This window comes from Leucopleurus acutus (genome assembly GCF_964270905.1).
Source record: "Leucopleurus acutus genome assembly, chromosome: 18".
In the NCBI taxonomy this organism is placed as follows: domain Eukaryota; kingdom Metazoa; phylum Chordata; class Mammalia; order Artiodactyla; family Delphinidae; genus Leucopleurus; species Leucopleurus acutus.
This window is the reverse complement of record NC_139160.1, coordinates 73,439,399-73,583,577: the sequence shown is the minus strand read 5'-3', so window position 1 is coordinate 73,583,577 and position 144,179 is coordinate 73,439,399. Positions and strand designations below refer to the sequence as shown.

At 43.2% G+C, this 144,179-nt stretch overlaps 2 protein-coding genes across 3 annotated transcripts; both read left to right on the top strand.

Moving 5' to 3' along the window:
* Positions 1–46,660: 46,660 nt before the first annotated feature.
* On the top strand, positions 46,661–72,710 carry ARGLU1 (arginine and glutamate rich 1). Of its 2 annotated transcripts, none has more exons than XR_014326922.1 (4): positions 46,661–47,235; positions 55,530–55,755; positions 57,548–58,114; positions 71,252–71,304. XR_014326922.1 is itself a non-coding variant. In XM_082859608.1 (4 exons), exons 1-4 carry the CDS (start codon positions 46,889–46,891, stop codon positions 71,414–71,416), a joined length of 822 nt encoding a protein of 273 aa, XP_082715734.1. In that variant the 5' UTR covers positions 46,661–46,888; the 3' UTR covers positions 71,417–72,710. The 2 variants fall into 2 exon arrangements, 1 of the variants encoding a protein (XP_082715734.1); XM_082859608.1 differs by having other exon boundaries at positions 58,031–58,114; positions 71,252–72,710.
* A 6,244-nt stretch (positions 72,711–78,954) lies between these two features.
* Positions 78,955–121,823, top strand: EFNB2 (ephrin B2; the record flags this gene model as incomplete). Its single annotated transcript, XM_082859202.1, has 5 exons — positions 78,955–79,658; positions 102,265–102,548; positions 118,771–118,863; positions 119,590–119,703; positions 121,435–121,823. Exons 1-5 carry the CDS (start codon positions 79,537–79,539, stop codon positions 121,821–121,823), a joined length of 1,002 nt encoding a protein of 333 aa, XP_082715328.1. The 5' UTR covers positions 78,955–79,536.
* Positions 121,824–144,179: the final 22,356 nt, after the last annotated feature.

Below are 144,179 nucleotides of genomic sequence, written 5' to 3'. Positions count from 1 at the left end.
GTCCTACAGGGGAAACAGGTGTGGGCTGTGATATCAGACTCGTTGTAAAACACGCATATTTTAGGTCCACTGTGGAACTGGTGCCAAGGAAGCCCTTCCTTCAGACTGGGGCACGTATGATGGGGAGGAGAGAAAACATGGGGGTGGAAAGCTTGGTGCCAAGAAAATGCAATAGCCCAGGGTGGAGAAGCAGAGTCACATGGTGTATCTGGGGAAAGGCAAGTAGCCCTAGGTGCTTGCATCATAAATAGAGGCATAAAATCAAAGATGGCATGACAAGGTGGTCTGGAGCCTAATTATGAAGACTTGACTACGACGCAAAGCAACATGATTTGACCCACTCCACAAATACCTTATCTGCGTGGGCGAGACCCCAGCATTCCCTCTTCCAGACGGCGAACCTGAGGGCCAAGCCACACAGCTGGAGCGGCAGGCGTGGCCCTCAAATCTAGGTCTCCCTTCTTCTCACAGGCTGGCCAGGCCTGGGGCCTTCTGTGTTGCTTACTCTCTGGGCCAGTCAACTCAACTTCACATTTGTCTGCTGTGGGGTGAATTGAGTCCCCCAAAAAGATATGCTGAGGTTCAAGCCCCCGTACCTGTGAATGTGACCTGATTCGGAAATAGGGTCTTTGCAGATATAATTCAGGTGGAAGTTAACATGAGGTCCTGCTGGCATAGGACAGGCTGTTAATCCAATATGACCGGTGTCCTTTTAAGAGGAGACACAGAGACCAACACAGAGGGGACAACGCCACGTGAGGAGAGGCACAGAGAGGGGGCCACGAGCGAGGACAGAGGCAGAGGTGGAGCGACGCAGCTGCCGGCTGAGGAACATCCGGGATGCTTCACCATCAGAAGCCCGGATGTGGCTCTGTGACACTCTGATTCCGACAGCTCACCTCCAGAACTGTGAGATGAGGCATTTCTGCTGTTTGAAGCCATCCCGTTTCTGGCAACAATCTGTTACGGCAGCCCTAGGAAATCAATACCACGTCCAGAGCAACTCTGGTGCAAACGTACAGCTCACTGAGTGTCTGGCTTAGTTCAAGGAGAGAATTTATAGAGAACCTGTAAGGATGGACAGGCTTCCCTACCTCCAGGTAATTCAAATCCGGAATCACCTCGCCTTGCAAAAGGGCCAGAGTTTAATGCTCACCCTTTCCCGGCTCCAGTGGCCGTGGACTGGCTTTGCTTCCCCAGCTGTTCCCATCCAGAGTGGGATAAATGTCAGTGAAGCACTCTCCAAAAGGGTAAAATTGGGCCAGTCCCAGGCTCATATAATTTGTAAGAGCATTTGAAACCAGACAGAGAAATGCTTGACTCAAACATCTGAAAAGAGACTAAAAAGTTCACCCTCCTCTGCCCCTCTCCCTCCTCCAGTGAAACAGAGAATCAGTGATTTCAACTGCCTGCTGTTTACACATAAACTTTATCCCAGAAACACATTTTGGAGTTAGTAAAGCTATGAAGATGCCAGGACAGAAATTTAGAAGGCAGAAAGTCAAAAAAAAAAAAAGAAAAAAGAAGAAGAAGGCTGACTTTCTAAAAAATACAGAAACCAAAAACAAATAACAAGGTTTGTTCTAGAATTCAAAACAGCTTGGGAGAAAGCGTCTTTGCCAACAGTGGAAAACTCAGTAAAGAGACGGAACAGAAGAAAACTCTAACCAGATGAAGAAAAGAAGGACAAATGGGAGAGAGGAAGCACACATGGATTAAGTATGTGCTACACCCAGCAACACAAGACGCTCCCAATTGGTCACTTATTTCACTCTCAGGAGATCAATATTATAGACTTCACTTTACAGGTGAGAAAACAGAGACAGAGTTGGACTTCTCCATCCCAGTCACAGAGCTAATGAATGGAAGAGGTGCATTTCAAACTCCTGACTGAAAATCTAGTGTTTTCGTTTGTTTTTTGTTCTTCATTTTTAGGGTTTTTTTTTTTTCCCCTCAGAATTACCCAGGCAAGGCAAGAAGAGTGGAATTTGGCATCCTGGTTGAAACACATCAGTACATGAGATGAAAACTCAGAGGAATTAAACTGAAGACTGTATACATTGGTTTTGTTTTTCTTGAATATGGATGATGAGAAATGAGAGCTTCCAGTAAAAAACAGAAAACTTAGTTGTGTTCAGATATCATTGTTCTAAGGCAAGCGCGCCTAAGCCAGGCAGTAACGCAAAAGGGGAAAATCTGCTGAGGAAAACAAGTTTCTTGCCTGCCTTTGAATCTTAAACTATTTGGCACAAACCTTGAGAATAGTTCAAAGATATTTCCTACCAGCTGTAAGTTAAATATTAGAAGTGAATGTCCTCATTGTGAATACAAACATAAAGGAAGAACATAAAACTGTCAGTTTCAAGGAAGATTGTATTTCTCGTGCAGCTGGTACCTTATGAAAGAAGCATGAACCCCGTCCTTTTCTTCGTTCTCATATGTGACCCTTGTGTCGGGGTGCCCATGGCTAAAGCAAGGTGATACTTTCTAGGTTTGAAACAGTTTGCCTAACTCAGAGCCTGGGGAGAGGGCAAGACATGAGCCGGCAGGTCATAAACACCGATATTTGAATCCTCATGCTGCCACTCTCTGGGGTAAGGTAGCCACAACCTCTTTTTCTAAGCACCCTCATCCACGAAATGAACATACTGTAGTGCTGCTATAAAGACTAAACTAGATACTTTGTGTAAAATACTTGCTGCCCTTGCTTGGATGGTGCCCTCCCAAAAAGCTACGTTCACTTCTGACCCCCAGAACCTGTGAGTGTGACCTTATTTGAAAAAGGGGTCTTTACCGATGTAATTAAGTTAGGAATCTTGAGATGAGATGACCCTGTTTTACCTGGGCAGGCCTTAAATCCGATGACAAGTGTCCACCTAGAGTCAGAAGATGAGAAGTCACGGATGCGGGGGAGAAGCCCAAGGGAAGACGGGGGCAGAGACGAGCGATGCAGCCAAGGAATGCCTGGGGACCACCAGAAGCTGGAGAAAGCAAGGCACGATGGTCCCCTGGAGCCTCCAGAGGGAATGCTGCCCTGCTGCCACCTTGATTTCAGACTTCTAGCCTCCAGAAGTAGGAGAGAATACATTTCTGTTATTTTAAGTCATCCAGTTTCTGTTAGTTTGTTAAGGCAGCCCTAGGAAACTAATACACCTGGAAACTTCTCAGGAAAATGTTTACTCTGTCCTCCCCTTCCTTCCCTTCCAGCTTGAGTGGGGCCCACCCGTGCAACTAGGACACAGTCCCCTAGTGGACAGCCTGCCATGCTCCCCACTTGCATGAGAGAGGAGAAATCAATAGCGCCCGTTGTACCGGGCCATCACCACAACGAGCAGAAGCCCCGTCATGCCTTCAGGAGTACTTCCCACCGTGATGCGTGGTCCTGTGGGGCGGGGGGCGGGGGGACGGAGTGTGCAGCCTGTGACACACACTGCAGACAACCCGTAGGAGAGAGTTCTGCCCGGCATCCAGCACTATCTACACACAGGCAACGCCTGCGTCAACCCTTTTTAATCTTCCTAAGAAGTTTACGAGGCACATCCAGCCCCATCTTACAGAGGAGAAAACTGAGGCCCAGAGAAGGTGAATAACTTGCTCACAGAGACAAAGCCAGTGAATGCCAAAGCTAGGCAGTTTGTGGCCAGCCATTCTGATTCTGGAATTCCTGCTTTTAACCACTATGTTCGTTTCCTGTGGCTGCCCTAACACACTGGGTGGCTTACGCAACAGAGATTTACTGTCTCACAGCTCTGGAGGCCAGAAGTCCGAAATGAAGATGTCAGCAGAGTCGGTCCCTTCCGAGGGCCATCTTTTCCCCATCTCTTCATGCTGTCTTCCTGCTGAGCATGTCTTTGGGTCCAGATTTCCCCTTTTAATAAGGACACCAGTCATCTTGGATTAGAGCCTGCTCTAATGACCTCACTCTACCCTGACTACCTCTGTAAATGTATAGGATCACACTCTGACGTATTAGGGGTTAAGATTTCAACATAGGAATTTTGGGAGAACATAACCCAGCGCATCACAGCCTTGACACCGTATTGGCTCTCATAACTGAAAAATGAATGAATGAGAAGGTGAACCGCCATCTTTCCTGGCAGAAGTCACCAGCTCCGAAGCACACCTCCCTGCTCATTCTGCGCTTACTGCACTGCAGTCCAAGCAGTTGCTAAACCAGCAGATGAGGCAAGAGCATTCGGTGGATGTGAGTACAGACCGTTGGAATCAAATCCTCCTGGCTCTGACATTTCTTTAGTGTGGGACTTTGGGGGAAGTTTTCAGTTTCTGAGTTGAGCCTCTGTTTCCTCTTCTGATGAGAAAAAAATATAGTCCCCACCTCATAGGGCAGCGAGAGGATGAAATAAGAGAGCCCAAGGAAAGCAGAGCGCCTGCGGGGCTCTGTGATGCTGGTCTTGTCCCTAGCCGCCACCACCTCCCGCTTTCTTCTGTAGTACACTCTGCTCGTGTCCTTTGCTGTCCTCTTCCCTGGGTGGGTCTTAGATCCTCACGGGATGAGGATGCCCAGCCTGGATTTCGCACAACATGTCTTCCTCATCCTTTTCCTCCCTTTTTACATCAGTGGGAATTAAGACTTTCCCAGGAACCGGTCTTGATGGATCAGAGTAATGGCAGGTCTGGGCATGAGCAGGGCTGAGCAAACAAAGGCCAGCTGTCAAATTACAGGGTCGAGAAAAGCTGAGAGAACTCAGACTTGACTCGAGCCAGTGTCTCTATCCAAAGGGACACAATTCAGCTGTCCTTTCTGGGCTCCTCATTTGATATTTACAAATCCTGTGAGATTCACAAACCAGATACTGTGATCTTCAGCTTAGAGAGAGTTTTACGTGACTCATCCAGGGCTGGTCCAAAGGCAGTGGCCAAAGTCAACAATAGGACGAATGCCACGGGAATGGGGAGACAGAGGGAAACACTCACCTTGGTTCAGTTGGTTTCACACACATTCACTGAGAATCAAGGAATCATTAGACCCAGTGCCAGAAAACAAAGGCCCGGAGTAGCAACAGAGGGGTGTCTCTCCCTGCTCCCAGGAAGAGGGAGCAGATGTGCGGGAATTTCGGGAGGGAAGTGAGCACAGGTTTCAGTGGGTGACCTGGAGTGGGAGTGACCAACCCAATCCAGGGGGTCAAGGGAAACTGCACGGAACCACTGGCAACGTGGTAGAAATGTGAGGAATGCAAGAATTTCCAAGCAGAAAGTGGACGAGGGAAATGGAGACAATAGTGTGGTCAGTCTTTGAAAAGAAAGGAAAGAGCCACAGACCCTGAAAAACCATTCGTTTCTGCTAACTGGGGAGCAAGGCGGTAGAACCCAAGCTGTCATGGGAGCGGGGGGCCAGACGACAGAGGTTGCCTGCCTATCGCCTGCCCCAAGTGAGTGTTATCTGGGGGTCACAGGAGCCAAAGGTGAGTGATGGGCAAGGAGGTCCTGGGAGGCCAAACAGGGGAAACCAGGAGAGGCTTCAACCACCTTGCATCGGACAGCGTTTCCTAGAAATGGGCAGAGCGCTCTAATTGGGAGCTCAAGGAAGGATCCTGCACTGGAGAGTAGCTTGGTTTTATAGCCATCTTAGTGACTCATTTCTGTAGCCTTTATTTCATCAGTCAGGCAATCAATTAGAAAATTTCGATCTGTGTTATTTGCTTTAGAATAATACGGTAGATTATCAATACCTCTTAGCATGTGTTTTAAACATCAACTATCCATAGTCCAGAAAAGTGCAAAATAAGTACTCTAAATTTTGCATTAATTTGCAAATCACCTTCTGAAAATATTATTTACCAATGATTTTGAAATACCTACAATGTGGTCTGTTTTACGCACGTGGGCTTTATCTTAGGGAATAATCTAGGTCATCTACTTTAAGCACCACAGTAGGAAATGTACAATTTGTATTTTATTGTTTTATTAATAAGTCTATTCTCCATAAATTGTTTTATTAGATCTTACAGTAAAGGCAAGTTGCGACAAGCATCATTTCTCACTGTTCTCTACCGACAACATTTTAAGTCTTATTTCTCTCTACTATGATTAAAAATATACAAATGATTTCATTTATTGAAAAACAACTAAACTATGAAATCTAAATAAGTAAAAAACTTTCAATTATTATCATGCTAAATTTGGCAAATATCAATCCCAATGTGACATCTATTACTCAGATTAATACGTTGTGTCTATTTCTGAAATTGTCTGTTGTATCAGATTATAATCGAGCAAATCTTTGAGAGAAAGGTTTGTGTGTGCTGTGTCTTCTCGATGAGAAAGGCCATTTCCCATGCTCCAGAGACTCCCTTTGGGATGTCTTAGCAACGCAGTTTTTGCCATCCCATGAAGGGCTCTGTTCAGATGACCCCAGAGGCGCCCCTTTCTCCTGGGTGGCCTGGTAGCGTGCGGCTCAGTGCTCCTCCAGGAAAGACTTCCCGGGTGGACTGTGGAGAGTGTGGACAGCAGCCTGGAGACCTGCAGGACCCACTGCTGCTTCGACTGTGGCCCCGCTCCTGCAGTAGCCCTCAGCCAGTGGGCAAGCCCCCCATAGGGATACCAAGCCCCACTAGTAAGAAATCTTTGCTCCAGGGTTCCATACGTGTTAATATGTTTTCACTTCTTTCTTACCACGAGTTTGTAAACTCCACGAAAACAGGAACCACACCAATTTTATTCACCCGTTTTCACAGCAGGAGCACAGCTCTGGGCACCTAGCGAGTGTTATGGACTGAATGTTTGTGTCCCTGCCAACACATAAAAATTCATATGTTGAAGCCCTAGCCCCCGCTCCTGCCACAATGTGGTAGTATTTGGAGGTGAGGCCATTGGGAGGTGATTAGGTTCTGATGAGATCATGAGGGTGGGGCCTCCACAGTGGGATTAGTGCCCTTATAAAGCCTTTCCCTGTCCCTCTCCCTTTCCGCGCGCTTGCACCAGGGAAAGGCCTTGTGGGACATAAAGAGGAAGAGGGATGGCACCAGAACCAAACCTTGTCTGCACTCTGATCTCGGACCTCCAGGCTCCAGGACTGTGAGAAATAAATTTTTGCTGTTTAAGCCGCCCTGTCTATGTCGTTCCAACAGCAGCCAGAGTGGACAGCTCTGCACTGGATCATCTGACGACTGTCACAGCTCCATTGTGGTCTGCAGCTCTTCCTGCCCCACCCTGTTTGCCCCCTCTTACGTAAGTAACAGAGCTCACTGCAGTGCAGAGGCCTGACTGTCCAACCCTGCACAAGTGGTGTCCCTCCCCCAATAAACCTAATGGCACTTCTCACACCATCCTTGAAAATATTTCAGCAGCTTTCGGTCAGGATGACGATCAAAGTCAAAGCACGGCGGGGTCTGGCATCCCTGCCCTCCAGCCTCACCCCTCTCACCCCGTTTCTGTCTCTCTGTGCTGCTGTATGCGCCACCCGGTGTTGGCACACGTGGCTCCTTCTCCTGCAGTCCTCTGCTTCTCGTCACTCCCTCTTCCTGCAGTTAAACTTTCACTCTCCCTTCAGAGCTCAGCTCAAATTATCCCCCCTCAAGAAAGCTCACCCTGACTTTGCTGATGAAGCAAATTCTCCTATTATTCATTCTCTTTTTTAAAAGTTTTTTTTTTAACCTGTGTTAACTACTTTTGTTTAACTTTTTATTTTCTTTTGGAATATACCTGATTAACAGTGTTGTGATAGTTTTAGGTGTATAGCACAGTGATTCAGTTATACATTTTCCCACTTAGGTAGGTTGTTACAGAATACTGAGCAGAGTTCCCTGTGCTGTACACTAGGTCCTTGTTGGTTATGCATCTTAAATATAGCAGGGTGTACGTGTCGATCCCAGATGCCCTAACCACCCCTTCCCCTACACCCCCAACCATAAGTTTGTTCTCTAAGTCTGTGAGTCTGTTTCTGCTTTGTATCATTTCTTTTTAGATTCCGCATATAAAGGAACCAGTATCTCTTCTTAGGAACACTCCAGTTGTTACTTTAATGTTCATCATTACAATCGGTTCCCTTAGCGTTTGTTTCTCCCACTAGGTTGTAAGCTCCCAGAGGGCCAAGGGCAGGGCTCCTTGGTCCTGCCGTTGCTGGTTTGCTCACCATGTCGTCTCCAGCATGAGGAGCGATAGCTGACCCTAATTAAATGCTCAAACAGCATTTGCTGAATAAGTGAACGAATAAAATTGTATAATAATCATGAAAAGGCTGAGGTTCCTCCATGCCAAGTTCCACGATTAAAAGATGAGAAAATGTTGTTTGGTTTCCTTTCCGTGCTTTTGCAAGTCTTTTTCCCAGTTTCTCTTCCTGGAATCAGTTAATAAAATGAACGAGTATGAGAGCTGAACTCTGAGATCCAGCCCTAAACAAAGTGCAGTATTTGTAAACATTTAACCCAGGACACCATCCCAAAGAGCCAAAGTTGGCGTGAATCGCAGCCATGTGGTATGGACCTGTGGGGAGCTTCTTTGTGGGTTTTAATTGAATTGGGAGTTGGCGGTCCCTCCCTACCACAAATAGAAATGTTTTTAAACCTCCAGAAAACTTCCACGTTTGAACCAACTCTCAACTTTCACCCCTTCCTACTGCCAAGTTCAGAAGCGAGAAAGTGCCTCATGCTTGACTCCCAAAACTCAATTCTGTCCTAAGCCGGGCTTTTCTATCCAGTATGGTGGCTACATAGGTCAGCCATTGACTTAAATTTCCCATACCCAGGTCAGCAGTATTGAACTCATAAATCCGCAAGGAAGTATTAGCAATTCAGAAAGAATGAACCATTTCAATAGGAACGCATTTCTTTCTTCAGCCTCAGTGAGGAATCAGAAATGCCTAACATCAGCAAGGCTAGTGAGGCCTATAAGCCCATAACCTGCACATCTTTTCAACAGATGAGGAGCATGTGATGTGAAGAAAAGGATGAAACTGTAAAGATCTTTATGGCTTCATGTCCCTAATAATAAGCTCCACGCAGGCAAGTATTTTCACCTGGGTTATCCATAGCCTAAAACAGTTCCTGGCACATAACTCAATAAATATTTCTGGAATGATGAATGAGTGAATGGGCAAATGAATCAAACACTTAGTAAGTTCCAGACATTTTTTCTAAGTACCTGACATGTAGCAACTCACTTCATCCCGACGACCACTTTATAAGGTGGCCACTATTGCTCTGTCCGTTTTCGGATGAAGAAACCAGAGAGAGAGGGGAAATACCTTGTGCAAGGCCATCAAGCTTGAAGGTCGCTTTAAAGGGTGGGCCTGGTCCCCGCTATGGCCAGACCACAAAGCCAATGCTCTCCCAGGCAATGGGCCCAATTCACACCATCAATGACACCCTATGGCTCCAAGTCTATGTTTCCACGCCATTCTGACACCCAGTTCCATACGTCTTCCCAGATTTCCAGGCGTGGAGAAGACTAGCCTGGCACATCCTACTACCACCCAGTGAAAGGAAAGGTTGTCTACTAATGTATTTTCTCTGCTGAGCTGAGTTACCCACCTGCGAAGAGTTCTATTTTGCAGAGCAGGTAGGGGCGACAGGTCCTCGAGGCTGAAGGAGGAGCAGCTGCCCTTGCTGAGGTCTGTTTTACATGTTTGTTGGCTTCACTAGGTCATGCCTGTGAAATGGGATCACGCTTCTTTTTAAGACCTGAGTAGTTATGGCAAAGCCCCGGGGCCTTCATCCTGATCTTGCATCCATGCCATTGTCTCCGCTCTTCGGGATAAAGCATCTCCCAAAGACAAATGCCCTGTGTTACCCCACTGCTTCTTGTAAAAGGACTTCTGCCCTCCTAATCTCCCCAGCACAGATGACAGCAATGGTGACCTTTAACAAGAACGTACAGAAGGTTCATGGTCAGCAGAGAGACGGAACCAAGTGTCACAGTCACTCCTGGAACTGGGCATTCAGACCTGCAGGCCCCACCGGACCTCAGCATTCCTGCCCAACCCGGGGTGCCCAGCTGAGGGCAGTCACTTCTACCTCCATCAGTGGAAACTTTGGTGGCTCCAAACCTCCGAGTCCCAGAGAGGTTTCACTCTCCCAGTCTCAGGCTCTCCTCAGTGAGAGCAGCCACAGCTATTTCCCCCATGGTGGACCCCGTGGCCCACCCGCTAGTGTCTAACTCAGAAGGCCTGTACCAAACAATGACAATAATTCACAGAGCAATACCCAAAGTCTGTCTGATTCAGTTTTAAATAACACCACGTGTGGGAACCCGCCAGCCCAATTCCAGAAACTGTGCTGAGCCCAGTTCCATGGTTTCCATGCCATACAAGGGGAGAAAACACCAGGCCTGCTGGTCTCTCACATCAGGGTCCAGTTTTCCAACGTACCACCTAAGCGCTTAGGGAAGAACTCTCTCTCTCTCTCTCTCTCTCTCTCACACACACACACACACACACACACACACACACACACACACACACAGACACACACACACACCCTCTAAGAACAAGCAAGGATTTTCAGATATAGAGCGCTTTAAATCATGGTTCAAGAGGGAGGAAGAACATTATATATGATTCTGCAACAACACAGTCTTGGTAAAGCCTACAACTGACATTACTGAGCAGAACAGTGATCCACCCACACAACACACCTGCCTTCACCTTGTGCCGGGCGCTCAGCGCTGTCCAGATATCACACCCCCTCCCCCTCCCAGCTCACTGGGCTCTCTGCTCTCTGACCTGTTTGGGGTACAGTGGCCTCTGAATTCCAGTTTGGCTTGGCCAGTGAGGAGTCCAGAGGGAGACTGGGAAGAACGTTAAGATTTTTATCCCTCCAGCCCCCTCCCCATGGGGTCCCCTGGAGCTGGCTGTATCCCTCCATCCTCCAAAGGCTATTCTCTCTTCATGATTCTCCCAGGTCCCCATAACTACCCCTCCCCTTGTCCCTCTGGGTCCAGGGGTGGTGACAGATCTGTTTCATCAGCACTCCCAAACAACCCACCCACACCTTTGTAAATGGTCCCTTTAGTCGACCCTTCCTGAATCACCCTAACTTGAGATGCCAGCCATCTCCTGGCAGGACCACTGACTGACACAAGGGCTTTCCCGGAATAGAGCTGTATGACTGAAAGAGCTGGACATATTCAGGCAAACGACGAGTCTTCTAGTAGTTTCTGAAACTACCAAATGCTTTAAGTTCCTGGAGGGTAGCATTCCTACACCCTATCCTTTCTCCCCTTCTATCTCCACCCAACACTCTCTTCCTTGTGCTATAGCTCGGCTTTTGTTCCCAAACACAAGAAAGAAAAGTGCCTGAAAGTGAACAAGTCTTGGCACCTATAGGCAAAATATATTATTATACTTGTTTTCCTATGAGCTGGAAAAGAAACAACATGAAAAGAAGAGGAATGTTATTATGAGCCGGACAACCTCCATCCTGGCCTTTCTAGGCTGATGTTTAGGACTTATTGCTTTAGAGTTTCTGTTTCATAGAGAACATTGGCTACAGGCGTATTTCTTTCCTTTCTAACCACTTTCTTTTTATATATTAGTAAACACTTACCCCTAGACCAAGGTTCTATTGCATTTTTAAATTTTAATATTTCTCAAGTGATTTGAAAATGTCCATTTAGAGCAATGTTAAAAGGGCCCATAGATATTATAATTATGGTACTCTTAACAAAGGAATGGTAATTGGCTGTCTTATGAAATACCCTTTTGGGATTAGGGAGCTACATGCTGTGTTGAGGAAATAGTCAAGAGAATCAGGAGTAAACAGTCAGATGGATGCAAAGCAGAAGTTTGGGACAGGGTTCGGGAAGGAGGTTCTAGGCTCTCTGTGGGTCTGGTGATCTGGAAGCAGACTTGGGCTCGGTGTCTGGGATAACTGTCCGCTCTGAATGAACGTGGTCTGCAAGTATACGTCTCCCCGTTTGTCTCTCGGTGGGAAGGGCAAGCTGGTGGTAGACACAGCGGGGAGGAGCCTTCTGCTTCCCTCTGGGGGTCTTCCGTTCTCCGGAGAAGGTTTATGCAGGTGAGTGTCCAGAGCGCCCAGGGCATTGATTTCCCACTGCCTGGAAACCATGTCTACCCTCCTGTTTTCTGTGCTGATTGACTGGGTTCAATCATCAGAATGGCCTCAGAAGTCACTAACATGATCTTTGCCTCCTTAGTTTTCAAGAGACTGATATCACCTCACTCAGTGATAGGGTCCCTCAAATCTCCCGGTTCTACTGGGCCCTGTATGGAGCGGAGGTGGCATCAAAGCCTTCACCACCACCACTGCCACTTTCCCTTCCCACTAAGTCAGAGGAGCAGGGTGGGAGGCAGCAAGGAGGAGATGGAAATACTAGGATGGCAGGATGAAAAGAGATCTGGAGTGTTCATCCCACTGGACGGACTTGGAGAAGGGCCCTGGTTCCTAGTAAGAGGACCTAAGTTCAAGTCTGGAATACTTAAATTCTCCAGACTGTCTCTCAGTAGGAAAGTAAGAGACACTGTTGACATCCCCGGGCTGATGTGAAGAGTAAAAGCAAGAGGAGGAATACGCAGTGGCTGGCACAAGGACCAACAGGTAAGGAACATGCTGCAATTTAATAGAATAATATTAGGGAGTGTGAATTTGAGTCTCACAATTCTTTCTTTTTCTTATTCCATGAAATGCCTATCATTTCCTCAACAGGAATTTTCTGGACGTTTGGTCTCTGAAGGAAAGGACTAGAATAGAGCACCCTCTGTGGACACCAATGCAGTTTCAGTGGCCAGTGATGTGGCTCCCAGGAAATGCTCCAGCTCTGCTCTCTGGCAACCGCCATGCATAAAAAAGGACGGAAATGCACCGGGCAAGACGAGAACGACTGGGAAGATGGAGAGGTCCCAAACCACAAAATATGAAAAACTGATGAAACATAGAGGCTAATTAGCCTGAAGAAAAGGAAACTCTAGAGGAGATTACTAGGCACCTTCGATAGTAATAATAATGATAATCCGTTACTGAGTCACCTCTGTATGTCTTATACACATTTCCTTGAATATTCACAACCGCCCTGTAAGTCAGGTTTTATAATCAGCGTTTCACGAAGAGGAGACCGAGGGTCAGAGAGAATAGGACCCTGTCTGCCCACAAATCCTTCTCACTCTACCCACTGCCTCCCTCTGAGAGCTGACTGCTGTCATAGAATGGAAAATAGGCCTGTTTCTTTTCAGGTCTGAGGCATATAACTAGGAACAATGGGTGGAAATTACAGGAAGGCAGATTTCAGTTCGATAGCAGGAAGAACTCTGTAACCCTGGGGTTGTTCACAGGAGGAAGGCGCTGCCTTTGGAGACTCAATTTCCCATCGCTGGAGAAATCTGAGCATTGTTTGGAAGGGGGTTTCTGGAGAGGAGAATGGAGTAGCAAAAGCACATCTACATTAGATGACTTTTAAGGATCCTTTCCACTCTCCAAAATGTGGTCAGCCCATGAAACAATCAATTCCCAAGATCAGAGGAGAGAGGGCATCTTTGCTTTCCCCGTCCTGTTCTCTCACAATGACTGAGCATTAGCTCTGATATTCCAGGGCTCTGGGGGAGAGCTCCCCCATGTCCGCCGCCTCCAGCTCATCCCATACACTGAAGTACCCTCGATTCATGAGATTTCAAGTCCTGAAACTGAGCCCACTATCTCAGCTCGTGTGTGATCTTAGCTGGGAGGTGTCCTGAGCCCTCAACACCAAGAGCAGTTACCACCTTCCAGGCTCTTTAATCCTTACAATCATGCATTCGGGCCAAGTAATTTAATATCTCACAAAACCTTAGCAAAATAAGATGAACTATAACATGTAATATAGAACAACTTTCTTGCACACAAAGCTTTCTAAAGAAGGCCAGCAAATGTGTTCTAGACATCTCACAAAGTTCACATTGTATTGTGAAACTCTTTTGCGGTACGTGGGCCTCTCACTGTTGTGGCCTCTCCCGTTGCGGAGCACAGGCTCCGGACGCGCAGGCTTAGCGGCCATGGCTCACAGGCCTAGCCGCTCCGCGGCATGTGGGATCTTCCCGGACCGGGGCACGAGCCCGCGTCCCCTGCATCGGCAGGCGGATTCTTAACCATTGCACCACCAGGGAAGCCCTGAAACTCTTTTTAATGAAGCTGTTATTATGCTACAAGAATGCAATAAAACATCTGAAACCTGAAATTTCCTATTTTTATCACCGCCTGTAAAATTTTCGAAAGGGCCAAAACGATTTGTTTCAAAATGTGTACAGAAATAATTGGATTGAGAGTTTTCATGCCAATTTTCCATTTGGAATGAAATCTAGAGACTGTTACTTCATAAACCACTGCAACTATGAGCACAAAATGAAAAGGGTAAAATATTATGGAACACACGTATAATCAAACATAACATATCCTGGAAGGATCCACTGATCTACCATCTCCCAGTGTGGGGTTCAGCACAGGGACCTCTTTTATATCACAAAGTGTTCACAAATAATTGGTTTTAATGGAATTCCCTAATTACTTCTGGAAAGAGAAATGCTATATACATGAACCTCTGTATGTGAACACATAATACTAAAATACTAAAGTGCTAATCCTACATTGGTTAATTTTTAACCACAATAGCATTCTGGATTGTTCAGAAGGATGATATACCAGCACCCTTAATTTTCTCTTTGCAACACAAATCCTATTCCCTTTTATAAAACTCTGGCAAAAATCTAATCCTTGGATGCCAAGCAAATACATTTTAGCGTACAAATTGAATATAAGAAGTTTATTTCAGATTGTGATTTGTTATAACAGTCCTGCCAAATGGCCAGAGATTAATCACGTGCCCAAACGTGTAAGTATTCAGGAAGATGTTACTTATCTCATGATTTCAGATTTAATTTTAATTTCAAACCTTTCTTAAAGCCATTCTTGAAGATCAGTCGCTTAGGAAACAGACAACCCCCCCCCTCAATTGCAAATCAAGTCTCTGGTTTTGGTGGGAGACCTTTCCAAAGCATTCATCTCTGTCAGTGTATCCAGTGCACTGTCTTTCATGAACCGCTTCCAGAATGAAGTAGAGCAATTCTGTTTACCATCTGGCTCTCTAAGCAGAAAAGTTTTTTTCTGTGTGAAAATATAAAACTGATCTGCCCCCTAGTCTAGACATATATCTTTCCCAGGGCATCATCCATCTTCTCATCCATTCCAAATGGATAGAATTTTAGATGGACAAGTAATCAGAGGTGAAAGGAAGAGAATCTTATTTCATGTGTTTACTTAAGTTGTTTTCAAAGAACATAGGAATTGGAATCACTTTTTTTTTTTTTTGCGGTACGTGGGCCTCTCACTGTCGTGGCCTCTCCTGCTGTGGAGCACAGGCTCCGGATGCGCAGACTCAGCGGCCATGGCTCACGGGCCCAGCTGCTCCGCGGCATGTGGGATCTTCCCGGACCGGGGCACGAACCCGTGTCCCCTGCATTGGCAGGCAGACTCTCTACCACTGTGCCACCAGGGAAGCCCTGGAATCACTTTTTTAAGAGCACCACCATCCCTGGGAACCGGCCCAATATTTATTTTTTACTATGTGACAATTGAGCACATTTCCAGAAATACAGTAGAAAACACTGCATAGCGGAGGCGTCAAGGGTCTTATTTAGCTGTTGCAGATGTCGGTGGTTAAAACTACCCAGCTTTCACTGGTTGATCTGGAATTAGATCTCCTTCCCTTGGTAACAGTTCTAACCACACAGGTTTATGCTAACATGCTAGATAAAATCGCAGTTGGAAAAAAAAAAGCGCCTACAACAAGAGTGAGTTTGATCTCTCTTTAATTGCTCTTTTAATTCAATGGATTGTCGGCATGTACAAAGTGAGTGTGAGTTTCAGTCGTGGACTGGGTTTTTTCCTCCATCTTTCTTTGGTCCCCCCAGAACAATAAATACACTGTGCAGTGACAAGCACAGTCAAGGTCACAGAGCATGAGTCTTCCAGCTCCTACTGCTGTGAAATTTTTAGATTGGTCATTTTAAACACTTAAACCACCAAGAAAAAGCTTTCTTAAAGAAATCTTGTCTTTGTTCTACAAATAGTAATTGATGAAATTGGTGTCCATTGGTGGGTAAAGAGTATTCTTATCTCTATCATGCAAACTCAAAAAAATTGAGGCCACCCAGATTCCACCTAACTCATCTGCTTAGAATCCTGAAGGATAAGGTAGAACTCTGTGTGCTAAATCAAGCTTCAGTGAAAGACTATCCTTTCAGGATTGACTGATAATCAATCAACGGGCCCTAAAAGGTCACGGTCAACCCACTGCGAGGATCTGATCGGCTCACGCTTCCGAAGCCCAGACGTGCGCTCCTCCAGCTGGAAGGGCAGCTCCAGAACGAGTGCTAAGGTGCCTGCCAGGCTGGAATCTGTCCCCCTGCTTACTCTAGGCAAGTCACTTAACCTCTCTGAGCCTCCGTTTATCTGTGCAGTGAATATTATAACAGTGCCTACCACGTAATGCTGTTGGGAGGATGTAGCGCGTTAACACTTAGGTAAATTAAAGAATAAACGTTCTTTCCTGAAAGACTTGGACTGCTGACATTTTGGAGAGAGAAATTTTCATAGAGACTCATGAAATAGAAACTTGTAAAAGTGGTGCCTGAGGACAGCTGAAGGGAAAGCCATGAGCTCCTATTCACCCCCTCTTTCCACCTCTTAAGAGGCTCCCCAGCCTGTCCCCACTTCTCATTCTGTTCTCTAGTTTCCCCGAGGCATGAACATAGACCCAGCTCCTTACAGGACCCTTTTCCCACCTCTTCCCAGTGGCTCAGGGTTAGGCTTTTAGAGACTTAACAATGGAAAGGAAAAAGAGCTGATAATTCATTGATTCTAATGACATCTGCCTATTGATATGAGCGTTTGACTTTAGCTCAAGGTAAGTGTATCATTTCAGACCTCGTGACACAAGGAAAAACTTTTAGCCACAGAAGGGTCTTCCTAGCCTTCTTCATACCATACGGCTCACCCCACTTCTTAAGACTGTCAGCCTCGGAAATACAGACATAACCCCAGTGTTAACAGTTCTCTTTCAGTAAACTACCTGATTGCCCTCAAAAGGGCAGTCAGTGTGATCAATATCAGTCTTACAGAACCAAGTTCATTCACATCGCAATTCAGATATAAACGTTCAGATACAAATGCTTTTATTTTTCATCACTTGTGTTGAAAAAACACCTAAGAGGCTCCACTGTATAAGTTACAAAGTCTGATTTATACAGCTGTAATTTTTCGTGTGTTGTTTTTGTGTGTGTAATCAAACAATAAAGAACAAATATCTCACGATTTCCGACGGGACTGTCTGTCTGGTTCAAATAAAAGTTGGACCTCCTCTGAGTGGTAAATGTTTGTCTTTCTCTCGTTTCAGTATCTTTTCAGTCTGCCTTGGAGCAGGGGCTGTTGTAACCAGGGCTCGGTTACAAGCACGGGTGATTTACCGTGCTTGCCGCTAGGGGGAGCCGAAGGGAAGACAGTGACCAGGTCTGCGAAGGAGGGAGGTGAGCCGCAGGTGATGGAAGCTGTGCCCAAGCCAAGGGGAGAAGGGGCGGCGCCAGGAGGGGCAGGAGCCCCGGCCGCACATCAGGGGCACTTAGGGAATCGGTAATCCGTGTCTTCGGGTTAATGATCAGGTGCTCCCATAAGTAAGAAAAGCAAGGTTGCCAGGGGCTTCCGTTTCTGAGCCGAGGGGGAAATCTCTCTTCCCACTTTCATCTGTGCTGACCAGCGAGGGCGCAGGGAAATGCGGTCACAGGCTCCTGGTAAGAACGGGGATTTTCGAGCAATCATCAGCCGCGACGTGGAACCCGCCGAGTACATGCTTGGTTTTGTTTTGGTGGTGTTTAGTGTTCCTCCTTAGCGCAGGTTCCTTCCATAGCCTCAGTGAGGTGGAATTGGGGACAGGGTGCCGGGCTGGGAGGGGACAAGTCTAAGTGTAGAGCTGCAAATCAGCCCCAGCAATGGGTTCAATAGGAACGAGACCTGCACCTGTGGCTTCAAACAAACGAACACAAAAATCTCTCCTCCCAAAGGTCATGTCCTAGTCAGCGTTTCCCCAAAATCACGGCAGAAGCTGCTGTTGAAAGGGATCGTTAACTGTCTGGGTTCAGTCAATGATATGAACAAACCCGCCGAGGCCAGCTGGGCTTTTGTCACTGTGGCTCACAAGGTACATTGTCCCAGCACAGGGGGTCCCAGGGGGATAAGGGAAGGCAGAGGAGACAGGGAAGGAGGAACCTAGGCAGCCGGCCGGGCCCTGCAGGAAAAGCCGACCCCAAACAACCAAGTCCAAGGGCAGGAAGACTGTCCTCCCCGCCACACACCCCTCAGTCGGCCCTCACGGCGGGGGGGTGGGGGGTGGGGGGTGGGGTGGGGGAGGGGGGGCAGAACTTGTCTCCACGGAGTCTTTTGTGCCAAATTAGAATCTGAATCGTACCCATAACACAATGGGAGACCTTTGCTAGCTACGCCACCATTCTATCACATTAGTCTAATTCTTGGCATTGCATTTACTACTATCTCACATTGACTTATTGGTTCGCTCATTCCTTTATTCATTTCTGTGCCGTAATTGCCTGTATCTCCCCACTGAAATGTAAGCTCCACGAGAGCAGAAACTTTATTTGCACCACTCAACCATGGCAGCCCCAGAATGTAATGTAGGCAGGACACTGCAAGTGTTCAGTAACTATTCCTGCATGAATCAAAATGTGTATTTGAGGAACTGTCCCCCAGCAGCAGTGTGGGTGATGGATGGTGATTTGGGGGATGGAAGGATGGAGCAAAATTGGAAACTGAGACAGGAAGCATGCATGTAACGTGCCCCATGTCCACTCCCAGGTGGGCTGAGACATCATGCTGGGAGGCGGAGCCTGGGTCCACAGCGTGCAGGGCAGGGAGGCACTTAAGGCCGAGTGGAGGCAGAATCAGGCAATGCAAAAAGTGGGCAGTCCAGAGGGGCCAGGTGCAAACAGAAGTATAAACCAGGGGGCAGGGAACCCTGGGGACCCAGGCACGGGGGCTAGCTAAAGCCAGGGTGCTAGATGTCATGCATCTCCCCTTCCCCCAAAGAAATGTAAGTCAAAGAAGAAAAAGCCTGAGTGGAGCCTGGGGAGAAGCAATGCTCAATAAGGGCTGGACGAGTCAAAAGGCGTTTAAAAGGGGACAGTGGTGGCTACAGCGGTGCTGGGTCCCCTGCATCGTCCCCCAGCTACTGGGAGTGTTGGTGGCTCTGGGCCCTCTACTGAGCCCCTCTCTGGGAATTGGCCCCAGTGAAGGGAGCCACCCTGCCCAGGTTCACGGCATCCAGTGACTGGTCCATGGAAGGAGATAGCGGCCTGGAGCTCCCTCGTGGTAGGCCAGTTCTAAAAGGCCGTCCCAGGGCTTCCCTGGTTGTGCAGTAGTTGAGAATCTGTCTGCTAATGCAGGGGACACGGGTTCGAGCCCTGGTCTGGGAGGATCCCACATGCCGTGGAGCAACTAGGCCTGTGAGCCACAACTACTGAGCCTGCGCATCTGGAGCCTGTGCTCCGCAACAAGAGAGGCCGTGATAGTGAGAGGCCCGCGCACCGCGATGAAGAGTGGCCTCCGCTTGCCACAAATAGAGAAAGCCCTCGCACAGAAACGAAGACGCAACACAGCCAAAATTAATTAATTCCATAAAGACAGGAACCCTATCTATGCACTGTTCACAGTGGTATCCTTGTTACCTAGAACTGTGCTAGGGATTATCTATGAATGAGTAAAAATGGAGCCAAATTAATTACAGTTTATATTATTACCATGCTTTCATTCCAACAAATAGGTCTTGTTTTGAATTCAAATAGTTAAATGAAAAAAAAAAGAAAAAAGAAAAGGCTGTCCCAGCTCAGGCTCCAGTGGGACCGCCGCCGGAGGCCCTGTTACAGCCTCAGCAACAGTTCAACTTCTGCTGCTCAGGGTTACTTCTGTTATTCCTCTCTAGGCAAAGACACCACGGTCACTCCTCAGGAAACTTGTTTCACACAAATCTTCATCTCCACATCTGCTTCCCAGAGAACCTAACCTCAGAGAGTTGGTGCCAGGAATAATCCAAGGAAATAAACTCTAAAACGGAATTGCAGCACTGGATCATCCACCTGCCGGCTGGAAACAAAGCCCCATCCCTGGAGGTGGGTGAGGCCCTGACAGTCCTCGGCCTGCTGGAGAAGCACCGCTGTTACAACCTTCACTGGTGATGTTGGTGATGAACTGGGAGACAGGTGTACATGAAACTGAACTGGCCATGACAATGGTGAAGCTGGGTAATGGGGATGAGGAGATGCATCTATGTATTCTCTATTTTGCATATATTTAAATTTTTTCCATAACAAAAAGTTAAAAAACAGAAAGGGAGTGGATATCAATGAATACTATTTAGGCAGCAAATATAGAAAACCAGGAAACCAACCTTTTCTGCTTCTCTCAGCAGCTCTGTCCGAGGCACTGGGGGTGCAGCGTTGAACAAAACAGGTGAAAATTCTTGCCCTTATGAAGATTCCATTCTAGTGGGGGAAACAGACAATAAACAAAATAATTGGTACTAGGAAACTGTTTTTGTGCACCTGTGTGTTGACCCTGCTTTCTCTTCCCTCCCCTAAGGGCACAGGTTGTAGCCTTGAAAACAACATAACTGGTTCAGAGATCAAAGCAGTGCAGTGAAAATATTCTATGAAAGTACGAGGATCACAGATTACACAAATAAGTTCCTCTCTGGCTATGCTGTTATGTACCCCTTAACCCCTAAAGTAGAAATACAGTTTCCTTCTCCTCAAATCTAGCAGTACTTACAGCCTGGAAAGAATCACCTGCAGGGAACCCAGTGCCAATGATGCATTCCACTGGGTTGATTTCTACTATAGCTCTACAAGATGCAAAGTGACTACAGCAGCTCCACACCCTACAACCTCTGCCATTCAAGTTGGCTGGAAAGACCACAGTCTCTTTCCCCAGATACTAAGCAAAAGCTCCATTCTGTGTCATCAGCTCTGACTGGGTCACGTACCCTAAACCAATGATTGGCATCTGATGAATAGAACGCACTGATTGACTTTAGCTGTCTTATGCTCCCTTCCCGAGCTGCGGGTGGAGCCTTGCTCTAGGACTAATCGCACTACGAATGGCAGGGTTTGTTTTGACAGTTGCGTTGACAGGACTTGATGATGAGTTTTAAAGAAATAATAGAGCAGTGATTTTTCAATGGGGGTGCCACCACTCAGAAGGGAGTTTTAAAAATTTGTGGGAGTATTTCTTATTGTCACAATTATTAAAGGGAACTACTGGCATTTACTAGGCAAGAGCCAGGGATGTTAGATATCCTGCCTTGCACAGGGTAGTTTGCAAAAATAAGATAGCTCTGAATCCTGCATAATTTCCACGTATCTCAACCAAAATTATGCCTGACTATATGCTCTACAGCAACATGGATTGCAAAGAGATTTGTTTTCTATAACACTATTGCCACCCTGATCCATATCACAACAAAGAAAATTATTTTGTCCCAACACTTACAAATAGCAAATAGCGCTGAGCTCACTTATAAGATTACCATACTTCCTCATTTTTTCACTTTAACAGTCTGAGTCTGTAACTTGTCTTGACATGTTATCAACTTTCCCAGTTCAGTTTAGGATATTTCCCTCATCCTCTTATTTTATACCCTTGTGAGAAAAAGACTACAGACTATGAAGCCCCTCCAAGGTTTTCCCCGCGGTCATCAGGGAAGAAGGAGCCTCATACAATCAAATAGGGAAGACAGGACATACTGATTCCCAGCAGAGAAGGAAAAAATGCAGCTATAGTCAAAGGTTGGCACATATTTAAGGGGAAAAAATTATTTCAAAGTATTGATAATGTGTATTTTTAAAAGATTTTAGCATTTGTCCAGGAAAACATTTAGGTTCTATAAACAAACCACTGTGCTTTTTCAGGGAAGTAAAACATCAAGGATCTCATTGTTCATTAAGTTTTTAAACTTAGAATATATGGTATGATGATCACTTGGCTATAAAAGGGATGATTTTTGTCAACATTGGAGTCTTTCTGGTTTTCCTAAAACTAGTTTGTAACCTAACATTGGTTTTAATCGGTGTGTCCCCTCACATCTCTGCTCTTTTCCACTCCTGAACTTTCCGTTCAGAACAACTTCTGATCTTACTTCTCTTAAATCCAAATGATTCCCTAGAAACAGATGCAAGCATCTGACCACTTCATCATGGAGTGTTAGTTTCTACTAATGAGTAACTCATTACCCTGAAATTTAGTGGCTTAGAACAACATTTATTATTTCACATTTCTCTGGGTCAGGAGTACAGGTACAGCTCAGCCAGTTCCTCTGGCTCAGGGTCTCTGATAAGGCTGCAGTCAAGATATCTACTGGGGCTGCAGCCTCATGTGGAGGCTCAACTGGGGATGGATCCACTTCTAAGCTCACTCATGTAGTTGTTGCAGGATTCAGTTCCATGCAGGCTTTTGGACTGAGGGCCTCAGGTCCTCACTGGCAATGGGCCAGAGGTTGTATACATAATTTGTTTCAACACGGTCCTCTCAATATGGCTGCTTGCTTCATTAGAATAAGCAAAAACCAGAGAGAGAGAGAGAGAGAGGATGAAAGTCAAAGTTTTTATAGTGCAATCTTGGAAGTAGCATCCCATCAGTTTGCTGTATTCCATTCATTAGAAGCAAGTCACTTGGTCCACCCCATGCTCAAGAGGAAGGGATGAAACAAAGGGATAATTTAACTGGAAGCCACTTAAGAAGCTACCTACCACACAGCCCAAGTATTTACATATAAAAATAAATGTCCCCATTATAATTGCATTCCTTTTATTTCTCTATTTTTTTATGGCTAACACATCTTATTAAGACTCTACTAGGTATAAGTTGTATTGTCAATGAATGCCCATTGTTGAAGGGAAAGAGAGGACTGCAAAATATTTGCTATAAAAAGGGGAGATGTCGAGTCTGCCAGAGTTGGGAAACACTATCCCAGATTATGTATAGTTCTAACAGGAATGAAGCATTAGGCAGGGAGAGATTGACAATGGAGCAGAGAGAGGGAGCAGAAACCCCTGAGAAGACAGACGAGATGGGAGTCAGAGCATGTTAAATGGGTTGGATTTTGATAAGTACAGAAAGATATGTGTCAAAGAAACTCAAGGAAATAGGATGATTACTTTCAAATATCTGAATGGGCAACCTGTGGAAGAGGAGTTAGATGTTTAATATTGCCCTAATCGGTAGAATTTAGACCAGTGAATGGGAATGAGAAGGCACAACAATACATGAATAGAAAAGAAGTGATGTTTGCCAATCAGAGCCATCCAGAGATCAACTAGGCTGCCAGAAAATGGCTTAACAAACCTTACTGCATGTTTGCATTGGATCCATGCCTATGCTGCCTCACCACATGATGGAAAGATTAGAACAGGAAGTGGCTGCAATAAATGTCCATTAAGATTTCTTCTAACCACAGGTTCTTGGACACTCTGAAGTGTCATTTGCTAAGAGACTGTTTTGTGAAGACATCTGTGCTAGGCCCTTTGTGCATTCTCAAGGAGCGTGTTGTTTAGAAGAAGAGAAGCTTCGTCTTTTTAGTTTATGTCCTGCTTCTATGGAAGCAGAAGTCAGCATCTACTCAACGTTCCAGATGTTAGAGGGCAGAGGATACTGACTAGAACAGCAACGATACGAGACAAATGGACTGAGTCCATCGGAGGCCTAAAGTAAGTGATTCTTTCATTCGAAGGTGTGTACTGAATACCTTCCATATGCCAGATCTGTGTTAATTTTTGGCCACTGTGCTAGAGGCTAGTTTCAATTTTCATAGCAAGCTATCCTCATCTGAGTGAAACTAGGTCAGGGAGACAGGAGGACCTAAGCAGAACCTCTTAATTAGCTCCGAAAATATCAGACACACGACAGACTGGCATCTTGGCAAAGGTTAATTATGACAGTAGGGAAAGTCTCCTATTTGACACAGATGTGACAGCTTTCCTTTGAACATCCAGTGATGAAGCATGCTGGGCTGCTAGGAGCTGAGCCTGAGAAAGGATATCTGTTCAAGAAGTTTATTTAGAGCGTAACCTTGGGAGAAGGGTTAGGGTTAGTACAGGAAGCAGGACACAGCAGGAGGAAAAGCTAAGCAAGAATGTCCCTCCGCTGCAGATGAGCCCACAAGGAGGCTTAGCGGGTGGAGACACACACAGTCTGTCCTACCTTGAGGCCATTAATGCCCCTGTGTTGCTAGGTCAGGGGCCACAGTCCATGTGGGTTTAGAAACAAGAATATCACCCATGACCTTAATCAAAGCAGGCTAGGTGGTGAGGTAGGAGCACAGACTTACTGAGTGTATTCAAGAAAGAGAACGGGAAGGGAGGAATTGCAGACAGTGGGGGTGGACAGCTCTTCCAAGAAGCACTACTGCAAATGGGAGCAGAGAAATGGAGTCGTAGCTGGACAGGTACACAGGGTCAAGGGGGTCTTTTTAATGGAAAAATTATGTCCTGTTCTATGCTGATAGGGATAGTCGAATAGAGTAGAACACATGAGGATGCCAAGAGAAAGGTGAGGTTGGAGGGAATCAAGGGAGGGGCAGCCAGAGCACAAGTGGAGGGTGTGGCCTTGGGGGTAATTCACCTCTGGGAACAGGGGAAAAGCTAGACCACAAGGGCATATATTCATATGAACAGGAGAGAAGGGATGGTGATGGGAGCCTCCGGAAGTTCTCTTCTGATTGCTTTTAGTTTTCCCTGAACTAGAAACCACAGTCGTGAAGGAAAGTGAGGAGGACAGAAAAGGTGTTGGAGGTTTGAGGAGAGAGGAGAAGGGGTGAGGCAGTCACCTGGAGAGTGAGAAAGTAAATAGGGTGAGGGAATTCACGGTTACTAAGTAACTTTACTAATTCAAGTCGTTTTTAGTCAATGACTTGAGATTCCCTAGGTGTACAGTCTGAAATCACGACTTATTGTATTCTTTCCATAACACAGTATGTCCTTTATGTCTGTTCGTCCTTGTTGTACTCGCCAGAACTTCCAAAACACAAAGTTCTCTTGGTTTTCATCTCCTAAGTGTCTCTCATTCTCCTCCCTTGTCTTCAACTCGACAACCGCCACCTTAGGACAAGCTGACATGTCTCGCCTGGACACTACAGTAGCCTCTTAATTTACTCCTGACCTCTTCTCTGGCCCTCATTCAATGCATTCTCTGTCCCAAAGGCTGAGTGAGTTTTCCAGCACACAAATCTGACCCTGTCACCATCGCTGTCTCCCCACAATGGTTCCCACTGCTTTTTAGCTGAAGACCCTGAACCAGCTTCTCCTTCTCATGTCCCCAGCTTCATCCCACTCCTCTCCTCTCACTCTGCGAGCTTCAGCCACACCAGCCTTCTCTCGGCTTTCCTCAAGCAACCCCACGCCCTTCCTTCTGAAATACTCTTGCACCTTCCCAACTTTGCTCAGTTAATGTCGATGCATCTTTCATTTCTTGTAAAACAGGAACGGGAAGTAAAGAGAAATGGGAAGGACACTGAGAAGATTAATATATGATGCATTAGAGTTTTATAAGTAATCGAGAGAGCAAGAGTGAAGAACAAGCAATGTTTGGAGATGGGTTAACTGAGAACTTTCCACAAAGACATCAGTGCATATGTTCCAGGATGCAGTAAATACCAACCATGGTAAAAAAAAAAAAAAAGAAATCCAGACCTGGTCACACTACAGAAAAACTGAAGAACACCAATGACCAAAAGAAAAACAGATTTCAAAAGAGGGAGAAAAACCAGACAAAGACAGATCACCCTTAATGGAGTGGCAATTAAACTTGTAGGTGATTTCTCAACAGCAACAATGGAGACCAGAAGACAAAAGAATGATACTGTCAAATAAGAACCATCAACCTAAAATCGCAATCCAGTGAAACTATCTTTTAAGAACAGGGGCAAAGTAAAAGCATTTTCAAAGACTGAGAATTTGCCACTGGCAGTCCCTCACGACAGGAAAGCCTAAAGGCAAAAGAAAGTGATTCAGATGAAACATCTGAGATAAAGAAGAAATGAAGAGCAAAGTGGTAATAAATAAGTGAATAGGAAAACTGGCAAAGTAAAACAACACTAGTAGTGATGACAGATATTTGGAAAAAGAGGTTAGAGAATGAATCTTCTAAGTCCTTATATTTTGCAGGTGTAGGATAAAGTTATTGATTAATTTTAGACTTTGACAATTTAAGCATGTAATTGACAATTTAAGCATTTAATTGGACTTCTAAAATTTCAATCTTTGTATTTTAACTGGAGCATTTGTCTCATTTGCATTTGAGTAATAAATTAAAGCTTAGGACTTCCCTGGTGGTGCAGTGGTTAAGAATCCGCCTGCCAATGCAGGGGACATGAGTTCGAGCCCTGGTCTGGGAAGATCCCACAGGCCGCGGAGCAACTAAGCCCATGCGCCACAACTACTGAGCCTGCATTCTAGAGCCCGCGAGCCACAACTACTGAGCCCATGTGCTGCAGCTACTGAAGCCTGTGCGCTCTAGGGCCCCGTGCTGAAACTACTGAGCCTGCACACCTAGAGCCCGTGCTCCACAAGAGAAGCCACCTCAATGAGAAGCCCTCGCACTGCAATGAAGAGTAGCCCCCGCTCGTCGCAACTAGAGAAAGCCCGCACGCAGCAACGAAGACCCAACGCAGCCAAAAATAAATAAATTAATTAAAGCTTAGCTGTGAAATGCAAAATTTTGAAACATTAAGGGAAATATGGAAGATGTTTATGACCTCGAGGTAAGCAAAGATTTTTTTAAAACAGGTAACAAAGACCTATCATAAAAGACATGATTGGTAAATTTGGTTATATTTGGGGCTTCCCTGGTGGCGCAGTGGTTGAGAGTCCGCCTGCCGATGCAGGGGACACGGGTTCGTGCCCCGGTCCGGGAAGATCCCACATGCCGCGGAGCGGCTGGGCCCGTGAGCCATGGCCGCTGAGCCTGCGCGTCCGGAGCCTGTGCTCCGCAACGGGAGAGGCCGCAACAGTGAGGGGCCCACGTACCGCAAAAAAAAAAAAAAAAAAAAAACTGGAAAAAAAAAAATTTGGTTATATTAAAATTAAGGACATTTGTGCATCAACAGATGCCACAAGGAAGGTAGAAATACAAGACATAAAGTGGCTGAAGTTATTTACAACACATATAATACCATCAGCACCATAGGATATAAAGAAAAAACTCCCATTACTCAATAAGAAAAGACAAACAAAAAGATGTAAACAGGAATTTTACCAAAGAGTAAAGTCAAATGGTCAATAAACATTTTAAAAGGTGATTAACCTTATTAGCAATATGGTAAATGCAAATTACGACCACAGTGAACCAGCATTTCATATTCAACAGCTGGAAAAATTAAGAAGTCTGATAATGCTAAGATTGTGAAGGGTATGACCACTGTCCTGTGGGGTAGGTAAGGGAATGTGGCTTAGAAACATCACACAGGGGACTGCTGAGGTGCTAGACACAGATTTCTAAATATATCTTATATTTATATAGATAAAATATATAGATATACATATAAACAAACATTTGTTTTACATACTCTTGAATGCATGATATATTTCACAATATAGCTCACATTTTAAGAAGTGAAAAGTAGATACAAACTATCAATACTATATATAAAATAGATAAACAACAAGGTCCTATTGTATAGCACAGGGTACTATATTCAATATCTTATAATAACTTATAAAGAAAAAATATGAAAAAGAATATATATGTGTAACTGAATCACTTTGCTGTACACCAGAAACTAACACAACATTGTAAATCAACCATACTTCAATTAAAAAAAAAGTTTTAAAAGTGAAAAGTAAATAGCAACTGAGAAAGGTACAGCAATACATGTGGACAACATATTTGTTTCAAAAAGTTTTGCTAAGAAACCACAGAGAAATCGCGTTGCAGCTAGAAGAGCATGACAGGTCCATAAACAGTCCTTTTAAAGATGGGCAACAAAATAGCTAGTTTGAGTGCCTGTGGGAATGAGCCAGTAACACAGGAGAAACAGACGATGCAAAGCAGAGAGACAAAGTAACTGCAGAAATAAAAGCCTGGAACAGGCAGGAGTGGGTAGATGGTGCAGATCGTAAAGGAAAGAGCTTGCCTTTGAAAAACAGCAGCTGTGTCTCCCTCTTGTAACAGGATGCAGGGACAGATAGGCGTGTAGCTTTAGTGAAGGAAAGATGAGGGATTTCCCATCCATCCCGTAGCTTGGAAGTCAAGGTTGGAGGCTAAGAGAGAGGGAAGCAAAGAGGAGGGGGTGTAAGAATTTCAAGAAGAGCTGAAAAGTAGGAAACATTTTGGAGAATGTAGCAGAACCATGAGGGAGTGTTGAGGGCTCAAGCTGTGGGCTTGTGGTCATGAATTTTCATGGAAACCCTTCCACGTGATATGTAATTTTCCCAGGTAACTTGGAGAGTTGGGTCCATGGGTTAACCAGGGTTGAGGGTGGCTGTAATCAGAGTCAGAAGTTTGTCATAAATTACAATAGAGGCAAAAGGATAAGAGAATCGAGCATGTTAGCAAGGGAAGAAGGAACTGAAAATGGAGTGATATGGGCGTGGGAAGGTCAAAGAAGTGGAGTTCTCATGTGGTACGAAAATTGTTGAAGATGCCAGAGCAAGTGAGCTTGAAGAAGGTGAGGTGGTACATATGACGACTTAATGAATGAACCCATTGCAAACTGTCCTCTAGCTTGTAAGTTGCTAGAGGGGGTTGGTGAAGAGGCCCCACGGTCACCCCATGAGAGAGCATCCTTAGGGATTATGTGCTAAACGGCCTCTGGGAGGCCAGAGACTCATCAGGAGAACTGCCAGGTGGGCTAAGTCAAAGGTGGGCCTCAGAGCTGCAGACGGACGGACAGGGGAGGTGGCTAGAGCTCTGAGGAGCAGAGAGAGTCAAACAGTAGATGCAGAGTCCTGCTGAGGTTCACGCAGTAATGATGCCCGGGACGGGACGGAAACAGGAGGTGGAGCCAAAGGGGCAGGAGCTGAGCACACAAAGAACGAAGCAGATGCTCGGAAGGAAGGAGGGAATGCGGTAGGAGTCTGACATCTTGCATGAAAGGTGTTGGATGCCTCTTACTGCAAGTGTCAGCCTAGGTGCAAGGCACAAGGTCAGCGTGAGCACTCATCCCCTCAAAGCAACTTCTACTGGAATCTCAAGACACTGAGAACTGCTCTGGAAAAGTAAGGTTTGGAAAAGGTAAATAGTAGCTCACCTAAAGTGGAAAAGGGGCATCGGTTCAGACGTGGGCAGAGGGGAGGATTCGCACGAGGGGCTTTGTGAAGGTCAGGGAGCATCTATGGCAAAAAAGAAAATAAGTCCTGATTTTTCTTCTTACTTTTCAGATTCAAAAAGAGCGAAAGAAGTTAATATTTATGATTTAGTTAAGTTGTAAAGCAATGAGCGTTTTTGTGTGTGTGTGTTTTTGCCACTGAAATCGATCTACATCAGTTAAAATTAATGGAGTAAGTCAAACAAGAAGCCAAAGGAAGTGTCATTTATACTCTGGGGCTCACTACTGAGCCTTGTTTACTCCTGATGCTTGAGATCTGAAGGTTTTCGCAGGCTCAGTGACTCCCTGCCTTATCATCTTCTGCTCTCACTGTTCGTCTCCCCAGCCCTGTGTGCCCCCTCCAGTCCACAGCTCCCCTGGGTGGTCTCCTCCAAAGCTATGATCTTTGCTAACACCTGCCTCTTCACGATTCTTACGTCCTAACTCCAGCCCCAAACTCACCCCTGAGTCCCAACCTCCTGTGTATTAAACTATCCACTGAAAATCTCCATTCATGTGTCCACCAAGCATCTCAGACTCACTCTGGCCCAAAGGAGGACCTTCACTTCCAACATCTCCCAAAGACTGCTCATGCATTTTTCTATCATTGTTCCTCGAGATCCCAACCCCCAGAGCCCAGCTCCCCAAACCCCTGAAGGCTTTTCCCCGCTCAACATCCTGTCATTCATCAAGGCTCAAGAATTTCTCTTACTTAACAGCTGATATTAATTTATTGAACATTAAAAAGTATTCACCCTCACTACTAATCAAAAATGCAAATCAATGGAGAAAGAAAAACAGACCACATTCTCATCACCCAGTTTGAAAACATGAAAAAGACAGTCTCTGACGTGGTTAACAGGCAGTGAAATGAACGCTTTCAAGTGCCACTGATGGGAAGGCAAACCCCTCACAGGGCCACCTGGCAAGTGCAGCACACATCTTTTAAAACACACACCTTCACTCAGTCACTTCACTTCTTGAAATCTACACCAAGGAAAGAAACTGGTGGAAAAATGTAAGTATTTAACTACAATTAGCTTTACTACATTTTTGAAACAGTAAAAACTTATAAATAGCATAAATGCCTAAACAGCCTAAATGAGGGATTTGTTAAATAAACTGTGGTACATGTGTGATTTCTTCACAGCCGTTAAGAATAACTATATAGGTGTGCATTTTTTTTTTTTTTTTTTTTTTTTGCGGTACTCGGGCCTCTCACTGTTGTGGCCCCTCCCGTTGCGGAGCACAGGCTCTGGATGCGCAGGCCCAGCGGCCATGGCTCACGGGCCCAGCTGCCCCGCGGCATGTGGGATCTTCCCAGACCGGTGCACGAACCCGTGTCCCCTGCATCAGCAGGCGGACTCTCAACCACTGCGCCACCAGGGAAGCCAGGTGTGCATTTTATTGACACAAATGATACCCACATATATTTTAGACATGAAGAAAGGTTGCAAAATAATATATAGTTTCCATCTTGGTTTAAAAATATATTAATGTATATATCTAAACAGAAAAAGATACTCTAGGGGGCTTTCCTGGTGGCGCAGTGGTTGGGAGTCCGCCTGCCGATGCAGGGGACGCAGGTTCGTGCCCCGGTCCGGGAAGATCCCACATGCCACGGAGCGGCTGGGCCCGTGAGCCGTGGCCACTGAGGCTGCGCGTCCGGAGCCTGTGCTCCGCAACGGGAGAGGCCACAACAGTGAGAGGCCCGAGTACCGCAAAAAAAAAAAAGATACTCTAGGTACTGTGTGCAGCTCTTATGTAAATTATTTCAAAATAAAACTGCTAAAGAAGAAAAATCTGATCTGTTGACGACTTCTCTGCTAAAAAAGCATATGAACTCCCCAAAGTTAAATCTTATTATCATCACATAAATATGTAAACTATGAGACCATAAAAGGACGAATGTAAAACTGTAATACCTATGATTCTGGGGTCAGCACCTGCCTCCTAAAAAAGAGGTAACTGCCTCCAACCCTTTTCTATAACCAAGTTGTTGTAATGTCAGGTAAAATAAATATGGCTCACCTACTTATGCAGAAATAAGTAAAATAAAACAAAAGTTAAGAAGTAGAACACAGGGCTTCCCTGGTGGCACAGTGGTTAAGAATCCGCCTGCCAATGCAAGGGACACGTGTTCGATCCCTGGTCGGGGAAGATCCCACGTGCCGCGGAGCAACTAAGCCCATGTGCCACAACTATTGAGCCTGCGCTCTAGAGCCCGCGAGCCACAACTACCAAGCCTGCGCTCTAGAGCCCATGCTCCACAAGAGAAGCCACTGCAATGAAAAGCCCGCATCCTGCAACCAAGACCCAACGTAGCCAAAAATAAATTAAAAAATAAAATTGATTCTTTAAAAAAAAAAGAAGTAGGACACAAGTTCAAGTTGGACAGAATCTAAACAACAATCTGAGGCAACATATGCTAACTGCCAGAGCAGTACAGGCAAAAGGTGCAGAAGACAAGGATGGACATGGTCAAGGAGGATGTCATGGGAAGGGCAGGCTTGAGTCTGACTTAAGTGACAGGAAGAAAGAATGAAAAACATATTTCAATCAAGATACATATTAAGAAACTGAAATCGTGGATACGATTTCATTTAGGAAAAACTAGAAGACTGATTAAAATGAAAAGAATGACCCTGTGAAAGAGCTGAGAGATAAGGGGGGCAGGGTTTAGAGGCCATACACGTGCACAACACACATATAATATACACAATACACTCACACACACACCCCACACACACTCATACAACATACACATTCACACGCACAACATACATAATACACTCACTACTCACACATACACCCCATACACACTCACATACAACATACACCATATACACAACACACAATACAAACACACCACACCACAAATATACACAAACACACTACAGCATACAAAACACACCACACACACACAATACACACACACAACACACATAAAATACACCCAACATACCTCACATGCAGAAAACAGGAGTAAACACCTAATTCCTTGATCCAAAAAAGTTGTATTACAGAGAAAATTACATTTGGTGTAATGCAACTTATTCATATTTCTGTCTTAACAAAATCTGTCTCCGCCTTTCATGTTTCGCCCTCCCACCCCTCCACCCCACTGGCTTTGCCTCCTGCAAACATCTGGGCGCCAGTCTCCTGGGGGCAGATGTGACTATTCTTTATCAGACATTTTCCACCCAGGCTGTCCCCTGTCTGCCACCACACTTGGCACTTCCATTGGTTTACTTCTTGATACCCCCTTCTCGACTCGTTTAGAAAGATTCCAGATTCTGTCCCTCTCCAAACACAGCTAGTGGCTTCCACATTCCAACCTGTAATAGGGCTCTGAATTCCCCACTCATCTGACATTGTCTCTTCTGTTATTTGTGTGTGTGTGTTTATTGCTTATACCTTTGTATTAAGATGATTTTTCTATCATTCTGTTGGGGTTTGGAAAGGGTATGGAGATTGTTAATCACATGTGTTCATTCTGTGTTTAAAGGAAAGTCCCTATAATAAGTTCTAATTGTGGAAGTGAGAAAGGGGTCTGGCTAATAGTAATGATAAAAACTTATTCAGAGAATAAGTTTTTACCTTCAGAGACCAACCAAGGAACCCCACGTTTAAAAAATAAAATGATCTCAGACTCTTGGCGGTGGGAGTGCCCAGCATTATATACAGCCTGTTTAGGCAAAAATAATAATGACTTTCCCCACATATATAAATTGACTCTAAGCATGCATGACTTTGCATTTCAATCCTGTCACTACTGGGTGGAAGCAACTTTTTCTTTTTTTCTTTTTTTTTGCGGTACGCGGGCCTCTCACTGTTGTGGCCTCTCCCGTTGCGGAGCACAGGCTCACTGGGCCATAGCTCACGGGCCCAGCCGCTCCGCGGCATGTGGGATCTTCCCAGACCGGGGCACGAACCCATGTGCCCTGCATTGGCAGGCTGACTCTCAACCACTGCGCCACCAGGGAAGCCCCGGAAGCAACTTTTATGAAACAAACTTAAGCAATGGAAAGAAAACTCAGTTATTTAAAAATGAGCTGGAGTCCATATTCATTCAAACAAATAAGAGAATCATAGACTTAAATTTCTGGATGGCCTTAGGTTTTCCTCGACCTTCAGACGTCATGCAGGTGAACCTCTAAAGCAGTGTTTCCTGCCACGCGCCAGGCTTTCAAAGGCCCCTGATGCTGCCATTTTTATTCGGACCCTTCCTGCCTTTCTCCCTGACCCCATCCCGCAGCCTTCACTCCCTCTGCAAACACACATCCCATTCAGCAATACCAGAAAGAAGGTGCTGATGAGCCAATGGCATTGCTTTTAGTTGTTTTAGTGGTGATCGGAGGTGTAAAGGCTGTTAAAACAAGGCAGGATTAGTATGAGAAGGGGTCTTGCAGAGAGTTTCCAGGGGGCTGGACAAAAAAAAAAAACACTTTAATTTTTTTTGGAAAAGATGATGAACTTGAAGAAGGACTCTGGGATCCTCCAACTCTAGCCCCAGAATGGAACTCCCTAAGTAGAATGGCTTCTGAAGCCAGGCGCCTTGTCCTTCTTGTCATTGCTTTGTCTACAGGATCTAGTGCAGTGCAGGCACATACATTTTTGTTGGGTAAATAAATAGAATTATTAAAGGAAAATGGCTCAATAACAATCCTGTACATGTACTCTGGAATATTATGCAGCATTTAAAAAAAATGTTAAATCTCTATATACTGAAAAACAAAAACTCTAAGACATATGGTTGAGTCATTTAAAAAAGTAAACAAAATAATGTATTTGATAAGTATAGGAAAAAATCTAGAGGTATATGCAATAAATATTACAGATGTTATCTCTGGGAAAGAGAATACTAAGGGAGACTGTTTTATCCATATTATTTGAATATCTTCAACAAGAGCATATTTATGTATTACTTGCATAGATAAAAAATAAAGCAAATGTACCAATTAACCAACTGATACGTTTTCTGAATTTTTATTCATTCATTTTTTATGTCTTGGGCACTTGTGGTAAATTTTCATATTTTTGTTTATCTTTTAAATGTCCTGTTTACATTTCACTTTTTTAATTTAAAAACTGTAAATTACTGCTTAGTAATTCCTATTTTTCCTATTGATAATACAATTTTTTATTGTAACAACAAGTTTATTTTTTAAGTTATGATCTCACATAATAAACATGTAAACAAACACACACTTATTAACAATTAACAAAAATTAAGCCATACTACTTTTCAACTGGCATATTTTTTTACTATACATTAGATATTTCCATATGACTATTACACAACTACATCAGTATTCAGTGATTTCATTCTATTCCTTTGTATGGATATATATCATAATCTTATAACCTCCTTCTTTTTGGATGTTTATGCTATATTCCAATTTTTTTACTATTATAAACAACAATTCCAAGAAGTATAAAGTTGAGTTTGATTGGTTTGCATTTGTAATAAAGCTTTAGTAGTGCCAGTTACTATCCAGAAAGGTTGCACTATTTTAACCTTGTAGTGTGCAGGAATTCATTTCTCCCTACCAATACAAAAATTGACTTTAGTGTTTAAAAAAATCTTCATTATATGATAAGAGGAAAAATAGAATCATATTGTTTAAATGTACAAGTCTTTAATTATTAGTGAAAATGTTAATATTTGTCTTTAATTCTTTAGTGATGTATCTGTTCATGCCCTTTGTCTTTGCTTACTGGGATATTCACTTTTCTTATTGACTTATAAGCTCTCTTTATATATTAAGGCTATTTGGTCTTTACAACATGTGTTGAAATCTTTTTTACCAGGTCATTTAATTTTAAATATTGTTTCTAAAACTTTTTATCATGACCCTTTAAGTTCTTACTTAGTAAAATTTAGTAATATTTTCTCTTACCACTGAGCCTGCACGTCTGGAGCCTGTGCTCCGCAACAAGAGAGGCCACGATAGTGAGAGGCCCGCGCACCGCGATGAAGAGTGGCCCCCGCTTGCCACAACTAGAGAAAGCCCTCGCACAGAAATGAAGACCTAACACAGCAAAAATAAATAAATATCCTTCTTTAACAAAAAAAAAAAAGGAGCCCCAAATGTAGTAAGGAAATAAACTTGTGAAAGTTTGGGGGTAGAGAAACAGCAAGTGCAAACACCCCGGGGCAGGAACAGATTTACTGTTTGCGGGGGAAGAGCAAAAAGGCCAAAGCAGCTGGACCAAAATAAACGAGCGTAAGTTCAGAGATTTAGACGGGGCTCTTTGCAGGCCATGGATGAAGATTCTTTACTTAGGGAGTGTGGTCTGATTTACATCACTTAAATGAGCACCTTTGTAGCTGTGTGGAAAACTGACTAAGTCAGCCTGTGACAGGACTAGGAGTCCAGGTAAGAAGCACCTGGAGCCACATCCAAGAGAGACTAGGGTGGGAGGTACCAAGACAGCAAGAAGGGATCAGATTCAAGCTATGACACTAAGTTAGAGCTGGACGTAAGGGTGATTTGCTGGACGTAAGGGAAAGGAAGGAATTTGGGGATGGCCCGAACAACTGAGATGGGAAAAACTGGAGGTGCAGAAATTTCCATAAGGAACATCAAGTGTTTTATTTTGAACATGTTCAGGTTCAAATTCTTATGACCTATCCAAGTGGTGATATTAAGTGGGTGGCTGGATATACAAGTCTGGACCTCAGGGGGAAAGTTCAGGCTGGAAATACAAGTTTGGGAGAGTCACTGGTATCCAGGCGGTGTGCAGGGCCTGCAGATCTCCTGGGGAGACAGCGTGAAGGCAGATAATCAGAGAGCCCAGGGGAAGAGAAGGAGAATGCAGAGGAATGACCAGTGAGGGAGGAGAGCACGTGGTGCCCTGAGATGGAGCCAGGACAGGGTTTTAAGAAGGATGGCGGGATCTGCTCCCTCAGGCTGCTGAGGGGTGACCAAGGTCAAGACTGCAAATGGACGGCTGCGTTGGGTGAGCTCAAGGTCATAGGCAACACAGACAAGAGCTGCTGCAGTGGAGGAGTACAGCTCCTAGCTGAAGAGAGTTCGGGGCAAAAAGAATAAGGGCGAAGTGCAGAAACAGAAATAGATGTTTGGAGGCTGGTTGGAGAAGTGTGTACAATCAGGGACTCACATTTTTTTTAATGGAAGCTAATTCAGCATGTTTTGCACACTGATGAAGTAACCCAGGAGAAAGAAAAAATTAACCATGAAGGTGAGGGGGATAAAGGCAGGAACAAGAGAAAATAGAATCCAGACCCAGTTTGGGGGTCGAACTTTGTTTGGGCCAAGGATGGTTCTTCCATTTGTCTGTCTCACTAACCTTGGCCTAAACCCACTTAATTCTAGAAATCTATGGAGCATTTTAATGTCTGATAAAGCAAGGGACCTCTTGCTAACAGTTTTTATCCTTATTTTTAAAATTTATCATGGGCTTCCCTGGTGGCGCAGTGGTTGAGAGTCCACCTGCCGATGCAGGGGACATGGGTTCGTGTCCCGGTCCGGGAGGATCCCACACGCCGTGGAGCGGCTGGGCCCATGAGCCATGGCCGCTGATCCTGCGCATCCGGAGCCTGTGCTCCGCAACGGATGAGGCCACAACCGTGAGAGGCCCGTGTACCGCAAAAAAAAAAAAAAAAAAAAAAATTTATCATGAGTAGTTGAGCACATATGTATTTCCAGCTGACCTAAGTTTTTCACATCAAGTTGTTTTCATTTGAAGTGATAATACTTTTTATATGGTTCGAAATTCAAAAGTTACAAAAGGCATACAATGAAAAAAATCTTCCTTTTACTAGTATTTCCCAAACAGGCATTTCCCCCACCTGAAGGCCAGTAATGTCACCATTTCCTGGAAATTCTATCTGAGAATATTTTATGCACAAACACATTTATAGTTCTTTCTTTCCCCCTTTTTATACGATTAGTGACACAGCTCTGTTTTTTTTTTCACTTACAATATATCAGAGATTATTTGATATCTCTAAGTAACTAAGAAATATTCTCATTCTTAAAAAAAAAAAAAGAAATCTAATAAGGAAAAAGCCTCTATGAAGAAAGACACCACAAGAGAAACACAAGGACGCAAGTTAGAAATAGCAAGATGAGACAAAAATAAAAGAAAAAATCAGATAAAGAAAATGAATTGGAAGGCAAACAAGGGATAAGAGATACTGTTGAAACATAGTGAGGGAAGTAGAAGACGGAAATGAGAAAAAACGAACAATGGAAATTAAAACTTTAAAAGGATTAGAGGGAGGACAAAAGCTACCAGAGACTGCAAAGGCAAACAAGGTATGCATGGTTAAAATCTCCCACGTACAATGACAATAATAATATTATTAGCAATGGGATAGAACATATATTTAAATACATAATTAAAAGCAAACTTTCCTGACATAAAAGAAGACATGATTCTAAGTGAGAAAAGCACACACTATGTCTGAGAAACTGATCAGTATCATCAATGCAGATGCATATTCTAGTAAGGTTATCGGAACTTAAAGAAAGACTCCTTTGGGCAGGTAGGCAAAAAGATCAGCCTGGCTTCTGATTCCCTCCCAGCAACAGTCAACCCCAGAAGACAATGGAGCAATAACTCTAAGGTTAGAAACAAAGCAACAACCCCATGACCTAAGGATTTTATATCCAACCAAACTGTCCGTTAAACACAGAGGTGACAGAGGGTTTTGAAGTTGCACAAACTCAGGGGCCACAACTCCTGAGAGACGCTCTTGAGGAAGTCCCAGGGGGTGAACTTCAGTCAAGCAAAACCACCACAGAAGGACTAAAGGTGCCGTGGTGACGAATGGGAAGGAGAAGAGCGTAAAGGCCACCTACGCTGAGGATACAGAGATGACACAAGTAACAAATGGGGGCAGTGGGAGAAAATGGCAGATAGGGTCCATCTGCCCATTGTCATAGTGAGAGGATGTGATTTAAAGTTGACACATCAAGTACGGGAAGTGTGAGCAGATTACCCTGCACAAATAAAAATACCGGGCTGGGGAGGTACAAACTATTGGGTATAAGATTGGCTCAAGGATGTATTGTGCAACACGGGGAATATAACCAATAGTAATGACTGTAAATGGAAAGTAACCTTTAAAAATTGTGTAAAAATTTTTAAAAATGTAAATACTGAGAAATATATTATTACTGATTAAAATCAGGTTATAGAAGAAAAAGAGGTCAGGGGAAGGATCTAACACCATCATTGCCATCTAAAAAAGTAAAGAGTAAAAGTAAGTGTAATATTATATTTATAAAAGTAGCCAATAAAACAAGAATATGTACATTAAATATAAAGACTCTATACAAAAAGCAAAGAAAACAGATCGTGTAAGTGAAAGATTTTTAAAAATATTCTAAAAGTGGAAATCCAGCATAAAGTAATGTGACAGATAAACATCAGCTGTAAAATTCAAACTAGAACCTCTAACACTTCAATTGGTACAATTACAGGAAGAACTGTAAGACCACAGCTCTGCAAAGGAGCTGGGGACCCACCTAGTACAGCCCTTCATCCTGCAGTTGAGGAAAGTGAGGACTAAAGAGATGCAACATCTTACTCAAAATCAAACAGAAACTCAAGAGTCTCTTACACCTAGAATGCAGCACCATTTTCGTTACCTGTTCTCAGAAACATTTGTTCATAAAGGATATTGTGATGATTTTTAAACCCGCCTGCACATTCTGTGAACCCTCAGGAAGTGGTGGGGTCTGTCTCCTCCCCTAAAATGTGGGCCAACCTTAGTGACTCACTGGTAACTAATAGAATGTAGCAGAAGTTCGTCACACAGCTTCTGGAGGCACATGAGAAAAGGCTGGGTAGTTTCTGTCTCACTTGTTTTCTTGCGTAACTCACATTTGGAGCACTGAGCTGCCCCGAGGCCACCATGTTGCGAGGAAGCCCAGGCCATGTGTAGATGATACAGCCGAGGTTCCAGACAATGGTCCCCTGGCCATTGAGTCATAGTTCCCCTTCTGCTTTCTGCCACTGAGTCTTCCTAGCTGCTTCCAGACACCGTGGAGCAGAGACAAGCCATTCCCACTGTACAGTGCCTGAATTCCTGACCCACAGAATCTCTGCACATAACAAAACGGTTGTTTTATGCCACTAAATTTTAGGGTGGTCTGTTACAGCAGCATGAAAATGAACACTATTTTTTCCCTACTACTAAGGACTTTTAAAAGGGGAGCCAAGAGGAAGGCCAACTAAAGCCAAAAGACCATACTTGATTTGAGAAAAGAAACAAAACTTGTTTCTGAATTTTAACTTTCTGCAACACAGTTTTTTTTTTTAAGGAACCAATATAAGGCAATACCAAGAGGTTTTTCATTTTTAAATGTCATGAGATTTTTCAGATGATAAACACTTGCTTAGCAGTACAGCTCTGAAGCAAATATCTAGGCAATTAATCACATGTATACAGGATTTTTTTTTCCTGTGGAGAAATTTTTTGTTGTTGAAAAATAGAGGTTTATTTTAAAACTATTTGAAAACAAAAGCAAACCAGAGGCTTCTCTGCTGTAAAGTACAATATGGCTGATTTACTTTCATAATGTAAACATTATTATTTTTTTCTAATTTTCTTAAGCCAAGTAAACAAAGGGTGTTGAGAGCTTGTGTTGGTATCAAGTGTGTGCCTGATGACAAGCCAGCCTGGCAGTTAGACACATTCAGACCTGGAAAACCAAAGTGTTGTATTAAGTGCTTCTATTAGTTTCCTATGGCTGCTGTAAACAAATTACCTCAAAATTGGAGGCTTGAAACAACAAAATTGTTTTGTTTCAGTTTTGGAGGTTAGAAGTCCTAAGTCAAGGGGTTAGCATAGCCACATCCTCTCTGAAGCCTCTAGGGAGAATCCTTCCCTGCCTTTGAGACAGGCTGGGACTTGGGACCTGGCACCCTTTGCTGCAATGCTTGCACCTGGACAAACGTGGCCTGGAGCTACAAAATACAAAGAAACTATAAGGGCCTAAAAATAACTGTGTGCATGCACAGTTGGGGCAAATTCTGCACAAAGAGACCAAAAAGCCCAACTGCCACTTCTGAAGAGCCCAGAGCAAAAGCAGGGAAGGGGGTCGGGAACAAAAGCAGGGTACTGCGCATGCCCCCTGCACACACCACCACTGACGGGGTGGGCAAATCACCTAAGCCACCCCTCCCGCCTGACCCCTGTACGCACCCTACCCTCAGCCCATGTAAGGAATCAGCTAATAGGGGAGCAAGGCTGCAAGGGAATCGGTTACTTATTCTCTCCCCCTCCTACGCAGCAGGGGGCCCAGCAAAGCCTTGCCTGAGTGTATTGTCTGGCCTCTGATCAATTTCCATTGATTAAGGAGGCCAAGAACCCTGATGGGTAACACCATTTCCAGCTTCCAGGGGTGGCTACCAACCCTTGGGGTGCCTCGGCTTGTGGCTGCATCTCTGCCTCAGTCTTCACAAGGCCTTGTCCTCTCTGTGTCTGTCACCCTCCTCTTCTTATAAGGACACCCGTCATACTGAATTTAGGGCCCCTACTCCAGTTTCATCCCATCTTAACCAGATTATATCTGTAAAGACCCTCTTTCCAAATAAGGTCACACTCACCGGTACAGGGGTCAGGGTTAGGACTTGAATATATGTTTTGGGGGGACACAGTTCAACTAAAAACAGTGTCCAAAACAGCGATCTAAATAAAGGGCTGTGATTGTGGGTAAGACGGGATACTTAACTGCAGGGATCCCTTTACCACTTTGTTTGAAGCCAAGAACCTGGATTTAAATACTGACTAGCTGTGAAGCTGTGCAAAAGCCCTTTCACCTCTCCAGTCTCAGAACACTTACCCGTGAGCGGGGATTAACTGAGGCAAGTGTGGTCATAGACCAGCGACCTGGGCATCACCCTGTGAGAAATGCTGACACTCAGGCCCGACCCTGGACCAACTGAGCCATAATTTGCATTCAAGTTGGAGCTCGAGCTGCTTCTGAGGCACATTAAAGCTTGAGGAGCACTGAGCACAGTCCCTGGGGCATGATAATTTGCCAATAAATGCTAATCCCCCCGCCCGGCTCATAAACCCCACGAAGGCACTTAAATAAAAGAGCTGAGTTTACATTTAACTTAATAACTGTGGACTAAAATGAAAGAAGGGAGGAGTGTAGGCCGTTCTCAAAATCTCTCATTCAGAAAAACTTGGCTAACTAGCAACAGGCTGTTAGTGAAACACTTAACTTTTGGGACTCTTTGGAATATATCAACTTTTTTTTTAATTTAAGGAAAGATTGTTCACACTACATGGGGAAAAGAAATCCAGAGATGGGACACAGCTCACCCACAGTTTTTAAGGTTGTGTTATCTGAAATGGGCGAATTCACGGGTTACTGGTGTGTAATTCTTATGGAAATGAAAACAATTATTTAAGTGTAAAAACATAACAAAAAGCTTGGAAGTCATGCCTCCATCTCTCAGAAGGAGAAAAGAGCTGCACAAACTGAAAGTCAATGACTTTTCTTAGCTCCATGAGAGAACTGAGGTCCCAGGATAAACCACCACCCTGAAAACTGGAGAGACAGGTGAGAACAGAGAACACAGGACCACACGGCGGAAGCCTCTGCACCCAGAAGCAGGTAGGGACACACCCATGGTACCTGCAGCAAGGTGCTGGCGGAAGCTGACGTTGGGCTAACAGTCTAAGCAAGGACCCCCATGTTTTCATGCAGTTTACCTCTGGCACTCCCACCAGGTTCTCATGGTGAAGATGGGAGAAAAAGCCCCTTGCTTGGCTGGGGTGAAGGGAGTAGCCGTTTCGAAATACGTCATAACAAATGCCAACCAACCCAGCAAGACGAAAGACCTCAGTAAATGAGAAACAAATCCTGACTTAGGAAGGGGGGGTTTTGTTCAAAGGGATGATTGCAAGGGGGAGAGGGAGAGGGGGGAGAGGGGGTGATGGAAACCATAAGATCTGCAAGCATCTCCAGACTTAGGCAAAAAGGGAGTTTCTTTTATAAAAGGAGTAAACAAGGCTAGAAGGACCCAGGTGTGGGGGGAGTTGGGGGAAAGGGGAACATGATCGGATAGGAGATCAGAAGATGTTCCACTCAGAGGCCAGCCTGTTCTCAGCAGGGGCTGTCTGTGGGCTCAGGCAGAGGATGGGCAAAGTTCAGGCCCCTGGGGCAGGATGGACGTTTAACCAAAGTTTGACTAACACACATTTTGTTCCCATTGATCAGTGGGGACATAATAGTTCAGCTCATTTCAGAGGTAAAGAATGGGAATTTAGAGGGACTGTGTCTGGCCTTTTCATAAGTAATCAAGGGGCTCCTGTAAGTCTCGCCTAGTCATACGGGGCTGGGGCGGGGATGGGGAACGATGAGTCTTTTCTCTGAACACAAAGTGTGGGAGATCTCTTAACCTTCACTGTTTTCCAGGAGCATAGAGTTCGGGTAACAGTCAGCACTGTCAACAGTAAGGGCTTCCAGGACAATCTAAGACTCTTCACTTAGGGACTTCCCTGTTGGTCCAGTGGTTAAGACTGCGCCTTCTAATGCAAGGGGCGCAGGTTCGATATCTGGTTGGGGAGCTAAGATCCCACATGCCTTGCAGTCAAAACACCAAAACAGAAAATAGAAGCAATATTGTAACAAATTCAATAGAGACTTTAAAAATGGTCCATGTCAAAAAAAAAAAAAAAAGAGAAGAAAAAATAAGACTCTTCACTTATTTCTCCTTTGACTCTTCCTTTCTTTACTTTGATTTGAGCTTCTGACCCTTACCCTTGTCCTTCTCTCTGAAGAACTTTTAAATATTTCTTGCAAGGCAGGTCTACTGGTGACAAATTTTCTCAGTTTTTCTTTATCTGAGGAAGTCTGTATTTCTCCTTTACTTTCAAAGGATAATTGTGCTGGGTACAAAATTCTAGGTCAGTGTATTTTTTTCTTTCAGAACTCTGAACATTTCACCCCACTGTCTTCTACCTTGCATAGCTTCTAGTGAGAAGTCTGATGTGATGCTGACCTTTGTTTCTCCACCGGTAAGTTCAGGCAGTGTGCAATGCCGAGACTTTTATAATTATAAAGTGGAGAAGTGAAGTGTGTGTGTCCCTCATTGTTTCAGTGCATCCTCAGAAATAATCCCCAGTAATTTGAGTGGCTTTGATGCACTTTTTTTTCCAGGTTTTTTTCCCCCCGGGGGCAGCAAAAATATATGGCTTGAGTGGGATAAATGCCATCCTCCTTTAAAAGTTCCGTAATTATCTTAAAACCAACCCCAACATACATACAATCTAAATAAAACAGATTACTTGCTTTGTGAGCAACTTCAGACTAAATTCCCCAGCTTACTCCTTCAATTCTAGACCCCTCTATGTAATATGTAGCTATTGTTCAGAGATAAATATAAACACACAAATATGCTTTTAGAAACAAAAACGAGATTGCAACCCGCACACTCTTCTACAACTTTCTTTTCTCACGTAATGGCCATAATTATACTAAGGGCATATTTGCGAATCAGTCCATATAGATCCGTATTGTGCTACATTTGTGGATGCATCACAAACTTTTTGTTCTTTAACATTTAGATTGTTTTCAATTGCCTGCCATCCAAACAATACACAATGAATATTCTTGTACACTGTTATATCACATAGATTGTGCTGTTACATCCGTGGGACAAATTCTGGGAAGTAAGATTGCTGGGTCATGGGATACAAAAGTTAAAATGCGGGTAGACATGGCCAAATTACACTCTAAAAAGGTTGTAATAAACTATTACTGACAGTATATACGGGTGTTTGTCTTAACTCCTCTCCCCTTCATCTTAACACTTTATTAGTAATTGTTTAAATAATTGTCAGTCTTACAAGAAAACACACACACACTTGTTATTAAATTTAAATTTGCATTTCTCAAGTAATTAGAGAGATTTAGATTCTTTTACCAGTGTTTTTTTTTGGATCAGTTGTATTTGTTCTGTATATTGCTTGTTTATATCCTTTGCTTATTTTTCTATTGAGTTGTCTTTCTCTTACTGATTATTAGAAACTCTTTCTATACTAGAGATATTAATGCCCTGCTTGCTAAATATTGCAAACATTTTCTCCCAAAGTTTTGTCTTTTATTTACGTACACATATATATTAACCTATTCATTTACACCACTGTTTCTCAAACTGTCGTTGATGGAGTGCCTGTAAGATAATCATGTGGGGTGCTCACTAAAAATGGAGATTCTGGGGCCCAAGCACTCTATGAGAATCTCTTGGAAAAGGACACAGGATTTTGTATTTAAAACAAATATCTAGATGGTAGAACTATTGTTTCATAGTCACTTATTTTTATGACTTAGATAATTATTAAATACATGACATTTTATGTTTTTGCATATATTTAGTCTTCAATCCATCTTAATTTGCTTCCTGTTGTGATGCAAAAATCTAAATTAACTGTATTTTTTAATGTCTTTAATTATGCCAGCATTTATTAATAAACCATTCTTTTCCCACTAAATTAAAGCATCACCCTTATATTAGATTGTAGACTTTCTCACATTTCCATACTTTGAAAAAGACACATCCCTTTATTCTTTATGTAAAATATTATGTATTTATAATAGAGAATTCGTGACACGCAGAATAATAAGAAATTTTAAAAATCCAGCTGTAGTAGATTGAATAGTATCTCTCCAAAATTCATGTCTACCTGCACATGTAACATTTGGAAATTGGGTCTTTGCAGATGTAATTAAGATGAGATCATACAGGATTAGGGTGGGTCCTAATTAAAGAATTAGTATCTATACAAGAAGAGGACAGATGGACAGTGAATGCCACGTGAAGACAGAGGCTGAGACTGGAAGCCACAGAACATCAAGGAAAGCCAAGGCAACCACCAGAAGGTACGACAGGGGCATGGAACAGATCCTCCCTCAAAGCCTCCAAAAGAACCAACCTTGTCGCATCTTGATTTTGGACTGCTGGACCCCAGAGCTGCAAGTGAATAAGTTTCTGTTGTTTTATGCCATCAGTTTGTGGTGCTCTAGGAAAACAATATACCAACTAATCAGAAACAACTAGCTTTAACATTAGATGGTCCTCATTACAGATGTTGTGTACGTATGTATATGTACATGTGTACATGTAATAGATTGACAGAAATACTTCCAGTATAATGAGGTAATTCTGTACATTCTGCATTATTAAACATTATTTTACTTGAATTTATCTGAAGAAAAAGAATAGATTTGTCCTATTAGTCCAGTGATGGTTTTTCCTATTTCTGTGCTAATATCTTGGTGTTTAATTTTTTATAGGACAAACGCTTATCACTCTTCTTTTTCAAGGTCTTTTTTTTTTTTTTTGGCCTCACCGCACAGCTTGTGGGATCTTAGTTCCCCGATCAGGGATCAAACCCAGGGCCCTGGGCAGTGAAAGCGTGGAGTCCTAACCACTGGACCGCCAAGGAGTTCCCTTCAAGGTTTTCTTCATCATTTACAACCATGTGATCTTCCCTTCAAAATTTAAAATTAGTCAGTTCTAACTTATCCTCAAGAGAATCTGTAATTCTGATGGGAATTGTGCTAATTTGGCTTGGGAAGAATTGGCATATTTTTGGTACCGATTTCTCATCCACAGATATGGCAGGTTTTTCTTTTTTTCTGGTCTTGTTTCCGCCTTTCAGCAAAGGGCATGGGATTTCATCATCAGGATCTTGTAACTCGTTAAACTCTATTCCCAACTATTTTATAGTTTTTGACGCTGTTGCAGATAAAACATTTTTATTTTTAATAGGTTATTGCTTTTTCAAAAGGAAAATTGCTAGTTTTTCCTCTGCTTCAGACTCTCTTGAGTTTTAAGCCTTTTACTGAACTCAGATTTAAAACGGAGGCATGAGTTTTCGCACTTGGCCGCTGAAGCCCTACATAAGCACTGGCTTCCATGTATCTCAGTCCCCTTTGTACCCTGTGAGCTTCACAACCACGTCATAAAGCGTGGTGTCTGGTGTCTCCACTGCGCAAATGAGGGAGCTCAGCTCAGAGAGGCAAGTGATCTGCCCAGGGTCTCTCTCACACCATTTTGGCCTACCTGACAAAACCAGTTCCTAGGATACAATGCAGTCAGGAAGTTGGTACCGAGGCACGATTTCATTCGCACCAAAACGGGAAAGTTCCATGCTTACGGTGTCAGCATCTTACCAGAAAGCAAAACTGCTCTGGTGAGGAGGCGAAGGACTCCCGCGCCCGCGCGGCAAGCCGGCTTGAGGCTGGCGGAAAAAGCCGAGCGCGTTCGGAAGCGCTCGCCACGCCTTCCGCAGGGAGCGTCAGGGGGCGGGGCTCGCGTGACGGCGCGTTGCGCGCGGGGCCTTGTGGGAGGGGCGGCCGGTGCAGCCGCGGCTGCCATCTTAGCAATTCCTGGCGTTGCGGCCTTGTCGTTGGCGGCGGCCTTCGTGGCGGCCGTCGGCCTCAGGGGGAGGCAGAAAGTCAGCTCGCTGATAGCTCTCCTTCCCCCAGCCTCGACAAGATTGCCAGCCCGCTTCCGGAAGCGGAGGCGAGGACAGCCGGGCACGTGCGGGGCCCGAAGCCAGCGGTTAGTCCCAGCGTCGCCCGGAAGGATGGGCCGGTCTCGGAGCCGGAGCTCGTCCCGCTCCAAACACACCAAGAGCAGCAAACACAACAAGAAGCGGAGCCGGTCCCGGTCGCGGTCTCGGGACAAGGAGCGCGTGCGAAAGCGCTCCAAGTCCCGGGAAAGTAAACGGAACCGGCGGCGGGAGTCGCGGTCCCGCTCGCGCTCCACCAACACGGCCGTGTCCCGGCGCGAGCGGGACCGGGAGCGCGCCTCGTCCCCGCCCGATCGCATCGACATCTTCGGGCGCACGGTGAGCAAGCGCAGCAGCCTGGACGAGAAGCAGAAGCGAGAGGAGGAGGAGAAGAAAGCAGAGTTCGAGCGGCAACGAAAAATGTGAGTGCCCGCGGGGGGAGGGGCCGGGAGCCGGGGAGGCGGCGGGTGCGGGGTGGCGGGGAGGGGGAGCTGATTGGCCCTGGGGCGAGTGAAGGAGGTTAGCGGGGTCGCAGGGACCGGCCCCAGCGGCTGCAACCCTGGCCTATGGAAAGCCTGGGGCAGGACAGACCCACGAGTTGGCTGGGAAGGGCAGTAGTGGAGATGGAGCTGGAAGGGCTTGGAGCAGGGCAAGCATTTTGGCGCGAGAGGAGGAGGAGCGTCCCGGAAGTAGAGGGTGGAGTTCCGTGTGGGGTTGGAGCAGGCTGGCCCCGGAAAGTGGACGGAGGACGTTGGGGGCCCCTGCAGAAGAGCGTTCTTGCCTTGCACCCTAAACGCGGGACAGGGATTCTCGGAGGTGAACCGCTTCAGGTGGTTGAAACGTACACGCACCCAATATAAGTCCTTATACTTTAGTGTACTCCTGCTGGTAGAGACGTCGCGGTCGCTTTTCCTGTCTTGGGCCTGCTCTTTTTGTTTTCTGAGGTGTAAAAACAGAATGCGCGCAGCTTAGGTGTGCAGTGAGGTAAATGAATCTTGACGCTTGAGTTCACCTGTGTAACCAATCGAAGCCTGCTCCGTCTTTTCACTCTTTACTAGTTATGGGCTGTAGGTCTCCGTAGCACACTTCGGTGCAAGACTGTAACTCGTTTCCCTTTTTGGTGTATACGTGCTGTTCAGAAGATAGAATATTCGCTTTTACTTTTGCATTGATCATATGCAGAAGAGTCACCTCTCAAGTACCTTTTGGTCTCAGAGTAGGTGCAAATGATTCCAAACGAATGAAATTTTGGTTTTAAAGTGTAGAGTTGTGTTTTGGTTCAAGACCCTGGTACTCTGATGCGCTGGGTATTCTTTCCCAAAGCCACGTTGAAAGGTAGAGAGATTTGCTAACTCTCCCTGTTTAACCAGCCATCTTCCTCAGTTCTTCAGTGCATGTTTAGAAAGTGCCCATAAGGCAGGAGAGTTACTGAATATAGAATTTTCCTGAGACAGATTTATGAGTGCTGAACCGTGTAGGCGTTTTCAGTCTCTGCAGTGTAGTTTGTGTTATGTTCCAGCAAAACTTGTTTCTGAAAGGAAATCATTAAGAGGTAGGGGACTGGAAAACTAACTGTTATTACTGGAGGAAGCAGTACCTGGAGATCTCTTTCACTGCGTTTCTTTAAAACATGCACAACGCTTGCATTTTTCCTTTATTTAGAACTATCGGTGGGAAGTATGAACACCGAGTACGAATAATTGTGTCACAAGAAACCGTGATTATACAGAATCCCGTTTTTTTGGTCTGGAACAAGATCCTTAACTGTGAAGATGTAGCTCTCAAATAACTGTCAACAGATGAACATTTAAAAAAATTAGCTAAGATAATTCTGAGATAGTATTTCCATGTGAAAACAAAGGATACCTCCGAAGAGTAATGATTTGCCATTCATTAGAGAGCCGAAACTTACGGGGAAGAGTGAAAGGAAACTTGGTATCCAAGGAATAGATAGAAGCATTTAGCAAGCTACACACGAATAGCAGAGAAGAAATCCAGGGATGAAATGAGAAAATAGAGCAGTTACATTGTCCCAAGTTGATAGAGGAAGCACATGGCCGTTAGCATTTATGAAGGGAGGAGGGGGCAGAGCTAGCAGCCACCTGTTCACTGAATCCCTGCGTGTCGTGCAGTAGGCACTACTTAGTACGCTCTAATGCCTAATAATACAGAGGAGACGATTGAAAGATCTAGGTTTTGCAGTCATGGGAATGGGCAGAAGTAGTTGTTTATTTACAAATCCTGTTGTTTAGTTCATTCACCTGATACTTATGGAGCATCTTAATAAGTGCCAGACACTATGCTAGGAGCTGTTACTCTGAAGATGATTGACCCCTCCAAGGTCTCCATCTAGCTTGAAGACAGGTAGGTAGATAATAATACAGTGTGGTAAATTCAGTGATAGTGATGTGACTGTAAAAAGGAAGCATCCTGGATGGGTAAACACCTTAGTGCTCCTCCGGAGTGAGTGGCAGGTAAAAATAGGATTCTGTCAGGCTAAGCATAGGAGGATACTTGTGGACCAAGGGAGGGAGCCCCCTCCACCCCTGCCAGAATAAAGGGAGGGGTGCAGTATGGTCTTAGGTGGAGTAAAGAGGTGAATATTGACTGGCACATGCATTTCTGTAAGTATTCAAGTCATGGAGTGGCTGGAGAGGTAGATAGAGGCAGGGAATCATGGGAAGGGTCTTGCCATATTAAGGAGCTTGGATTTCATCATAGAAACCAGAAGGGTTTTAAGCAGGCAAATGGCGTGGGATTGTAGGTTTGGTTTTCAATGGAGCATGTACTGCTGTGTAGGATAGAAAGTTACAGTAAGTCCACATAGGAGTAGTGAGGGAGCAGTTGTTGGAATGGAAGAGAGGGGCAGATTTAAGAAGCATTTAGGGCAAACAAAATTGGATGTGAAACATAGGGGAAATAAAGCATTGTTTTGGCTCTCATGTTTATATTGTGGCTATTGCATCTCAGCCACCAAATGTTTAAGTGACTGCTGTGGGTCAAACACTAGTTAAAATGTCAGAAACTTGCACTTGGCACTTCCAATGTAGGCACTCGGTTTTGGACATAGTGAGTTCATCCAAGGTTGACACGGGAGACTGAAGCCTGGGGGAAACCTTGAGAGTAGATAGAATGGCCCAGGCAGAGAGTGGAGGGAGAAGAGCAGTTGATTCATGGGACTGAAAAAACCTTAGGGAATGTCTGGATGTACAGTTGGACAAAGGGAGACAAGTGTGTGGTGTAGTAGACAGCAGAGAACGTAACAGAAGAACACGCACTGTCAAGTGTACCTTCTAGAGGTCCAGTGTGAGATGGAGAGAGACAGCAAAATTAAAATCTCTTGGGCTTAACCGATTAGAAAGTCTCCTTAAGGTTGGAAAGGATTAGAAAGTCTCCTTAAGGTTGGAAACCAGATTGCCGTTTACAATTCTGAGGCCTTGAATAAACTACCTGCCTGTGAGCTTGATTTCTTATCTGTAAAATGGAGATACCTGTCTCGCTTATTGTGAAGATTAAAAGTACTTAGGTGATGGGCTTCCCTGGTGGCGCAGTGGTTGAGAGTCCGCCTGCCGATGCAGGGGACGCGGGTTTGTGCCCCGGTCCGGGAGGATCCCACATGCCGCGGAGCGGCTGGGCCCGTGAGCCACGGCCGCTGAGCCTGCGTGTCCGGAGCCTGTGCTCCGCAGCGGGAGAGGCCACAGCAGTGAGAGGCCCGTGTACCGCAAAAAAAAAAAAAAAAAAAAAAAAAAAAAAAAAGTACTTAGGTGATACTTGGCATGTATGTAATGAGACTCAGTAAATAATGTTATTTAATGTAATTTTTTTACACGTAGGCAGATTGAACCTGGTGATTTTAAGAAGTGATCTTACAAGTTACGATCTTGATGCAGTAAAAGGCAGACCTTAAAATTAAAAAAAATTTTTTTCCTCACTGTTGAAAAGTTCATTCCTGTGGTTGAAAATTCAGTTCAAAAGATTTCCTTCTCCTTATGTCCCAGTCATTCAGTGTTGCTCTCTCTTTCCTCCTCTGCACCCTTATCATTTTTCCTATGTATTATTTTGAGACGCTTTATGCCTGTTGTGATAACTGTTGGAAAAAATGAGTGGCTGAAAATGACTTGCAGCAGATCAGGATAATATTAATGGCATAGTAACTTACTGTAGCCTGTGATATCTAGGTTCGCATATACTTGATGTTCAATTGCATGGCATATCGAGAGCCTCCTAAATCCGAGTGTCTAAAGTGAACTGGGATCTATATGAGTGATTCTTAGAAGAATGCTCATTGTGAGAGCAAATTCGTTATATTGGAACTACGTACCTCAGGGAGGTTAGGGCTTTGAGACAAAACATTAGGGCATAAGATCAAGCTGATGTTGGTAAGAATTTTATCAATTTTTTAGGTAATTATTTTGGTAGCTAAATTTTTGTGCATACCTTTGCCTTTAATGTTTGTCGTGGAGAAACAGTGCAGGGTAGTAGCATGCTTAAGATCGTTATCTTTGGAGTTGCCTAGGTTGAGGGTCACCTCTCAGTCACCTGTTTAGCCTCAGGAGCCATCAGAGATGCACATTATGCCGTGGAGTATAAAGCTTTTGGCAGTGTAGTTAGTTGGTGTCTATTCAGTACTGAGTAAATACTGTTTGCTAATATTATGAAGCAGTTCCTAGAAGGACACTACTAGGGTTGAGTTTGTACATTTTAAAGACTTAAAAATAATATTAACCAATGCTCTGTACAAAGTCACACTCGCATTTAACGATGGGCCCTTGCTGTTTGTTTTAATAGTTGCCATTTTAAAGTTGATCGTGATTAGTGTTATGAGAGCATGGAGAAAATGAGGACCTACTCTTATCTATTGAAAAACTTCAAGGTTTTCATTCAACCCTTTCATCAGCTTCAGATTGTTTGTTTGGTTGCGTTGGGTCTTCGCTGCTGCACGTGGGCTTTCTCTAGTTGCGACGAGCAGGGGCCACTCTTCCTTGTGGCACGCAGGCTTCTCATTGCAGTGGACTCTCCCGTTGCGGAGCACGGGCTCCAGGCATGCGGGCTTCAGTAGTTGTGGCACGTGGGCTCAGTAGTTGTGGCGCACAGGCTGAGTTGCTCCGCGGCATGTGAGATCTTCCCGGAACAGGGCTCAAACCCATGTTCCCTGCATTGGCAGGCGGACTCCCAACCACTGCACCATCAGAGAAGCCCTCACAGATTCTTAGCAAGGGGATGGATTCAGCAGAGGAGCCTGAGGAAAAGATGAGAGAGAGAAAAGAATATCAAGAGAGTGACAACTCCTATGGCAACAGTTTTAAGGAATGGCTAGGCAGTCATTTTAGGTGAAGGATCTTTCCTAAGATACTAATGGCAAAAATGGGTTGTTGGGTTTTTTTTCTTTTCTGAGAAAGTTTCAGGGCTTCTTAGGAAAGTTAGCCCAGTTGCTGCCTTATCACTGATTATGATAATAAGTTTGTCATCAATAAGAATGAACTTTTTAAAATTTTAAGAGCCACCTATCCCTCCCACCCTCCTTCGGCTAACTGGTAGAGGAAGGCTATGTTGTACTAAGTTTCATTCAATTCTATACCTTATATGTTTGTGCTTTTGTGGGAAAAGACAAGACAAATGAAGAAAAACACAGGAATACAGAGATTGCTGAGACATGCGGAGAATTTTTACTTATCATGTATGTTAATACTTATATTTAGCTGTAGAACAGAGTCGCAGAAGTATAGGCTCTATTAGTAGGTAGTAGTGGGGTTCAGGTTTCTAGCACAGCATCTAGTGCATAGTAGGTTGTTCAATACAGACTTGTCGTATCTCTCAAGTGCTTAATTCTCTTGTTCGTGTGCCCTTGGTTTTCTGGATCCAAGTGTGTGGGGGGAAGGGGATTAAAGCAATATCCGGCTCTTAACTTTTTCAGCACTGGATCCAAAAATTGATTTAAATTTTTTTCTGAGTGCTGAAGTAGCAATTTTAACCTTACTGAAAATAACAGCGACAGCAAAAATTATATCCTTGATCATGCTTGTAGGGGAACAGCTCTGCTCTGGTGCCCTGACCTTGCCTGTCTCCTTGTGTAGGGCGCAGCAGCAAGGCTTAATTACAGTCCTGGGGGTGTGCCGTGGTGCCTTCAGGAACAAAGGGGGATGAGCAGCCTTGTAAGAAACTCCACTAGGCCATTTCTCATCCTCTGGGTTTCAGTTGAGCTTGGGAGTTTCCGCTTGCCCTCCCCTTTAGGCTGGAAAACTGCTGAGCTGTACTTAGAACGGACTCCTTAGCAGCAGCCACCTGTTGCCTACATTGCTTGTCACCCTGTACGGCCTGTCACCTGGCCTCTCTGGTTTGGTGTCCATCAGTGGGAGCAGAGACACAGGGAGCTGACAGCATGCTGATCTGGCTCCTGCTGTAAGTAAGGAACTGGATTGGTTTGAGCTCTTTTCTCCTTGCTGACCAGATCTGTGGAGGTGTGGTCCCACTGGCCATTGTGCCATATTGCTGTCCTCTAGGGACTGTTTGCCTGACAGAAACCCTGAGCATGTGTCAGGTCTCTTCCACCTTTACCAAATTCCTGAGTTAATTAGGCAGCTTTTCTACTGATAAACAAACCCAAAGCCTTATCCAATTCTTTTCCCTCATCTTTTACTTTGTGTGGAAAGTTTTAACTGGAACTTGGTTTACAGTGTTCTGCTTTAAGAGTTGTACCATTTTTGAAATTTTAAAATGAGGTTTCTTTGTAGACGTCGCTACATTTACTAATTTTATAAGAACCAACTAACAGAAGAAAGCGTGGGGCGGGGTGTGTACGCTTCTGAAACTTCGTGTCATGAAAGCTTTCCAATTCAGCAAAATAGGGTATTAATCCTCATACAGCTGTCATCCAGGTTCAGCAGTTGTTAGCTTGCTTGTTTCATTTCATATTTCTGTCTTTCTCTTTGGATGAAGTAGAGAAACAATATTTTTATGTTTGGAATGTAGTTTAATTTCCATTGAAATAGCTGCCTGATGGCTTTTAGGTATTCCTGGCCATTCTAGCGTTGGGGTGGATATCTCTTCTCTTTTACTAAGCTGCTATAGCTAAAGGCTTATTGAAACTACCCTAATACTATATTTCATTCAAAGTTAAAAAAGGAAAAGGAGTATAGATAGAGAGTACATGTTAGGCTTTTGTGGGGGGGGGTTTCCCCCAGTGAAAATCACCAATAATTTAGTGTTGGGGAGGAGATATTTAAGAAACAAGAATGGTTATTGCAGATATCTAGAACCTAACAGAAATTATGACTTCTCAAGTAGTTGCTATCTCCCTGACAGAAGTATGTAGGGATTATAAATGCAGAAACAGATATGAATCAGAATATTAGATACATTGGTGTCAGTATGATAACACTGTGAATAAATAACAGGAGTTGAGAATGAAAGCACTTCAGTGGGAATTGAATCACCCCCCAAAGTAGAGTTGGGTTGAAGTGGATTGGGTATTTAAAGGTCACTTAGAAACTATAAAGCCTTTACTAAACAGATAAATTGAATGACTCATACATATGTATGAGTCATCAAAAGATGGAAGGGTTACAGATTTTGTTTAATTTTGTGGATTGTGAGAAATATGCAGCATTAATAGATTGACCTCTTAGGATTTAGGTATACTTTCAGAGTCTCTGCATTCATTCCAGCACAAATTATTGTCTCAAGTAATGCCGTTCAAGAGAAGTACAGTGTGAGCCACATTAAAAAGGAACTAGTGAAATTAATTTTAATATATTCCCAGTCTGTCTCAAAATACTGTCATTTTAACATGTAATCAAATAAAAATACATGAGATCTTATATATCTTTTCTTCTTACTAATCTTCAATTCAAACCAGACACATCTGGCTAGTGGCTGTCATATTGGAGATCATTGGTATAAAATGTGCAAGGTTTCCACCATAGTGCCATGATAAATGTCAATATCTTCAGCACAGAATTTCATTTTGAGTGAATAAGTTCATTTATAATACCTAAATGGGGTTAAAATAATTAAACGATATCATGCTTCATTGAACTTTTTAGAAGTGATACTAATATATTTCATCCACTTTCCCATATCTAGAAGAGCTTTGAATTGAAAGTCAGTTAACAAAAGAAAAGGTGCAGTAAAGGGCAAAAGTTTAGAACCTGAATAAGTTTGCCTGTATTTTTGCTAAAAACCACGGTATGTTGCTTCAGCAGTCTGAATCTCTTTGAGTCTGTCTTTATTCTGATCTGGCTTGGGGTGGGGGAGGGGAGAATGAATTTAGCTGGTCTGAACTGCTTGCTACATAATAGTTTCTCCTGACTTGTCTGTAGCTCAACCCTTAGACTGAATGGATTGACAGAGGAGCAAATCATATATTTAATAGCTTGTCTTTTCCTTATGAAGCTGGTAACGAAAGTAGATTTCCTGTTTCACATTCACTCTACAGTTCCTAAAACTACTGCATTAATAAGCTGTTTGTGTATACTAGTCTTTTTGTATTTACTTTAGAAAGTGACCAAAAAAACCATGATTTTATATTTACTTGAATTTCTGTATCACTTAATCTTTTGGTATCTATCATTTCCTTGAATGTTACATGAAAATGAGTTGTAAAATCTTAGAAATATGTAAGCAGACTCAGTGTTTTACAGACTCACAACTAGTTCTATTTCAGTTCTTAGGTTTATTTCTTACATTATCTAAGTCCTTTCCCCACTTTGTTTGCTAGTCGGCAGCAGGAAATAGAAGAAAAACTCATCGAGGAAGAAACGGCACGAAGAGTGGAAGAATTGGTGGCAAAAAGGGTGGAGGAAGAATTGGAGAAACGGAAGGACGAGATTGAGCGAGAAGTGCTCCGAAGGGTCGAGGAGGCCAAGCGCATCATGGAAAAGCAGTTGCTCGAAGAACTCGAGCGACAGAGACAAGCTGAGCTTGCAGCGCAAAAAGCCAGAGAGGTAACGCTCGGTCGTTTGGAAAGTAGAGACAGTCCATGGCAAAACTTTCAGTGTCGGGTGTGCCTCCTGCGCAGTTCAGAAAGAGATGGAATGCAGACCAATTCCTTTCTCATCTAAACTTAACATTGCTGCGAAAGTTAATTTTTTAGCCTATTCACATGTGCTGACTGATATTTAAAAGCTATTTTCATAAAACTATCCAAGGATACTTTTTGATTTAATGGAGCTGGCTTACATATTTGAGAAGTGTTTGAAACTTTTGCCATGGCTGCAGGACTTACATTCTTTTTTTGGGAGGGTGGGGGGAGACAGGGAGTGGTAAAGGGAAAAGGATAAAAATCCACCTGTGGTTACGTGTTCTTCTTTTCTGTTTATCTCTCTTATTGCCTAGACTGTGAGAGGCTTTTTGCCTTCAGTCAGATTAAAAAGAGCAGGGCCTAACATTGAGTGATAGCACCTGCTTTTGATAAGTAGGTTTTCTTGCTCTTCTTTTTTTCCTTCTTTTATCCCTCACCCCCTACCCCAAATCCTGCCTCAACACAACGGACTAATTCTAGCATTCTGATCATAAGGCCCTCCATTTTCCTAATGTGTTTCAAAGATCTTTTTAGGAAAAAATGTCCAGATTATTCGTCCACTTTTTTAGTATCTACTAACAACTCCTTTTTTTCTCTAGAGAGTTATGAAGGAACAGGTTGTCCTTGTCTGGAGTCAAGCTAAACACATGATTTGTTTTATCAGCAGCTGGAGCAGAAGTTGAAAATGTCTTTCTGTGAGACAGTAATTTGCTACTGAAGCTTTATGGCTTATTTGCACTGATTACTCCAGGATCCTAAAACTTGTTGAAAGTCACTGGAACGCTCAAGGCAAATTACCTTACAGCACTGAGTGTCCCTCAACATAGTTTGCATAGTGACTGTGAATTCCATTGGTGTGTGCCATAGGAAATCCCGTGGTTATATTTTCTTGAACTTCAATGTTTGACTCAAAATATGTGACTCATTGTCATTTTTAATCTTGGCATTATTGTGGACAAGTTGACATCTTATTAAATCTCTTGTTTCCCAGTAAGCTTAGTTTTTCAAATGCATTTTCCCTTGTGCTGTCTAGATATACATGTCTATATTTGGTGGATATCCCAAACTCTGTGCCATGAAATTTTTGTTAGTGCCTTTAATAATGAAGATACTTTTGGAGTAATGGTGCTGTCTTGTAGCGAGTTATTAATCATAGGAAGATTTTTTTCTCTTCATTTGCTTTTTGTTTCATATTAACAATTTTTTTTTTACACGGACACAACCCTCTGACAGTCTTTCCAAATATTAAAATCATTTGAATATGTATGCTGTGATCTCAACACTGCCCAAACCATCAAGCAATCTTCATATAGCTTGCATTATAAAATCTCATGAAGTTCTCCAAGAAAAAATAAATTACAGAATTTTATTTCCTGACCATGCACCCCCTGGATTCCTGAATTTCAGTTCAGATTGTAGATGACAAGATAAGCTGCCTTTAGAAATTGTCAACATCTGAATGTTAAGTCCATTCTCCCCATGGAAGAAGCCCTTAGTTCCATGAAGTATGGATTACCATTTGTATTTTTCACTAACAGTAAATGTATTTTTCTTATTAATTGTTTGCCTTAGGAATGATGAATTACATTTTTTGTTCCTTCTTACCATAAACATCTGCATTCCTCAGCTCAGCCTTCCTTGTATGTTGTTTCTTTATAAATGGTTGAGCTGCTGATGCAGGTATTGCCAAGCTAACAGTACAAATCATTTTAAAGAGGAAGCTGGCGCGTATGGCAGCCGAGGAGCACACTCTGCAGGACACTGGACAAGACAGTAAATATTCAACTTTTAATGCTGATTAAAGGAGTATAGGTAAAGAATACGTAGGTATACATAATTGGTGAGACAAATATTCACTTTATTTATATTTTATATATTATTTTTTTAATTTGGTAAATACTATCCAGTTTTGTAGTTGTCCTTGTTGATTTGTGTGATATTAAAGTATTAGTAATAATTGCCAGGAAACTGTCATTAGGGAGGGTTTAGTTGGTTGCTGTTTGGACTGGGAGGGATGATTTAAATTTAGTACTAGAAACAAATTTTAGTGGCTGCACAGTTTATCATTTGTCAGACAGAAGGTAGCTATAAAGCTACCCTGTTTAGTCAGATCGAAATAATTCAGAGGAAGATTAGTGAATATTTTATCAATAAAAAAAATTTATTTTTCTAACATCTTAACATGTCCTCCCCTTTAGGAGGAAGAACGTGCAAAACGTGAGGAGCTAGAGCGAATACTAGAAGAGAATAACCGAAAAATTGCAGAAGCACAAGCCAAACTGGTATGTATGAAGCATTCATGAAAAACATTTTAGAGTTCTCGGGACTATTTTAAGGGATTTGAGGGAACAGTAGGAATAGTTGAGTAGATTTTAGCTACTGTCTTCTAGAGGAATCTGTTTGGGGCAAGCCAGAGATTCTGATTAATCTGGAGAAAGTTCCAAAATTCACAGTGGTTTAAAACAGCTTTCCTAGGGGAAATTGTACTGTCCCCATCCCTAATTTCTTCTGTACCTAAAAAGACAAAAACAAAAACTTAAGGTTAAGTTCTTAATTAAGTCTACTAATACGCAGCGTTTCACTTGGCATTAGTTGCTTTGTTACCAATTACTAGACAGAATAAGTAGAGAGTATATATTTGATACTAAGTGTACCAGATTAATAAATTTTTTTCATATTTCATGTTTATAATCTAACAAGGAATACAGAGACTTAAAGAATTACAATATGAGATACAGGTGTAAAAGGAGATACAATTTTTACATTTAATAAAGAAGTCAGTATAAGAATATTGAAGTAAATTTTTTAAATAGAAAAATGAATACATATCACTTCTATTTTTCTTTCCCATTCTGTATTTTAGTACTTCTATTTGTTTGTTTGTAGCATATGCTAACATTTAAAATAGAATTTAAAAATAGGTACAATTTTTGGTGTAGCAGGGTTTTCCCAATTAAGAGTATGAATATATTTTGAAGCATTCTCAGTATGATGTAAAAGAAAGCTAGAATTAAAGGACTATGGATATAAATAAATCAAAAAATGAAGAAGGATAGTCAGACATTATAAGGGAAAATTTTCTTTTCCTTATGAAGATGGCATATAGGAATTCTACTTCAAAGTAAGAATATAAATCAGAGATAGAGGGAAATTTACTTAGAATGAATGAGGATTAGTGGTATTTACTGCCCAGGAATGAAGACATGACCCTAGAGGGACTCTTGGTTTTAGACAAGTTTTGTCTAGTTAGAAATGTGTTGAGAATAATGCAGCCATAGGAAGACATTTGCTGCTAAGTCATACTCTTGACTGGGGGAGGAAGGCAAGATGGAAGCTCCAGTTAAGCGATTCAGAAAAAACAAATTCTGTGACTGTGTTTATAAAGGCACAGAAAAAGATCTGGGAGGATCTAAGTAATTAACAGTGAATCCCACTGGGGGGTTGGTGAAGGAGGACTGTAAATAATTGTTTTATAGTGAATAAGAATGTGAAAGTTAAAACCACCAGCAGTTGGTTCTAGAGTATGATCTTTTAAAAGATAATCTGCCCCAGATAAGAGCCAAACTAGAAATACCCTAAACAACTTACTGAACATGACACAAGGGATTCTTAATATCACTGTCCTGGTTACTGTGAAAGCCACAAGGAAAGGGGAAGACCTACTTGTGCTTTACCAATGAAAAGACCTTAAAATCTGCTTAGGTGGAAGAAGCACCATGAATATGAGGTGGGTGAGAAGTCATAATAAGATGTATCAATACATTGCTGATTAATACATATGTGATAACGCTTTTTTCTTTTAGTGATTCCACATAAGGAGAAAATCTCAGTGCAAGTGCGAGAGAAAGTAAGAGGGGAAGTGTGCATCTTAATTTTAGTTTTGAAGGTTGAGCTTTGAAAGGTAGATATAGTCTTGTTTGTAAGGCCATGGGTATTTGCAGGAGAGATGAACAGTATAGTTGGTGCTAGAAACATTGAAGCAAAATTACCCAGTACGTGGGATAGAATTCCTCTTAGAACGTGGTGTAAGAGACTGTATAGGGAGTTCAGTTTGCAGATGTCCTGAAAGGCCAGATTGTGACTTCTAGAGCAAAGGTTCTAAGCTTGGTATACCCTGCCAAGGTCTTGATCCCTTCTGACCCTGGGGTAGCTGTCTGAGTGCCTGGGGACAGCTTGGCCTCCTTACGTTCCTCTAATAGCCTTCTTTGTTTACCCAAATGAACCATAAAAATAGGAGATTAGCAAAGCATATTCTAAAGCAGTGCTTTTCAAGTGGTGGTAAAGTTGCCCAGGTTTTGTTTTTGTCTTTTAATCCCAGTTTGTCTCAGACCTCTACTTTTGGAAAATACAGTTAAGATGAATTATTAGAAAAATGAGGTCAAATTGCTATAGAAGTTTCTAAAATGCTTATTCTTGGCTTCTGCATATCTTATTGTGGGTCAGTTACAGTTTGCACTGTCGTTGGTCCATGGGCCATCCTTAGAGTAGCACTGCTCTAGAACCCTTGAGTTTGACTTCGTATTATTAGACTGCAGTGACGCTGCTCTGACTGCATGTTATCAATAAAACTTCAGTGAAAGGGTATCTTAGGGAAGAAGCAGCTTGAATTTGAGGAAAATTGGTAAAAATCTGGACATAACTAATTTGCTTCTTGTTTTCAGTAATGTTGGAAGCATAAAAAATTATTGTTCCTGTTGGAGAGAATTAATTTTTATTTGGTTCTGTTGGTGGCCATGTCCTTGCAGGGAAAGTAGAGTACCCTTTGTGTAGGAAGAGACAAGAAAATGTTACTGTATAAACATGCAAGGCACACTATTGCAGTTTCTCTCATTTTTATCGTCCTTTCCCTTTCCTCTCAATTTCGAGCACAGTTCTTTAATCTTTATACACGTTTCTTAGTATTTACACTAGGAAATACTACATAGAATGTATTGAAAGTCTTGTTAAAATAATAGACATGAATAAAAAGCAATTTGGAGATAAAAGTAGTCAGGATGTTAAGTTCTCTTAAAGGCATTAGTGTATTAATTGTGGAGACAAGGACAACTCCAAGAAAAGTCAGCTAATGATATGGAACTATTTGGTACGTGGTATGAGTTACATGAGGTAACTGACATAATTGCCCTGGGAACCTTCCTGGAAGAGATACCACTGCTCTGGACCTTGATGGACAGTTAGAAATTGAATTTAGGGTGAGGACAAGAGGGTGAGGAAATGAAGTAGGGCAAAGACCTTTAGGGAAGTACAATTAGAAAAAAAGCAAGAATGTGTGGGATCTCTTGGGATAAGCAGTAGTAGTTGTAGTAAACCCACTTTATGTGTAGTCAGAAGTTCAGGTTTTGAAAGCAGATTAGACAGGTTGGAAAAGAGTGTACCCTGGGGGAGATTTCTTGTCTATAACCATGAAAGAATAACACAGTGATCTCTTGTAAATCAATAAAGGAGACCAACTTCCTGAAAGGGGGGGGGGACTACTTCGAGAGGTAAAAGAGGTAACTTCACACGAGTAAAATGAAAAGTAGCTGTAGTAAATTCCTGAAAATAAATCCCAGCCTTAATGGGAAAACAAAGAAATGCCCCCTCTCTTTTCCTTTTTCTCTAATACTATATACCAAATTTGAAAAGACTTTTTTTTCCCCGTTAGTAGCAAGTGTTGGCAAGAATATGGTATAAAGAGACCCTTTATATAGTGCACTATTCTGGGAGTTTAAATGGATGTGACCATTTTAGAAAATAACAATAAATCAGTATATACCAGGAACCTTAAATTTTAATTCTGCGCCTAAGAACTTACCTAATGGAAACTGAATCCAGTACAAATCAATTCACACACAAAAATGTTTTCCCCTTATTTGAATAGTGAAAATTGCCCAGGTTTTTAGATAAATTATAACACATACATACAGGGGATTTTTCTGTAGTCAAAAAGCATCTGATAATACAGGGGAAGTATGATTTTCCTAATTTGAAATGTATATTTGTACATTTAATAGAAAAATATGCCAAAGTACTGAGAATAGTTATCTCTAATTGGTAAGCCTATAAGTAATTTTATACTTTTCTCCAGTTTCTACTTTTTTTTTTTTTTACAAGTAATGTGTATCACCATTATGATCAGGTAAGAATAACTAGTAAAGAAAGTAAATTTAAGCCACACTTAGACTAAGTTTTAAGTAAGCCCTTGTGACAAAACTTCAAAGATTGCTCCCAGTAATGTCTGTAGTAAGGAACCAGATTAGCTAAGCCATACGGACTCTCATATATGATACATGTTAAGTGGTCTAGACCAAGAGTAGTTTTTGCTCATTTTAGTTCCAAGTTGTTTATCAAGATACTTGATTTTATCTGTCCATAAAGAGGCAAGAAAATATTGACGAACATACGTATTTGATTTATAAAATCAAACAAAAACTAATCCAAAAGTGGATTAGCTTGACTTGGCTTTTTGGCAGATTGGTTCCTAGTTCTTGGGTTAGTATTGGCATTGCACAGCTATCATCAAACATTTGAAAGGCTGTTGTTAGTACGATGGAGAATTTTTAAGTTTCTTTAAAATGTTAAAAGTAGTACTTAAAATTTTTCAAAGTCCTCTTCTTCACACAGTTTTTAGTGATGCGTCTGGGATAAGCCCAGATACTATTCTGAAATGTGTATGAATCTTATTTATTCAGAACAGGAAACAGACTAAGTGAAGGTGGTAGGTGTTGCCATGGAATGAAATGTTCTAGGAGGTTATGTCAGTAGGAGAAACGACCCCTCAAACTGTGTCCTGAAATTCTGGGTCTATAGTATATTTCCTCTCTTTAACATTGAAATAATTGTCCTCTTTTCCCTTGCCAGTTAGGGAGATTTAGCGTGCTCGTTGTGCTGTTTAACACGTGGTATCTCACCAGCTTGAGAGATGAAAAGATAGTACCATGTTTACAAGCTGACTATATATGAAATGTATTCCACATACTTAAGTTTCAAGTAAACCAGATCTCACTTTGCAATTAAGAGATAGCTCTGAAAAGAGTTCTTAGGGAGATGTAAGAAAGAATTTTTTAATGTTCGTGTAGTAGACAGAAAAATGTCTCCTGCCCCCCAAAAAAGATATGCATGTTCTAATCCCTAGAACCTGCGAGTGTTACCTTATATGACAGTTAAAAGAGTCTACACAGATGTGAATAAGTTAAGGATCTTGAGGTGGGGAGTTTATCCTGGATTATTACTGTGCCCTAAATGCCTTTACATATATCCTTATAAGAGGGAGATGGAAGGAGATTCTACCACAAAACACAGACAGGAGAAGCCAAAGACAGAACAGAGAGAGATTTGAAGATACTGGCCTTGAAGACTGTAGTGATGTGGTCAGAAGGCAAGGAATCCTCTTAGCAGCCACCAGGAATTGGAAGAAGCAAGGAACAGACTTCCTTTAGATCCTTGAGAGGGAGCACACCCTGCTGACACCTTGATTTGGGCCCAGTAATCCTGATGTCGGACTTCCGGCTCTCAGACTAATCATGTGCTGTTTTGAGCCTACCTAGTTTGTGATAACTTGTTACCTAAAAATGTGCAGGTGTTTTTGGTATTGGACAGTGGGTAGAGGCTGGAAGAATTTTGAGGTACATGATAGAAAATGCCTAGACTGTTAGTAGGAATATGGGCTTTAAGTGCACTTCTGGGGACTTCTCTGGTGGTCCAGTGGTTAAGAATCCGCCTTGCAATGCAGGGGACGCGTGTTTGATCCCTGGTCGGGTAACTAACTAAGATCCACATGTCGCAGGGCAGCTAAGCCCACTCGCAGCAACTAGAGAGCCTGCGTGCCGCAACTACAGAGCCCTTGCAGTCTGGAGCCCATGCGCCACAACTAGAGAGGAGCCCGGGTGCTGCTACTAAGACCCAACACAGCCAAAAATAAAGAAAGAAATCCCTTTTTTAAAAAGGCACTTCTGGTTAGGGTTAGAAAGAAAATGAAAGCATGTTATGCAAACTGGAGGGAAGGAATTCCTTGTTATATAGTGGAAGAAAACCCAACTGAACTGTGACCTACAGTTGTGTGAAAGGGAGAACTTATCTAAGCGATGAAGCTCATGTACAGCTGAAGATATTTCTAAGTAAAGTGCAGTCTGGTTTCTTCTGAATATTTATGTAAAATGCAAGAGGAGAGTAATTGAGGAAAGAATCAAGAAGTAAAATAAATGAGAACTTGATGTTTGGGGAAATATTTAGCCTATTTAGATTGCAAAAGATGCTAAAATTAGATTCACTATTAGAAAAACTTGTTCTGGAAAGAAGGCTAAGGGTATGATTGGACATCCTTTTGCTAATGCTGAAGAGTTTATGCCTGTGACTCATAGGTTACCTCAGCCATTTTAGCAAAAGCCAGGATTAGATGAGATTATCCAGAAAAGACCTGTGGAAGAGCCTGTTGTCTAGTGGCCTGATATACATGGGAGACTTACAGTGTTTTCGAGATGTTATATCAGCAGAAACACTGCCAACATGGACTGAAAGGGAGAGAAGACCTAATGATGAAAGGCTTTCAGACTTCACTAACATAGGAAAAGGTGATATGAAGTCAGAACAGAGATATGAAGGTACTGGCCGAAGGAATGTGGCCCTGGAATATCAGCACCTTGATTTTGTTGCAGTGATACTGATTTTGGACTTCTTGCCTTCAGAATAAACTTCTGCTGTTTTAAGCTATCCAGTTTGTGGTAATTTGTTACAGTGGCTACAGGAAACTAACATAGTTGGAAAGAGAATGGGGCATTTATGCTAGAGTGAGTGTATTATGTAAGTTGAAACAGCACAGTACTTAGGATGGCTCATAATGGCATATTTATACATTTTAAGAGATAGGAAAATATGATATGCCATCAAATGTAAATGTCAATTAAATATTTTAATTTGAAAGAGTGGGCAAATTAGGTAAGGATTTTAAATCACTGAGAGGCTTGTTCCCAGTTGATAAGGCAGAAGGTTGATTTAATGATGTTCATGTATTCTTGGCAACGATTTTTTAAAAACTTTCTGGACATTAATGTATTGCCGTCGTGTGGGGTGGTGTGAAGGATGGAGACTAGAAACGAGAAAGCCACTGAGGTCAGTGAAAAAGATGGGCACTTGATCAGGTGGGAGTAGAAACAGTAACGAGAATAGTTGAACTTGGTGAGTGATAAGGGTGTACAGAGGGAGGGAGAAGAGGAAGAAGGAAGGAAAGTAAAAGTCTATTGTGGGAACCAGGGAAGACCTGATGTAATCGTGCTAAGAGCCAAGGATCACCAGGCATTGAAGGAGAGCTTTCACAAAAAGGAATGAATACTGAATAAGACAAACAAAAGAACTGAGTAAAAGAACGGAGAATTTAGGCTACAGAATATTAAAAGAACCACATCTAGAAGAGTGCAGTTTTTTTGTTATGTTTATAGACATGAATGGTAAAATCCTGAAGGTATCAGATTTCTCTTTTGGCAGTAACACAGAGCACTCTCTCCAGAGGTCTGGAAGGCAGTGAGTTTTGTACCCAATGTTTCTTTTCAAACCAAGCTCAACTATCAGTCAGTTCCTTCTTGAAGCAATTATTTGTACTTTAAGTAAAAGGGGGCTAGAAGGAGTGTGGTGGTATGATTTCTCTTTAGATGAGTAGCTAATGATATCCCGTAATGATAGTTAGTGTATATCCTAAGGAGGTAACTCTCAGAATAACTAAATTGCCATGGCCCCTGGAGGAAAAGAGGGAATTGCTTTTTTCAGTCCTTCTTTGTTATTTTCTTTTTTAAACCTTGTACATGAATAACATCATAATAGTTTGCTAAGGGTCAAAACTAATCACATTAAATTTCTTTTTATAATTTTTTTTTACTCATTGTTTATCTAAAAGGGGACATACATTATAGTTTTTATGGAGGGGAGGGTGCATTAAAGAAACAAAATTGCAGAATGGCAGAGTGAAACAGGAGGTATGTTTTGGGAGGTTAAAATGCAGAAATTCACATTTCCCAGTAGGGGCATGATTCCTAATTGTAAGATTTTTTTAGTTCTTCCCATCATCCCAGTAATCACTCCTGATAAATATTTCTATCTTTAGATTTTTGCAGTAGGACCTCTAGGTAAAGTGGGAGGGGAAGACAAAAGATACTGGGAAGGGGGTTAAGTAGACCCTTCTACTATAATGGTATGTTTTGCTCTTGTGTATTTCATCTCAGCAGTCATTCTTTTTGCATGGGGTGCAGGGTTGAAAGGCTTTTTGAGACCAAACAGGGTCCTGGGTGTAGTGGCTGGGAAGGACTGCCCCACTGTAATGGCTCTAGTATGGTGGGTGTGTTACCTTTCTCTTTGGCCTCCCTGATGTCCACCACGTTAGTCTTGTAGGAGAATTTAGTGTTGTTCACCTGTATCAATACGAATGTGCATACCCTCCCCCCACTTGGAAGAATGTTTTCTTTTGCATACATTTGAAGCGAGGGGAGAGGAACAGTGTATATGTGCCAGCAGATGGGACCATCAGGAACAAAGCAGCCTTTCAGTCAGTTAACTGCAGAGGGAGGTGGGAGGCAAGGCTTTAGAAGAATACCTAGCAAGTAAGGTGTAGAGTCATATCACACTTACAGATGGATAGGCAGTTTTTCATCACTTGAAAGCCACTGTATTAAAATGAGAGACAGGTTTGGTTTTTCTCAACTAGCCTGTTTTTTTTTTTCTTTTTTTTTGCGGTACGCGGGCCTCTCACTGCTGCGGCCCCTCCTGCCGCAGAGCACAGGCTCAGCGGCCACAGCTCACGGGCCCAGCCGCTCTGCGGCACGCGGGATCCTCCCGGACCAGGGCACGAACCCGCGTCCCCTGCATGGCAGGCGGACTCCCAACCACTGCGCCACCAGGGAAGCCCATAGCCTGCTTTTTTTTAATATATAAAATTTACTTTTATTGTCAAGATTTATCAGTTTATCAAGACATTCATTAACTTCCAGTTGAAAAAGTTTTGTAACTTTCAGTTCAACATAGTTTTCTTATTTTATTTTTTATTTATTTATTTATTTTTGGCTGCATTGGGTCTTTGTTGCTGCGCGTGGGCTTTCTCTAGTTGCGGCGAGCGGGGGCTACTCTTTGTTGCGGTCCATGGGCTTCTCATTGCTGTGGCTTCTCTTGTTGCGGAGCACGGGCCCTAGGCGTGCGGGCTTCGGTAGTTGTGGCGCACGGGCTTAGTTGCTCCGCGGCATGTAGGATCTTCCCGGACCAGGGCTCAAACCCATGTCCCCTTCATTGGCAGGTGGATTCTTAACCATTGCACCACCATGGAAGCCCCAGTTTTCTTACTTTAGAGCTAAAATAATTGTTTTCCTTCTCTGGTCACTGTACTCAGGCCCTCAAATATTTTTTGTTTGGTTTAAAAGATAATTTCCAGCATTTTAAAGTATTGCACTTTACAGTGTGTTCTCTCATAATTATCTTATTTCATCTCATAATTACCCTGTCATAATTTCATGGTTATTGTCATTGCTGTTAGAGCCATTCTTTATATATATAGTAAGGGTCAAAAAAATAAGATTTTCCCAGGATTATTGAAGTACTGAAACTTAAAGACCAACTATGCATGTCATAAAATTCTTCTTTGTTTTACAAAAACGTTATGAATGTTAGTTTTACAAATAGGGAGTCCTCCCCTGATGTATTAGAATTGTTGAAAACTTATTACAGGCCACATTTTAGGATACATGTTTTTTTTACATAAAGTAAATACACTTGTATCTGTATCATTCTTTTTATTTGAAAATGTCTTTTTGTTATTTCTGCAGTTTTATTGAGATATAATTGACATAACAGCACTGTATAGCATAAAGATTTAACATATGATTACCATGATAAGTTTAGTGAAAATCCATCATCTTTTTTTTTTTTCTTTGCCAAGGTGTAATTGAATATGCTTAGTTTAAAGCTGTAATAGAACAAAATACAAATATTTATACATAAAGACGGGAAGGACCTGCTTGGTTTCATTTTTTAAAACCATTCCATTGTCAGGTACTTGTAATAGGCATTATGTGCTTAAGCACTGGGGATAACACTGTTAGCTATCACTCCTGGTTAATTACAGCTCTCCCTCTGTACACACACACACACACACACACACACACACACACACACACGCTTTTGTCTCCTGTATTTGTAGACTTCAATGAAACTGAACCTTTTCTTTCTCTTCACTCAAATCTAAAGATAATTTCAGTGCAGTAGAAATAGTATTTTCTGTCTGTGAAGGAAGTTACTTTTTAAATCTTGTTTAATTTTTTGATTAGGTAATATGATCACATGATTCAAGATTTAACAGCCACACAGTATTTTTTAAAATATATTTTCCATAATATATTTAATAGTCCATATTGATGAATATTGGGGTTTTTCCAGTCTTTTACAAACCACGTTGCAATAAACTTGTTCAATTTTGCATGTATGCAAGTATGTTTATAGTATAAAATCTAGAAAATTAAATTGCTGGATATAAAAGTACTGCGAAATGTAGTTTGGGGTGGATAGTGCCAAAGTAGTTTTCATAAATTTCTCAAATGGGTTGAAGTTGTGATGTTCAAACCGGTTAGTCCCCAAGCTTCTTTCTAATCTGCTTTCCTAGGGGCTGAGTTAGAACCTTACGGAAAAGCGAGTCTGTGGTGTTTATCCTGGAAAGAGTTTCCAAAGCACAAGCGTGCCCCCTAAGAGTCTTTATTAAGTCTTGATTCAGTTGCATGTGCCATGCTCTGACCCCAATGTGGGATGATTTATTAAAACTGGATGAATTTGCATATGAATTTACTAATGGTGATCAGAAGCAGATGATTATTTCTCTTGTAGTTATCATTGAAAGTCTAAACAAGAGAATGGTGATTTGCAATGGACTTTGACACACAGGTAGGATTGTCGTAGGAAAGAATGGCATGAGCTGAGCTGGTGGAGGGCAGATAGAAAGGATATGGAAAGTCACAAATAGTATGCTAATCTAGGAAGTTAGGCCATGTCTGTGCACAGTGGAAATCATTGGAAGTCTGAGGGCAGGAGAGCACAGTGCTCAGGAAAGGTGAAGCCAGCAGCATTGTGTAGGGTGGATTGAGGGGCAGAGACTGGAAACAAGACCATTTTAGGTCTGCGAGAGATCTGGGGCCCTGAACTGGCACGGTGGCAGAGGGAAGGGACAGAGCTCTAGGGGAGAGACTATAAAGGAAGAGAGGGATATAAGGGGGGAATTGACAAACCTGAGGGCTGTTTGGTTATGTCGAGGGAAGAGGGAGGAGGGGAAGGAAATAAGCCATACTAGATGCGTGGCAGGAGGGAGGCCAGAAAGGGCTGGTTCATTTTAGGGTTAGGCTTGAAGAATTTAAATCTTGAACATGTGGAGTTTTGAAGGTATTGAAGAAGTTTCCCAGTTGGATGTTCCTCAGCCAGCTGGAAATGTAGCTTAGGAGAAAGGTATGGGAGAGGTACTTCAGCTCTCTGTTGGGTTTCCACCTTATGAGAATATAAAGATACAGAAGTTTGTGAAAATCCACTTGCCCATCTTGCCTGCCCACCTAATTCCCACTCCTTCAGTTTTGGGTCTTCCTCACCTCTGACCGTACTTGGTAACAGTGGATTTGGCCCACTGTCTTCCACCTTTTAGGGTCATGATCCTTCCCCTTACTTGCTCCCCACCCCACCGGCCTCCATCTTAAAGTAAAACAAACCTCTTTCTGGTGTGACTTATGTATTTAAAAGTTGGTTTGTTTTTTTTTAACCTACAAGATAAAATTTAAACGTTTTATTAAGTTGAATACTAGAACTTGTTACCTTTTCCATCTTCTGCCATAAAGCCTATAATTCAGTCACACTGACTTCTAGTATTCCTGAAAAGAAAAACCTATCCATGGAGGACCTTAGCCTTTTGAACCTTAGTGTTTCATTTATGGGAGGAGAGAAAATTTTTAAAAGACAAGTTCAAGTGAACAGAAGAATGAGTAAAGGGAAAGGCCACTAAACTTATTGTTAGTTTTTGACCATCTAAAAAACAATTTCAGTAGAATAATGGAGATGTAAGCAGTGAATTTTTAAAATTTGACTTTGAATGGAAATAAGGCATTCGAAGGATGCAGTGTATATTTTAAGATCAGGGTCAGATGGGGGGGAAAAAGGACAACTCAGTGATGATAGCTGAGATTTAAAAGTCAAGAGTTAGAGCAGGTTTCCTAAACCTTGGCACTGTTCATCTTTGGAGTTAGATAATTCTTTGTTGTTGGGGAGGGGGGCTGTCCTGTGCCTTGTAGGATGTCTGGTGGCCTGTTCTCTGCCCACTGGGTGCAAGGAGGGCCACCCACACACACGGCACACACACGCCACACGCCACACCACACACATGAGACACACGCCACACATGCGCACATGCCACACACACGAGACACACGACACACACATGCACACACGACACACTACATGCACTCACACACGACACACATGCACACACGGCACACACATCGACACACGACACGAGACACGTGGCACACATAACGCACGCACACGACACACACATGACACACAGCATGTGTGTGCACACGGCACACATGCATGCACACACACACACACACATTGTGACAACCAACCACACACTTCCTAATGTCCCCTGGGAGAGGAATAAAACTACAGCTGGTTGAGAATTACAGGAGTGGACATGAAATCTTTGGGGAGAGGGAGCAACTTGACGGAGCTCGTGAGAATGACCTGATTTTCTTGGTGCAGAGGGGAGTCTTCTGTAGAGAGCACAGGAAGGAAGTCGGTTGCTTGAGACTGAAGGAGTTGTGAAGGAGTCAGAGGCATTGCAGGAATTTGATTGATATCTATTTGAAATTAGATGGCGTTTTATAGTTAGCCAGGTCAAAAGGTCTCATTTTTCTCTCCAGAAAAAAACTTACTATTTCATGGTTGTATATTGACAATATAATGTAGTTCTGTTGGGGATTTTTGTCTATAATTTTTGTATGCCTTTCTAATTATAAATTTAGTTATAGTAATTGGTAATAACATACTCTGAAAAATTCATGCCTTGATTCGTATTTGACAGTTTGTTAATCTGGTGCATCGAGGGTGTAGATAAAATAAAAATAGGTAATAGGACAAAAATGTATACTGATCTCGACATGATTTGTAGAAACTTCTTTTCATTTTCAAAATGTTCAAGTGCTTTCCTACAATTTGTTCATATATTTTTCATTAAAAAAAAATCAGAAAATGTTGGAATAATTAATAAGGAGTTCTTTTCTGATTCCTAGGTATGTTTTCCTGATACTTTCTATGCGATCTTAGGCAAGATTTTTTAAACATACACTTTTGTGTGCCCCTGTTGATGAATTTGTCACCCAATTTCTGGAATATTACTAATAGAAGACATGAAATTCTAGTTTTTTACTTTTACCTTTCAGGCTGAAGAACAGTTGAGAATTGTTGAAGAACAAAGAAAGATTCATGAGGAAAGGATGAAACTAGAACAAGAGCGACAGCGTCAACAAAAAGAAGAACAAAAAATTATCCTGGGCAAGGGGAAGTCCAGGCCAAAACTGTCCTTCTCATTAAAAACCCAGGATTAAATTGCAAACTCTGAACTTTTTACAAAGAAAAATGGAAAAACTTTGTATGGTAGCTTCATGTTGAAGTGGTTTTTTTTTTGTTTGTTTTGTTTTTTTTTAATTTGGAAAATCTGGAAAGTTAGCTTGTTCTAATAGGGGCTATGCTCTGCAATTCCTTTTTTTCCCCTCCACTCCTTTAATGTCCATTAAGTCAAATCCTTATCAGATCATTGTTATCTTCCACAAAGCGATATTTTTTCACCTGTTGGATTCTGTATTAGTGATCTGAAGAAGAGCAGATCACTTTGTAAACTATGGATGGTCTGATAAGGTTTTTACGGACCCACTGACTTCACCGTTATACTCTGTTTACTACATCATAATGCTGGTTTTGCTGACTTTTTGTTTTTTTATATATTTATAAAAAAAGAAAAAGTTGGTAATTGCATCGGAAGCGCCCAGGGTGTTGCCGGACCTTTGTGGTATATTGTTAACCAGTGTCCTCGTGGTACTGTTACTCTTGATGTTCCTGACACAGGTAAGGATACAGTTGGTCAGCTCTGATACAACATATACATACAGTTCAGTATTGTCTCTGTTCAACTTGTTTTTATTTCATTGATGAAATCAAACCAGCATTCCCCATTGTGTAAATAAATGATTTTGCTGAATAAAGTAAAGTCTTAAATTCATATGTTGAAGCAATTTTTTTTAAAGTTCTGTTAAGTCTTAAAAGAGGGTGGTTTACTTTTTGATGGTCAACAATCTAGAAATCCTAGGACTATGCTGTATATTTTTCACTTTTAACATAGGATTTATATGTACATTATACTTGAGAATTAGTATTTAATGGCTATTTTACAGATACCTAATTTATGCTGATACAACAAATTATGACAACAGTATTACCGTTAAGAAAGACTAAGCACCCAGAAAAAGATTTAAATTCTCAATCCTGTGCCTCTATTTTAGGATATAAGTATTATTACCACAAATTATACTTAATAACCAGAAGAATGATTCTAAAAAGTTATACTGTTTTAGATTATTTTCAAAGTGGGCCATCAGAAAGAACTTAGCTTTGTACTTTTATAGAAGGCTTAGGTAGTCAAATCATCTTCAGTGTAGGGTACCTGCACGTTTTTTGGGGGGACAAACACATTTAAACTTACAAGCTTTTGTTTTGTTTTTGCATGTTATATCTTATGGATGACTTTGCTACACTAAAATCTGCCTCATTTATCTTTACATATGTTTAAGTGAACTGGTATTAAAACATTTATTCAAGAAAAGGATATGGATATAAAAATGCTACCTGAGATGCATAGATATGTCATCAAAGTAGAGAAACTTTCCAGTATTTTTGAGACAGTTTTGATCAGTCTTTTAAACGTGAAAACATAACTTCATGAGATGACTAAATGGTAGATTATTTTGTTTGTGCATGCTAAGAAAAATGCTGTTGCTTTAGTTTGAGCTCTTCCATAAGTCTCATTGTGGTAAGGAACAATAAAATAAGTTTACATATCTTTAAAGATAGGATTTTAAATAGGCATGAACTCGTGAGAACTGACTTTTAGTAAACATGATACCTATTACTCGAAAACATTCACTTTATTTACCTGAAGAATTTAGGTTAGCTTTAATTATTTCATGATTCTTACACTTTTTTTTTTTAATGTAACCTTTTTTTTTTGGTGCCAGATCCATTGTACCTAAGTTGTATATGCAAGTTTTTGGAAATGTTCATTTAAAAGTTGTTTTGGTATACAAGTGTTCTAAACATTGTATCTGAGAGTAGCCTGGACTTAAAAATATTAGAAATCAGCTTATGCCTGCCTTTTCGTTTTTAAAAAATTTCTTCCTGCCACATATAGTGTGAAATCACAGTAAGTTGCTTAGTAACGTGCTGCAGTATCTGCTTGCTGTTGGAGGCTCACATCAGATAATGGAACTGTTCCTGTGTCAGGCTGCAGGAAAGAGGATGTCATTGTTAATAAAACGCACCCAATCCTTTCTGTGCTACAGCAATGTGTAGTAATTTGTTTTCTTCATTTGTTTCCACTGGTTTTGTAAAAAGTTCAAATTCTTTCCCAAACTATTAGCAGTTCAGATGTTCCCTAATTTATTAAGTATGCCTTTATTCACAATTTGTTTTTTAAAGTTGCTCTTAATGCATTATAGAATTAACTAATAACTGTTTATTTTTATTACAGTATTTAATATATGTAGTTATTGCCATTTATATTGTGGAGTTTGCAGAATTAAATCAATTGTATAAACTAAACCTTTAAATTAGCTATGTGTGAGGACTCTTTAATGCTTGCAAAGAGGGGAAGGGGTTTGTAGTTAAAGGTTTACTGCTCCAGTTTCTCTTACGAAGATGTAGCAAATTAGGCTGTCTGTGTCCTCAGTTAATTTCTGAGTTAGTTGTGCTAGTAACATATGTTCATAGCTTTTCTGTATGGCCACCAGTACTTCAAGAATTTCCCCCCAAAATAACAATAGTTTACAAAAAAAAAAATTGCAAAAGAAAGTTTGTACTTTTTAATTTTCTGAGGTAAAATAAGTACAGAATCCTGGCCAATTGAACTCTGTATGCTGTTTCTAATGCCTCATTTTATATTCGGGTCTTTCTTAACTAAAATTTCTCCAAAGCTGTTAATAAAACCAGAGCTTCTGTTACCATTTGTCCCAATTTTCTGCTCCTTTACCCCAGAACCATCCATCTGCTTTGTATTGGCCATAAGAAATTCTGAAAACAGTATATCTTAATTTTTGAGACTTGCCAGTCCATCCAGGAGTCTTATAAACAAATACCAGAGTGTTATTAATTAGCAGAAGGACCACCGAAGGTAAAAAATCTAGAACGGGTGTTGAAGCCCAAGCAGGAGGCCCCATTCTTTCATTTGTTGAATTGCCAGTTTTGATTCTTCACCATCACCTTTGTTATTTGTAATGTTTCTTGTTTACTCTTATGTTTTGAGGGTGGGTTTGGTTTTTTTTTAACGTTCTGTTGTCCATAGGGAGTTGCCAGTGGTGCGGTAATTTGCTAATAACACTGCACTGTATGTTTTGTAGCAGATTTGCCATAGTTGGTTTTTAGATGATTAGATGGCATTGTCTGATCTATTATATATGGTGTATCTATAATTACTAGAGTAACTGACTTGCAGCTAGGAAGCAATGGAAGGGGGATACAGAGGGCCCAATAGAAATTAAAGTTGGTGTCTGTATGATTGAAATGCATTTTAAAAGAAGATTGTTCCTTACTTGAGCCGCCAGTGGTTGACCAGAGGATGTTGGAACAGTCTTGTTTTTTATACATATTTGTTTATATTTCCACGTCTAAAGCCAGTAGGTTTCAGAGTAAAAGAGTAAAATCATCGTTCAGTAGTTTTACTGTCACTCAGGCAAAGGTGTGTGTGTGTTCAGTAGTGTCAGTATCTTCTAAGATTAATACAACTGCTGATCACTAAACCTGGTTTATTAGGGTTCGAATAAAATGGGCTTTTTGTTCTTTGTATACATTTGCATGATGATTGTTGCCTTCCTCATTTTCCAGGCTTTCACCATCGATTAAATTTATGACAACATGAATTAACAAAGGAATATATAATTGCAATTGGCTCTGTTGAATAGCTTATTGTAAGGTGGGATAAAGGAGCAAAAATGGTTTGATGGACCCATAATAGGAGATGGGTTGTCTCCTTGTGACTGCTGTCAGTAATACCCCTTATATGCTGAGAGCAGAATTTAACTTTATTATAACATACAGTATGTGTATATCATATCAGTCCGCAAAGTGGGAGTCACAGAAATGCTAAAGTTAATGAGTGATAAAAGTGCACAGCTAGCTGTTTTGTTACCTGCCTGTTTATCTCCACCGAACTACCTAGGCGAATTTGGAATGGTGACTAGAAATAGCTGGCCCTCTCAACTTGTTGGATTACATATAAGGAAATGAGGTCTTGAGCCAGGTACCCTACCTAGTTGGAGCCAAACCTGTATTCTTTCCACATAGGCTGCTTTTGCATTAATAACGTTATAAAAGCAATGATAATTTGAGCTAGAGATTTAAATTACTGTAGTGGAAAATAATGGTTATTTTGATTCCATAAAGAATAGGTATGGTCTGTAAGGTATGAGTTAAGAAACTTCCCAAAGGGAAAAATGATTCTTTTGACCAAGAGCCCCATGTAATGACTAATACTTTTCCTACCAAACTAATAAGTAGATACTAACATGCTACAATGTGTAATAGGAATTTTAGAAGCAGATAGATGGACAGAAACGTATGGCGAAGTTGATCTAAAGAGTTTTACTCTTGTTTTGAAAGGTCTTCCCGTGGAATAAACCAAGCAAAGTGTCATTTGTGGGAGAGTTCTAAAAATTTCAGTGACTTGTATGAGGTAAACTGCATGCAGTTTAGTAGAGTCTTCCAGCTGTGTAGAAAGTTCATGGCTTGGACAAGTTTTAATCAACATACATAAAGCAGAATAATCTTTCTGTAACGTTACATTTAGATAAGGCTTTTGTTCTTTGTTTTTATAGGAGTTAAAGATGTCTTTCGAAGTACGTCTTAGAATCAGTGGATTACTGTACAAGGAATATGTAAGAAACAACTATAAGTTCTAAAGACCAAAGCTTGCGTATGGATTCAAAAGGGGCAGAAACCTGACTAGTAAGGCACACTTACTTGGGCAAAATTCATTGCCCTCTTATTTTTAATTTTTTTTTTTTTTTCTTTTTTTTAGCGGTACACGGGCCTCTCACTGTTGTGGCCTCTCCTGTTGCAGAGCACAGGCTCCGGACGCGCAGGCTCAGCGGCCATGGCTCATAGGCCCAGCTGCTCCGCGGCATGTGGGATCTTCCCAGACCGGGGCACGAACCCATGTCCCCTGCATCGGCAGGCGGACTCTCAACCACTGCACCACCAGGGAAGCCCTGCCCTCTTATTTTTAAAACTGGAACTATCCAACTTTTATATTTGCCACTTCATTCTACATTTATTCAAATTTATATCCATCAACATTTATACTTGGCTATGTCTTTGAAATCCCCCCAATTTTTATTAATTAGGCTTTTAGAAATTTCTTCCTTAACTCTGGAAACAGTTGAAGTAACTTTCTTTGCTGAAATAAAATCTCATTTTTTGATGTCGGGTTAAATATGTGATGGTAGAATTACAGATTTGCAAAAATAACCACGTTTCTCCAACAATTGTAAAACAAAAGTCCAAATACAAAGAGGTATTCAACTGATGAGACAGGATTTAAAGTTTCAATGTCTTGTACACGCTGATGTTGCTGATTTTTTTTCCTCGCATGATATATGTACAATAGATACAAGTGGCTTGAGGTGATGCTTTTAATTACTGAAATTACTCTAAAGAGCAGTGGAGTTGCTACTGCTGATACTTTGCACATAGTTTCTACAGCTAATTATATTTACTGAAAGTAAGTTAATACATATTCACACACTTAAGTTATACAATAGGAATCTTTGTGTAGGGATTTATTTTTTGGTCAAATACACACTTTGTTTTAAAAAAAAGGAAGCAGTTTAAACATGTACATTTACATTTTTCCCAAGGTAAAGGGCTTTGGATTTGACAGTATCAGATTTACTAAAAATGGGAGCCAGGGTTATTTTCAGACAATGCAAATTTCCTTTATTTCCTCTAGTTTACTTGGCGAGAGAGCATGTAGGTGCTAAGAGTTCACAACTTAAATTTCACAATATAGGTTTGCTAAATGTGAAACAGTTACTGAGATACACTCAGTTTTAGTTCTTTTAAAAGAGTATATTAAACTAGATTTATATTAAATTTCAAATGAATCCCTTAAATGTTGTAAGCTTATTAGAAAACGACTCTTTTGCCTTTGTGAAATAATACCGCCTGCTCCTTCCTGGTTTTTCAGTCCTCTGGGAATCTGACGATGACTTCGAATCGGTTTACTGTCTTTGAGCCTTTAAAGAAAAATGTTTCTTCAAAGTGGAGGCTTTCATTTAAAACTAGAAACTGCAGAAAATAAAGTTGTTTTCTTCGTTCACATACTTGGAATAATATGAATGTATTCGGTGCCTCGCGTGCCTCAGTGTTTTCGGTCTTAACAAACTAGTCTTCACAAGTATGTAACACTCCCAGTTAAAATGTACATTAACGTTTAATGTTCAAAAAACGAATACTTAACTCACCCATAAAGCCCTACAAAAGTTATTACAAAGAAGAGTGAAAAGAAAACATAAGTATCTAAACGAGATGTTTTTACCATATATATTTTCTCTTTTAAATTTAAATTCGTGGATAATTTGCCTTAAAAACAAAAAGAATTTGTAGGAATACTGGCCGGTTCTTTGCTTTTAAAACATTAAGGATGAGAATTGTTACATTTGTACTGTGCCTGATTTGTGCCGAGCTCTCCCTGCTGTTGCTCAGGTCATTTCTGCCGACCCTCCTTCGGACCCTCTACGCGGTTAGCTGCGCGGGGTCTGGGTCCGGGTGGCCCGAAGAGTCGTGCTCTCGTCGGCAGAGCGCGCAGGCCGGCCGCTAGTGGGCGCTGTGGGTCCGCGGAAGCGGCGGCGCGGTGGCGCTCGTCCCAGAGGCTCTTAGGCAGGCGCTTCGCCGGGAATCCAATGGAAGAATTCCTGCCGCCTCCCTGTTTCGGCGCTATTCGTCACGGTCACCCCTAAATTCCCGGTCACTCTGGGGAGGTATGAGCGCGGCCCGGAGGCTAATTAAGGAGAAGATCCCGCGGCGGGCGCGGGTGTGCCGCCGCGCACTCGGGGAAGAGGTGCTGCCTTCGCGGGAAGCGAGGTGCGGAGGGAGCGGGGCCCGGGCGGCCGCGCCCCGGGAGTCGGCTGCCTCGCCGGCGCCGCGTCCCCGGGAGTCGTTTTGCGTCTCCCGGCCCCACTGACTTAGCTCGGGCCCCAGCCGACGTTCGGTACCGAAACCAGGTGTGAAACACGTCACTGAGAGGCCTGGTGGGCGCGGCGAAGGGCTGCGCAAGCGGGGTGTGAGCCAGTCTACGCAGAGGGCGCTCTGCAGTGAAGGAGGGAGACCCACGGGAAGCCCACTGCCTTCCGCTCCGCAGGGAAAGTTTCGCCCTCGACGTTGTACCTCTGCTGAAGTTTGGACACTTGCCGGGCAATGAGAGCGCGTGCTGGGCGCGGGGGCAGGTGCCCCGGGCTGTCCCGCTCCCCACTCGCCCGCCCCTACCGTCTCGGGGGGCGCCGGGTGCACGCGCAGGCCCGTCTCCTTCGCGGGCTCCCCCGCGCGCCGCTCGCGCCGCCGCCCGGGACAGGGGGCGGGGCTCACCTGTCAGCCCGCGCCCCGCCTCGCGGCGCCCAATGTCGGGCGGGGGCTGCTGACGGACCGGCCGGCCGCCCAACCGGCTAGCGGCTGCCGAGCGGCGGGCCAATGGGCTGCGCGGTGTGGGGCGGGGCCCCGCGTTTATAGTGCTCTGACAGCGCGCTGGCCGAGCTGACTCTCCTCGGCGGGGACGGCGGCGCCGGCTGAGGCGAGGAGACGCGCGCGGAGCTGGTCCCGGCGCCCTCCCCGCACACAAAGGCCCGCGCGCATCCGGCGCCCGCGGCGAGCACCGAGCCCCTCCTGCCTGCTCCGCGGGCTGGGAGCCGCGAGGACTGTGGAGGCTCCTGTGCGCCCGGAGACGCCCCTCGCCGCACGCGCACCGCGCTCCGCGCTCCGGGACATGGAACCGCGCCGAAGCGGCGCCCGCGCGCTCGGGCCGCTGCCCGCCCCCCTGGATCTATAGTGCGAGGCGGCCCGCCGCCTCCGCCGAGCCGTCTCTTGGCCTTTGTGTCCCGGCCGAGCGCCCTCCCTGACGCCCCGCGCCCGGCACCCTGGAGCGGCACGGGAGCCGGCTGTCCGAGCTGCGTCCGGCGCGGCGACCCGGAGCCCCGAGCCCGCCGCGCCGCCGCGCCCCTCGCGTGCGCTCCCGCCCCGCGCTCTGAGGGCCCCGAGGGGAGCGCCACCGGCCTCGGCGCCCGCTGGAGCTGCTCGGCGCGCCCCGGAACTGCCTGCAGTCTCTCCCTTGTCTGCCCAGAGGATTGGGGCTCCCGGCCCGCACCTTGTCCCTCCGACGCCAGGAGTGCGCGGAGCTGGGAGCGGCTTGGCCATGGCCGTGAGGAGGGACTCCGTGTGGAAGTACTGCTGGGGAGTTTTGATGGTTTTATGCAGAACTGCGATTTCCAGATCGATAGTTTTAGAGCCCATCTATTGGAATTCCTCGAACTCCAAGTAAGTCGCGTCCACGACCCCCCTCGATCGCCGCCCCGAGGTCCGCCGCGTCGCGCTGTCCCGGCGGGAGGAAGGGTCGGGCTGCGGAGCCTCGGAGCCTGTTTCTGGACCCTCGATTCCTCGCGCCCCCGGGTCCCCCACCACATTTTACTTCGTGGAGACTCCGCTCGGCCTTCCAGCCGGAGCGCCGGCCCTAAGGGGCGCTCTCCTCGTCCTCCTTCCCCCTGGGAGCTCCCCGGCGCTAAAAAAAAAAAGGCCCTGTTGACTCGGGTGTCGCGCCCGGGAAGGTGTCCGATGGCGAGGCCTGACCCTCACTTCCTCCAGAGGACGGGAAGCCGGGCCACCAACAGGCTGAGCGGCACGCAGGGGCTGGCGGGCTCCGGAGAGGCAGGGATGCTGCGCTCCTGAGGAGCGGCGGAGCGCGGGCCGGGGGCAGTGAAGCGCACCGCGGAGAAGGGAGCCTGTGCTCCCTGGCACGCCCGGAGCTCGCGCGCCTGGGCGCCGCGCCGCCTGCCCGGGGGGTGCGCGGGGAGCTCGCCTGCTCGGGACAACTCGGGCAGCGGGCCCTTTTCTCCTCGCCCGGGAGACGGGCCTTAGGCTGCTCCCGGGGAACCCTCTGCACGTCGGCCTCTCCCTTTGCTTCTGAACCGATGGCCCCGAATTCTGTGGTCCCGACAGCTAACTTGATTTTTTTAGGGACGCTGTCTGCAAAAGCTTAATTAAGGCCCTGCCCAGTCGACGCAGCTCCTGAAGCCTTCGCGCTTGGGGAGCCTGGGCGGGAATGGGATCCTTGGATCCGACTTGCTTTTATCAAACAGTGCAGCCGGGAGAAAGCCAGGCCTTGCGGAGGTTTTCAGTCCGAGCAACCAGAGTACATTTAGAATTTAGAAGAGGCGATCCATCCATAAATATATATGGCCGTGACTCGTAGTCGTCTGTGCGTTCAGGGTTGCATATTACCTCATTCTGGGGATACATTTCGAATCCTAGCCAAAAATATTTTACAGAATCATGGAATTTTAACCTTGGGAAGCTTGGGGAAAGTATGAAGACACTGGCTGTTCATACTTTGTCAGAAGCAAAGTCAATGACCTATTTGAAGTTGAGTAAATCGGCCATGGATTTAGAAATAAAGGGATGGGGGATCGATTTAAAGATCACATCGTAATTAAATAATTACATCCACTCTTAAGAGTGGTCAGTTTCAGATTCACCAACATGTTAACCAAGAATTCCCTATTAAAGGGCGAAAGACGTCACCGCTGTAAATGGGATGAAACAGAGATTCTTGCAGGATGCTGGTTGGCGCTTCCCAACACTGCTCCTGTGTAGAAGTTACTTAATGCAGCCTCCTTCCCTGGAGCCTGATCTTGGATGGACTTCTTTTTTTTCCCTGGGTGTAAGATCATCGTAATTGCTGAGAAAGCCGCGGCAGTGACGGCTCTCGTCCACCACCGCAGCGTGAGGCGACGGGTGGTGCGGGAAAGCGCGGGGCTGGGACCTGCGGCCCGGGAGCCGGGCCGGGAGCCGGAGGAGCCGCCGGCTTCGCTTTCTGCCTCCAGGGGTCACTCTTTCCTGCGCGATGCTCGCCGCGCCGGCCGCGCCTCTGCACCCCAGGCCTCCTGCTCTGCCCCGCTTGGCGCTTTCGCTCGCCGGCCGTCTTCGGGAGCCGGTTTTTGGTTTGGCGTTTCCCTCCCCGCCCCCCAACAGGATTTAATTTTTACATTTCTATCTTGTTTAAAGAAATTCCCATTAATCCCTTCAGCGTTCGGCTCAGTAGACGTTATCTGGTTTGTAGGATCACAAATACCTACTTGGGGGAAAAAAAAAAAGGTAGAGCAGTCATTATTTCAGCCTAAGGTTTCGACACGAATGTCTTCTTTCCCTCGTGCGCTGGGGGAAGGGAGTGACTTATATTTCCTCACTGATATTTACTCACTAGCCTTCTGTGAGGGTCGGGCTGTTTTTCTGAGCTGTGGCCACTGATTTAGACCGTCCTGGAGGCCTGCTTTTGGAGAAGCCTCCCTCCCCGTACAGACGATGTTGCTGTTGGCGTGATTGCTCCTTGCCCTCAAGAGTAGAATTTCTTTTAAAATTCGCACGTAATGGCTGGCCTAGAGGAAGGGATCATTTGTCCCCTGGAAAAGGTCTGCTTAACAAAGTTGTGCAGCTGAATGCTAGCTTGAAATATCAGAAAGATTTCTTCCTGGATGAATGATATGAAAGAGCCTTTTCTAAGTTTGAGAATGAATTTAAAAAACCCAGAAAAACCCGGTGCCCAGGAGTTGCCTATTTGTTGGGGAAGTCTCATGTTTATTTCCAGGGAAAAGTTTCCGTCAGTAAATGGGATGTGGCAGGAAGGTAATCAAAGGCATTGAAGTTGCACATCAGCTCCTCGGGACTGTGGAACAATTCATTTGTAATGAAGCAGCCATCAGTAATTAGATTTGTTTCATTCCGAGGTCAGCTTTTTTAGCAGGTGGTGGACAGAGGGAGCGTGCAGCAGCTGTTTGGATACAGGGTCCAGAAAATCCTTTGTAAATTCACCGTCTCCATAACTACTTTAATCACACTGTCTGCCTCTCCCACCCCCGAGAGTTTTTGCAGTAGTGGGAAGAAGTTCCAAATACTGAAACGGTAATCACTGCACCCATAGGTTCTGGAAGAGTTGTGTCAGTTGTAGCCATTCAGGTTGTGTAGTTTGTTGGGTTTTTTCTGTTTTTTGGTTCTTTTTTTTTTAACTCTGGAGAGAAAAGCAAAGCCTGGCTTAGCATTTCAGTAGAACAATTTTTTTCCAGCACGATGTTTTTGCCAAAGTAAAATGGTTGGCTCTTAAAAAAATATTGGTATGGTATTCTAGAGTGAGTTACACTGACTTTGTTGAAAATTTCAGCAGAGCATTCATTTCTTACGTCTAGGGGTGCGATTCCCTAGGCACCATATACTAGTTAACCAAGCGTTTTGCTTTTCCCAGGTCATTTTCCCCTACATAATGGTGAATTCCTGATATTGATTGCCTTGATACAAAAGAATGGCTGGATAATATCCAGATAACCTATAATACATGGGCTCCACCACAGTCAGGCTCTGAATAAATACGGATCTGTCAGAGATTGATAAAATAAACTACAATGGATAGTGCTGTTTAAACAGTCCATTCAGTACCATATATAAGCCAGCCTGCCTTCCATTGTGTCTGAAATTCTTATTTTTGTAGGTAAACAAATGCACATTCAGCACGGATTGAATAGCTCCTTGAACTGTGCTCCCCAGTTTGCGTTTGGGTTAATCTTGTCGGTTTTAATATAGAGAGGAAAAAAAGCCCAAAGCACCAAGGGGTGGAATTGTTAGTGCTTTCACATCTACATTCCTCACATTTTGTCAGGATGATAAACTGTAGGCAATGGACTGTCGCTGTTCCACGGGACGACTGAGAAGGGAGAGCACAAAGACGGGGCTGCCGCGAGGTCGCACAACATGTTTGGGAGCCGTCTTTTCAGATGAGGACAGAATTTATTTGGGAATCGTGTGTCCAGGGACTGTACTTTGTAACCTCAGCAATTACAGCTTCGAGCCTCAGAAACGGGAGCTGGAGGTTAAGATGATTCTGTTAAGCACTTGCTTCTAAATCTTTCACAAAGCGCAGCTCTTGACACTTGTCCCAGGATGCAAAGAAATGCAAATGACTCCAGCATTCCGAAGTGTCCCTGACTCCCAGGCTGAAGCAGGGAGACAGGTAAATTAGCTATCAAGCCCCAGACCAGCTGAGAACTGCCGATGGGCATGGTTTCTCCATACAGAGTCAGCTGGAGAGTAAATGGTATGTTTAGAATAATTATCGGTAAACCCTCTTATCTGGAAATTTACAGAGAGGAATCCTCTGGTCGGTGGGTCAGCGTGATAATTACCCGCAGAGGGGCATCGCTACCTGGCCTTGCACTGAAATGCTTCAGGTAGCGCCGGGGAGGTTGAGGGTGACACCCACCATCTGGCAACGGTTCCCAGCGAGGTCACCTAATGGGAAATGATTTGAGATCCCAGCATGACTGCAGTGACGCGTCACAGGAATAGGAGTGGCGGGGGAAGGAAATACAGACTGGAGACCCTCTTCAGAAAAGAAAAAAAAAAATCTAAGAAGGACATTACTTGAGCATTTCATGAAAACTTTATTCTTAAATTCTCCCACTGCAAATTAGACAAAAAGAAGGAGGGCTCTTGTAAGGAAAATAATCATTGAAATGATACTCGGCCCACCCAATCTCCGCCTTCGCTGGCTGCTGACCTAAAGAGCCTGTTTTTCAGGTCATTTATCATATATCTACATAGATTTGCTTATGAGCTCGCCCTTTGTGTGGTGGAGTAGAGCCTTAAACAGGAGTGTTCGACTGTTTAAAATATTTTGGTTAAAATATGCAGAACCCATAGAACTAGAAGCTTCTAGTCGGGAATTAGTTCTTTCAGGGAAGAGCTGCCCCCCATCCCAGTTTTTATTTATTTATTTATTTTTTATTTTTTTTGTGGGGGGGGAGGAATTAGAATGAGGCTGGGAGAAGGGTAGAAGAAAAGCAAAGAGGGAAGGGTAGGGTATGGGACAGGGTTCCGAACAGCTTGGAAAAACTCCTGTGGCTTCATTGTCTCTCTAAAGCCAAAGAACACAAAGACATAAGCAATTCAGCCCTTCTCCCATGATGGAAAATGTAAACCGTGGACATGGCTCTCCTGTTTGACTTGTTTAACTCTCATTTTAAATTCAGTACTATACGAGCCGTGTGAACTCTGAAGATTTCTTTAGTAATCCATTTTGTAGTTCCGAATCAAAAACAAAGTGAAAGGGTCTGACACAATTTGCTTTTATTTTTAGGCAAATCAACCCTGGTCATAGTTAATAAGGGGATTACAACCCAGACTGGGTCTTTACAGATGTAATGTAAATCAAGGGCAGAGTATAAAGAAACTGATCCCTTTTGATTGAAGTATGGTAAAAAGGCATAGAGAAACTAGCAGCGGTAATCTGATTGTATGGCAATAAAACCACCATTTTCTGTCTTTCAGATAAAAATAATGTGGTAAATCCATGCAGTTCATAAGATGTAAAGGCAGATAAAGGGTGAAGCCATGGCAACATATAGATTAGCTGGATGTCGGCAATGACATGTCTCTGAAAAGGGTGTAGAAAGGAAGGCCCTTGCTCCAGGCTGTTGGCTATTATGTGTGAGCCACACAGACTTGGAAACTCGGATTAGAAAGTATGAAAGCCCCACTTGTGGCCTGGGATGGTTGAAGCCGGGAAGAAAAGATGCTCAGTTCTTGCTCATTGGTGGCGGATAATATGGCAAAGGTAGATTCCATTGACTGCCTTTTCCAGAGATTGAGATTGGGGGCTGATTAAAAACTTCAGATCACTGCAGTTAGTTCAGGCCTGCAAGGTTTTCCTTTTTAGCTCCTGGCCTAACAGTGGCGGCCGTTCTGTAGGATTAGCTGCAGTTGGCGGTGCTCGCCTTCATCTCTTTAGGCTCCAGGCAGGGACCTGCTGGGAAGGAACAGAGCCCAGAGGGGCTAGGTAGGCCCAGAGGGATCCGAAAAGAAAACACAGACCTTTTGATTTCAGCCATCTTTCAGCCCCGGAGAAGCCGTGGTAAACATTATACATTGTCCCCCTCCCTCTTCCAGAGAGCTCTCCTCTGAGTTTTGTCTCTCCCACCGTGGAAAAAAACATATAATAAAACAAATAACAGGGGGAATTGAGTTTTCATTCAAATTGGTAGTAATCCAGTATGCCCAAACCAACGGGCCCAATGGAGATGGTGTTTCACTCCTGTGAGTTGAGCTGAATGGGACAGGCCCCCTTCGTGTAAACGATAGGATTATAAAAGTGTGAGTGTTGCCAGCTTGAAAGTTAAAAACAGCAGAAGCTCACCAGGCTGTTGAATCTTATTGCCCCCTGTCCTGAACAACCTTGTAAATAAGCTGGGCTTTTGTTTTGGCCATCCACACTTTCCATTTTAGTCGTTACCCAAAATCAGCCATTGAAGCTGTGATTGGGGGGCAGAGTGGCATCGCAGTTGCGTCAAGCCGGAAAGGAGATTTGTGCTTCATTGCCCCCTATTTGGGGCCTTAGAAAAGTCCCAGCATTTCTTTAGGAAAGTCTGAACTCTTAAGACGCTGACAATACTGAAAGCTTACAAACAGCCCAAGTGTCTGTCTTGCTGGCGTGGATGGAGGGGATTCAGGGCTGGTCTCTGAACATGGGAACTTTCTAGAGGAACACGTTCTATGTCTGAAGATCTTCACTATATCCTAAATGTTCTATTTCAGACCCATTTCGTGGATTTTGTTGCTAATTCTCAGAGAGCTGACTCAACTGTTTGGAGCTATGGATTTATTGCATTTGTTGCCTATCTTTCTGGTCATCACTGTGTCGCTTTCACCATTTAAAAACATTTAAAACATTGCACAGAGACCTGCCCTACCCAGTGCCAGCTACTTTACCTTCCTTTCTAATTTAATTCAGAAAACATATCAAAAGATCCAGTGCATTTGTCCAGATTCATCAAAGAGAACGGACACTCCCTAATTTACAAGCTGGTCACATCCCAGCACCTTGCATTCTACATCTGACAATGATTGCTAATGGTCCATTCAGCCAAAGTATTTGCTTGTTAGCAGGGAACAGAGCATGATAAATGTCCAGCAAGCCTGCGGCCTCCTTCCGCCTTTCAGATGCAGACTGGTGCATATTTATGGTAGGCAAAGGACAAAAGGAGGGGCTGAATTGCCCTGGCCTCCAGCTTTCTATGAGGAACAGGGTTAAAATGATTAAAGAAATGATATAGGAAAGTCCTGCCACTTGTTTACAAACCAGCGTCCAACACGTAGCTTTGCGTTCTACCTGCAAGAGCCTATTGCAGGAGCTTTAGGGATAAGGATGGTTGGATCCGGCGACCCAGTGAAAAGAGTAGGTGATAAATTATGAAATGTTTTCCATGCACACTGAATGCCAGGTGCACCAATTTCTGTGGCTCCTGCAGAGAATCAGCAGAGGCTCTTTATTTCCCTTTTGATGTATAGATATCAAATATGTAATTCTAGTCCAAAGCATTTTGTGGCTTTGGACACAGACATGCTGTTTTCAAATGAAAAACCATAGTAGGAGACTGCTCCATTGAAGGGAAACAAGTTGTTTCTGCTCTTAGTAATCCTCCAAACAAAATATGAAGAAAAAATTGGCAGTAGTGAAGTGTTAATAGTTTGCTGTTTCCATTCTCGAGAGCATGGGTAGGTAAACGTTCTAACTACTCAGTGGTGGGCAAGCATTCAGAAGGCTACGCATGAACTGTGCTTTGAAAACTTCATTTTCTTCATGTTTTCTATATGAAACTCTTAAACAATCCAGTTCATTTTCTCAATTCACGTTTGGTTGCCTCCAGTTTTAATTACAGTCCTTGGATCCTTCTACCAGTACTTGCTGGTTAACCCTCTCTTGCCTCTGAGGTGTTACTCTGTGCTTTTCACATGCTGATGACTCCCGTATCCCGCCAGAGTAGTGATGAGTGCTACCCACATATCCCTGTGCACATCAGAAGCTCTGACCTGCGGAGCCAGTGTCTGAAATGCCACCTTCCAGCCTCTCTGCAGCCTCTCGTGTTCCAGCTGAGGAACCCGAGGTCCAGCGTGACGCCACCACCTGCTGAAATGCTTCTGAACTCGGTCCTTGCTTTTTCCGCCTGTTAAGGTGGCTCACTGTGGTCTGAAACGTTTGTCCTGAATGAGAACTGTCTGATGAGTGAGTGGGGCTGAGCAGGTTACGTTCAAGTCCCGCTCAGAATGCATCTACCTGCAGAAGAAGTTAGAAAATGCCAGTTTTCACTTAGCTTACCAGAACTATACTTGGGGTACATTTTAGATAAAAACAGACTCTCCTAAGCCCTGCATCCCCCTTCGTCTATGGGAAAATGGATCTTCATGAGAATGGACTGTCCTTAAAGTTCACGATTTCCCTGAAATGGCTGCTCTCTCTTTATGGTGTAGATCAAACATAACTTCTTTAAATCTTTTCTCTGTAATCCCACAGCACTTTAGTTAAATACCGAGGGCACTGAAGGAACATAGTACATGGCGCTGTCATGATTCATATGCAAGTCTTAATCCCCTTCGCCACCCTGCCTATCCCTAAGAGGCAGGCACCAGAATGCTTTCATGTCATCAGTCTCTGCCGGCGAGCACTGACATCCAGTGAGTATTTAGTCGGAAGAGCAGACACAGCCCAGATGTCTGTTTCTGGCCGCTCCCATTAACAAATCACCTGCTACTGGAGATCTACCTCCAGCCCCGCGGCTCTAGAACTTTCGGGCATCAGAATCACTTGTTAAAACAGGCTTGCCGCCCGCCCCCAGAGATCCAGATTCCTGAGGTCTGGGTGGGACTTGAAATTCACATTTCTAACAGGCTCTCAGCTGATGCTGCTCTGAGACCACACCTTGAGAACTGTTGCCCTGGATGGAATTCGTTGGGGTAGTAACAACTTTTTTTGGGTAACAGCTCAAGATTAGATGATCATCCTCTTAAAGGCTGTTGTGGATCCCTGAAGAAATCCGTGGCCCTTGCCTCCCTACTCTCGGCCTCCGTTCTTGCTTGGTTGATTGTTGACGGTAGATAATTCGTTGATTTGTTGGACAAGCATTTATGAACTGTGAGGTCTGTTACACGAAGCTCTGAGAATACAGTGAAGAGCAGTCTCTACCCTCAAGAGACTTCAATCCTAAGGGAGTAGGGGGACTCCCTGGTGCAAGAAACACGTTCTGTGCCGTGGTGCATGGCAAGTGTGGCCGTGAGAACAGAGGAAGGAAGGGGATGGAGTTCCTCCCGGGGGAGGGGAAACTGAGGCAGGAGAGACAGCGGTCCAGGGAGAGCTCCGAAACAAAAACCACAGTAAGCAAGTCAAAGAAACTCATTTCAGGTAAGAGAGGCGAGTATCTACACTGTACTTCTGTAATCTACATTATTTCCTACGTCTGAGCAGAGCTCAAAGACAGATTCCCACAAATGAACAAATAGACCCTGTGGGAGAGCTACCCCAGCGATTTCAGCCGCCTTATCCTCATGAGAATTAGCAGTACCTTTTGGTTTTCAGAAGGCCTGTGCTGATAATGGGAAAGGTCAGGCAGTTCAGTTGAGCAAAGCGAGCCGGGCCAGTGCTATTTTAGTTTAGTGAAGAGGACTGCCGTGGAATCTGGCTGTATGAGTCTACTCCCAGGTTTGTCATTTTTTTAGCTGTGTAACTTTGGGAGCAGAATCCTCCGTGTCTCTCACTTGTCCCGTCTCTAAAATGGGGACAGTAATCTAACAGGACTGAAGAAAAGCAATAAAACTGTGGTCAGGATTTAAAGACCTTAGCTCTGGACTTAGCACAACGAACCAATAAACGTCAACTCTTGCTGTTGAAAGTTAATTGAGCATCTACTGTGTGCCTGTCTCTGGCTCAGTTTGCCTTCTACATACAAATGCAGAATAAGTAAAATGCTAGTAAAGATTATGCCATGGCGCCTGCACCTTTTCAAGCCCCTGATGTTATATGGTACCTTGCTTAGCTGCCAGACTTCCACTCATCCTTGCAGGCCTCTCTGCTGCAAGAGGCACCTTTTTATTTCCCTTCAGCTGCCAAGTTAGATGCTCTCTCCTCTGCTTCCTACCCTGACGCTTTGTTGTAACGTTTGTAACCCTGAATTCATTCAGCTTCTCCACCGTGGATGGGGGAGGGCCTGGGCTGAATCCCCTTTATGTGCAGGGTACAGTAAGGGATTGGGTTGTTCAATGAATACACAAAGGCAACCCATAGGCATGAGCAGTGTAGCCTTTTTGCATTAATGTTACATGCTGTTTCTTATTAAGAAACCTCCTCACCCGGTGGACACAGTTTGTTTCATTTAACAATGGTGGTATAGAGCATGTACTAGGGACCAGTGGCTGTTCCAGCTGCTCCACAAATACTGACTCATTAAACCTTCATAATAACCATCTGAGGGAGATACTTTCATGATCCCCAATGGGGAAACCAAGGCAGAGACTGGTTCATTATCTTGCCCAAAGTCATATAACTAATAAGTGGGTACCATCTGTATTTGAACCTGAGTATGCTGTTTCCGGGATCTTTCCTCGTAATTCTCCAGTTCTCTTTCTTAGGCTGTTGCATAGAGTGATTAGAAATCACATAATTAAATGAAGCATGTGTTTGCTCAAAGCAGTCCATATGAGGTGGATTAAAAGAAGGTTTTGCGTATAATTCTTCCCTTGTCCACCTTGATTTATAATCTTTCCTATTATGGGCATGCGATTCTAAATGGATCCTTTGAATCTTTGATAACGAGGTTCTACCCGGTGGAAACTAGATAGTTATGAAAGTCTATCATATTAATGCATTTATGGCATGCTATTCCTTTGACTCTTAACGTTTTCCTTTATAAAATGGAAACATCCGATTGTTTCTTTGCTGGGAGAAGACAAGGTCAGGTTTCAGAGGAGCGTTCCATGAGGTTCGATGCCACGCGTGTGTCAAGCTAAGGAGATAGCATGATATCTTTTTTAGAGTCCAGTCACAATTAAATGCCATTTTATTTTGGATTTGGGGATCTGTGCCAGCTTCCAGCTTGTCAGAGCTGAGAAGACTCAAATCAAGTCCAGGCCTATTTCTACAGCAAACTGGGCTTCTGGCTCCCTGCCTGTGGATTCACTCAGTGTAGCCCATCTGGCTTTTGATGTTCTGCGAGTTCGGAGCAGCTTGTTTCGGGAAGCAGGGCCAGAGGATCGGTGGGCCTGGGGTGCTCTTGATTCCTGAGCAGCCTGTGGTTGCATCTCCCCAGGGCTTAGGGTCTGCTTGCCTGCAGCCCTCAGGGGTCTCACACCACCAGGTCCTCCTTCCTTTCAGAGCTCAGGGCCTCGGGCGTCCTCTCACCTCTTCATGGTCCAGTTCCCGTCCCTGAGTTCAGTAGCAGCCTGAATAACTCAGGGTGTTTAACGTTGTGTTTGTTTTTTGGTCAAGCTCATTCCAGGCTGCTTGTGGCGACTAAGCAGGAAATGTATTGTCCCCAAAGTTACAGTGGTGCACCATTCACATCCCGCCCCCCCCCCCCCCCCCCCCCCGGCCCCGGTATGCGGGCCTCTCACTGTTGTGGCCTCTCCCGCTGCGGAGCACAGGCTCCGGACGCGCAGGCCCAGCGGCCATGGCTCACGGACCCAGCAGCTCCGCGGCATGTGGGATCTTCCCGGACCGGGGCACGAACCCGTGTCTCCTGCATCGGCAGGTGGACTCTCACCCACTGCGCCACCAGGGAAGACCCCATTCACAATTTTTTTTTTTCTGCTTTATGCAGTTTGGGGACGATCTGTGTAGGAGTCAGTCTCCCAGTCCGGGGTTTCCTCCTCTTTGACGTTCACAGCGCAGACCTGACTTGAGAGGCCCAGGGGAACGGCTGCTGTCACCCGCCCACAGCAGACCCGTCCCTGACCCTCTCTGGAGCCATGAAGAAGGAAGTGTCCAGGAGGCGGCCGTGTAGGTCGCTGTGAAGGGCTAGTGCACAGCCGTATAAATTGTGTTGGTAGATTATGCTTGCCTGGCAAGGGGGATCTCTGCTTATACCAAGAGAGAACTAGAGTCTTGTCTCTTTTTTAAACCTTACTTATGAACGTGCTCCTTCTATGATTACACAAACACCCGTTCCCGGGCGTGTGGGACTCCCGGGGTCCAGTGGGGAACACGACAGGCTCAGTCCTGGGGTCACACTCCAGCCTGGAGAGCGAGCATCACATCCCCTTGGTGTGTACTTTCTTTCAGGGCTGTTTTCCCCACCAAAAGGAGAGGTGTCATTCACCCATAAAACATGGGTGAATGGTCCCTCTAAATAGGCAAGATTCTTTGAAGTTAAGAGGAAAAAAAAAATGTTGATGGAAATGAAAGGGATGAGCAGGGTTGATGGAAAAGATGCTCCTGAGCGCTCGATTGTAATACCACGCTAAGATCTGAAGTCCATCCCTTCAGGTTCTTAAAGCGCCAGTCCGCTTCTTTCTGTATGATGTCCACGTGCTTTGCTTCCCTGCAGCGCTCCCACTCAGGTAGATAAGCACAGGGATGTCCACACTTAGGTCTAAAAGAGCAGGGAACCAGCTCTTTCTATAGGAAAGCCAGTTTTCTTTCTGGGGCCTCACCTATGAATAATGAGAGTTCCAGCTTCCTTTGTAGACTCTTGCTAAGAGCATGGTTTGGAAGAAGACAGCACAGGTGCAAACAAATTACACTTGAGAAAGAAGCTTGCACCGTCTCTTGCCTCCGAGGGTTATGAAATCCCCGTTTGGATGATGGGGGTGCGTGGTCAGGCCAGCATGACAAAGGTTGGCCTCCGGGATTCACTCTCCAGCCGCTTTCCCACTGCATATCTCGGCATCCCAGACCTCCTTTTCCAGCACGGCCCCCCCGCCCCACCGCCGACTTTTGCCTCAGCTAGCTACGACATTCATGGCATGATTTTTTTTTTTTTTTTTGCAAAGTTTTGAGGGAGGAGATGTTTGGATCACTTTCATAAATAAAGACCTTGATTTTTTTTGGTTTTTTTTTTGTTTTGAGTTAGGCGCTTGATTTTTGTTTTTAATTCCATGCCAGAGATTAACTAGTCTCTGTGAACCTGGGAAAAGAAAACCATGATCTCTGCCCATCACATGCTTAAAGTCTGACTTAGAATGAAGATATCTATTCCAGCGTCAGCTCGTTACAGGCAATCCTTCTGTGAATTGGAGGGTTTTGTTACAGTGGAAATTATGGTACGGATAAAAAATTAAATACATACTTGTGTTATTTTTCTGAACGAAAATTTAAACGGTGAGCATCTTATTTATCTTTGAGCATTGGAAAATGAAATTTACTTTAGCCCCCAGCGTTTTGAGCATTATATCGCAAATAACAAACAAGATTAACATCACAAGGAGTCAGCTTCCATTCCATTGTGCAGCGTCCTAGGCTGTGAAATTTGATATTATTTTGACTTGTATGGTAATTGTAGAATGACAGAGGGAAATGGATTAAGTTGAAATAGAAGGATACAGCACAGCGCACACAGACTGCCCAGTGCAGGTGGAGGTCATTGGGCCAAGAGTGGGGCCCCTGAGCACTGTCCCTGAAGATCAGAATTTTATAAATAAAACTTTGCTTCATTCTGCACTTTATGGTTCTTTCAAGTGTCTACATAGACAAAGAGGCCACCTCCCCGGGAAGAGTTGCAAAACCGGCTCAGGGACCTAGAGGCTCACCACACCTGTGAATTTCAGTGCTTCTCATCTTTCCTTGCCTTGAAAAGATGCTGCTTGTCCTTGGTGTGAAGTCTGAAATGCACCCTGCCCCCCACTCTCAGCTCTCAGATTTGGAACCCGGTAATGGTCTAAATTGTAGAGCCTGCTTTTAGGCACCTCTTCTTTTCCTTGAATACATCAGTTTCATGTTGCAGATGATATTTGTTTTTAGAAAAGTGTGAAAGAAGGGGCACCTGTGAAAACGGACAATTGTCCCAACACCCATACAGCAGAAAATGCCAATTAAAGCCTCCAATTACTACCTTATTTCTTGGAGCTTTAAAGCCACTGAGAAGATAGTGGTGCATTTACTTGAAGTTTTAAGGTAATTACTTGTTCCTCCAAGCGTGGTGTCTGGTAACCTAATTCTGTATCAGCCTGACACCCTATAGCGACACCCCACTATCTCTCTGGTTTCAGAATAAGTTTGGGCAGAAACTTGTTCTGATATGAAAGTGCAAAAGGGGGCAGTAAAGTGCTATCCACAAAAACAGAAAAATTGTTTCCCCCAGTATTTCTTATGGTCGATATTACCTGAGTCTTTCTTGGGCCCCAGTTTTATTCATTTATGACAAACTCCTCTGTTTGGGGCATTTGGAGTTGATCTTATTAAGCCATAGCAGCAATCTAACATAAAACGGAAGTAAGGCGAGCCCAGATATCCTGCCTGTGGACGAAATATGCCATCAAATTCACATACTCGTGAATTTAAGTCATTTTTTTTTTCTGGGGGATTTATGTTCCCAAGTGTACAGAGCATTTCTGAAAGGAATGTCGGGCTTCTGTGTTAATGCTGTGTTAGCTCCACATAGAGCTGGAAGGCCTCAAGTGCATGGGGAGGTTATGGGGTCAAGGCTTTGGGCTCATCCCTAGCAGCGAGCATCTTTTGTCAGGAAGGACCTGGGAAGATGAGCCTCAGTGACAGCAAAGCAGCAGTGGCTTGTCCTCATTCACAATTTCAGACGAACCGGTTTACAAACTGACTGCTCTTCCTCCGCAGCCTTTGACATTTAATTAAAACTAAAAGCATTTTCTGGGAAAAGTGCATGTTTTCCAAAATGTGGTAAACTCGAAGTGTACTCAATACAGAACTCTGGTTTGAGAATAAACCTATTCTGTGGTATGATTTGGGGTGTGCCAACTGCTAGGGTAATAAACTTGTTCCTAAAGCTGGGATTCAGAGTCCCTGAAATGTTAGCCAACTCCCAGATCTGTGCAGTTGAATGATTAAGCATAAACTGTACCCCATATTTTTCATCTATTTGAATAAACTGGTTGTGTGTTACTACAGCTTTTGTAGACTCAAGATAGACCACAATTCAGAGAAGAATAATTTTATTTAGTTGCATTCTCAGAAAATACATCACAAAACAGTTAAAAAAGTCTACAGGCCTTGAATATTCTGTTTTAAACCAGAGTGAGGAAAGATTGCTCAAGAACATGATGGTTTGTTCCTTGAAACTGTACATTGAAACGTAATGTTCCAATCTGATCGCAAAAGCATTTGACATTTATTGCAGAAAATTATGAAAAACACAGAAAGCTAAAAATTACCCCAAGTCCACCATCCAGTAGCCCAAAGCAGCCGCAGATGAAGGCCCCATGTTTGACCAAATCTGTGTCTGTATTGCCAGCAAAATGAGCAGAAGAACACACCACCTACTGTGTATGTGTGTATATTTTCAACTGAACTTAGCCATTTACTTAAAATAATCATGTACTCTAATGATGTAGTTTTGAAACGAAAGGAAAAATCAGTTCTCCATGGAAAAGTAAAGTCTGTTCACTCAGACAATGAGCCTTCTTTTGCTTAGCAGTTTGCTTCAGAGGGAGAAGAGTATCACCTGTAGGTCTCTTTCCCCCCAGTTTGCACATTGGCAGGATTCGCATTGGTCCTGTTACGTGAGTAAGATGGTCCTGTTTCTCAGGCGGATGATAGCGGCCATAAGTGTGCAGAAAGATTAGGTATTTAAATAGATATTACAGTTGTACGTGTACGACAGTACACAGAAATGGCTCTGGGTCTGAGCTGACACTCTTTAAATGAGAAGCACTGTGATCATGGCTGTCTGCAGGGGGTTTACGTGACCCGGTCATTTGTTTGGACAGAGAAAGTGGCCATTCCTGTCTACATCCTTTCATTCTGATCTCTTTCCTTCTGTGCCAGTTTGATAGTTTTGCATTTGGCTACAATATATTGATTTGCCCTTGTTTATATGGTAGTTTGGCATATCCTTCAACTATATACCTCCACGTAGTATTTCCCTCAGGAGAACGAGGACTTCTTACTTCAAATCTCCTTTCACAGACTCTTTCAGCATCAAGGGACCATAGTGCTTTGGCTGTTCTTCTAGGGTCACCTACTTATTTTTGGCAACCTTGAAGACAAGTGTAAGAAGTCGTTGCACATTTGTCCTGAGGTGCACGTGTTATGGTCAGCTGCAGATGCAGCAGCGGGAAGGGGAAAAAAGAGAAGCAAGGAAAACGGGGCATCCATGGGGGGCTGGGGAGAGCAGCTGTGGCTCCACTACCCAGCGGGCCCCGAGCATCTCAGCTCCTTGCTCCCGTGGATCTTGCTGTTCCATCGGGCCAGGTTCAGGAGTCAATCAAGCAACCGCTGCCCTCATCTGATTTACCCTGTGACACCTGGGGATGCGATGCTGGTCGGCAGAAGGGTCCAGACTTGAGATCAAAACGTGATGTTATGATCAGTCAGAGACAGTTGTGTGTCGTGACCCCTGAACTCTTAAGTGGCAGGTTTTGGCTTTAAATGCACATTATGCTAGTTTTTTCAACGAGCATGTGTTCCTAGAGTGGGTTAAAACATTAAAGAATATTGTGTCGCCAGGGAACTCTAGTCAATATCCTGTGATAAACTAAAATGGAAAAGAATCTGAAAAAGAATGTATATGTATGTATAACTGGATCACTTTGCTGTACAGCAGAAGTGAACACATGGTAAATCAACTCCAACAAAGTAGATTTTTAAAAAAAGAATGTTGTGTCACATATGGCTGTATTATTTTAGAAGTTCCTACAATGATGACTATGAAGTATAAATGTCTAATTGAGATTATTAGAGATCCAATTTAGATTATTAAAGATTAAAGTCTAATGTGTGTTATTAGATTGATTCCCTGTGGAAGTATTAGAATCTAGTTTGGTGAATAACCTTTAAGAACTTGGATTCAGGTTGATAGGTAATTGGAAGGTAAAAACAGATTCTAATATCAAATCATTTCATTTCAGGGACTTCCCTGGCGGTCCAGTGGTTAGGACTCCGAGCTTCCACTGCAGGGGGCGCAGGTTCGATCCCTGGTGGGGGAACTAAGATCCTGCCTGCGACATGGTGTGGCCAAAAAAACAAAAAAACAATCACTTCATTTTGGGCTGGGAAACTTTGGAAACCCTACTCAGAGTTTCCATTTTATTCCATGTTATACCGTCTCTGGATTTAGTTCAGAGTCATCACGTCTTATTGTCTTGCTTGGGAATGATTCACTGGGAAAAACCATAGGAGTTGCCTATTTCTGCTCAGCACACCCCACTGCTGTGGCATCCCAGGGAAGCCCTCCAGTGAGAGACACAAAACCACAGCACCAATGCCCAGGAAGCAGTCCTGACCCCAGACTCTCTTGATGGGGAGGAGATGCAGCTTCCCCATCCCAGGAGCACAGCAGGGTGGCTTGCTGAGACTTTGAGTACGTGGCCCAGAAGGGGATCTGGCCTCCTGTGTTTGCTCTCCTGTATAAGACAAGAGGCACTGTGAGTCTCCTTTGTTTTTTGTTTTGAATTAAAAACCAGCAGATACTATTAAAGAAGACTTCTGACCACTTTTTTTTTTTTTGGATGTGTTTTAACAGAAACAACCTCACCTCTGTAGTATGGGTTACAAACATGGGGATTTTCCTCTAGGTGTCTTTGGCCACAAAAATGGACATAATCTCATCATACAAAAAGAAATCTGCATTTCATATTCACTAGGCAGAGTCAGTGTAGTAATTTAAAATTAGCTACTTGTCACCACCCTAATTATTCTTTAAAAAAAAAAAAAGGAAAACATTTCCAAAGTCAATAATAAGACAAGTCTTATTGACTATTACCACATATTCAGGGCATAGATGTGCTATGTGGTCCGACTTGTTAAAGTCTCTGAGCAATCCTGAGGTAACAAAATCCAAATATAAGTGACCTGGGTTCAAAAATAGAACTCTGTGGTTACTGGCTTGATTATAACCTATAGGACGCATTGCTTTCCATTCGAAAATGATATTATTAAAAAATTCACCCCGTTTCCTTTCCATGTACATTCTGCAATTCTCATGAATCGTCTGGATCCATCTGTAATATTACATTTAAAACACAAGTTCCATGTGTGGTAAGTTTCTTCCTCAGCCTTTGGTCCTTGGCTTCCCAGGACATGGCAGGGGTAGCAGATGGCCGCCCTTGTGATGGACAAGAAGATGGACCCATCTAGCTGCTGAGTATGCTGATCTCTGAAGCCTGGGCAGATGCCTGCATGTGGATGGACTTTCTCTTAATTTCCCTTAACTTCATGGCTTGTCTATGAAAAGCTCAATTTAGAAAAAGCTGCATTTCCCCAAACCAGATTTGTGTTTTAATGTGATGCAGCGAGAGCTGAGAGGTGTGCAGGCAAAGGGGCTTTTCCCGTCGCATCTCACCTTTGGCCTGGCGTGTCTTCATCTGGTTTGCGTGTCAAGCATGTGTACAGGGACTGAATGAAGACAGTGGTGGAAGGTGCTTTGATCAGTGCTTAGCGAAGAATAAGTGCTCAAAAGCAGCAGTGCTTCTGTTATTAGTGCTTCTGGAGGTGGTGAATTGCCTTGCATTTCAACTAGGAAGGGATTCCAGAAAACTGCCAATATTCATAAATCCTGAGAGAACGGGTCCAAAACTCCATCCACAGTGCTGCTTGCCGTCCAGAAGCACCATCATACCGGAGGTGATCCTGCTGTGCTCTCAGCAACCCCCATCCCAACTCGAGCTCATCCTAGCTCATCCTATCTTCAGAATTCCTTCCGTGCCTGTGATCTGCAAATATCGATAGTTCGTGGCACTAAATTTGACTTAAATTTATTGTGTGTATCTTAGCTGCCATTTGTTCTTTCATATTTTAAGCATCTACCAGATGTCAGACCTTGGGCATTCAGTATTAAGTCAGCCACACGTGGGACCTGCCTGCCCTCAGGAAGCTGGATTGTAAAGTCCTGGCGATCCAGATCCTAGTTTTCTGTCACTCAGAGCATCTGGTGTGGAGGTGCCTTAGTTGTTACACTCACATTACTCTGTTTGCTCCCATGTTGTGAAGCACATGGATGGACCTGGAGGGTATCATGCTTAGTGAAATAAGTCAGACAGAGGCAAATGCTGTGTGTGATCACTTATATGTGGAATCTAAAAAACAAAGCAAACTCGTGAATGTAACGAAAAAGAAATGGGCTCACGGATATAGAGAACAAACTAGTGGTTACAGTGGGGGGAGGGAGGGGGGAGGGGCAAATCAGGGCAGGGGATTAAGAGGTACAAACTATTACGTATAAAATAAGCTGCAAGGATATATTGTGCAGCACAGGGCATATAGCCAATATTTTATAATAACTATTATATATAATATAATCAATTATGTGTATAATTATATAACCATTGATATTAATATTATTATATTATACATATCATTATTATTATATATAATAATTATTATTAATATTATTTAAATGGAGAACCTTAAAATTTTTGAATCATTATGTTGTACACCTAAAACTAACATAGTGTTGTAAATCAGCTCTATCTCAATTAAAAAAAAAACTGTGAAGGCCCCAGGGGAGCAAAGAGACTCCTGGGCTTGATGTACTTAGTGATAACGTAAGAAACTTACCATTTGGGCTCTCAGCTCAACCACAGCCTTTGTCTACTGAGAAACCATAAAGTCAGCAATTAAAGAGACTGGTGTGCTAACCAGCTTGTATATCTGTATACCTATATACGCTTAAAAAGTAAACCTCTAAAGCACTCCAATATTGGGTTCTTTTATATGGATTTAAATAAGGAAGCAAAAAAAAAATTTTTGTTTTTAGTTATCTATTTTACAGCTATCAGTGTATATATGTCAACCCCAATCTCCCAATTCATCCTACCCCTGCTGCCCCCGCTTTCCCCCCTTGGTGTCCATACGTTTGTTCTCTTGAAACCATTTTTCATGGTGAAGGAGCCAATCCTTGCCTAACTTTTTGCCACAGTGTCTTCTGAAAAGTGAGCTAATGCTTTTCAAAGCATTAGGAATAGTGGGTTTTATCGGGATTCACTTTTTATGAGTGTATCAAATACGCTTATTGAAATTGAGACTCCTCTCTTTCTCTTTTATTTTGAAAAGCCATCCCATGGGTTGACCCCTCCGCATACATTGCTCCTCTGTCACTGACCGTTAAAGCTTTTTGAGTGATTAGCACCTTCTGAAAATACAGACTGAAGTGCAGAGATCCTTGTAGCCAAACCAGCCCATGTGTCCTCTGTTCTTGACTTGACCCCATCAGCCCCAGCAAAAACTAGAACTTGGATTTGGTGAGTGAAGAGAGAGTCATGAGGTTCTCACATGGGCAGGGAGGAAATCAACAGTGAGTCTTTGGTTAAGCAGGAAAAAATAATCTTCGTGAAGGAGACAGGATCTTGGGAGCATTTTGAATGAAGAAAGAGCTTGGTGAGCCCAGCTTCAGACGTAGGCGTGATGTGGGAGAATTCTAAGATGTGCAAAGATGATACACAGCTTGGGGGTGAGGGCAGGTCTGATGCATTCTCTTAAAGGAATGAACTGATGGACAAGAGGATGGATCCATCTGGCTGCTCAGGATCCTGATGTCTGAAGCCTGGGTGGGCCCCCGGAGGAGGTGGTCCAGGGTGAAACTCGCTCAGTGTGGAGATCAGAGCTGAGAAGAGGCAGGTACCGGTGTCCAGGCTGCAGACTTCTGTTGTGATTCAGGAATACTTTTCACTACAGCTAACGTGGGGCTTGCTCTGTGTCGGCTGGTACAGAAGCCGGTTTAGGAGAGAAGATGTTTGGAACGGGGGTGGGAAACCCCAGACAGGAGCTGGCCTCTGGTTCTCGGGTGCAGTGAAGATTTCCTAAGAAGGTCGAGGAATAAAACATGAGGAGAAGGATGTGTCAGGAAGGTGAGCCTTGTAACCATATGTAACTTATGTCGACTGCCAGGCACTTTGCCCCTGCTTCCCAAGCCCAGCAGAATCACTGAGGCACGGGGGCGTGGGGCAAAGACTTAAGCCTCAGACATTCAGATTCAGTCCTTCAGTCTGTTCATCAGAAACCAGAGCTGTGTTTCAACCACAAAGATGATGGAGACCACTGGCCTTCGGGGGGGCAGGGAAAAGACCCTGGAGGCCTTCAGTCCCCTGGAGTTGAATTTCCCATGCGCCTCCCCAGAAAACTGCAGAAATGGCCAAGAAGTTCACAGAGAGGCTCTTACTAAGTGGTGATCTACATTTGTCAGCAGTTCTAGAGAATTCTATAAGGGTGCACACATGATGGTCTGAAATTTGTCATTATTACAAAAAATAGTCATTTTGAGTTCTACTTCACAGAAAGATTTTGTTAGGTGATTCTCATTCACTTTTCTTTTTCAACTTTTTTTTTTTTAATAAATGTCATATATCCTTGCTTTAGCAAGCTCAGTTTAAAAAAAAATAAGAAAGAAAGGGGGCTGCCCTCCCTTTGGGATTGTAAAAGAACACATTCCCAAGGAAGAGTGACAAGCCACTGTGTTCAACATGTATTTTTTTTCCCTGCCATAAAGAGTATTGGTTTTTAATATAAATCTGTAATGTAATTTCTGTTATGCTCTATGATGCTTCATAATCAACCTCATGCACTTTTCAGAAAAAATTAATACCGTTCATTAACATTCATCATCATCTGTTCCCTCAGTATCAATTTGAAATTGGCGATGCCCGTCATCCTGGTTTTCTCTCTCTCCCTCTCTCTCTCTCTCTCTCTCTCCCTCCCCCTCCCCCCCACCCCCGTCTTTCTGTCTCTCTCTCTCTCTCACCGTGTCTGTCTCTCTCACCATGTCTGTCTGTCTGTCTGTCTGTCTGTCTGTCTCCCTCCCTCCCTCTCTCTCCTCTCTCTCTGAATTATGACCCATTCATCGTCATGGCTGGTGGGCCTCCCTGGTTCAATAAGAGGTTGGATTGGAAGGACTCAGACGTGATGCTTTGTTCTCCGGCTTCAATATTTTAATGAGCCTGCAGGCTTGGCTCCCTCGGAAGGAACAAGAGGGGATTTCTAAGTGTGTTTTTAGTGTTAGCACTTGTAGAAGGATGTTCGTTACGAAGCTCTTGTTTCAGTTTCTCCGAGAAACTCCCCATTAGGAAAGATCTTTCCGCAGCATGGCTGGGAGAAAAAAGAAAGGGGAGGAGGGCGCTGTGGTCTGTGAGCACCAAGGGGATATAGTGTGTCAGTGGTTTGGGTTCTAAAGATTTGCTTCTAAGAATTAACTGGAGCAAATACATCTCAAGGGAGGGGGGAAAAAAGGTTTGTGGGGCAAGGACAGGGACAGTAGTTGCTGTCTTCCCCAGTCGAGGACTTTTCATCTTGCAGCTGAATCAGTACTCCAGCTAATTATTTCTGGTTGTTTTTTATGGGTTTGTAAGATGTTTCTTTTGTTTGGGGTAATAAAAAAAAAACCCATTATTTGATCAGTGACTGACTAATTATGATAAGTAATTTGAAACATTCTTGATGAAACTTGTCTGTTAATTAGCATCAACAGCAAATGGAAACTAACAGAACAACAAAGTCTTAGCGCATCCACTGCTCCCTGGAATTGCTGCCCTCTTTCTGTGGCGTGCCCAATAAACTGAGGCTGCCAGTGGTTAAAAAATAATGAGCAGATGGGAAGGTCTGACTCACCACCAAGGAAAAGTCATTGTGAAGTTACACAAAGGAGCACTGAAATATTACAAGCGAGGGGGCGGTAAAGAAATGTCAGTAGGTTGCCTTGATCCTACTGGGTAAAGTCAGGAATGTGGTTTCTTTTTTTTCTTATTTTTTTTTTTTCTTTAAAGCTTAATTCCTAAATACATTCATCCCATGCTGATCTGAACTCAGATATGTTTGGTCAATAAAAATGTGGCTCTATAAAATTGTGGTTTGGAATTCTTGATGTTGTCTGGCCATATTGTCATTATCATTAATACTGTTAATTTTTTATCAACTCAGTGGCGCTTTTTTTTTTTATGCTTTTAGATTTCTGCCTGGACAAGGACTGGTTCTATACCCACAGATAGGAGACAAATTGGATATTATTTGCCCCAAAGTGGACTCTAAAACTGTTGGCCAGTATGAATATTATAAAGTTTATATGGTGGATAAAGACCAAGCAGACAGATGCACTATTAAGAAGGAAAATACGCCTCTCCTCAACTGTGCCAGACCAGACCAAGATGTCAAATTCACTATCAAGTTCCAAGAATTCAGCCCTAACCTCTGGGGTCTAGAATTTCAGAAGAACAGAGATTATTACATTATATGTAAGTATAATTCTATTCATTTATTTTATAGAAATTAGGATAAGCTAAATAGGTTTGTATCAATTTTTGTTTCCTTAAAATTATTACTGTGGCAAACAATTGGGTGGGAATCTTTGCTGAAAAGTTTTTTAAAGAAGCCCTAATTGAATGAGGGACCCCTGTACTAGTACTCCTCATTAACATAGATGCCCAAAGAGAAAACGCCTCCTAGAGTTTTTGTAGTATTGAAATAAGTGGATATATATGAATATATTCAGCATCTCTACTGACAAAACCATTTTTAAGAACCATTGGTGAGATTTTGATAGGTGAATCTTGTGCAATGACTTTTCTCTTCATCCATCCATTCATCCATTCATCCATCCATCCATCCATTCACTCATTCATTTAGTATTTACTCTGTGCCAGAAACTGCATAAATGCTAGGGGTTCAACAGTGAACAAGATGGTAGAGTGGTACCCATTCCTCATGGAGCTTGTAGGTTCCAAGAATGGGAGTTACAGGCAACCCACACTAGTACATGGGCGCCATTAAAACCAGGTTTGGAAGAATAAGAAAAAAACTTGGGTTTGTTCAATGAATTACTTTTTTATCTACCTATGCAATAATTTGACACATGGTTTTAGGAACAGATACTGTGTATCCTTTGGGTCCTATCTGAGCTACTGTTCACTCCTGAGGCTGTGAAATCTGATGAAACACGTGCCTACTAGGTGCAGGTCACCAGCTGGCACAGAGTTAGATTGTTCCAGGCCCAGGGTCTGTCAGAGTGCAGTCTGGGTGACTAGGATAGCTGTTCACATCAGGCAAGCAATGAAATGGTTTTTCTTGGTTTCTTTGGTGGGAGTCTGCACTCACTCGTCCTGATGAGCTCCAGGTCGTCAGAGGTACTGAGCTGCTGTCTGCTGGGTGTGCTCTCCCATCTCTGGGTGATCAGGTTGAAACTCTGGCTTTCTCTACCTCCTGGCTGCTCTTGAGAGTGCAAAAGCAATAATTCATTGACTACTTATTAAATACTCAACAATATACTCTCTTCTGTTTTTTATTACACTCATTAGTAATTAAAACAAAGGTGGTCATAGCCGTCTAATCCTTGTTCTTTGCTGTGAACCTGAAATGCCACAGAGGCTGAAAACGTAGTTTTAAGCCAACGTGATACACATAGAGTGGCTTAGTGAGAATAAGTAACAAAAAGAGAAAGTGGTGAATTATAGATTTTAAAGCACAATGATCATAAAATGAAAATAAAAGCATTTTGAGGGCTGGGACAAGCAGATGGGGTGGTGAAGTGTATGAAGTAAGAGGGAAATCTTTGAAAATATAGAATAGTCATTAGACAAAATAAATGGAAACCTTAAGCTTTTGGAAGTCCAACAGTGTCTTAAAAAAAGTCTCTTTAAGTAGGACTGTTTACCAGGACGTTTTTAGCATAGCATTTATAGGGACCCACCCTACTGAATTCATTAAGCAGGTTAAGACCCCTGAATAGAGTGGGGAAAAGGGCGAGGGGGTGCCTGAAGATAGATGTTCCTCAGAGTGAAATACGTCTCTAAAACTGCACCTGCAGCCCTGGCTGCCGACTGGCTCTTCAGGGAGGTAAGCCACCACACCCGGAAAAGCACGTGGTAGCCCGGGATACAAGAATTGTTCTGAAAATAGAGATGAGGGTTTCAAGTTTGAATGCTGCTGGTTGGGTGGTTGTTACAGGCTGGGTGGAGAGGGGCCCAGGGCTCAGAGGGTGGCCGGGAGCCCAGGGAGACTCAGAGCACAGAGTTGAAAGACTTGCGCCACGCCACAGACATAAGAAGACACTTCAGATACTTCGGGAAACGCAGGCCCCGTTTCCCACCCATCCTCCAGCAAAGCCAATGGATGGACAGCTTTCCCTGAAAGGGAAATGAAGGATGAGAAGTACCACTCTCAAAAGAGTTGAAAAAGTTAATGCTGACTTTCCATTGCTTCTTCGAGGATCACAAGGCACCCAGACAATTAAGAGATTTTTCAGAGTCAGTGCTTTCCACAGCCAGTGATCACTCACACATACACACAGTCACACCCCACTTAAAACAGTACTACACTAGGCGGCATAATGGAACACTGCCCGTAACACTGCAAATCACCACTTCAACTTTGAGAGAGTTAACAATGTTGGTATTTTTGAGTTGCTACAAAGTATATGACATGTGTTTAACTCCAAATCTTCCTGTCTAGCTAGTAAGCACCTTCATAACCAAGAGTATTAGTATGAACAGCATCGTTATTGTGTCCTGGTTTCTTTCCATAGGAGGGAAGAAGAGAAGTGATAGTTTGGGGCAGTGCTTCATAACCCCAGAGGGGAACAGTCCAAGTTGCCAATGGACTGACTTGGAACTGATGTTGTTCGGTCATTCCCTAGATGAACTGATTCCAGGAGCGCTGGGCCAGGAGCCCAGAGACCTGGGTTCTAGTCGTGCTGTGTGAGCTTAACGAGAAAGTCACTTCATTTCTTTGAATTTTGATTTCTTCTCTAGAAACTGCTTTTACTGTTGTTGTTGTTGTTATTCTGGCTAACGATGGAAGTCTCTAGTTCCAAACCGTTTTATGGTTAGACATACACATCCAGTATGGGATCTCTCGTCAGGGTGGCTCTTCTCCAGTTGAATGGACAGGATCTGCTGTAAACTCTTTAAAGACATTGAATTTGATTTGTAGCGTTACCAGGTTTAAAATACAGGCATCACACTTTTAAGTTCTAGAAGTCAACGTTACTTTTAAATTGGGAGTGTACTTTTAAACCTACCGAGTATCCACTAAATTCCCCTAGGAAATGACACGACAAAATGATATGCATCCTCATTAGTTTTTCTCCTAGATGATTATGTGCTTTGACATGTGGCAAAATGATATATATGGGTTTTCTTAATGTTGAGAATTGACTTTTTCAGGTGACCTGTTTCAGTCATTAGACTTGGGTTTAATTTGCATAATAAAATCTCCTAATATTAAATGATCCAGAGGTGGGGATGTTACAACCATTTGGTCTGTTTGTCATTACATTCAGATTCTTCATTGCCTTAAAAAGAAAGTAAACATTTTATATAACCTACAGTTGTTTTGATCATGTCTTTAAAAATTTTTTTAAGTTTATAAAATAACTATCTGTTCTGAAGTGGCCCATTGTCAAGGGAAGCTCAGTCTTAGAAAAACACACCAGTTAATACAAGGCAAGCATTCCTAACTGTGTTCTCAGCCTTCATACATAATTGTGTCAAAAGCTTTTCTTGTAGACACTTTCTGTGCTTGGTTTCCAGTTTCTTTTTAGAAGTGATAACCCGGAGCTGAATGAGTCAGAAATTCTGGTGTGGAGGCCCTTTGCAGTATCTGCCCTTACGAAGGTTCCATGGCTTGGTCATCCAGCCTCAGCATAAAACCTTGCAAAATACCTACAAAGAGGTTTTCATCACACTACCAAAATCATGTGAGTCAGAGATGGATGAAAATGAATGCCACTGTGTGGATACTTTTTAAGTAAACGATGGGCACAGCCCAGCTGTTGGAAAGAACACCTTATGCCCGAGGCACCTCCCGATTTAGCTTTGTGTGGTTTTTTGCATTATTTTACCTCAAATCTGTAGCCAAGACATGGATTGTGGAATAGTCTAAAAGTCATCATTTCTAATGCCTGTTCGATTAAACGTTGCTCTGAAACTACACCCTGCTGTGTTCACAGTGGTCCTTCCAAAAGCCACTCCTTGCTTTCCTTGCCTGGGAAAGTCTTCCTTGAGAAACACTGAATGAATTTGAATGAGTCACCATTTCTTAGGCCCTTCACTGGTTTCATTCTGCAAAGCAATTTTTAAAAAAAATTTTATCAGAGCATATAAAATTAGGAAACTCCTCAGTCAGCTTTGCTGTTTTTCAGACATAAACTCCACTTCTGAGCAAAAATGCAAAATAAATTAAAATGCTTGCACACAAATATAAGGAAACACTATTCTTAAAGAATCAAAACAGAAGAACAGCAGATTCCATTCCTGTATTTTCGTTGAGTGTTTGTTTTCCTTTTTTTGTTTGTTTGTGTTTTTCTTTTCTGTTTTTGATTTACTTATTTCTGGGAGTAAGTGTAGCAAGTGGCACTAAAATATACTGAATGTACTGTAAGCCCTTTCCCTAGCAAAATGGTTATGGGAGGTTTCAAATATACTTTTACATATAGATATCTTTTTTTTTTAATTATTTTTTTAAATTTTATTTATTTTTGGCTGCGTTGGGTCTTCATTGCTGCGCGCGGGCTTTCTCCAGTTGTGGTGAGTGGAGGCTACTCTTTGTTGCAGTGCATGGGCTTCTCATTGCGGTGGCTTCTCTTGCTGTGGAGCACGGGCTCTAGGCGCGCGGTCTTCAGTAGTTGTGGTGCACGGTCTCTAGAGTACAGGCTCAGTAGTTGTGGCACACGGGCTTAGTTGCTCCGCGGCATGTGGGATCTTCCCAGACCAGGGCTCGAACCCGTGTCCCCTGCGGTGGCAGGTGGATTCTTAACCACTGCGCCACCAGGGAAGCCCTAGATTTATTTTAGAATATATGTGTGGCCTCTGTAATGTGATTATGTGCTTTGATTGATGAATTATTTATGTGATAAAGGTAGCAAAATCTACATTTCCATCACTAAACATCATCAAGTTCAAGGTTGTGACAACACCAGCCTGTCACTTATCTGACTTTGAGGTGGGGATTTACGTTCGATACCTTGCATACCATTGGTGGATTCAAGCATTTAAACACATTTTTATTTTTAACCTACGACGGTTGGCTTTGTAATAGAATGGTCATCAGAATCTTGGGTGTTTGGAGGATACACACACACAGCACTTAGAGCGACAGATGAACATGGTAGTTAGCTGAGAGTCCCAAGTCAGGCAGACCTGGGTTCTTGAATGTCCTTCGGCAAGTAACTCACCCAGTCTGCCTCAGTCTCCTCATCTGTCAGCTGGGGATGATGTGCATTTAGATGGGGTGATGTATGTAAAGTGCTTGCCTCCATGGCTGGCACCAAATAAGGACAACTGAGGGTCTCTTTGTGGGGAGGCGAGGTGGGGGGCTGGTGTGAGACAGCCTGTGCTCTCCTGAGAGCTGGCGGGCGGGGAAGATGGGCTCAAAAAGTGTCACTTATTTGAAATGCCGTCCACAAAATGAAATTCCAGTGATCGTCCAAGTTTCAGTAATGCTGCATAACTTAATTATAAGATCTTCCCTCTTTTTTGTCTTTTTGGAGTGTTATAAAAGTTCTTTTGTCCTTGGGCTTTCCTTACCAAGAAACACGCATTTATGGATTTTTTTGTTGGTGGAATTGCCCAAGCTTGTTAGCAGATCCTCCCTAAGTCTCAAAAGAGACAGACTGGGAGGAGGGTTCTACATATATAATCATCCCCCACTTACCATCTCACCAGCCTTGCCAGGGCCTTTTCTCTGTTCCTTGTTACACAAAGGAAAGGCTTATTATTATTGATCATTTCAGCAACATTCCAATGTAGTATAAATATTCTTTTAGAGAAAAATGTACATGTCAGGGTTGCCTTGTCACTGAGAAAAGCTGGGACACTACATCATTTCACTAGTCTGGTAATGAAAAGCATCATTTCTTTTTCTTTTTCTTTTTTTTTTTTTTTTCAGCCGTGCCACGCAGCTTGTGGGATTTTAGTTCCCTGACCAGGGACTGAACCCGCACCCCCTGCAGTGGGAGCACGGAGTCTTAACCACTGGACCACCAGGGAAGTCCCCCGAATTTCTATTATTTTTTAACTTAACATAAAATCCTTTTCTGACCATATTGAAGGCTCTCTCCTAGAGTATATCAGTAAAGCTCCTTGTTCAATTTAATATGAATACAGCTTAAATTCTTTATACTTTCAGGAATAAAATCTCAACTTCTGCTCAGTTGCAGCTTGTGCTGAGAAGCTTCTGGCTCGCGGGTCTGATGGAGTCATGGTCATTGGGGTATTTATCCCGTATCTGTCAGGGTTTAGGAGGATTAGGCTATTGTAGATTGAGACTCTGTTCATATTCAACTGCGTCACCTAGGCAGTAGTGACAGCTTATCTCATTTAAAGCTAGACAGAGATTGCCCTGTGAGCACTGTTCCTTATTCCCAAAATAACTCATGAACGGACAAGATGACTGGTTCTTAAAGCAATGGGGAGAGACTGAAAACCTCCTGTGTAAAATAAGAGCAGATGAGAAATGAAGGCGATTCCTTGGAAAAAAAGGATTATTTAGGAATTGCTCAGAGTAAAACTGCCTTTACTGTTTCATAAAATACATCTTAATATCTCTAGCACCTGTATGTATAGCTTTTGCAAAGTTTACTTAGACTTGTAAATAACTGAACAGTCCTGGAGACGTCTTTGTACAAGCATGAGAATGAGTTCTTTCTTAATAGCCTTTAAATATTTATCATCAAAATTTAAAGCAAAATAAAGTACTTTAAGAAATAGCCAAGAGGCATTAGACAGACATGAAAAGATTACTTGGCGAAAACTTATTTATATAGTTTTTAAGAGTCCCACGTTTGTTCCTAACAGTCTGAAATCTCAGGCTGGGTGTTTGATCACTTAGAGGGAAGTGTTATGGCCTCACACACTCTTTGAGACTGTCACTTTACAGTCTCAAAGGACAGGTGACAGAGGAATTTTTATCACTGTGAGAAAACAGAACTTGGAAAGTGTGAGTAGTTTAGTACAGTTCACACAGCCATTGAAATGTCAGGGGCAAAACTCAGACCGGGTTGTCAGACCCTTAGACCAACGTCATTACTTTATGACAGTGTCTCCTGGGTCACCAAGCATATACATGTACACAAAGCAAGAGGAAAGATGGTCTAGTCCAAAGCACACTACTTACAGAGTATGGTAAAGCGAGTACGAGCACATACACGTCACATACATAGTGACAGTAAAGAGAGCATATGTACATACATAGTGCATACGTAGCAATGCAAGGATGCTCCTCGAACTGGATATCAGACAACTCTGTGTTTGTATCAGACGTGTTGGGCCAGAGGCCCTGTCCTTTGTTGTAACGTATAACTAACTTCAGTCATGGGCCCCAAAGTTGAGCTAAGAAATTCTACAGAGCAGTAGGAAAGGAGAAAGGGCCATTGGTTAATGGTGGTTGTAATAGAAATTTGTCGGGTCTCCTGAATTTTCTTTTTTCTTTTTAGAGCTACTATCGATCAATTCCATTTCGTCAATAAGACTGTGCTTTGTGTTTTATCGAGTACAATTGACCCTTGAACAACACAGGTTTGAGCTGCTTGGGTCCACCTACATGCAGACTTTTTTCAGTAGTAAATCCTCCAGCACTGCACTGTCTGCTGTTGGTTGAATCCGTGGATGTGGAATAACTGCGGGTACGGAGGGCTGACTATAAATTGTACTCGGATTTTCGACTAGGTAGGGGTTGGTGCCCCTAACCCCCATGTTGTTCAAGGGTCAAATGTACTTTGAGCCCCTCAGTGGGAAGTGGCTAAATAGTAAAATTAAAAATAATAAAAATCTCTCAAATGTACAAAAGAGGTAGTAAGAAACTTCAAATTTCCTTAGCCAAGTATACAAGTGCTACAGTTTGTGTGGGTGGATGGGTGGATGAGTGGATGAGTGGACAGGTGGATGGATGGAAGGAGGGAGGGAGGGATGGATGCATGGGTAGATGGGTGGATGGATGGATGAGTGGATAAATGTATAGATGGATGGATGGGCAGATGGATGGACAGGCAGAACCTCTGTCAGGAGCGTAACTGATCACTTCACAGAGGAGCTAGGCTGTGTGTTGCTAAAAGACAGTCCTGCTTTGCAAATGGCTTTCTGCATTAGTGGAGTAACCCAGTTTCCTTGTTCCTGATGTTAAACCAGGAGATGAAGGTATTCTTTTATTGAAGCAAACATGTGGAAAATTGCTCTGGCTTCTTGGAGCATAGAACACATCCCCTGAACGGAATTAGGTTCATGTGTAGGGCAAATTCAGACAGGGCACTTTACTGGGGTTACCACTGGTCTCTAGATGGTCAAAGCAAATAACATCATGTCCATCTAAGCTATTATGCCATCAGAGTGGTGCATTTTCTCATCTACAGTGTTATGTTCTAAGCTGTCAGCAAACATTAATTCAGTCACTGGTGAAGCCCTACCACCCAGAGGTGAACTCTGCCTCAGATGGAGGTTTTCCACTTCAGTGCTGCGGTCTCCCAATTACTGGGTCATTAATATCATTGCAGGCGATTAGTGACAGCAGACTGAGCACGAGGCTTCTGGGATGTGTGCCCTCCCCACTGTGAACTTTTCACTCTGACCCTTTGCTCTCTAGACATTTCCACATCTCCACAAAGATATGTCAATGATGAAGACCGTCAAAAACTCAGGATGGGTTAGAAATTGTGTGCTAGAAATAATTCATACAAACACATGTTTCTTCATGGCTCAGAATATTTTTATTAGATGTTATCACTATCTCTTGACCAGGAAGTCTCATATTTAAAAAAAAAATCAGAATGCTTAAGTAAAGCTAATATAGACAATAGGGAATTATGTTTTATCTTTAGAACTCTGACATCACTCTTTTTTTTTTTTAACGTGAGTTTGGTCATTATATTGAAGTGGTCATCTGGCCCCCTATTTTTAAAACATGATTCTTCTTCCTTAGTAGGTTTCAGCCCATATTAAGGTTGACTCTCATGTATAAAGGTAAATTATGCTTTAACCATGGACTATCACATTCTCACAATTCATTCTGAATCATTGTGACACTAAGATTAACTCCCTGAAAGCACGCTAGATGTAAAGTTTTTTAATGAAATCTTGTTGAAAATTTTTCTTGCCTAATGAGAGATTCTACCTGCATAAATCATCATAACTTGTAGCAATAAAATTTTAGACTCAGAAAAGGATGTTTTCCCGCAACAGAATTTATGAAAAATCAAGACATCAAGGTGTTGCAAGCAGTATTTTGAGGGGAAAGAAAGTAAGCCACTCATAAATGATCTCGTGTGTTTAAGCATGCCTCTTGTAAAAAGAGGGGACAGGTGATTTATTACCAGGCCTATTTGATCTTTCTCAGGAAAGTGTCAGAGCACCCACTGAGCCTGGAAGGTATTTCTGTCACTGACATATCCCTGCTATGTGTGCACATACTTGCACACTCACATTTACCACCTGTTCTTTTCCACTCTGGTTGTATATAGTCAGTGGCTTTTCAGGACTATCTCGTCAAAGATGACTATGGCTCTTAGCATCTTCAGTGATTGTCACTACCTTAATTTTTGTATACACTTCTTAATGGTGAAGAGGTTTAATGAGTAAGCTGTGATGGAATTTCTTATGGTCTAGGGATGGTGTTTACTACCGTTCTCTCTATAGGCTCCCTCAACGTCCAAGTCTCGCATAACACGGGAGATAGGAAATATACTAACATATATTGGCACCTTTAGACTCAGTTCTTTGTATCTTCCCTCTTCCCAAAAGAGTGAAGGTGGCAAAGTAATATGTCATCCAATCTTTCAGTGAATACAGAAACAAAAGCAGTTTACAAAAGTGTTTCAAGGTTACATTTCTCAAAACTCTCATTTCTAAGGGATCAGTAAAATATCCTGTCATTGCTCATGGTGAACATTTAACATTGAGGAAATAAAATTATACCATTTTATTCGAGAACATCCATTTACACGGGATACTTGGTATCTTTACTCATATTTTAATATGGGAGGATGGGCTAAATTGTGACTCTGGTTTTTTAACTCATTTTTCCAAATCGTTCTGTCTAGTGGAGAAACTACCTAATTGTGCTGTAAAGAAGTCACTGGGGCTAAGCTAGTTGTTACCTCTTAATGCCTGACTTACTGCTTTCAAATTTCAAAACACAACCAGAATGATGAGGGTTTAGTTCAGGTGATTCATCCCATTGTTCTGGAACACTGTTTCCTTGGGTGAAAAACACACACATCCTGTAACTTCCTTTGTATTTTTCTTTTGTCAAATCGAGGCCATTTTAAGAAGAATCTATAAAACTTTTACTCTAAGATCAGGCATTCTGGGATAAACTGCCATATGTGTTGGAATACCGCTGAACTTTTTTTGATATTACACCAAGCAAAATAGTGAGGCCTTTGGAAAATCATGGTGGTATATTCTCATTTCTTTGACTATAAATCCACAGAGAAAAGCATATAAAAAGGAAGAAGTTAGAAGAAGTGATTTTTTTCATCGTCCTTTCGGCATATTATACAGATGTTTTTGCTTCAGAAGTTTTTATTAATTAAAGAAAAGGGCATTTATTTTTGGCAGTCAGGGGTTGTTGTCATTTCCATGGTTAGAATTTTTCTTCTAAGTTGGTATCTTAAAGGATAACCGTGATACCCAAGGCATTGAACTACACTGAGTTCTAGAAATTGAATTCCTGTCTCTTTAGTACATTTTTTGAATGTGCATTATATATTTTGAATTTGAATTCGTGTCAGGGTGTGAAGTAGGGTAGATCTTAGCTTCCTGAGTTGTATATTCACATTAGGTAGTTATATTTTTATCAGCCTTCTGGTTTTCAACTTACATACCTCAGTTAATTTTTTGCTTTTAGACACTCAAAATTTGTCAGCCCTGCTAGAAGGAAACAGTAACCTAGTTTATGTGTCATATTTATTTTAATGTCATGGCTTTACTTTTCACGTTTCTCACTTGGTTCTGCTTCTTTTATTTCCTAAGTTTGCCAGGTAATAGGCATCTAGTTCTTCTAGTTCTTGAGTTGAGTTTCAGGAGACTGATACGTTGAAAGGCTGCCCTAAGAAATCAGAATTAGCAGGGCCAGCGTATGATGACATGATGGACAAGAATAGTGCCAAGAAGATGATAGAGGATTTTCATAAAATGCTCTTTGTTTTGTAATCAAATAAGAGCAGATTTTGTCATGTGCAGTTTATATGAACACAAAGTTTTCATTCTTACTAAAAAATTGAACTCTCTCATTTTCCTGACCCTGTATGCTTATTATCTGTGTCTCTTTGGTGGACCTCTTTGATGAAGTTCATAAAAACTATTTGCTTTGGAGTGTCCACCAACCCCCCACCCCATCCCAGCCCCATCCCAGTAAGCCACATTTAGTATAGCGACTTCCCTGGCGGTCCAGTGGTTAAGACTCCACACTTCCAACGCAGGGGGTGCGGGTTTGATCCCTGGTCGGGGAGCTAAGATCCCACATGCCGTGTCACACAGCCAAATAAGTAAATAAACAAATAAGTAAAATAGTATAAAATGTCCTCAATAGTATATTTTGATGTTTCATTCTTTCCATGATAACCTAAGAATATTCCTTCATAGGGATGCATTTACTCTGTAGAATTTTTTTCTGCTGCCCTCATTCCTAACCTCTTTGTGCATGGGACCCATATTTCGGCACACATCCAGCAGTTAATTCTCCATCTGACTACCGAAGTGATAGACTGAAATAAAAACAGCCAAGATCCAAGGCAGCAGCTTACCCTTCCTGGTGTGCAGAGCAGTAACAACCAAATGAAGACGCATTAAAATGCGATAGGACTTCCTCTCCGTGGGCACAGTCTAAAAAACACAGCCAGAAATATTCCTGCCCTTTCAGTCTGCTTTGCCCACTGGTTCTTCTTTTTTCTACTCAGATAACCAGCACACTGTAGATAAGTTCGTGTACAAATAAATGGGAACGCCCGGATGTTGGCGGAGTAGTTTTCGGATGTGAAGAGAACTTTTAGGCATTGTGAACTCAGGGTACTTTTTGCTGAGCGATGATCTCCACCCACTTAAAATCAGGCCCTGGGGGAACAATCTAGTGATTTCAGTGCACTCACTACATGCAGTTAGATCCCTGAAGCAAAAGCTTTTAAAAGCACGCTATAAAATGCCCATGTATCTTTATTAAACCTCTTTTCTAACTAGATATACTTTTCTAGTAATTTTTAATTTTATAAAGTCTACTTTTTCCCTGGACCAAGGAAAAAAAAAGGCCCGGCACTAAAAGCTTAGATATAGCAGTGTTAGTTTTTCTATCTCTAAATGATTAAATGCAGTTTCATACAGTTAGTACAGTAATACTGTGATTGTGGTGGCATTAGATGATGCTGCTAGAGAGACGCAAAGGAAAGCTAAGTAGAATGAGGTTAACCGTTTGTTTTTACTTTCTCCAAGTTAAAAATTCCCAATACATTCAAATCAACAATAAGAATAATTGCAAAACTGTCTCCTGAAATGGAGGTAGATTTTGTTCCCAAGCATTAGCAATTTCTTGTTGTATTTCAAAGTCAGCCACTAAGACTTTCAAAGCTTCTTGGTGACTGGCTGTTGCAGCAAAAATCAGAATATTAATCTTGAGGCTTTATTGCAGAATTCGCTGCCAGTAAAGAGGCGCCATGAGGACAGAAGACTTTGAGCTGCGCCATTTCTCAAGGTGGTGAGGTGGGCAGGCAGCTCTAGCGTTAGGCCCACGCTCTCTACTCTCCATGTTAAGCAGATCGTGGGGAAGAGACATTAATTTTTACTAGGAGATCAAATATAAAGTAAGTTGAAGTTACTCTGAGTTATTTTATAATTGAACTTGCTATGAAGTTGACCTTCTGAAGTTTCCGTTGGTGCTCACATCTTGAAACAGGGTTTTCCGAAATCAAGTTATCTGTAGTGAGGTGGATGGACCTAGAGCCTGTCATACAGAGTGAAGTAAGTCAGAAAGAGAAAAAAAAAATGCCGTACGCTAACACATATATATGGGATCTAAAAAAAAAAGGTTCTGATGAACCTAGGGGCAGGACAGGAATAAAGACGCAGACATAGAGAATGGACTTGAGGACATGGGAAGGGGGAGGGGTAAGCTGGGACAAAGTGAGAGAGTGGCATGGACACATATACACTACCAAACGTAAAATAGATAGCTAGCGGGAAGCAGCCTCATGGCACAGGGAGATCAGCTGGGTGCTCTGTGACCACCTAGAGGGGTGGGATGGGTAGGGTGGGAGAGAGACACAAGAGGGAGGAGATATGGGGATGTATGTATATGTATAGCTGATAAACTTTGTTATACAGCAGAAACTAACACACCATTGTAAAGCAATTATACTCCAAGAAAGATGTTTAAAAAAAGCAAAAACAAAAACCAGGCTTTTCCCTGACTGCTTACATCATACCTAACTTGGGGCAAAAATCTTTCCTGGCGGAGCATATAACCGTATTTTTTGGGGGTGGGGGGGCTGCACCACTCGGCTTTCGGGGATCTTAGTTCCCCAGCCAGGGATCGAACCCCAGGCCCCAGCAGTGAGAGCGCCGAGTCCTAACCACTGGACCGCCAGGGGATTTCCTCTGAATTTTAAAGTTTAGCCCCCCTTTAAGCAGCCAAGTATTGGGAATGCTGTTTTGATGTTAGGAATGAATTTTTCAGTATCTTCCAGTAGCCTTTGCACCTTCGAAGCTGACTTAAAGGGGAAAGATGCAGAGCCCAGAATGCAGCAGAAGAGCCCTCCTCACTCCCAAAGTTCTGCCTCTTAGGAGGCCTGCCCTCCCCCTTCTCCCCTCATCCTCCCCCATCCCAGCAGTGGCCTCGGCCTCCAAGAACTCAGCAAAGGCAGCATTTTCGGGTGCCTTCTGTGCACCTCCAGGGCTTGAGGGTTTTTTTCCTCCCCCAGGCATAAAAGAAGTTTCCACTGTGAAAGATGCAAAGCTGTTTCATCTCACACTACCCAGTTTTCTTCCTACCATGTATAGTTTGTGGATGTTAAATTATAGATTGCAGTTTAATTTGAATGCTTTTGGAGTTCTTTACATTTGGGAGTTCTTCAGATATCACTTTGAGTAAACAAAAGGGAGCATTGGAAGGAGCACGAAGGCATTGGTATTCAGAAAAGGCACTGACCTACGCATTAAAATCAAAAGAAAACGCCACTCAGATTATGTGCACCTCTTGCACTTCCAGACTGACAAAGCAGAAGTCATCTGTAGTTTCTGCCTCTGCAGATGCAGTTCTGAATTCTGTTTACCAGGGACTGTTCTCTGCCATGCCTTGTCTGTCCTTTCTCATATTCCTTTATTTTTTTCTTTTAGACCTGAACCTTTTACCTTTTTATCTCAAGGTTAAAATAAATATTCAGTAAATCTATATTCCTCCCCACACACACCTTTTTTCTTTCTGGGTACCACCCTTCAGATCTTATTTTTATCATTTGTTAACTTAGTGTTAAACTTTTAGCAAGAAAAACTTAGGCATTGAACTTTGCATTGGGGTGCATTTATGTGTATATTAATTAGAAAACATGGAGATTCCACTTGAATTAAGTAAACTAAACCTTTGAAACTGTCAGCCAAATAAAGACATCAGCTTTCCACTGTTTCTTTCTATATAAAAGCATATCCTGCATCTTGAGAAAGATCAGATGAGAAAACTGTGAATAAGTGAAGATCATAGCACTGCTCTGAAATTGGCCAGAAAGAGTGCCTGCTTGTAGATATCCATACTGTTCTAAGCCTTTAGGAGGAAAGGATACTTTGAAATTTAGGTACATGTTTGGAAGAAACAAAAGGGAAAGAAGATGGAGAAAATGGGGGGAAAAAAAAGATTTTTTTTAAGAGTCGCAGAAGCATGCAGAGTTAGTTCTTAGGTATTTGTTCTAATTTATCTGCCACACATTTTCTCAACAATCTACAAGAGGATACTATCTACTTTTCACCCTAAAAAACAAAAAACTGATGGCAACTTTTGCCCAGTTTCCCAGGAGAAACTCTGTGTCAGCAATAGAAGAAGAGTGAGATATGATTGTGAGGCTGGACTTTAAGGAAACACTCAGATAAGCAAAGAGATATTTTTGCACACAAGAGGCAGCGATTATTATTAAGGAAAACAGAGAAAGTAAAAGTCGCTAACTTGAGAACACAAAGACAAGTCAATCCTGGCCTTGTTTTCCAGCCAAGATAATTACCCACAGCATGCATATTTCCATGCATGCTTGTCCAACTTGTCTGCTGCCCCACCATTTGGAAAACAAACAGCCCATTAAAAGAATGTCTTTGGATGAATTTTTTTCAGGAAATCTGTCCCTTTTTCAGTGCTTTTAAAAGTGTAGAGTTAGTTGACAAAACTTTGATAATTAAAGTAGAGAAGGATTTACCTGGCAGAATTGTTTATGAAACATTTACGTTCCCTGCCCCTTGAACTGTGGAGGAATGAAAACGTCTCACTCCCCACCTCCTTTTCTCTTCTGGAACTTGACCTGTAATTTAAATCCTGTCCCTCAGCAAGGTACCTGGCAGCCTATCTTTTTACAGCTTTAGTTACAGCGCTCTTCAGAGAACTCACCATCCTAAAGAGATAGAACAATGGGTTGAAACAGAGTAGGGCATAGGCTGTTGGTAAAAAACAGACACTGAAAATGGTCAAATGTTCTGTCTTTCCTCCTCCTTCTCGCGGTGGGAAGGGCATCAAGCTGGTGGACCTGAACCAAGTCCTCACCTTAGGTCCTGAGCCGTCCCAGGCCCCTCAGAGAGCAGTGGGCACCTGTGAGTCCCTCTGTGCATTCAGAGTTCTTCTGCACCAGGGAGCTCGGTTGAAGAGTTTGACCAAGGTCGATGGTGGTGGTAATAACACATCCGTTCTTTCGGGTCGAGTACAAAATGATGGAAGAAAACTCCAGAATTGGAAGACTTGCATTCTAGTACAACCTTTTAAGCTCAAGCAAAGCTGAGGAAAGAAAAGGGGCGTGGGAGTCTCCTCTCCAAGTGTTTATAGAAGTTGGATGCTTGACAAACAGGGAGCATCAAGGTAATTGTTCTTGAGGCAGGAAATCTATAGTAGAGGAAGCAGGTGCTGTGTGATGATTACCACGTTTTGAAATTACCGTATTTACTATTCTGCTTTTAGGAGGTTAACTCCAAAATAGTCAGGTTTTTGGAAGATGCTGTCCCTTTTATCTGTAGAATCAGACAAAATCCGTTAATTATAAAGGGAGGAGAAGGCACTTAAGTACATTGGAAACCAGAGGTCATACGTGCGGCAGTGTGGACGATATCCATCTTTCTTTATTTCTTTATTTTTTTCGTTTTGCCTTTCAGCATCCCATACTTTAAGAAAACTTGTGACTAAGGGTGAATTCTTATTTTCCAAATTGTTTTCAGACATTTCATGTTCATGTAAACTTGGCTTATTGATTTCCTGATTTTTTCTTTATTTTTTTGTTTTGTCCATTTTATTTTTAATCAGCTACATCAAATGGGTCTTTGGAGGGCCTGGATAACCAGGAGGGAGGGGTGTGCCAGACAAGAGCCATGAAGATCCTCATGAAAGTTGGACAAGGTAAAGACCGTCTGCTGCTTCACGGAGCCACTGATCTGGTCGAGCCCCCAGCTAGTATGGCGCCAGCGTTGCCCACACGCGCCTTCACTCACTCTGCAGTTTAGTTTCCAAAGTAAACTTTTCTCTGCACCTTGAGCCACTGACAGATTTCCTCAAGTTGTTGCAACCCACTTCTTTTACTGGAGATACTTCTAAAAGTTGAGGTCAGCCAGGTACAATGTCTATTGCCATGTCTGTATCTACAGATATATTTTTCCTTCTTAAAAGCAAAACACCTCTTTGGTTCACCATTAAAATATCCAGAATACAAACTAAGCTTCTGCCATTTTGCCCATTTCTGCATCTTGACTACAGAAGACTTGTGTTCACTGAGCCTTTTCACACAGAGATGACCTCTTGTGCAGAAAGAAATATTCTTCTAATTAGAAATTGGGATAGTAGTCAGTCAACTCACTCAGTTAAATTAAAATGTCATCTGCAGTGCTCTGCCTGCCAAATGCAAGAATCCCTACGGTTTCCACAGATGGCCTCACCATCTAAACCTCTGAAATAACTAGTAGAACCGTTTTGTTTTCAAAGGAAAATTATATTCTTGCATCTCACAGTACTTTGCATAAAGAATCTTATGTTCATTTCTATTTGTGCCTCTTGAGATATAGATCCAGCTCCTAAAGCTAGAGCCCATCAGATGTCTGTGCTGTAAGTAATCGCTTGTTTTTCATATAGATGCGAGTTCCGCTGGGTCAACCAGGCATAATGATCCAACAAGACGGCCAGAACTTGAAGCTGGTACAAATGGAAGAAGTTCAACAACAAGTCCTTTTGTCAAACCAAATCCAGGTATAGCAGCGTGACCCATGTGTGCCTAGGTCTGTGTGTTCCACACTGCTCGTATCACAGCGGGTAGAACAGAGTCCAAGTACTTCTGCACCAGGAGGATGAACTTGTAGCTCCCGCAGTCAGTAATCTTTGCTCTCGGTCAGTTGTTGTCAATTACTCAACCAGAATAAAATAATTAATTCCCACAAAAGTCTTACATTCAAAAGAGTAGAATTCATCAGCTGTAAGTGCCAATTATTAGCACTGCTCTTTCAGATCAAAGCTGTTTTCATTGGCTGACACTTTATCGTGCTGTTTGCAAACCTAGCTTCAAGCCAGTGTTAATGTATATATAACTGTACCAGTGCTTCATCTAGTTATATCTAATCCACAGAGAGCCTGATTGATCCTCTTCTACATTCAAGATGGTAACATCTTAAAATGTTGCGTAATGCCACATTTTTCAGGTGGTTTCGTCAAAAATTTTTTTTCACATTTTCAGTGTAGAATAAAATATTAAACGGATTCCTGGCAGAGGTTTAGAATACTGGATAAAATTGACTGCCGTTTAACTTCGGTTTTTTAGCGGTCTTTGAACAAATAGCTGTGTTTGTTACCACGGGAATGAATTTTTTATATGGTGGTCGCTGAGCAGACGTCAGCAGTTCCGTATTAGGGATCCGCATGCCTAGTTGGTAGTCGTGCGAATTTAGCATCTGTAGCAATATTCCATCTCTTTCCAAGCTTCAAGGAGGAAAGTTGTTATTTCTAACTTTCAATGACAAGATGTGTCAAATTCTTATGACAAACTGATAAATGGATAATATAATGATGCCAGGCAATTTTTTAGTGCTTAACATTTGGGTTGGCAGTCTGTTCCGTGTGAGAGTTTTCTGCTGCCTTCCAAATATATTTTAAGTGTAAATCAAATAATACAAACGAGTTACGGGTTGAACGTTTTCCCAGGCCCCATCCCTCTTTGCAAGCTCTCCAGCCAGCCGTCGGCAGGGCTTGTCTTTAAAGGCAGGCGGTTTGGATATTCCCATGAAGCCACGGTAGCCAGAGAGGGCACGAGAACAGCATGGCCTGGGCGGCAGATGCTGACCTGGAGAATCGGCCACTTCCCTTCTTCCTCCTGGTGGTGGCCGCAGGCTGGCTGACCTGGGTTAAGACGTGGGGCAAGATCAAGGGCTGGCTGTCACAACCTGTCCACGCAGCTGATGGATGATGATGTATAGAAGGGAAGCAATGAGGTCTGGGAGCAGCATCAAAGTCCCACCTGGAGTCCCATCTCCCCGATGGCTGGCTTCTGCCGTTTGCATTTAGCTATTTTTTAAAATTGAAGTATAACTGATTTACAATGCCGTGTTAGTTTCAGGTGTACGGCACACTGATTCAGTTTTATATATATATATATATATATATATATTCGGTTATGTATAGATATATTAGATATTCAGTTATATATACACACATATATTCTTTTTCCGATTCTTTTCCCTTATAAGTTATTACAAAATATTGAGTAGAGTTCCCGGTGCTCTACAGTAGGTCCTTGTTGGTTATCTCTTTTATATATAGTAGTGTGTATCTGTTAATTCCCAACCTCCTAAATCTATCCCTGCATTTAGCTATTGAACGAGGCGCTTGGTTTGCCAGTCTAGCTGCCAGGGAAGTCTCTGGCCAGCCAGCAGCCGGCCAGCCCCGGCGAGAGCGGTGACTCTTCCGGCTGCTCTTTCCCACCCCCTGCAGGTTCCAGCACAGACGGCAACAGCGCCGGACATTCTGGGAACAATATCCTCGGTTCCGAAGTGGCCTTATTCGCAGGGATTGCTTCAGGGTGCATCATCTTCATCGTCATCATCATCACGCTGGTGGTCCTGTTGCTCAAGTACCGGAGACGGCACCGCAAGCACTCGCCGCAGCACACGGCCACGCTGTCGCTCAGCACGCTGGCCACGCCCAAGCGCGGCGGCAACAACAACGGCTCGGAGCCCAGCGACATCATCATCCCGCTGAGGACTGCGGACAGTGTCTTCTGCCCTCACTACGAGAAGGTCAGCGGGGACTACGGGCATCCCGTGTACATAGTCCAGGAGATGCCGCCGCAGAGCCCGGCGAACATTTACTACAAGGTCTGAGCCTCGGCGGTGCCTTCGCTTTCCCGGAGGAAACTTACTGTCCCGCTGCCGCCCGCGGAGGGTCCGAGGCCCCCTGTGTCTTCGACGGACTGGCGCACAGCGGGGAGAGGGGACACTCCTTCTCGGGAGAGCCCTGTGGAGTCGGACAGCTTACTAGTCTGTAGCGTTTCGGCCGCGGTGACAAAGGATGCGCCCCGGCAGCTGGAAGACTCGCGTGGAAGATGCGTGTGGGGACCGCGCGCGCCCCGCCCCTCTCCTCTTCCGGGTACCACGGGCGTTCGGGCCTCCGCAGGAGCCGAGGGGAGACAGAGCGGTCGGTGGGCGGGAGCATCCCGGGCAGGTGTCCCAGGGCCCCCAGGCTGCTGGGCCTGGAAAGGCCGTCCTCCGCCTCGGGCGTGGCCCTTACCCCCGAGCTGCACCCCGGACTTGTCTTGTCGCACAGACTCTGGCCGCGTGAGGCTCTCGGAGAGCGCTAGCTTTTAGTCCTCACTGTTGCACACACTCCTGTCATCCAGGGCGCTGCAGGCCTTCATATGAGATTTCTTCTCACGCCACACTCCGTATCACTAATGAGACATTAATAACATTTGGCGTCTCCTGCTTCATCTGTTTGCAGCAGCTACCGCCGAATGGGCGATACAAGGATAGAAATTTTGTTTGCTAATAAGGAGCCTTCCAGTCAGATACTAGGCTGTCAGCCCGGGAAGGTGAGGAGTTCACGGGAGGGAGGGCCGGGGGAAAGGCCGTCTGCAAAGGCAGTTCAGCTCTGCCACCTCTGAAGCAGAGTTGGGAGGGAAAACTCCAATTAGATAGCACAGCACTTTGGTTTTGCTAAGATTTTAAGAGGCAAGCAGGAGACACAACGACACACACGGTAGATTAGGGTGCATTTGAAGGAATTCACTCTTATCAAAGAGCAATGCACAGGAAAAAAAGAAAAAGAAATAGTCCCTCTACGCTGGGTGGAACAAAGGGGCATTGTTGGTAGAGGGCCAGGCTTGGCGGGATGGATGGACACCGGCAGGACTCTCGTGGCACAGGCAATAGGATGTACAGCGGTGAAGCTGTAGGAAAGTCGTCGGTCTGCTTTGGGTGATGTTTAAGGCAGACTCAGCTGCTATACTTATCACATTTTATTCAACACAGGGAGAGCATTTAGGAGATTAGCAGAGAGCCAAATCTGACCTAGAAGTTTAAAAGCCAAAGGTCACACAGGCTGTAATTCCATCATCATCGACGTTATTAAGGCATTCTCATATATAAAAGGTAGGTCAGACTCCCCGGCCCCCCCAATGCCCCTTCCCCGCCGCTCCCCTCCCCACTGCGCCTTAGGACACTTTGGTTTATGGCGGTGCTGTCCTGGCCGCGAGGGCCAAGGGGTAGGTACTGAGCGAGGCCACAGCTCGGGGCCCTGTATCAAGGTGAGGCACACATGGCAAACCTCTTAGAGTCCCGAGGACCGAAATAAATTATGATGTCGAGGGGGAGAAGGAAGGTAGGGTGTATTTATAATAGATATATAGAACACAAGGGATATAAAGTGAAAGATTTTTACTAATATATATTTTAAGATTGCACACGATCCACACCAGAAGATGGGAAATTCATTTGTGATGATTAAGTGGTCCCAATGCTCCGTGCTTTAAAAAAAAAAAATTGGACAGCTACTTCTGGGAAAAACAACATCACTCCAAAAATAACAATAATGGGAGCAAACACAAAAATAACCCAGTCCTCTGAAGGCATCTTGCGTCACCGTAGATTAGGAAATGCAAGCCCCAAATACCAGGAAATCGGTGTTACTGCATCGTTTTCGACAATGACAAGACGTGCCGGCATTTATTTTCTGTGCTGTGTTTTCCCTTTGCCCTGTGGGCTGAAGTGTTCGCTAGAATCCACCGGGTCACATCGAGGGGGTTTCAGCTGAAAGTTCAGCCTGACCCCCTTCCTTCCTCTCTCCCCCTCCCCTCTCCCCCTCCCTTCTGGGAAAAGAAGTGAGTAAACAGGAAACCTACTTTTTATGTGCTATGCAAAATAGACATCTTTTAACATAGTCCTGTTACTATGGTAACACTTTGCTTTCTGAATTGGGAGAAAAGAATAAACGTAGCAACAGCATTTTAAGGTTCTCAAACCTCCAGTGAATACCTGCAAAAATGAGTTGTCACAGAAATTCTTCTCTATTTCCTGAACCTGAAAATGATGTTGGTCCAAAGTGCGTGTGTGTATGCGTGAGTGGGTGTGTGGTATACATGTGTATATATATGTATAATATATATCTACAATATATATTATATATATCTATATCATATTTCTGTGGAAGGTTGCCATGGTGATCGGCCACAGTACATATGTAATTCTTTCCATCACCCTAACCTCTCCTGTACGTGCATTCATACAAGATTTTCTTGTGAGCCATCAAAAATTACCTTTAGGATGGGGGAGAGGGGCAAGAAGGGGAAAAAATGGGAAATAGTCTGATTTTAATGAAATCAAAGGTGTGTATCATCGGTTGGCTACATTTTGGGTATATGCTAAACTGTGAAAAATCAGATGAATTGTTGAAGAGTTACCTGCAAGCAACTGACCAGTGTTCTGTGCGTCTGTTTTGTGTGTGGTGCAGAATATGACAATCTACCAACTGTCCCTTTATTTGAAGTTGGTTCAGCTTTGGAAAGTTACTGTAAATGCCTTCCTTGTATTCTCATCCCTAGTCATCCGACTTTGGAATTTGCACCATAATGTTTAAGTGAAGATGCTGTAAATAGGTTCAGATTTTACTGTATATGGATTTGGGGTGTTACAGTAGCCTTATTCACCTTTTTAATAAAAATACACATGAAAACAAGACAGAAATGGCTTTTCTTACCCAGATTGTGTACATAGAGCAATGTTGGTTTTTTATAAAGTCTAAGCAAGATGTTTTGTATAAAATCTGAATTTTGCAATGTATTTAGCTACAGCTTGTTAAACGGCAGTGTCATTCCCCTTTGCACTGTAATGAGGAAACAAAATGGTATAAAAGGTTGCCAAATTGCTGCATATTTGTGCCGTAATTATGTACCATGAATATTTATTTAAAATTTCGTTGTCCAATTTGTAAGTAACGCAGTATTATGCTTGAGTTATAAATATTTTTTCTTTTCTTTGTTTTATTTTGATAGCCTGTCATAAGTTTTTGATCTGCTTTAGTTCCACATTGCAGTTAGCCCCCCGAAGATGAAATCCGTGAAGTCACATTCCAAATCTGTTTCAAACTGAATTTGTTCTTAAAAAAATAAAATACTTTTTTCCTATGGAAAAAGCGCCTTCAAAGTATTTTCCTTTCCTTCTTGTTTTCTTTTCCTTTTTCTTTCTTTTTCGTTTGTTATTTTAATTTGCCTTCTCTGTTTCTCTGTGATTACAGTTATCAAGACCCTTCTGCCCACGGGCATGTGTATGCCCATTTTTCAAATCAGGCCGTGCACACACGTGAAGGTTAATCTTGCGGCGTTGCAGCATGAGCCCACTGGTTTCCCCATAAATCTTTTGAACTCACGTTTTAGCATAAAGTTTTATAAAATCCTCTTCATCCTGAGCAGTTTGACCTGCACTGAGTGAAAGTAGCCAGGAGAAGAAGAGGGACTTTTATCCCAACGCTTAGTTCAAGATGATCTAGTTTCCATTCAAGCAGAGCAGTTTGCTATCGACTGCTTTACTTTTCTTCACAAAATAATCCCAGGAGGAAGGAAAAAGTCTTAACGTACCGTAACACGGGTGAAAGCGTGTGTTGTGATACTGGATTGAGGCAAGTCAGGGGCCAGTGGTGAATTTAACCACCCTTTTCATTGTTGCCTTCCTGGGGAAACTGACCAGGTGCCCTGAGTGTTTTCCCCACTCTCGTTGTCTTTGAGGTCTTAAGATTGATCATCAGACACCCACCCTCATCTTCCTATGAGATCTGAGGGCAGAGCTGTGCGCGGCAGAAGCAACTACTAGTCACCATGAAGTGCTCAGATCTCTAGCTGCATTAACTCTGGTTAATCCTTACCTTAAGGAGTGAAGTATTTTAGGTTGGGAGGATGAGAAAGGGCCCCTGAAGTAAGGAGCCAGAGATTGTTCCAGCCCAGACTGATTTGCCCAAGACCACAGCCCCAGTAAATGAAGAATCTGTGTGTTTCAAAAGCCCCTCAGGAGATTCTCATGAAAGACTGCATCTCTGCAGCACTGGCCCAGCAGACTTGTACTAAAGGAATGTTTGTCGAACAAACGCTCTCCTTCCAAATAACGAAAACAAAATTCTCCAGAGGCCCCCAGTTTCAGTTGATGCTTGAATAGTAGTTTCATTTTCTCCATCACGTTATTTCACTGTCCCTAACTGCCCGTTCACTGCAAATCCAAGTTTCGGGGCACAGTATACAGCCACGTCACTAAGCTGAATGCTGGACCCCACCTACCAGGGTCACAAATGATTAGTCTGAGTAAACGAAAACAATGACGAAATATTGCATTTACAACTTTGACTTTGTGACCCCTGTTACGATTTAACCCCTGTTACGATTTCCACCTTGTTTTTGAAACCACACTTTCCCAACTGAATAAGCCAACCTCAACTGAGAAGAATAAAATGTGCCCTGTGTTTATTCTTTTCAACCAGCGAGAAGGAATCTCACGTACAGAAACTTCTCGCAGAGGTTGTAAAAGCGGCCGCTCCTCGTTTTGTTTGAAAAGTGGCCCTGCTGTTGAAACATCCCTGCCCTGCGTTGCTAAGTGTTGACCGGCCAGCTGGTAACTCTTCGGAACATCTCTCACTGTTGTCCATTTCCTTTTCGGTAAAAACAGTTTGCCCGTTCAAACACTGTGATAAAGGTTCACAATGGAAATGAGAAAAAAAATCAATAAAATATCAGTGTCAGGACTCTGCAGCTTGCTGTCAGTCTCTGGACCCAACCCAGAGAAGAATCAGCGAAAGAAGAAAACAAATAAAACCCAGGGGCTTCCCTGGTGGCGCAGTGGTTGAGAGTCCGCCTGCCGATGCAGGGGACGCGGGTTCGTGCCCCGGTCCGGGAAGATCCCACGTGCCGCGGAGCGGCTGGGCCCCGTGAGCCATGGCCGCTGAGCCTGCGCGTCCGGAGCCTGTGCTCCGCAACGGGAGAGGCCACAACGGTGAGAGGCCCACGTACCGCAAAAAATAATAAAATAAAATAAAACCCAGAGGAGTAAAACTGACTTCCTATTATATGCAGAAAAGGATAAATTACCCCACTTTTTGGTTGGGTAGCAAATAGGTCTTCAGGCGGTCCAAAAGGAGACATAATTGCTTCTGTAGTACAGAGGACCTGGATGTTCTTTTGTTTCTGTTTTCAATGAATTTGGGATTATGTTTGTGATATTTACACAATAGACATCCTCGAAGGCAAATTTTCTGTGTTGTAATAGAAGAGTATTTCCTACCCCTCATTTTTCCAGGTAGAGAATGATTTATCAAAGATTGGGGGGATATTAAAATATTGTATTTTTGTAGTAAAGTATAGCATACCAGGGAGACGAATCAATTTTTTAGTGATTAAACTGTGCCCCCAAAGCTGAAGATATATTCATCTCAAGATTTTTATACTGTGGTAAACAGACTGACTAATGGAACCTCTTAGAAACAATTCTTCATATGAAGTTAATTATATTTTATTTTATTAAATATCTTTATTAGAATATAATTGCCCTACGATATTGTGTTAGTTCCTGCTGTACAGCAAAGTGAAACAGCCATATGTACACATATATCCCCATATCCCCTCCCTCTTGAGCCTCCCTCCCAGCCTCCCTATCCCACCCCTCTAGGTGGTCACAAAGCAGCGAGCTGAGTTGGTGGTGTATATATGTCAATGCTACTCTCTCACTTTGTCCCAGCTTCCCCTTAATTATATTTTAAGAAACAGCCAACCTCCTCATAAAAAATCTCCAGAGACATAAGTACACAGCGTGAGAAATAATGATACCCACACAGTTTATGGACAATCATAAATTGTTGATAAATGTGTCCAATGAATGAAAGTGAGACCTGGCTTCCTGCTCTCTTCCTGCTACTGTTGTCTCCATGGCCTTTTAGCAAATTGCTTTGTGTTCTGCACCCCAGATCCTCGCCTATAAAGCGAGAGGGTGGGCCTCCAACACACTGAAGGTTACTTTCAACTTTTTATAGGATTTGAAGCAAAGCCATCAGTCTTTTCAGCTGTTCAAAAGCATCTCGATGCAAGCTTCTATTTGTCCTGGCATCCCACGGGCAAAGCTCTGAAGACTGTTCACAGCCAGACCCCACCCCGCTTTGGGCTGCACTTGACCGTTCACCCTCTCCGCATCAAGAGCCCGCATCCGGACTCTGAGCTCTGCTGTTCTCCACCCCTTCCTTGCATTAAATCTCAGAAAGATCCAATAACTAAGCATCTACACATACTGATTGAACTGGGAGCCCTGTTCTTGTGTTTTCAGGCTTTTATCCGTAATTTTCAAGTACAGGCACACCTCAGAGATATTTCGGGTTTGGGTCCAAACCAAAACAAAGCAAATACCGCAATAAAGCGAGTCACATGAATTGTTTGAGTTTCCAGTGCGTATAAACGTTATATTTACACGATACTGTAGTCTAGTAAGTGTGCAATAGCATTATGTCTTAAAAAATGTATAGACCTTAATTTAAAAATTGCTTTATGGCTAAAAAAAAAACGCCAACACAATTATAATAGTACCATCAAAGATCACTGACCACAAATCACCATAACAAATACAACAATAATGAAAAAGTTTGAAATATTGTAAGAATTACCAAAATGTAACATAGAGACATGAAGTGAGCAAATGCTGTTAGAAAAATGGCTCCGATAGACTTGCTTGACTCAGGGTTGCCCCAAACCTTCAGTTTGTAAAACAGGCAAGCCCAGCGCAGTAAAATGAGGCATGCCTGTAACTCTTTTGTCTTTATTTAAAAACATTGTCAGATCACTGCAAGCAGGCCCCCAGCTTCTATTTAAACATTTCTCGAGGGTCCACCAGGGGCCAGGCAATGTGTTAGCTGTTGGCAATGTTCTCTTCCAGCAGTTAACTGAGCCCAAGTTCGCTTTGTCTTCCCTGCACTTGAGATTCATTTGTTTACTAGTCATTCTTTCCACACTGGTATCTGGAACACATGCTTATTATTTATACCTCCTTTATTATTTACACCTCTGATTCTGTAGTCTGTGGCAAAGAACTGCCTGACTAAAAAAACACCCTTTGGTTGATAATGGAACTATTATTTCCTAAGTGCCATTCATGCTTAATAAAGAGATTAGAGTTTTTGTGTGTGTTTTGTTGTTAAAGCCATCGTGGCTCTATCTTAAAAAGTTCAAGAACAGTAGAGGAGATACACGTCATCAAAGAAAACTGCTTAAAATCGACTGAAACCTTAAGCCAAACACAAGACGCCTCTGAGGTATATCATTTTTGTATAGTAGCTTCATTAATGCAACATGAAAGGAAAACCAAAAAAGTAGTGGAGATGAATGTCTAGCTCCAGGATCTCTCAAGTGGGAAAAACAACAACGCTACAGGAAAAGCTCCCACCTTGCTACATCCTTTGCTGGAGTCTGTAAGTTATTTGGGCCGTTAGTTCTTTATCACCCGGGAAATCTGCATATCACTCAGGATGCTGAGAAAGGTGTCAGAAGTTTCTGTAAACATAACCCCAAATGTCTTTGTTTTACATGTGTAATTTACTGTATTTGGACTCCTTTGCGTCCTTCTGATGAAGTGTCATCTGCCTGAGAGAAAGCATACACCCCACGGAACTGGGGCCCCCTGTCTGGAACTTCTGGGTCCTTGTATGACCCCCAGGCAAACTGCATAGCTGCCCCTCCCCCCAGGCCAATCATCTGCACTTGGATTCTTTGCGACACTCACGGAGACTTCCTAAGGTTAAACTCAGTTACATGCATCTAATTTTGAAGTGTAGCTTATAAAACACAGCAACAAATCAAAAACTATTATGTCTGTAGCTCATCCGCAGTGAACACTTAAGACACAAAGGCAGGAGTACCACTGGCTTCAGCCATTCGCAGTGAGAGCCTTTTCATCAGACTCTGGTCCAAGACACTAACAAGAGGCCCACCCAGGGCTTCCCTGGTGGTGCAGTGGTTGGGAGTCCGCCTGCCGATGCAGGGGACGCGGGTTCGTGCCCCGGTCCGGGAAGATCCCACATGCCGCGGAGCGGCTGGGCCCGTGAGCCATGGCCGCTGAGCCTGCGCGTTCGGAGCCTGTGCTCCGCAACGGGAGAGGCCACAACAGTGAGAGGCCCGCGTACCGCAAAAAAAAAAAAAAAAAAAAGAGAGCCCCACCCAAGCAGACCCTACACAAGCCTAGAAGCTTCTGTCCAGTGAACACCCACACACACTTAATTTGTTCACTTACCCATCATGCGTCTATTTAGCACTTAATATATGCCAGCCAGCGTCCTAAGCCTTGGAGAGGGCAACAGGAAAGACAAGATTCCTCCTATCGGGGACCTCACGGTCCATTCGGCAATTCAAAACTTTCATGAATAAAAATGAAGCATCTCAAACATGTGTAAAGAAAAGAAGTAATAACGATAATAACCAGTCTATGTGTTATTCCGGGAGCACGTTTTTTAAAAACGTTATTTGTCCAGTCGTAACCTGTCTTTGTTACTGTGGTTTGCATTTCTTTCCTTCTAAATCTTTCATTACATATATGCCAAATGGCTGGTTCAGATGCTAAATTTAGTATAACGGTTCTTCAAAACATCTTTGGAGTTTGCTTAAGTGCCTGCCTCTGGCCTTAAAGGGCAAATTAAAACGTTTCCAATTGGTTTCCAGCCCACATTACAAAGTGTATGTGTATTTGAAAGACTGTTTCTTGGCTATAATTGGTAGTTTTCTTGTAGCTAGGTCTGAGGAAAGAATTGCAGCGAGCTTTACGTCTGCTAACAGTAGTGAGCACTGAGCTCAAAACAGCAGGAAAAAAAAATGAAGTGTGAGCATCTGGGATGTTTGCCAGACTGACCTCCGAGTTGCGTGCCGTAGAAGAATTCCAGCCAAGCAGACACGGGGCCCTTCCTGCTGAGACCTGGGTCTCTGCCGTTTGACTTTTCTCCTTATAAAGGAGAGAGGAAAAGATAAGGGGTGCCTACCAACTCCCTTAACTACCTTAGATAAAAATAATGACGGTGTTAATCTCACTGTAATTGACACACACGGCTTCCACCATACTGTTGTCTGAGTGTCAGAGAAAGACAAGGACACGCCACATGTGTTCTTTCCAGGAGCACGTGTGTCAGGTTCATTAAAAGGGTCTCCAGCACGTGGTAGCAGCACCACTCACCACCCAAAGAGGAAGCTACGATTCACTTTGTCAGATGATGGAAAATACCCCTTGATGGTTCCTTCTCTCTGGCCACCTCGGCTCTGCGCCATGGGGACAGGGTTTGGCTGCAGCGAAATGAATGTGGGAAATACCAGGGTTTGCACGGAACTCAGCGGGCAGGACTCATAAACCTCTGTGTGCAGCATCATCAAGGATGCAGTGAGAGGCAGCTGTCAACTCTGATGGTGGCATCCCTGCCTCCCCGAGAATGACCTGGAGGGACATACCTTCTCCGCGAGTCACCACCACCCCAAGGACGCAGGAGAGGATGGATTACGTCCTATGGCTTTTCATCCCCCGTGCATTTGTTTTTAAGAGTTTCCTTTACATTAACTTGAAGATCAGTTTCCAGAAAAGTGTTTGAAACAGGGCAACTGAATTTTTCAAACAGCAGCTCCAGCCAAGCAGGTACCATGTTTATGACAGCGATGAAGCAGTTTGAAGGGTCTGGTTTCGCTTAACAAGGTTGCCCAGCTTTTTATAGGCCTGAACAGAAATCCTTTTAGGGAACTCCTTCCACTAGACCGTTGTCACCACTGTTTCCTGTGATGTGTCTTGATTTCAGATTTTGATGCCTGATTTCTGACGTTTTAATATGGCAACCTCTAAACTCCATCTACCTCAGAAAGATAGGAGATTCGTGAAGCTCTCTGTTCTTAGGTGCCAAGCCTTTTATCATTTAATTTCATTTTCCTTAACTTTTTACTTTGAAAATGTTCAGATATCCAGAAAAGTTGAAAGAGCAGAGTTATAGGTCATAAGTTATATGCAGATATTTGCCTGTGTAGAGGGCCAGTGCCCCTAACCCCTATGTTGTTCAAGGGTCAACTGTACTAATTTGGGGAGTTTAAATGCTTAGAAGTATTTAAGTAATAATGTTTAAATGCTTGAAAACTCGTCTAAGTGGTTAAACCTGAAAGTTTTCATTTATTAGTTGTTAAAACAATTTGTACATATTTAGAAAAGTGTTCATCACTTACTATCTGAAGAACTATTCATTTGATAAATTTAAAAAAAGAATTAGTACTGTGCTTGCATCTGGGAAAAATTATGTTTCCTTTCCCATCCCTTCCTCCATTCCTTAAAGCAACCGTCATAACGAGAATATTGTCTACCTGTTTCGAAAGATATTGTATGTACATACTTGCATCTATCTATCTATCTATCTATCTATCTATCTATATTTTTTAAATGATGTCTCTAGAGATCACACTATTCACACTGTTCATGCTTTTTTGGTAAATAATACATCTAGGAGATCTTTCCTCATTGGTACATTCAGATTCACTTTTTTTCAACCACCACACTTCATTTAAATCATCACCCACTAGCAAAATTTGGTTTTTAAGCTCCTACACACAATACATCATGAGTAATCTCATGGTTAACGGCAGAGACATTGGGGCTCATCAGGTAATTACATACTCCTCTGTTTTCCTCAGGTTCACTTGCAATTAGGTTGAGGGCAATGGGCCACGATGGGGATGTCGTTTGAAGGACAAAAGAGCAGGTGTGGGATCCCAGGCTCCCTGCCCCCTGCTGCTTCGACGAGGATGTCACGAGTTCTGGAGGGCGCAGCTCAGAGGCGGTGAAGGCTCAGCTGCCTGGGTCCCGAGTCATTGTATGGAGCAGAGCCTCCTGCTTGTCTGCCTTACTTACTGTGCTCTGTGTGTGACGACTCCAATTTACGCGGTAAGCCAGAAGATCCTGGGTGCTTTCTGTTACCACAGCGTGTGCTGACCTGCCCTAATTTATACATGCTCACCATGGTGAGGTATTTTTCCAAGGATATCCTTAAGGTAAATTCCTAGTGGTGAAATTTCTGTCCAAAAGGAAATGCACATTTGAAATTTTGATAAATACTGCTGGGTTGCCTTACAATTTCCTTCTTCTTTTCCTTTTTTTTTTTTTTTTTTATGGTGTATCACATAGATTGATTTGTGTATATTGAAGAATCCTTGCATTCCCGGAATAAACCCCACTTGATCATGGTGTATGATCCCTTTAATGTGCTGTTGGATTCTGTTTGCTAGTATTTTGTTGAGGATTTTTGCATCTATGTTCATCAGTGATATTGGCCTGTAGTTTTCTTTCTTTGTGACATCTTTGTCTGGTTTTGGTATCAGGGTGATGGTGGCCTCGTAGAATGAGTTTGGGAGTGTTCCTCCCTCTGCTATATTTTGGAAGAGTTTGAGAAGGATAGGTGTTAGCTCTTCTCTAAATGTTTGATAGAATTCGCCTGTGAAGCCATCTGGTCCAGGGCTTTTGTGTGTTGGAAGATTTTTAATCACAGTTTCAATTTCAGTGCTTGTGATTGGTCTGTTCATATTTTCTATTTCTTCCTGATTCAGTCTTGGCAGGTTGTGCATTTCTAAGAATTTGTCCATTTCTTCCAGGTTGTCCATTTTATTGGCATAGAGTTGCTGGTAGTAATCTCTCATGATCTTTTGTATTTCTGCAGTGTCAGTTGTTACTTCTCCTTTTTCATTTCTAATTCTATAGATTTGAGTCTTCTCCCTTTTTTTTCTTGATGAGTCTGGCTAATGGTTTATCAATTTTGTTTATCTTCTCAAAGAACCAGCTTTTAGTTTTATTGATCTTTGCTATCGTTTCCTTCATTTCTTTTTCATTTATTTCTGATCTGATTTTTATGATTTATTTCCTTCTGCTAACTTTGGGGTTGTTTTGTTCTTCTTTCTCTAATTGCTTTAGGTGCAAGGTTAGGTTGTTTATTCGAGATGTTTCCTGTTTCATAAGGTAGGACTGTATTGCTATAAACTTCCCTCTTAGAACTGCTTTTGCTGCATCCCATAGATATTGGGTCGTCGTGTCTCCATTGTCATTTGTTTCTAGGTATTTTTTTATTTCCTCTTTGATTTCTTCAGTCATCACTTCATTATTAAGTAGTGTATTGTTTAGCCTCCATGTGTTTGTATTTTTTACAGATCTTTTCCTGTAATTGATATCTAGTCTCATAGCGTTGTGGTCAGAAAAGATACTTGATACAATTTCAATTTTCTTAAATTTACCAAGGCTTGATTTGTGAGCCTAAGATATGATCTACCCTGGAAAATGTTCCATGAGCACTTGAGAAAAATGTGTATTCTGTTGTTTTTGGATGGAATGTCCTATAAATATCAATTAAGTCCATCTTGTTTAATGTATCATTTAAAGGTTGTGTTTCCTTATTTATTTTCACTTTGGATGATCTGTCCATTGGTGAAGGTGGGGTGTTAAAGTCCCCTACTATGAATGTGTTACTGTTGATTTCTCCTTTTATGGCTGTTACTATTTGTCTTATGTATTGAGGTGCTCCTATGTTGGGTGCATAAATATTTACAATTGTTATATCTTCTACTTGGATCGATCCCTTGATCATTATGTAGTGTCCTTCTTTGTCTCTTCTAATAGTCTTTATTTTAAAGTCTATTTTGTCTGATATGAGAATTGCTACTCCAGCTTTCTTTTGGTTTCCATTTGCATGAAATATCTTTTTCCATCCCCTCACTTTCAGTCTGTATGTGTCCCTAGGTCTGTAGTGGGTCTCTTGTAGACAGCAAATATATGGGTCTTGTTTTTGTTTCCATTCAGCCAATCTGTGTCTTTTGGTGGGAGCATTTATTCCATTTACATTTAAGGTAATTATTGATATGTATGTTCCTATTCCCATTTTCTTAATTGTTTTGGGTTCGTTATTGTAGGTCTTTTCCTTCTTTTGTGTTTCTTGCCTAGAGAAGTTCCTTTAGCAGTTGTTGTAGAGCTGGTTTGGTGGTGCTGAACTCTCTCAGCTTTTGCTTGTCTGTAGAGATTTTATTTCTCCATCAAAACTGAATGAGATCCTTGCTGGGTAGAGTAATCTTGTTTGCAGGTTTTTCTCCTTCATCACTTTAAATATGTCCTGCCAGTCCCTTCTGGCTTGCAGAGTTTCTGTTGAAAGATCAGCTGTTAACCTTATGGGGATTCCCTTGTGTGTTATTTGTTGTTTTCCCTTTGCTGCTTTTAATATGTTTTCTTTGTATTTAATTTTTGACAGTTTGATTAATATGTGTCTTGGCGTATTTCTCCTTGGATTTATCCTGTATGGGACTCTCTGTGCTTCCTGGACTTGATTAACTATTTCCTTTCCCATATTAGGGAAGTTTTCAACTATAATATCTTCAAATATTTTTTCAGTCCCTTTCTTTTTCTCTTCTTCTTCTGGAACCCCTATAATTCGAATGTTGGTGCATTTAATGTTGTCCCAGAGGTCTCTGAGACTGTCCTCAGTTCTTTTCATTCTTTTTTCTTTATTCTGCTCTGCAGTAGTTATTTCCACTATTTTATCTTCCAGGTCACTTATCCGTCCTTCTGCCTCAGTTATTCTGCTATTGATCCCATCTAGAGTATTTTTAATTTCATTTATTGTGTTGTTCATCGTTGTTTGTTTCATCTTTAGTTCTTCTAGGTCCTTGTTAAATGTTTCTTGCATTTTGTCTATTCTATTTCCAAGATTTTGGATCATCTTTACTATCATTATTCTGAAATCTTTTTCAGGTAGACTGCCTATTTCCTCTTCATTTGTTAGGTCAGGTGGGTTTTTATCTTGCTCCTTCATCTGCTGTGTGTTTTTCTGTCTTCTCATTTTGCTTATCTTACTGTGTTTGGGGTCTCCTTTTTGCAGGCTGCAGGTTTGTAGTTCCCATTGTTTTTGGTGTCTGTCCCCAGTGGCTAAGGTTGGTTCAGTGGGTTGTGTAGGCTTCCTGGTGGAGGGGACTAGTGCCTGTGTTCTGGTGGATGAGGCTGGATCTTGTCTTTCTGGTGGGCAGGTCCACGTCTGGTGGTGTGTTTTGGGGTGTCTGTGGCCTTATTATGATTTTAGGCAGCCTCTCTGCTAATGGGTGGGGTTGTGTTCCTGTCTTGCTAGTTGTTTGGCATAGGATGTCCAGCACTGTAGCTTGCTGGTCGTTGAGCGAAGCTGGGTGCTGGTGTTGAGATGGAGATCTCTGGAAGATTTTTGCCATTTGATATTATGTGGAGCTGGGAGGTCTCTTGTGGACCAGTGTCCTGAAGTTGGCTCTTCCTCCTCAGAGGCACAGCACTGACTCCTGGCTGCAGCACCAAGAGCCTTTCATCCACACGGCTCAGAATAAAAGGGAGAAAAAGTAGAGAGAAAGAATTAGTAGAAGTAGAAAGAGAGAAAGAAAGAAAGAAAGGAGGGAGGGAGGCAGGAAGGAAGGAAGGAAGGAGGGAAGGAAGGAAAAAAAGAAAGGAGCTAAAGTAAAATAAAATAAGATAAAATATAATAAAGTTATTAAAATAAAAAATAATTATTAAGAAAAAAATTTAAAAAAAGAAAAACGTATGGATAGAACCCTAGGACAAATGGTGGAAGCAAAGCTTTACAGACAAAGTCTCACACAGAAGCATACACGCTCACAAAAAGAGGAAAAGGGGAAAAAATCATAAATCTTGCTCTCAAAGTCCACCTCCTCAATTTGGGAATGATTCATTGTCTATTGAGGTATTCCACAGATGCAGGTACATCAAGTTGATTGTGGAGCTTTAATCCGCTGCTTCTGAGGCTGCTGGGAGAGATGTCTCTTTCTCTTCTTTGTTCTCACCGCTCCCAGGGGCTCAGCTTTGGATTTGGCCCTGCCTCTGCGTGTAGGTCGCAGGAGGGTCAGACAGGACGGGGTTAAAGGAGCCGCTGATTCGGGGAGGGAGGGGCACGGAGTGCGGGGCGGGCCTGTGGCGGCAGAGGCCGGCGTGACGTTGCGCCGGCGTGACGTCGCGCCGTGCGTTCTCCCGGGGAAGGTGACTCTGCATCCCGGGACCCTGGCAGTGGCGGGCTGCACAGGCTCCCAGAAGGGGGTTGTGGAGAGTGACCTGTGTTCGCACAGAGGCTTCTTGGTGGCGGCAGCAGCAGCCTTAGCGTCTCCCGCCCGTCTCTGGGGTCCGCGCTGTTAGCCGCGGCTCGCGCCCGTCTCTGGAGCTCCTTTAAGCAGCGCTCTCAATCCCCTCTCCTCGCGCACCAGGAAACAAAGAGGTAAGAAAAAGTCTCTTGCCTCTTCGGCAGGTCCAGACTTTTCCCGGGACTCCCTCCCGGCTAGCCGTGGCGCACTAACCCCCGGCAGGCTGTGTTCACGCCGCCAACCCCAGTCCTCTCCCTGCGCTCCGACCGAAGCCCGAGCCTCAGCTCCCAGCCCCGCCCGCCCCGCCGGGTGAGCAGACAAGCCTCGGGCTGGTGAGTGCCGGTCGGCCCCGATCCTCTGTGCGGGAATCTCTCCGCTTTGCCCTCCGCACCCCTGTGACTGCGCTCTCTCCCGCGGCTCCGAAGCTTCCCCCCTCCGCCACCCGCAGTCTCCGCCCGAGAAGGGGCTTCTAGTGTGTGGGAACCTTTCATCCTTCACGACTCCCTCCCGCTGGTGCCGGTCCCGTCCCTATCCTTTTGTCTCTGTGTATTCTGTTTTCTTTTGCCCTACCCAGGTACGGGGGGGGGGGGGTTCTTGTCTTTTGGGAGGTCTGAGGTCTTCTGCCAGCGTTCAGTAGGTGTTCTGTAGGAGTTGTTACACGTGTAGATGTATTTCTGGTGCATCTGTGGGGAGGAAGGTGATCTCTGCGTCTTACTCTTCCGCCATCTTCCCGGAAGCCTTCGAGCAATCTCACTTCTATCCTTTTTTTTTTCTGGTTTACATATATAACTTCTGCTCCGCTCCATTGCCTCCTTTCTCCAGTTTGTTTACATTTTTCCTCTGTGATGTACTTTAATACCTACAAGAGGGCTTCCCTGGTGGCACAGTGGTTAAGAGTCCGCCTGCCGATGCAGGGAACATGGGTTCGTGCCCCGGTCCGGGAAGATTCCACATGCCGCGGAGCGGCAGGGCCCGTGAGCCATGGCCACTGAGCCTGCGCGTCCGGAGCCTGTGCTCCGCAACGGGAGAGGCCCGCGTACCGCAAAAAAAAAAAAAAAAAAAAATTTAGAACAGTAAAGAATTGTTCTAAGAATTATGACTCTCCACTGAAGTAGTTCTGTAAACTTTGATGCCCCATTTTAAAATAGAGCTTCCTGTACCTGAAACCAGAGGTTCAGGTTCAATAAGGGCTTGAATGTGACCCCGAAATCCTTTTTTTCCCAGCAAGCATGAAAGATTGCTGATACACCCATGTCTGATGTGTTTTTTCTCGCATGGGGGTATCAATATTTCCTTTTTAAAAAGGCTTAATCTCTTCCATTAAAGGGCATTAACTGTAACATAATTCCAGTTATCAGATGTGAAGGAGGGACTGGGATGAGGAGATGTGGGTGTGTATGTACCTGTTTTCCTTGGACAATAATTTAGAACGCCTTAGAGCTAGAACTTAGATCTCAAACTCCCTAGACCACACTGCTTGTGTGGTTGTCCACTTGGTCTTGAGTAAGGTTTGTCCTAAGACTCAAAAGTCTTCATTTATGGGCAGACACCTCCTCTCCAGGCCTCTTCATTGCCCACCTGGGCCTCACTTGTCTGCACGTATTACAGATGGTTCAGAAACAGAGATGAAGCCAATAGATCAGAGACTTTACACAGAGGGGCCGGCGAGAGGATCAACCCTTAGAAAGCCAGCGAAGTTGGTTCTGAAGGAGTTTAATGCCCCTCTGCTTCATCTTACCCCAGTAAAGCGGGCTGGCACTCCTCCCCAGGGACCCCTTCATCCTGTCACGATGCTTCCAAGTTCTCTCTGGCACAAACTGTACCCACTGCCGTCTCCCTGTATCTCAGTTCCTCCAACCCCAAATTTCGACTGTCTAATCTGATGAACAATTTCTAAAAGTGAGAAGGCCTTGCTCAGGAAACACATGGTTTATTTAACTCGGGCCTTCTGAAGACAATGCCCCTGTTTTTCTTGTTTCTCCCAATAAAAATCAGCTCATAGCAAGCCAATACAGAATTATTTTTTTGGCAACAAAAGCTACTCTGTAACATTCAAACTATGCCTTTCCCCATCCAGACATATGATTGGCTTTGGCCATGGTTCCCTAGAACAGTAAGGAAAAGCATAATAATCTTTCTTTCCTTCTCTCCTCTTTTCACACTGTGAACACTCCCAACTTTTTCTTAGAGGCACTAGAAACTGGGTGAGGCTTTTAACTATTTCAGAAACACACACAATCCATAGCTAGAGGTGATAACCAAGAAGAGAGAAAATGAGGTCTGTTTGTTTTCTTTTAGGCTCCTCCCCTTTCCTTTTTGCCAATTTCCACAGGCAGGGAACTAGCTCACGGGGCTGGTGCTCTGTGGACCTGAGCTACGGGAGGTTGAAACAGAGCATTAGCAAAACACATTAGGAAAAGATCACACTGCAAGAAGAGCAGATTTGGAGCGGCCAGGGATGTCTCCCCCTGAGTTCGGAATCCAGGGGTATGCAGCTGGGTGCCATGGGGCTCATCATCAGGAATTTCTCCCTCCCTGCATTGTGCGCAGAATCTGCCAGGGGCAGCCTTCCTGTTCAGTCCAAATTATATTATGCAGCATCTGATACGTAAATGGACTCTTTCAGAAACGCAGTGCTGTCATCTTCACAGCTTTCACGAAACATCGCTCAGAATGAGTTCCCATTGGCTACGGGTGGCGGTGGGAATCTGCCCCCGCTGCTGATTGGCTACGTGTCTTGAGAAAGATACATAACCTCCTGGAACCTCGGTTTCTTTGTCCATGAAAAGAGGTCTATTAACACCCACCTTGTGAAGATTAGTGGAAATAACATAAGTAAATGGGTCTAGAAAAATAATAGGTCCTCCACAGTGATCTCTGAAGCGTGTCTGTAGCAAACAGCTGACCTCAAGGGTTGGCTTTGTGATGGATTTTACTCTTGACCACAGGCCATCCCATGTTGCTGACTTTTTTTAAAAGCTGTACCTTTCTCAATGGACACACAAAGCGTTAAAACAATTTTAATATTTGTTTTTGTTTTTCTGTTGAGCGGCATGTGGGATCTTAGCTCCCCGCCCAGGGACTAGGGATCAAAGCCACGCACCCTGCAGTGGAAGGGTGAGTCTTAACCACTGGACCACCAGGGAAGTCCCCAAAGCCTTCATATTAACATTACATTACATGTCATTCAGAACATCGTTGGATGTCTCTAAATGAAGGGGAAAACCCATTAGCAATTTTTTTCCAGAGTCAGGAAAGAACAAATTTTCTTTGCACCTCACTTTACTGCCTTGACTTTCTAAGCCAACGCTGATGATACGTATAGACTTTAAGTTGCTACTGATTCAGATCCAAAGTAAGATCTTGTTTTTCTGGTTTATACGATAAACCAAAATGCGTGGTAGTTACAATAATATAAAGGTGTACATTGAATGTACCCCTGCTAAGTTTCCTGCTCATCTGTCGGTGTTCTGCATTTGCTAGCTGCAGCCAGAAAGCAGAACTTTTCCAAACTCAGGTCAGACCAGGCGTGAAGGTGTTCACAGATAGCCACTGAGTTCCAGAATTAGCGGGAAGGTGATGGGTCTGCTTCTGGATGTGGCCACGGTGGTGCGATTCTCATAAGTTGGTGGAGAATCTGACCATTTACATGCTATGTTTAATGGGTGTACAAATTCCTCTACTAACCAGGAAGAGGAGAGAAGGTCTTGACAGAGGTGATTAGGTTAAAGTGCGGCCGTCACGGTGGGCCTGAATCCAGTAGGACTGGGGTCCTTCAAAGAAGAGGAAATTTGGACACAAACACACACAGAGGGAAGACACTGTGAAGACACAGGGAGAAGACGGCCATCTGCAAGTCAAGGAGAAAGGCCTGGAACAGATCCTCCCTCACGGCCTCAGAAGCAACCAACCCAGACTACACCTTGATCTCAGACTTCGGGCCTCCAGAATCCTGAGACAGTACAGATGAATCGCTTAAGCCACCCAGTCCGTGGCACTTTGTTACATCAGCTCTAGCCAATAATACACCACATCTCTCCCTCAGTTAGTTATTGGTCTGAAAGAAATTCCTAGACTCCTTGTCACCTGCTTTTTAATAACATACGAAGCCACGGGCTTTAGCTGATATAAGGAGAAAAAATGCTTCAGTAGAAAACGGGGCATTACCTAGAGCAGAAGTTGGCGACATTTTCTGTAAAGGGCCAGATAGGAAGCAGTTTAGGCTTTGCAGGCCCTCAGGTCTCTGCTGTGACTATTCGATCCTGCTGATGTACAGTGAAGGATGTTGCAGACCATAAGTACACGAACGGGGGGTGGGCTGTGTTCCCATAAAAGTCACAGAAACAGGTGGCGGGCTGGCTTTGCAGACGCCTGGAATAGGGCACACCACCCAGGCTGCCTCATTCACGCCTTTCCGTGCCTTTGAACTAGTTTATAGCAACATAAGTAACAGATAACAGGTAGCAATGCAATGATGTCTAAAGACATGGAAATAGATTCTCTCGGGTAGAGACAGGAGTTCAATGGGCTTTCCTCCTTGACCATGGAAGAGGCTGGCTTCGTTGGCCCATTCATCTCAACGTTCCTGAGCTGAAATTGTGCCTGTCCTTTGTATCCTCTTTTAAACTGGTTGTTGCATCTTAATCCCCTCATTAATGAGTTAAGTAAAATCTTTAACCCTCTGTCCAGTTTTATATTGATTTGGGAATCACGATTCAACCTGTTTTGGGAACATTATGCTTTAACCCTGGGTAAAGGAGTTATGTTACCTGGACAGATTAAAACATTGACTATATTGTCCTACAAAAACACCGAGAAGCCCCAGTGTAAGAGGCAGTGAATTATAAAGTTTTATTGTAAGGCTGTCGCTTGGTGTTGGGTTGCTGGATGCCGGCCTAGACTCTGGGCAGTCTGAGTGATGCCCAGCTCAGAGCAGGGCCTGGAATTCCACAGATCTTGGCCTGCATTCCAGAGGACAACTTAGTTGTTTGTGACCTGGGGCATCTTTCATAAGCTCTGTAGCGCTAAGTTTTCTCACCATAAAATGGCCATAGTTGTAGTACATACCGCATGGGGTGTCATTACTCAAATGAGTCAATGAATATAAAAGACACCATATTCTAGGAGCATGGCGAACAGCATGTTAGCTGATTAAGTGCAGGCAGTTATTATTTTGAAGGCAAAGATGAAGACACACAGAGTTCGAGGGGCTATGCAACTTAGCTAGGAAGAGATTTTGCCCTACCCGTACTTTTTTCATCACACGTTTGGGGAGGATTGTGCGGAGAAAGTGTTGTCGCAGTCAAGGGTATAATCTAAGTCTTCCATATCTCCCAACCTGATAACAGCCGGGAATTTCCTTGGACACTTTCTGCCAATGATTCATACTTGAAAATTTTGTGGTAAATACGTAACAAAAACACACAGTCACAAGGCTATTCCCACAAAGGGTTGGGATGTGAACAGGCTGTGTTGCTGCTGGGTCAGCAAAGCCAGAGAAGTTTCTGGGTCCTGAAAACATATGACGGTCGGGTTGCAGCATTAGGCTGAAGCAGCACAGCTTAAGAGGACACAAGTTTTGTCTTCTTCAGGGTTGCTTTCTAGCTTTCAGCTTAGATCTATGCTGATGATGAATCCACCAAGTCTATTGCTTCTTATGCACTTCTTTGAAGTAATTACTCATTCTATTTTTAAAATAATTCTGTTCAAATTATGTTTCAAAATGTCTGCACACACCAGAAGCATAGCCCCTCAGATTCAACAAATATTCAGTGAACTGCAGCCATGCCAACTTCGAAGCCAGGGGCACAAGGGATACAGGATGAAGACAGCTTAGCCAATGACCAAGAGGCTTTCAGAGCTCGGCAGGGATGCTCCTAATTATAACCCCAGGGAGGGTGACATAGGTCCTCCACGAGGGCTGCCACTCCTGGGACAACGGCCACCGGTAAATTACACTTCCAAAGGCTCCTACCTAGTGCAATCTAGCTGCCAGGTTAGTGAGAGTTGCTCTAGGCTAAATGTAGCTCTGTTCAGGAGGGGCGATCAGAGGGAAAAGGGCAGGCAAAGAGCCCATTGCCATAGCTCCCTTGTGAGGACCGTCATAAGTGACTCAGGCTGTGTGTGTGGTTTCGTTTCTTGGGGTTCTGTGTTTACCTACACCATGAAGATAATAGGCTACCTTGGCTCTCACCAGGAAAGAAACAGACAGATACCTGTCATTGTGCTCCAAAGGCAAAGGGATACGATACCTGAGCTCAGGTTAAGCATTTTCAGGCAGGGTCCAGTTAACTCTGCAAGAGCTCAAACCCTCACAGTCCTGCCCCAGGCTGGAGAGACTGTTTGTAAGTTCTTTTGACTGTAACCCAATGATACGTTACATGGTTATTTAACACACACACACACACACACGCACACACGCACACACGCACACACACGACTGAAGAAAAGCTTTCATGAAACATTCACCATTGGGATGTAATGTGCTATTTGCATACCATCTTGTTCTATTTCAGTTAAAAAAAAAAAATCTAACTCAATACATCATTTCACAACTTTTCCCAGCTTCCACTGGGGTCAAACCCACAATTTGAAAATCACTGGTAGAGGAGTTTTATGATTCTCAAAAGGAGCTCAGAGTAATCGGGGCATTAAGGTAAGGTCATCAGAGCGGTGAACAAAGAGAAGTATTCTTGTGTCCACCTGGTTCTGCTTCTTAAATCTTGCCTCATAATGAGAACAGGTTTCTACTTGGGCCTGGGCCTCAGTTTCCCCATCTGTAAAGTGGGGAAACTAACAGTACCAACTTCATAGGGTCATCGTGATGGTAGATGGGTTAATAAAGCACTTAAAATAATACCGTGTATAGTAAGATTGTTAGATTTTATTGCTATTATAATTGCTGTTATATTCCCATGCAGCAGATTTAGTGAATTTATAAAGATGCAAAAAGTTATTTATTTACTTTTATGGAGGCATAACTGACATGTATTAGTTTCAGGTGTGCCACATAATGACTTTAAAAACCAGAGCTGAGGATGGAATCTCCTGCTGCCTTAGGCTTCTCATTAAAAAT

What these genes read in the sequence shown, in the direction of transcription:
- ARGLU1 (XM_082859608.1), top strand. Translation starts at nt 46,889, where the DNA reads ATGGGCCGGTCTCGGAGCCGGAGCTCGTCCCGCTCCAAACACACCAAG. An exon ending in TTCGAGCGGCAACGAAAAAT is followed by an intron (nt 47,236 to 55,529) that starts GTGAGTGCCCGC and finishes TTTGTTTGCTAG; the next exon opens with TCGGCAGCAGGAAATAGAAG. An exon ending in CAGAAGCACAAGCCAAACTG is followed by an intron (nt 58,115 to 71,251) that starts GTATGTATGAAG and finishes TTTACCTTTCAG; the next exon opens with GCTGAAGAACAGTTGAGAAT.